We start from the raw sequence: 123,377 nt of genomic DNA, 5'->3' as shown, positions 1-123,377 counted from the left end.
CTTGGAGAAATACCTTATGGTGTGCTGAAACGATCAGCTTTCAGTCTAACTGGCCAATATTACAGTTGTTCTTCACTTACATAAACAAACTTCCCAAATTCACAGATTTCACAACAGGTCAAACCTCAAAGCAGTTTCAGCCTTGCTTTTCATATCTTCATACTTAAAATCCAAGACTAACAACTACCTTAAGAAAGTCAACATCAGCCAAATAGAGTTTAGTCCACATCAGTACACGCAAAAACCAACAAAGCATGTCTATCATGGTATTAATTTGAAATATTTTGTTTGCCCTTTATATACACTGAATGATCGAAGCTAATTATTCATTTTATCAGCTGCACTGACCATACAAGTGCATACAAGGAGTCCACCTATTTCTTTGCATACTTTCTTATCCCCATTTTACAGTTCTTTAATGGTCAGGACCCCCACAGGACCATGTATGATTTGGGTGGTGGATCATTTTCAGTGCAGGAGTGACGTGGTGTTGCTATGTTAGTGTATGTTGTGCTGGTATGAGTGGATCAGACACAGCAGTGATGCTTGAGCTTTTAAAAAGTCTCCACTCTGTTATATACACATACCTCGTTCCTCCACCTTTTAGATGTAAAGTCTAGCAACCCTGCTGTGTCTGACCCACTCATATAAGTACAACACACGTTAACAACTCACCACTACACCAGTGTCACTGCAGAGTACAAACCACTGCCCAAATCATACCTGCTGTGTGGGAATCCTGACCACTGAAGAGCAGGGTGAAATGGGGCATGGGGATGATAAATTATGCAGAGAAAATGGTGGCCTACTGTCTGGAATAATAGAACTACAAAGTTCTCCTGTATGGTTAGTGGAACTAAAAAATGGACAATGAATGCAGATACAAGATTTTTTACAAGTTTGAACACCCCTGGTTTCTACGCATATTCTGTAGATCTCATTAGTGAAAAGAAGTTCACATCTAGGGAACAAACAAGCATTTGTCATGATTTAATTATTATTATTTTTTAAAATTAACAATATTAATTTTTAAATGAACACCAATTTTCCATTGAAATAAGCCAATGTGTGTTCTCTGTATAACAACAGAAACAAAAAAAAGGCAAACCTGGGGAGTATTCCACAAAGCACAATTTCTCACTTTAGCTTGGTAACGTAATAGTAAAATCAAGCCTGCCCCTAGGAAAAGAGCTGAGGAACATTCCTAAACATTGGGCTTAAGTTTTCCAGCTAGTTAGGATATCCTGCTTTATGGAATACCCCCTATGGATGTTAATGCTTTTGCACTTGATGGTTATTTTGTTACGAAATTAGGCCTCGTTAATATCTTCAAGATGTTTAGCCTTTAATTCGAATATTGAATTGAATGTTCACTGGGAAAGCACTGTTTTTTTTTTTTTTTTTTTTTTTTTTTATGAAAAGACATTTTATGAAAATGTTTAGGCTCAAATGAAAAAAAATGTTTCCGATTTCAACAACACTTTAATACAGTAGATAATACGTAATAATTAAGTTTTTAAGTTATTTAAAGTCTCAAGGACACTGCTTTAACGGGAAAAAAGCTCTTTATTGCCTAATCCTGTTTTCAACTTCTTTAAAATAGCGGTAGCCTTTCCTAGAACCCAACTGTCCTTGAACAGGGATTGCGCCATCATGTGGCAATAAAAGCGTAGTGCAGGACTTTCAATCTGCAACACATGAAAGATTTTTCATACATTCATTCATTGTCTGTAACAGCTGATCCCTCTTTGCTTAAATGAGAGCTTTAAGCTCAGCTCTTCTGGGAAGACTTAATTCTAAAAGTTGGGAACAACAAAAACATTATTATGGCAGGTACTGACCTCAAAGTATAGTTCAAGTGCTCCAATACTCAAGTAAACACTTCCACCACCCAGTGCTTGAGGCTTTATATCCCTCCAAACAATAATGGGCCATTGAGCTTTGATGCCTAAAACAAACTGTTTTCGTTTAATGTCTTTCTGTGTAGAACAAAACATTTTGTCCACAATGGGTAGCACCTTAAAATAGCTACCTGCTCAGCAGTTGCCCAATGAGGATTCTTACCTTTGGTGAACACAGAATGGGTCTGTCAAATTACGCAGGGACAACAATACTCATCTCCACACTAAGCGATCCAGATAAATTGGACGATGAAATTACAAACCATGTACAAAGGAATAAAAAAAATTAATTGTACCCATGCAATGAGTGAATTCAGCTAAATTCAGAAGCATACAAGTCAGCAGAGTTTTTCTGGGGTCTTCATGAAATGTCCCCTGTCTAAACAACCCTTTTCAGAATGGCAGCTTTGTGATTTTAGCACAGTATATCCTCTGTAAAGTTCAACAGCAGCATATAAGCTGGGAAGCAAACAGTGGAGCAGCTGCACATAATCCTAATGTCACCATGCTCAATGCCAAGTGCTAGAGGCGTATAAAGTGTCAAAAACATATAGCAACAGATTTGGACGGACTGATGGATTTTTATACATTTGGGATTCTTTAGTGACCCAATAGGCAATATAGACAAAAGGGACGGTGGCGCAGCAGGTAGTGTCGCCGTCACACAGCTCCAGGGGCCTGGAGGCTGTGGTGTGTTCTCCTTGTGTTCGCGTGGGTTTCCTCCGGGTGACTGTCTGTGAGGAGTGTGGTGTGTTCTCCCTGTGTTCACGTGGGTTTCCTCCGGGTGACTGTCTGTGAGGGGTGTGGTGTGTTCTCCCTGTGTCTGCGTGGGTTTCCTCCAGGTGACTGTCTGTGAGGAATGTGGTGTGTTCTCCCTGTGTCTGCGTGGGTTTCCTCCAGGTGACTGTCTGTGAGGAGTGTGGTGTGTTCTCCCTGTGTCCGCGTGGGTTTCCTCCGGGTGCTCCGGTTTCCTCCCACAGTCCAAAAACACATGTTGGTAGGTGGATTGGCGACTCAAAAGTGTCCATAGGTGTGTGTGTGTGTGTCTGTGTTGCCCTGTGAAGGACTGGCGCTCCCTCCAGGGTGTATCCCTGCCTTGCACCCAATGATTCCAGGTAGGCTCTGGACTGACTGCAACCCTGAACTGGATAAGCAGTTACAGATAATGAATGAATGAATGATATCAACAAAAACTTTATCACCATAAATATTTCTATGATCGATATCCATGATTATTACAAAATACAACGTGTCAGTTTTAAAAGAAAAACCCTTCTACAATTGTAAAGTTGTTGCACCAAAAGTCTTTATCATTATTAAATTATTTATCAGAAAATAACACGTACAGATATTTCAGTAAACCTATGAAGTAACATTTAATTCTTACCATAAATGTGATGTGTCTTTTGTGAACTCCACATTTAAGTGTTCAGGCTCTGCTCCAGAAACTGAAAACGCTAGGTTTAACCATTTGTAAACAAAAGGAGAGGTATTTCATGACCATTTTCCAGACAGCAATTGAGTATATATCGGTCCATTGGCGTAGAAAGGTGGGCACACCACTGACTGTAGACCACTGCTGGTCCACCATCGGACCACTCCAATTACTGTTTTGTACAGGATATATAATCTCCTCAAACAGATTTTACCTTCACAGAGACTTTTATTCTGGAAAACACACTAATACAAATATTACCAACAACTCATTCATTCATTATCTGTAACCGCTTATCCAATTTATAAACGATAACAAAAGAACCTAATGAAGGAAATAAATGTAAATTGGACTGTGAATGGAAAAGTGCTAAAATGTGGCATTTCATCTAAAATTCTGTTTAATCACCAGTGGTCTGCCCAGAAAACGCATAAGCTTAGACGTTTGCACTGGGCCAGGGGTCTTTTAAAATGGAGTGTGGCAAAATGGAAGACTGTTCTGTGGTCAGATGAGTCAAGATTTGAAGTTCTTTATGGAACACTGGGATGCCATGTCATCCGGACCAGAGAGGACAAGGATATCCCAAGTTGTTATCAACGCTCCATTCAGAAGCCTGCATGGTATGGGGTTGCATGAGTGCTTGTGGCATGGGCAGCTTGCATGTCTGTAAAGGCACCATTAATGCAGAGATCTATGTTCAGGTTCTAGAACAACATATGCTCCCATCTAGACGTCACCTCTTTCAGGGAAGACCCTGCATTTTTCAACAAGATAATGCCAGACCACTTTCTGCAGCAATCACAACATCATGGCTATGTAGGAGAAGCATCCAGGTACTGAAATGGCCGCCTGCAGTCCAGATCTTTCACCTATAGAGAACATTTGGCGCATCATAAAGAGGAAGGTGCGACAAAGAAGGCCCAAGACGATTGAACAGTTAGAGGCCTGTATTAGACATGAATGGGAGAGCATTCCTATTTCTAAACTTGAGAAACTGGTCTCCTCTGTCCCCAGACATCTGTTGAGTGTTGTAAGAAGAAGGGGGGATGCCACACAGTGGTAAAAAATGGCCTTGTCCCAACTTTTTGGGGATTTGTTGACGCCATGAAGTTTTGAAACGACATATTTTTCCCTTAAAATGATACATTCTCTCAGTTTAAACTTTTGATCTGCGATTTGTGTTCTATTCTGAATAAAATATTAGATGTTGGCACCTCCACATCATTGCATTCAGTTTTTACTCAACTTTTTTGGAATCTGGTTTGTACTTCAAATCATAGCTTCATAAAAAATACAAGTCAGAGTAATTTTCTTATTTTAAACTCTTAAGTAAATTGAGCTATAATTTAATGACACCTGGTCTATGTAATTCACTTTTGATTAGAAATCCTTTAAGAAACCTTTTTTGCCTGTGTAAGCTTCTTAGTGATACACATTATTACTCCAAGCTGAACTCATGCAGCTATTTGTTGGAGCATGTATTTATTTAGTTACATATTTCATAACCATGTTTGCTAAATCGAACAACTCTAACAGGGGGGTTAGTGCCGCATAAAGCTCCACATTTTCTCTCTCTGTACCTCTGTATCTCTCTCTGATAGTGCCTGAGCTGAAATAGTTCCACACAACTACATTTACACTCTGCCATAGTGTCTGTCTCCACACTGAGTGACTGACTGCTACTGCGCATTACTCACTTACCCAGGCGGAAGAAAAACAGGGTATTTTTAGCCTTTGTGCTATGTATAAACAAACTATACTGTGTTACATTTATGAAATCAATGAACGACTGCAGAGAAAATGAAATAACATTTCTGCATGCAACAAAATATTTTTAACTCCGAAAAAAAGACATTGGGTTGATGGTTAAGTAAAATACTCAATGTCTATTTGAGTCCTTGCAGTAAAGGGGAAAAAAAAAAAAAACACCAAACTTAAATTATCCACTGGCAGCAAACAAAAACGCTGTTCTCACTCTGCGTGCCGCCATTATTTTTACTGGCGCCCTGCAGTCAGCTGTCAAAAAGTTCAAGAAACCGCACACGGGTGTTGCACATTGGAAGTTGTGACGTGTATTAAGAGTGACAAAAATATTTTAAATATTAAAATATTTTAGATGTTACAAGATTGCCATAATCTTCATAGAATTACATTTTGAAAATAAACGAACTAAAATAAAATACATTATAATTAAATACTCATTAATTATTTTCAAAAGCTGAGCCGCATCTGAGGGATCAAAGAGCCGTGGGTTGCCTATCCCTGACCTATACAGTGAAGAAGGCTGGAGAATCTAATAAAGTGCAATTGAGTACAGCGAGTATATCGGCCCATTGGCGTAGAAAGGTGGGCACACCACTGACTGTAGACCACTGCTGGTCCACCATCGGACCACTCAGATTACTGTCCTGTATAGGATATAAATCATTTATAATCACCTCCAAAAGATTTTAAACTCACAGATAAACTCACATATGAGATATAATAATGAGTATGAGCCTAATATAATATGATTATGCTAAAAATGTTGACATTGTGCTGGATTAAAATTATTTATAAATCTTATTTATAAAGAACAAAAGAACCTAATGAAGGAAGAATCAATAAATTGGACTGTGAATGGAAAAGAACTGAAATGTGGCATTTTGTCCAAAACTCTGTTTAATCACCTTTATTTTGATTTGAGAATCGATTTTAGAGCATAAAAATCTGGTATCCAAGGTACTAATATTTCAGTATCAATCCACACATCACTAATGTGCAGATATATCTGAACCTTTACCTATACAGTGAAGGAGGCTGGAGAATCTAATAAAGTGCAATTGAGTACATTTTTACAATGCTTCCACTTTTGCAAAATCAGAAAGTTATGTTTGCTTCAACATTTGCTTTAATGTCAGAATTATATATGAATTAGACCCATCAATAGTAACTGACATTATCATATGAACCTACAAAACAGGGCAGAGTATTCCAGTCAGAATCCAGCAGTGCAGCAGAGAAAAAAAACCTTTGCAATGTATATCAGGGTACCTGAGGACCCTTTCCTCGTTTAGCTAGTCAGCTAAATAGATTTTCTTAAGTTTTTCTTAAGCATTTGCTGGCTTTGGAGTTTTTAAGAGTGTGCCACAGTAATGCAGAAGACCTCATAAAAACCTGCCCACAGTTACAGTGAAACACATTCCTACATTCTTGTGTAGTGTTCTTTTTCAGAAACTTAAAGCGCACCTTGTGGCACGCCAAATGACGAGTCCCTCGGAATGTTTGTCCACAAGCTGCACACACATACCGAGTTGCCTCTGCGTGCTGCATCTGATGCCGTAGCAAATGCAACCGCTGCTGGAAAGTCCTTCCGCATTGGCACCTGTGCAGGCGTGGACCACTGTGCTGGTAACGGTGCCGAACACCCAATGAAGGCTGTCGGGCAATAGCACCACAGCGGCGACATGGGAAGATGGTCTTGGAGCGCCAGCTCTGCCGCAGACGTTTCTGGAGGGCCAACTCCTGGCTTTGATTAACAAACATGGCAACTATCTGCAAAGGGCTGTCAGAAAGAGGGGCAAACTGAATTGTGGAACGCTCAAGGCTGGAAGCACCTACAAGGTTATCGCTGCATTGAACGGTGGTTGCTACTTGAGCTAGGGTTGATGCCTCATTACAGACAGGAGCAGGAACAGGTTGGGGTAATGGGACTGGTACTGTTCTGGAATTTCCAGGAAACTTCTGGATTGTAGCAGAGGGAAGTGTCTTCATAGTGCTTGTTGAAAAAACAGCAGGTGTGGAGAACTTGATGGGAGTAGGAGAGAAAGATACTGTAACTTTGGTGGAAGTGGTGGTATAAGTTCTGAGAGCTACCTTGGACTGGTTTGTTCCTGGGGCAGGAGTAGATAAAGGTGGGCATTTCTTGTTGAGAGATACAGGTAAGGGTGCCTTTATGAGAGTCCCGGGTAAGGGTGTTTTTGAGAGAGACACAGGTAAAGGTGCCTTTGTGAGAGATACAGGTAAGGATGTGCTCGGGAGAGATATGGGTAAGGATTTACCGCCATCTCTCTCAAATCCTTGATTAGGGTTGGTGGCAAGAATTGGTTTCTGCTGAGGCAGGACGATGCCTTGTAAAACAACTTCAGCTGGCATCATGCTAGATGAAGGAAGAGCTGGGATCAGCAACTGCATCTGTCCTGCATTTGCCTGAGTAACTGTAGATAAAGGACTTGCCAGATCCTTCCCTATACTTGTCACCTTTTCTTGGGTAACATTTAGTGGCACAGCTGCTCTTACTGGCACTGGAAGGGTTTGTGTAGAGGATGAATTGTTGGGTAACAGGGGTATTGTTAAATTAGTGGTGGCACAGATTTTCTGAGATGTGTCAACAATTTTAACAACATTTTTGGAGTACATGAATTTCAAAGAGGAACCAACCTGACTGCCACCATTGTTAAGGGCTTGCTTAGAAGTAGGTGATGGCAGAACGTTTAGTGTCATTGGTGGTGTTTTTAAATTGTTTGCAGTGTTAGCCGGAGGATAGATCTGTCCACTGGGTGTCTTGGTACAACAAGGGTGATTTGTAAAAGAGTGCTGGTTAGGAAACACATGGAGGCAACTTGAGCAGACGTATTTGGTTAAGGGGTGCTGCTCAGCCTGATGTTTAAGCAGCAAGTTATCACTCCTACATATTACACCACAAACGTTACACTGCAACCCTGGCATACACTTGCACTTCCGCATGGGGTCTCTCAAACTAGGAACATTTCTGAGGCCACAGGAACTGCAAATCTGAGGGTTCCTACTTTTGATGGATTTCACAGAACTGACTTGTTTCTCAAGAGATGACATGGGGTCAAAAATTGTACTGACTTTTTCAGAACTAAGTGTTTGCTCATTAGCTGAGCATAGTCCAAGACCTGTACTGACTCCTAGGGAATTCTTCTCTTTATTCTTATTTGTGTTTCGTTTCGTGGTCTTCAAACGTTTCGATGTGCGTAGTAATCTGTGTGAACTATAATCCGAGTCATCACTACTGTAATTTGCAAAAACTGAAGCTGAATCTGTATCGGAGCTCAGATCCTCCTCGGGGGAGTCTATCGAACTGTCTTGTATTGAGGATTCATTTTCCTCCTTGATTTCAATACTTTCCTCATCTTCTTCCTTTATTATATCTTCTTCAATGGGTGCACACTCCCATAAATTATTCTCAGCATCATCCTCCACCTTGATAGTATTTTCTAATTGTGCTGGCTCCAACGTGACTGATACAGAAGAAGAAAGGGAAGACTTCAAATTAGTTTCTTGTGTTGTGCAGTGGAGCTTCTGGATTTTAAATACCTTTTCATATCTTGCTTGCAATACGACCCTGCCTGTGTCTTGCCGTGGCACAGAGCGAAGTACCACAACTTCAACCTCCTTCTGCTGGTCAACCTCAGATTCCTCAGAATCATTAGTGTCGTTTGTTTTATGTAGAGATTCACTGTCAGTGTTTTTATCATGGTCTGTATATCCCCTGGTGGAATTGCGTGTGTTCTGAGCTGATACTTTATCTGAGACACTAGGGCTTGAGGGAAAATGTGTGCCAGTGTAATTATGATCACTGAATATTGTGGCCAATACATGAGCCCGCCCTGTAGTCCTTGTGACTCTGCTTTCCTTTGTCACACACCCATTTTCCAAAACAACTTGGTTCTCTTGCTCATTCTCCTGCTCCTCCTCCTCCTTCAGATACGTTATTTCCACCTCCTCAGATTTAATAATGACCTCCTCCACATCCTCATCCAGAGACTTCTTCATGACTGAGCAAACTGGTGTCACTTCCTTGTCAGACTCTTCGATTTTGCAGTTGTTAAACATTTCAAGGTGTTTTTCCATGTGCTGGTTCATATGCCATGTGTTCCGAAACCTGACATTGCAGCTGTTACAGCAGAGATTGTACTTGGAGTGAGCATTTTCAAGGTGCAAAGCCAGTGAAATTACACAAGTGAACGTCACCTGACACAAATGGCAGCGCACCTCACCTTTATGTACCTTAAAATGCTCAAGAAGGTCATTGAGGAACTTGAAGGATTTGCCACAAACACAACAAATGCAATCACTGGAGCCTTCATAGAGTGCCCTTACTGGGCCAAGGTCATCCTCCTCACTGGAATCCTCTTGAAGATTGTAATGCTTAGGATTAACACACGTGACCTAAAATAAAAAACAAACAAACAAATAAATCATGTGAATGAGAAAATAAACTACCTGTTGAATTCTAAATTCATAGAACATATTTTCAAACATTTTATTCAATATTTTAATCTTTATTAAGGTCCTAAATTACATTTTTTAAACAGAATTGAGAATTAAAAGAATTGATTTTAAAGCGCTCCTGGTTTTTTATAATCATTAATAAATATTGCACAAATATATACAGCTTATCTGCATGAACTGTATGGGACTGGCAAGCTTGCAGCCTCGGTATGCTGTCCATTCCTGGAACAAACCCCAAGAAAGTATTGTTCTGGTTGATGATCCAATCTCGTTGTTTGTTAATCTTTGGTCAACAGACTTCAAAAACATGTTACCATTCCCCTTTAGCATTGCCAATGGAGGCAGCCTGGTCATTCATCACACCCTCAGGCTCATGTACTCACGCTATTATGGTAAACGAACAAAAGAGATTTATGGACATGAGAATGTAAACAAGAATATAATATGTTTAATTCAAAGCTTGAATGTGGGAATTTAATATATATGAATTAAATATGTTATAGTATCTGTTCCTCCCTGTGTTTGAAGCGTATTTTGTCTGCACATTCATTTACGGTAACAGCACCTGTATATGTGCCTGATGGTGTGCTACATGATCAGTCTGTTATATTGGAAACAAGCATTCTATTTTGCCCAGTTATAAGCCTTCTACAGGGTTAAATGCAATTCGTTTACACAATAATTTAAGAGTGTTGATTTTTTTATCTTCTTGATTTATCTTCTTACTCTTTCTGTATTAAATGGTTAAAGTGGTAACACCCTAAGAATGTTTTCATACCACAGGACACGACATTTTAAATTGACCAGAATCTTATTTTAGCTATTTTATTGTCGAGAGGATAATCAAAATATAAATGCACATAGTTCCAGTGAAATCATTCCTTGTATATATATATATACACAGTAATTCGTATAAGGTGTGCACACTGATTATGTTCTGGTACTAACAATTTGAACATGGTGTGGTCTGTCTGCATTTCTGAAGGATGTCCTTTAAAAACTGTAACAGTGTGATAAAACTACATATCGCTACAATTATCAAGATTGATCTATACAGAAATATTTATAGTGATGAAATTTTTGGGCCATATTGCTGTCTTCAAATCCAGAATAAAGAACATTAATGTTTTCTATGCGTCTGTTTAACATTGTGCTCACATCTATGGACCATTTTGCACAGCCAATTTTCTGACCAATTTGTGCTTTTGAAATGTGGGAGAACCCAGAAGAAACCCGCATAGCGCTTTTCCACCAACAAGTTCGCTAAATATATTTGAAACCGTTCAGCATGTTTCCATCGACATAAACTGGTTTGCGAACCCAAAGAAGAGTTGGTTTTTCAGCATGAACCGTGACGTTGTCTGTGGGCGTGTTGAGGTTCAGTAACTGAAGAATGAGCATATAGCCTCAAATACAGCGTTATCATCCAGTGGAGCTGGATGGAGCCATTAACAATGTTTCATATAAATAAATAAATAATAGGAAATAAAACAGAAACAATCCCTGTTATGTGTTTCTGGGGCTGTGTTTGGCGTGACACCATGCGTGTTGGCCAGAGCTGCGGCTACATTTCTCCGCTGTTTACAATCTCAACAGGATGGCTCGGAACTCTGCAACATTTACACACGTTTTATATCTCACTTTGATCTGACTCCACAATAAACAAAAAATAAACAATGATCCTGTCATGACTCTGACAGTTTATCTGTGGCTCTGGAGCTGTATTCAGCCACTGCAACGCCCCCTACTGATGGCATATTGTTGGTTCCCCTTGAAACATGGGCTGGGTCACTGGAATCAGTAACAGAACCGGTTCAAGCACCAGAGTTCTTTTAATGGAAAAGCTCTAATAGAGACACAGGGAGAGCACACCAAACTCCTCACAGACCCAAGGCATGGCTTGAATTCACGACCCCAGGACTCTGGATCTATGTGACTACTTGTTGTGCCACCGTGCTACCCAAAACAGAGACATATTAATGTTTAAATATATCATTTTAAAAGGTAAAATGTTTTCTTCTTAACTGTCTGCATAACTACTTAACTACTCCCTGATCTGTACTTGTATGTAGACAGAAATGAATTAAATACACTTTAGTGTTAAAGGGTTTTGAAAACATGCTCATCCAATATTTCTTCTGAAATTAAGGTTATTCATTGGCAATTTGTTCCTGTTCACTGCAGTGATAAACTGTACTACTCAGGGAAGGCTTTACACTAAATGTTGTAACATTTCTGTTATTTAACTGAATTCAGCCATAAGATCATTAGGAAAATCAGGCTTCGACATTGAAATTTTAGTTTTCAATCCCCTCACAACTTAGATTATGAATGGTGTTCCATTACTCCATGGTCCAATTCCTGAGCAGCTTTGTCCCTTTAGCTGATATTCCACACTATCCATGGTGAATTTACGTATGACTTTTTTTGTAGCTGATCTTGAGGATTCCATTTTATTTCATGCTTTTCTATGGAGAGTATCCAACCTCTGCATGCCCAACTGAAACTCGGTTTTGCAACAGTAGATTAATTCATTCATTACAAAGAGTCTACACATATCTAAACATATACTGTATATATGTTAAAATGGGGAATTCCATGGATTATTTCTGCATAATTAAGTGGTTAAGATGTAAACAGATATATTGAGAAGTTAGATGTCTCGTGATAAACTTTTATATCAAACTGCTATGATATTTTGTTTACATCTCAATGACTAATCTGTGCAGAAATTATGAAACACCTTAATTAATATAGGTTTTGCTTAAAGGACTCACTTGTGGTTGTTGTACTATGTTATTAATATCAGGCTTTTGTTCCAGTTCAGGATCAGACTCATGTCCCACTGTCTTCTCATATGCAATCTCCATGGCAACCAATTCAGCACAGCTGTGAAGTTTAGATTAGAAGCAGTGGTCATAAGTCTTGGCACTCTTAACATTATATGAATTTATTATTGATATTATTTGAACTACTGATTCTGCCTAAATATATAGCCATTTACTAATCACTTATGATCTCATGATTGTGACCAAGTATTTCAATTATTTTAGTAATTTTTCTCTAAATAATATTAGTCATAATATTTAGCATCTCATAAGTAAAAGTGGCTTTCCTCTTCGAAGGAGAATTGTATCCAAATGTTTTGATTCAATTCTCCATATACACACAGAGAGAAAGAGAGAGCGTGTGTGTGAGAGAGAGAAAGAGAGAGAGAGAAATTAATCATTTATGGTGTGAGGGGAAACGTATGTTCAATAGTAGAGGCGCTTCGCCACGTGACTGTTATGTTTTTGTTTTTGCACAACTTTTAATGTGCATTTTTATCTAATAATGTCACATCCTGCATGGCAACCGGCGCGTGCACTTAATCAAAAACAAATAAATAAAAAAATAAATAAATAAAAAAAAGAAAAAATAAGCACAGGCATGTGTTTCTCCGACAAACCTCTGTTCATTTGACTCCGATGCCTTTCTTCAACTCCTTCCAGATGGAAACTCTCCACAAACTCGGAACTTTATCTGGAGTGTGTTTGTGGGTCTGGCGTTGAGTCAGTGCCCATCTTTCCATGGAAAGTTTAATGTTACTCGGGTCAAAATCATGCCGGAGCCCCGAGACGTTCACCGCATGTTTAAACTTGACACCACGAGCTCACTGAGCCAGCAGCGTTTCATCAAAGTTCTGCAGTTACCTGAATAACTTATTAGAATGGACACCTGAACACACTTCGGGCTTCAAAGTACTTATCAGAAACTTACAAACAAAACAAATGCCAAATAAAACCTTATCGCCGACTCCTCGTCTAAAGGGTTTTATTTACATGAGTATTCCTTATTCGCCTCTGCGCATGCGTGGGTTTATAAGTAGGTCGCCATTGCGCATGCGCTGGTTCGTCTGTTAATTCGGTACCTGTTTACGCAATTGCTCAACAGTTCCGGACCATAATTTTCTTGTATTGCGATTGTTTAAAGCATCCATTCTTCGCCTTTTTTTCCTAATTATGAACATGCTTTATGTAATATATTTTTGATAACACATTGTAATGCTTTATGTAGAGAAGGAAATACGCTGGACTTGAGTTCCATAAGCTTTATAAACGAAGGCTAAATAACCAACGGTCATTCCCTTATTACGTTATACATGGCACATCTGACCATAGTGGAATATATAAAATGTAAATAAAAGGCAAAAATCTAATTTTATGTGCACACTTAGGGGTTTCCTCAAAACGGACTACAAAGTCTGCTGTCGCGGCAGTGACGTCACCACTCCATAGTCCACATAGTGGCACCCGCAAAGAACTGTGGGATTTGTAGTTTAGTTATAGTCCACAGTCACAGATTATTCATTCATTCATTGTAACCGCATATGAATCCACATAATTGAAACATTTTAATTGAGCTGGTTTCACATTAGGTCCAGCGTGATATATATACATATATATATTAGGGTGTAGCTCCAGAAAAAGGCTATCAGCATTTCAATGGGCATTACTAACCCTGGAAACACTCTGTTTTACCCCCTCCCCTCTAAACAGAGATTCAGACAATTAAAAGTAAAGACAAGCAGGTTGAAACACAGCTTCTTTCCCCAGGCTGTGAAAGCCATCAACCACCCCCTAACTATTTTAACCAATCCATCCTGATTGATAATCAGTAAAATTAATGGACAACCACCCATGCTAATGGACAAACAATTGCACACGGCATTTTTAAACAAAGCCTGTATATATTTTCTAGTGTTAATACCTCTGAATAATCTGTTGTTTTGCACATGTATATATTTTATCCCTGAGAGAGGATGCTAAAACTGCATTTCAATGTTTTAACACTGTTCTTGAACATTGTTTTCTCAGCGGCAATAAAAGCTATTCTATTCTATTCTATTTGTAGGATTTGAACAATGGGAATTATGTGGCTTGCTAGGAAGAGAGTGGGGTGGGCCCTATGTGAAGAAGCTCTAATGGAATGGCATAGGATATTTTACATCTTATCTTTTGTGTATATATATATATATATATATATATATATATATATATATATATATATATATATAAACACTTCACTTTGCTTTTTTTTTTTTAATCATCAATAAATAAATAGAGAACTATATAGAGTAGCATCAGAAAGTACACAGGGTGCTTGCCCACTTTCACCATTATATTAACGACTGCAAAGCACTACTGTTCACAAGAGTTAGATTGACCCCCATTCAATTTGGGCTTTCTATCACACACACACACACACACACACATATATATATATATATATATATATATATATATATATATATATATAATTAATTTCATCCAAAATAAAAAACACCTTAATGAATGTATGAATGAACAATATGTACCAAGCCCATTTCCAGGAAAGTTGGTATTTGATTTATAAAGTGCAAAAAAAACATTATTTGTGAAAAACACACAAAAAAACATTTGTGATTTGGTAATTCTCTTTAATTCTAATTAACTGACAAAAAGGCCATGAAAAAATTACCAGTTTTTTGGCTGTCAGACTTGACTTCATCCATCCATCCATTATCTGTAACCGCTTATCCAATTTAGGGTCGCGGGGGGTCCAGAGCCTACCTGGACTTGACTGTATTTTGTAAATCAATACATGCCAAACCTCATCAGAGTTTTGTGAATCACTTCACATAGAAAAAAGCAAGTTTAACAAGGATTTAGGTCGACAACCCTATAACCCTGAACCAGACTCACATTCCTTCCCACCAGATGCTTGTAATCTTCAGGCTGGTATAGTGCACTATTAGTGGATGAACACTGTTGACTAGTGCAGATATGTTTTCACATTACAAACTTGAACTTGTTCATGATGTCACTGCTGAGGCCACCAAACAACACATACTTCCTTATCTTGATTTCTGAAACAAAATCATCGTCCTCAAATACTCCAAAATTTCTCTTTTTGGCATCTGTTCTTTAACAGTTACCACAACTCCACAGTTTTTCATTATTCATGAGGTCAATTGCCAGGATAATTTATGAACAATTTTGGACAATAAAGAGGAGGAAAATTAGGAACCTGCGTACAATTCTAAGATATTTATGATTTATAAAGAGGAAACCACTTTAAGGTGTGCATATTTATGATTTCGTTAATCTGAACTGTTTTTGGGTGTCCAACAACTGTTTTTTCACTCCAGAATCCAAGCAGAGTTTTATAAATCAGGCACCTGGAGAATTAACAAATCACAACTTCTTGTTTTTATTACATTTTCCAAAAGTTGGACTTATATTTATTTATGACTGGGGGTTAGTATTGCTTTGTCAAATTGTGGTGAAAAAGAGAGGTTTGTTGTTTGCTCCCAATCAGCTGGTGACATGGAGCCAGGCACCCAAGTCATTGATCTAAGGCAACATGAGGCAACAGAGGCACAAGTCACAGATATTCTTTACACTTGCCAGAAAAGTTTAAAAATTCCTATATATTTTAATGGAAACATAGAGCCACAGGACCAGGTATGAGGGACACTGCTCAACATCATTTTTGCAAATATTCACTCATTTTGACACCTGTTTGGTTAACTGGAATTGGGCGAGTGTCATGATTGGGTATAAAGGGAGCATCCCCGAAGGGCTCAGTCGTTCACAAGCAAGGATGGGGCAATGTTCAACTGTATGTGAACAACTGAGCAAATCGTCCAACAGTTTAAGAACAATGTTTCTCAATGTACAATTGCAAGGATTTTAGGGATTTTATCATCTACAGTCCACAATATCATAAAAAAGATTCAGAGAATCTGGAGAAATCTCTGCAAGTATGCGGCAATGCCGAAAACCAACATTGAATACCCATGAACATCCCTCATGTGGCACTGCATTAAAAACCTACATCATTCTGTAATGGATATTACCACATGGGCTCACATTCACTTCAGAAAACCTTTGCCAGTGAACACAGTTCATAGCTCCATCTACAATTTAAGTTAAACTAAGTTAAAACTCTACCATGCAAAGCAAAAGCCATATATCAACAACACCCAGAAACGACACTGGCTTCTCTGGGCCCGAGCTCAACTGAGATGATTGACGCAAAGTGGAAAAGTGGCCTGCCTGCAGTCCAGACCTGTCTCTCATTGAAAATGTGTGGCACATTATGAAGGGCAATATACGACAATGGAGACCCCGGACTGTTGAGCAACTGAAGGTGTACATCAAGCAAGAATGGGAAAGAATTCCCCATGAAATGGTGATGTAACACAGTGGTTATCATGCCCCTGTCCCCACTCTTTTGGAATGTGTTGCAGGCCTCAAATTCAAAATAAGTGAATATTTGCAAAGTTTATCCGCTTGAACATTATCTATCTTGTCTTTGTAGTGTATTAATTGAAAGGTTGAAAAGATAAAAATATAGGTTGAAAAGAATTTGCAAATCATTGTATTCTTTCTCATCGTTTTTATTTTATTGACACAATGTCCCAACTTAAATTGGAATTGGGGTTGTACACAAAATTGAGATTCAAGTACAAGCCTGAGTAGCTGTAGGTAAAGGCTGAGCCTGGTCTTTTCCTCCTTTTGGACCTAAATTTTGTCTCGTCTTGGTTACTGTTTAATGGCATAGTTGCCCTCTCAATAGAACTGTAGAGAACTAGGTAAAGGTGTTAAATTAGGGGTGGTGACACAGAGTTTCTGAAATGTGCCAACAACAATATTTCAGGAGTACATGGCATTAGAAGTAACAGACAGTATGACAGGGAGGAAACAGCCTGACTGCCACAATTGTTAAGGGGTTGCTTAGAAGATGCTACAACAGCATGTGAAGGCAAAATCTTTACGTCAACAGAGTTTTTATATTGTTTGCAACCAATCATTCCTAAATATTAATCATCAAATGTAAGTCATGCACTGCTCCATGGGCTTTTCCTTTCTAGGAACTTCGAGGCCACAGGAACTGCAAATCAAAGGGGCGTTAACTGAGCTGTGTTCGGGCCTACAACGAATTTCACAGAACTGACTTGTGACTCAAAGTGTGATATTGGTTCAGTAATGTAGGCATTCTCATTAGTTTAGCAAAAAACAGAACATCTAGAGAACTGACTCACTTCTCATTAGTGTTTCTACAAGTTTGTCACATGGTCCTGAAACGCTTTGATTTGTATAGCAATGTGTGTGTACTGTTCTCTGAGTCATCACTGATATAGTTTGTAGAGACCGAATATGAATCTGTGTCTGAATCTGTATCTGAGCTCAGACCATCCTCAGAGGAGTCTGTTGAACTGCCTTGTAGCAAAGAGTCATTTTCCTCCTTAATCTCACTACAATCCTCATCTTCTTCAATGGGTGCACACTCCAAAAAGTTATCCTCAACATTTTTGGTTTTAAACACATTTTCATATCTTGCTTTCAATATGTCTTTGCATGTTCCTTGGGGAAAGTAGGTGCGAGAATAATTATGATCACTGAATATTGTGGACAATAAATGATCAACCGTTGCAGTCTTTGTGATTCTGCTTATCTTTGTTTCCCACCTGTTTTCATTCGAAGAAGAAACAGCCTGAGGGTCACTATTGTTAAAAGGTTGTTTAGAGGATGCTCCAAAAGCATGTGAAGGAAAATCTCTTACACTCAATGTAAGTGGAGTTTTTACATTGTTGTCAATTTCAGCTGGAGGTGACATCTGTCCACTGGGTACCTTAGTAAAACAGGGGTGCGACATAAATGAGTTCTTGTAAGGAAACACTCGATGGCAGCTTGAGCAGTCATATTTGATCACCGGGTGCTTTTCATCTTGATGTTTCAGCAGTAACTCATTACTACTTCGTATTACCCCACAAATGTTACACTGGAATATTGGCATACACTTGCATTTCTCAATGGACTTCTCCAAAGTAGCAACTTTTCTGAGACCACAGGAACTGCAAATCTGAAGTTTGTTAATTAAGCTGTGATCTTTGCCTGCAATGACTTTCGCAGAACTAACTTGTTTCTCAGTAGATGAATTGGGTTCAGGAAATGTACTGACCTTTCCACAAACGATTGGTTTCTCATTATTTGAGCAAAGTTCAAGACCAGTTCTGATTTCTAGGGAATTGACTGTCTTCTCATTAGTGTTTGTACAAGTTCGTCTCATGTGCCTCAAAGGTTGTGATTTGCGTAGTATCTTGTGTGAACTGTTCTCAGAGTCATTCCTGTTGTAGTCTACAGAGACTGTAGTGGAATCTATATCTGAGCTCAGATCTTCCTCAGAGTCATTTTCCTCCTTGATTTTAAAACATACCTCATCTTCTTCTGAATGTAAATCTTCTTCAATAGGTGCACAATCCCACAGTTGCACTGGTTCCAACATGAAGTGGGCAGAGGAATAAAGGGAAGTCTTGGTACTGGATTCTTGTACTGTGTTTTGAGGCTTTTGGCTTTTAAACACCTTTTCATTTCTTGCCTGCAATATGTCTCCACATGTTTCTTGCTGTTGCACAGAGCGGAGTACTACAATGTCGACCTCAGACTCCTTAGAATCCTTACTGTCTTTTGATTTATCAATCTGTCGAGATTCGCCGACAGTGTTTTTAACATGGTCTGTATATGCCCTGGAGGAAATGTGTATGTTCTGAGCAGCTCCCTTATCGAAAACACTAGGACTTGGGGGGTTTTGGCTACCGGTGTAATTATGATTGCTGAATATTGTGGGAATTATATGATAAATCTCTTCAGAGCTTATAATACTGATTTTTGCTGTTTCCCACTCCTTTTTGTTCAAAGGGGATACAGTCTGGCGGCCACAACTATTAAGAGGTTGCTTAGAAGACATTCCAGCATCTTGTAGAGGTAAATGTTCTACAGTCAATGAAGGCGGAGGTTTTGCATTTTTTGCAGTCTTAGCTGGAGGGGGGATCTGTCCATTGTGCATCTTAGTTAAGCAGGGGTGCGATGTAAAAGAACTCTGGTTAGGAAACACCCGGTGGCAGCTGGAGCAGTAATATTTAGTTAAGGGGTGCTTCTCTGCCTGATGTTTCAGCAGCAACTCATCACTCTTTCGTATTACACCACAAATGTAACACTGGAATATTGGAATACACTTGCACTGCTCCTTGTGCTGTTCCAAACTTGGAACTTTTCTGAGGCCACAGGAACTGCAAATCTGAGGGTTGTTTATTGAACTGCGATCTTTGCCTGCAATGATTTTCGCAGAACTGTCTTGTTTCTCAGTAGATGAATTGGGTTCAGGAAATGTACTGACCTTTCCACAAACGACTGGTTTCTCATTATTTGAGCAAAGTTCAAGACCTGTACTGATTTCTAGGGAATTGATTGTCTTCTCACTAGCATTCGTACAAGTTCGTCTCATGGTCCTCAAACGTTCTGATCTACGGAGTAATCTGTGTGAACTCTTCCCTGAGTCACTGCTACTGTAGTTTGCAGAAACTGAATCTGTATCTGAACTCAGATCGTCCTCAGAGTCATCGGTTGAACTGTCTTGTATAAAAGAGCCATTTCTTTCATTGAACCCGATACTTTCCTCATCTTCTTCCTTTATTATATCTCCTTCAATGGGTGCACACTCCCATAAATTATTCTCAGCATCATCCTCCACCTTGATGCCATGGTCAAGCTGCACTGGCTCCAACATGACTGGGGCAGAAGAAGAAAAGGAAGACTTCGAATTAGTTTCTTGTGCTGTGCAGTAAAGCTTCGGGATTTTAAACACCTTTTCATAACTTGCTTGCAATACGACCCTGCCTGTGTCTTGCTGTGGCATAGGACGAATTACCAGAATTTCAACCATCTTCTGCTGGTCATCCTCAGAATCATTAGTGTCTTTTGTTTTATGTAGAGATTCACTGTAAGTGTTTTTAACATGGTCTGTATATCCCCTGGTGAAATTGCATGTGTTCTGAGCAGGTCCTTTATCTGAGACACTAGGGCTTGAGGGAAATTGTGTGCCAGGGTAATTATGATCACTGAATACTGTGGCCAACATATGAGCCCGCCCTGTAGTCCTTGTGAATCTGCTTTCCTTTTCCTCATTCTCCAGCTCCTCCTCCTCCTTCAGGTACATTATTTCAACCTCCTCAGATTTAATAATGACCTCCTCCACATCCTCATCCAGAGACTTCTTTCCGACTGTGAAAGCCGTTGTCACTTCCTTGTCAGAATCCTCGACTTTGCAGTTGTTAAACATTTTCTTGTGTTCTTCCATGTGCTGGTTCACATGCCAGGTATTCCGGAAGCTGAGATTGCAGATATTACAGCAGAGATTGTCCTTGGAATGAGAAGAAACATTCAACATTAGTAAAAAAAAAAACTCACAAATTCCTAAAAGACACACGGGTACATGCAATCATAATGGTAAACTTTAAGATTGTGCAGTGTTGTATACTTCATATTTAAGTGCTGAGTGTGGCACTTAGATTCTCTAGTAGCAAAGATGTGTAACATCTCAGAGCGCTAGCCTGTGATGTTAAATACAGAAGATGAAGTGTTGTATGGGAAAATACTATACACCAAGAAAAATAAAGAATGCAGAACAAATGTACACATGGAGGGTTCTTCACGAGTGTGATTGCATGCAGGAAGCTTCTCAAAATCCATGCCATTACGTGAAGGTTATTCAAACTGTGAATGTTCAACCTAGTGTCAGCTTTCACAAAAGCAGCTGAATTCATTCGAGTCTATAAATATTTGAACAGTGTACATGTTAAAAAGGGAATTCCACCATTTTTCACATGTAAGCGTAATTAATAGTTAAGAGAGGTTAGAATTAGAATTTTATTAACATTTTATTGGTCACTGTGCTTGCACACTGAGGAATATGTTCTCCAAATTTATCCCAAGGTGTTACACACTAGTGAACACTAGGGGGAAGTGAGCACACATGCCCAGAGTGGTGGGCAGCCCTAGTCATGGAGCCTAGGGAGCAATTTGGGGTTAGGTGCCTTGCTCAAGGGCACTTCAGTCATCTGTGCTCTGGGGATCAAACCGGCAACATTCCGCTTACAAGCCCAGTTCCCCAACCACCAAGTCATCACTACTAAATGTCTCATGAGACACTATTTGACTAATACGGTGGTAATACATAACAGACATTAACATAGTTTAAATGGTACTTAAAAGCTACATGACAGAAAGTTCATAAATAAACTGGTAATGAATACAGTGCCTCTTTCCTGTGATTCTATTTTAATTGTTTTGAGATAAGCTCTTGGCCTAATCAGTTTATTTTTTAAACAATTATTTACTGATGACAGAAAATTGCATGCAGAGTGCGATCGCCCAAAATAGTCCCCAAAAGATGAATGAACAGATTTATTTTACCAATATGATCATCCTTAAATGTGAACATTCAAAAAATATGGAAAGATTACTTTTAATTTTAGGAAGGATCTAACAAAACACCTACGTATTAGTGTTGTACACAGTGTAAAGAAATTAAAGCTGTAAGTTAAAATTAAATAAAGCTGTAAAGAAATTTGAGTTGCTATATTGAGCCATTTCACATCAGATTGGTGCATCTCATTTTATTTACTACTCAGTGACTAACCTGTGCAGAAATTATGAAACATCAGTGTAACCCCTTTAACCTGAGCCTTTTTTCTGAGTTAATTTAGGTTTAACTGCTAGAACTTGCTTGCATTTCTTGTTTTATTTTGTTAATATCTGGATTTTGCTCCAGTTCAGCATCAGACTCAAGTCCCACTGTCTTTTCATATGTGATCTCCATGGCACAAGCAATGCAGTGCCACTAAAGTGTGGGTTAGAAACAGTGGACATTAAAGTCTTGGCATTAAACATTTTAAATTACCGAAGCTTGTTTCTGCCAAAATACATTTGATTAGGAACACCTACTTGATATCTATATTAATTTTCCATTTTATCAGCTCCACTGACCATACAGCAGCACTTTGTAGCTCCACATTTACAGACTATAGTCCACCTGTTTCTCTGCATATTTTGCATTCCGATTTCCCCCTGCTCTTTAATAGTACAGACCCACACAAGACCACCACAAGAGCAGGAATGGTTTGCTTCATGGATCATTCTCAGTGCTGTAGTGACACAGGTGTGATGGTGATGTGTAGAACTGGTACAAATGTATCTGACACAACAGTGCTGCACAAGTTTTTAAACACTGTCTACATACTGTCCACTCTGTTTAACACACCTACCTCATTAGTCCACCTTGTAGATATAAAGTCAGATAAAATAGCTCATCTGTTGCTGCAGAGTTTGTGTTGGTCGTCTTTTAGTCCTTCTTCAGTGGCTGGATATTTTTGGTTGGTGGACTATTCTCTGTGCAGCAGTGACACAGAAGGCTTTAAGATCTCTAGCAGCCCCACTCTGTCTGATCCACTCATACCAGCCCAACATACACAACAAACACGCCCGTCTCAATGTAGCTCTGAGAATGATCCACCACCCAAATAATACCTGCTCTGTGATGGCCCTGACCAGCGAAAAGCAGGGTGAATGGGGAGGTAGGTGCTCTTAATCCAGAGCTCATTGAGTGTACGTAGTTGCCATAATAATGACAAATTTCCCTATAATTATGATCTATAATTATTAAATGATTGTTACTTAGCATCACATAATAATGAGAACGTTTGCCACATTATTTAGTACCTCATGTTATGAATTGGTAACTCATTAGTATGACTTGCTATTTAATTATAATCACATCTCATAGCACACATAGTAAACGTGCTTTCCTCATTTAAGAATTTCTTCACATGGTGCAGCAGTTCAATACTCTACACACAAGAGGGGTGGAGTGAAAGAGAAAGAGGGACGTGTTCAGGAAATTTTCATTTGTGAACAGTAAGGAGACGCGTCGCCATGTGAGGTCTGCTATGTTGTTTTTGCACATTAAAATGACTTTTTTCTTTACGTTCGCTATATCCTGTAAATACACGTGTAGAAACAAAGTGTTTTTCTCCAAACAAACCTCTCTTCCTTCCGCTCTGATGCCCCTTTCTTTAGTTCTTCCAGATGGAAACTCTTCACAAACTCGGTAATTTATCTGGAGTGTGTTTGTGGGTCTGGCGTTGAGTCAGTGCCCATCTTTCCACTGAAAGTTTAACGTTACTCGAGTCAGAATCACGGCGGAGTCCCGAGCCGTTCACCGCATGTTTAGACTTTAAAACCACGAGCTCACAAAGCCAACAGCATTTCCTCAGAGTTCTACAGCTACATGAAGAAACTCATTAAACTGGACTTCTGAACACACCCCAGGCTTCAAAACACCTATCAAACTCCCAAACAAATTAAATGCTATATAAATTATGTACCCAGATCTCCCCTAAATGTTTTATTTACAAATTCGCTTCTTTACATTTGCGCATGCGCGGGTTTTTAAATTATGTCAACACTGCGCATGTGCTGGTTCGTCTGTTAATTCGGTCTGTTTAAAGGCTAAGCACCACTTAATGAAACTCAATGAATATTTCACATTATCTTAGTTACTGAAAATATATAAGTATGAATTAAAATGAAAATAGTATGCTTAATTTGCTTTAAAACTGACAATTTTATTAAATTGACGGAAAAACCCGAGCTCACTCCGTAAATTCTTGAACGCAACCGGGTGACGTCACTGATGGACAACAGCTGAATAGAATAGCTTTTATTGTCGCTGAGAAAACAATGTTCAGAACAGTGTTAAAACAGTGAAAAACAGTTAAAATATAAAAATCTATATATGTGCAAAGATGGCAGATTGTTCAGAGTGCAAAATAGTAGATTGTTCCGAGCATTAACACAGAGTATAAATAGAGGCTTAATTTAAAGTGCCGTGTGCAATTTCTTGTCCATTAGAATGGGTGGTTGTCTGTTGATTCTAATGATTGTCAATCAGGATGGGTTGGTTAAGGGCGGGGGGGGTGGTTGATGGCTTTCACAGCCTGGGGATAGAAGCTGTGTTTCAACCTGTTTGTTTTTGCTTTTAATTGTCTGAATCTCTTATTGGAGGGGAGGGGAAACAGAGTGTATCCAGGGTGTGTGATGTCCATAGAAATGCTGGTAGCCTTTTTCTGGAGTCGGCTGTTGTAGATGTCGCTGAAGGGGGGTAGTGGAGTTCCTATGATTTTTTTTCCACCCCTCTCACCACTCGCTGCAGGTCTCTCCTGTCCTGTGCTGTGCAACTGGCGAACCAGACGGTGCAGCAGTACGTTAGGATGAACAACGCCGCGGTAAAACACCGTTATGACACTGGATTCAAGCCAGCCTCCACTTGGAAAAGCGTGGTCAAACTAGCCCCCCGCTTAGTTTTGAGTGAACTGCGTATTCTGAACATTATGGTAAGAGCATGTAGCGGAACGAATGTCAAGATAAAAGCCAAAAGTCACTGACAGGAGATGTATGTTATAAATAATTTTCCAAACAAATAATACATGAATAAAAACATTTGCTATATTTTTTGGATAAAATGAAGATATCAGGACCTGTCACTTCAAAGTAAAGGATCTTTCAATGCTTATATTTCTGTCATTTTTATTCTAATTGTTAAGAGAAATCCTCCATCTTCCACACACCATTTCAACTTCCTAATGAGAGTACAACACCTGATAATGTCACTCACGTAATATGAAGTCATTTAAAAATAAAGGACCTTTGAATGGTCACATCTTTCTAAATTTAATTCCAAATTTATATAATTATTGAAAGGAAACTATTAGTTTGCACAGAACATTTTCACTTCATGATGATAGGACAAAACCTGATTGTCACTCAATATCAAGTCATTCTGATGTGTCATTTCAAAATAAAGACCATTGGTGTTGTCCTATCTCTGTAACTTTAATTCCAAATTCATATAATTAATAAAAGGAAATCATTAGTTTGCACACACCATTTTCACTTCATAATGATAGTACAACACCTGAATATTTCTCTCACTTAATTTTATATAGTATATTCACTGCTAATCATTCAATACATGTCTGTGAACTTGTGTAATCTGCCTGTGTATAGTCACATATATAGATTTTTTTTCTCTGTGTAATATATCTTGTGTGTAACATGCTTTGTGAAATAAAGTGTTCTATGTGCCACAGTAAATGTGTGTACATTCAGCTGAACAAACAAATTGTAATGTCTACATCATTGCCTGCACCATTGCCTATGATATATACTGAGATGTGTTTATCTTATTGGTCTTACTCTGACTGAAATGGGGCAATGGTTAGAGACCGGGCTTGGCACCGGAAGGTTGCTGGTTCGATCCCCAGAACGGGCAGGAACATCCATGGCTGAAGTTCCCCTGAGCAAGGCACTGAATCCTCAAATGCTCCCCAGGCGGTGGGGATGGCTGCTGCCGCTCTGTGTGTGTATTCACAGCCCCTAGTGCACTAGTGTGTGCATGTGTTCACTGCCACAGATGGGTTAAATGCAGAAGACAAATTTATAAAAATTGCACATTGTACTGTATTAAAGTTTCCTGGGTCTGTAGCACGTTTGGCAGCACTGGTCAGAGTCTCATGCGTGGATGTTGCTACACAGACTGTCCCCAGACCCAGGAAACTTTAATGAAATTTACATTACCAAACAGATTTATGGTCAGTGTAGTGGAAAACATACTCCACGATCCAGTACAATGTGCAATTTTTATAAATTTGTTTTCTGCATTTAACCCATCTGTGGCAGTGAACACATGCACACACTAGTGCACTAGGGGCTGTGAATACACACACAGAGCGGCAGCAGCCATCCCCACCGCCTGGGGAGCATTTGAGGATTCAGTGCCTTGCTCAAGGGAACTTCAGCCATGGATGTTCCTGCCCGTTCTGGGGATCGAACCAGCAACCTTCCGGTGCCAAGCCCGGTCTCTAACCATTGCCCCATTTCAGTCAGAGTAAGACCAATAAGATAAACACATCTCAGTATATATCATAGGCAATGGTGCCGGCAATGATGTAGACATTACAATTTGTTTGTTCAGCTGAATGTACACACATTTATTGTGGCACATAGAACACTTTATTTCACAAAGCATGTTACACACAAGATATATTACACAGAGAAAAAAAATCTATATATGTGACTATACACAGGCAGATTACACAAGTTCACAGACATGTATTGAATGATTAGCAGTGAATATACTATATAAAATTAAGTGAGAGAAATATTCAGGTGTTGTACTATCATTATGAAGTGAAAATGGTGTGTGCAAACTAATGATTTCCTTTTATTAATTATATGAATTTGGAATTAAAGTTACAGAGATAGGACAACACCAATGGTCTTTATTTTGAAATGACACATCAGAATGACTTGATATTGAGTGACAATCAGGTTTTGTCCTATCATCATGAAGTGAAAATGTTCTGTGCAAACTAATAGTTTCCTTTCAATAATTATATAAATTTGGAATTAAATTTAGAAAGATGTGACCATTCAAAGGTCCTTTATTTTTAAATGACTTCATATTACGTGAGTGACATTATCAGGTGTTGTACTCTCATTAGGAAGTTGAAATGGTGTGTGGAAGATGGAGGATTTCTCTTAACAATTAGAATAAAAATGACAGAAATATAAACATTTAAAAATCCTTTATTTTGAAGTGACATGTCCTGGTATCTTCATTTTATCCAAAAAATAGCAAATATGTTTTTTATTCATGTATTATTTGTTTAGAAATGTATTTATTTATAACATACATCTCCTGTCAGTGACTTTTTTGGCTTTTATCTTGATATTCGTTCCGCTACATGCTCTTACCGTAATGTTCAGAATACGCAGTTCACCGAAACCTAAGCGGGGTTTGACCACGCTTTTCCAAGTGGAGGCTGGCTTGGAATGCGAATTTTCTAGTGCTTGTTCTTCAGATTCCGATAATATTCGACACTATAAACCTCCGTAATGCAACTAGCATACGAAGCCTAGTATAATCTGAGCCACCGAGTTTAGCCAGTCAAGTTAACGTTAACTAACACCGACTAAAGCAGGCGAAGTAAGTGTACTTACCCTGTTTACGTCCATGTATACAGAGGCTCGTGGACACCTTTCGTTGGTTTCCTTACATGCCCATATTGTTGGAAAAGCGCCAGCCTTAAGATCCAGTCGTCGTGTAAGCCCGGCTTTCCACATCCCATAGCTGTGGTAATCTTCGGGCGTGAAATGATCACTACAGATAACGGAGTGAACGGATGGTCCTTTCCAAAATGCCCGTTTAAACTTGACAAATTTAGTCCATTTTCTGGATATTTTGGGATCTTTGGGCCATTTGTGCACAGATGTCCCACTGTACGTCGAATTATTGCAGCCAAAAACAACACACCTTTTCGTCATTGTGCATTAAATTAAGCGCGACTCCTAGACTTGTCCACCATCTACGTCACATGCAAGACGCCTATTAGTTTCCGGGGGTGACGTCACCGCCACATGACCACAAAGATCCAAGGGATTTGTAGTTCAAATGTAATCCAAAAGTCATTGTTGAACGTTTTTATTGTATTGAGTTGTTTTATTGCTCTTCGTCACAAAATCTCTGTTGCAAAAAATGTACAGGTTTTTTTAAATTAGTTATCAGAAATAGCTGCTAAATTGGTGCCACATCTTTAATAGGTCTTCAAACATAAAAGACTCTGAGAAAGTAGCCAAATATTTGCCTTGCCTTTCAAGAGAAGCTGTTTATGCACACCACTGAATACATGGCAGCATAACACTATTATTTGTTTTACAAATGTTGACTTTATTTTGTATATATAATTTTAATTTGATGCTCAAACAAATTTGGGACAGGGGCAAAAAAGAGTGAAAGGGCTAGGAAATATTCCACATGCACAAATGGAGCAACCGCCAAAGGCTCAGGCTTTGCAAGCAAAGATAAGTTATAGCTCACAACATCAGGTCAAACAGCAGTTAGAGACAATGAATAAATTAATGCGTGAATGAAGGTATCAAGATTGCCAAATACAGCTCTGAAATCTACAGTACACAGTTATCAGGAATCCAATGATATCTCAGTCAGTGTTGGACAAGGGGTTGGTACCACTGCTGACCTTCAACGTGAGTGACCTTTGAGCACTCAGACAGCTTCTTCTTCTTCTTTTTCGTCTTTCGGCTCCTGTCTGGGGTCGCCACAGAGGACCAACAGCGATCCGCATACCAATCTGGCACAGTTTTTACGTCTGACGCCCTTCCTGACGCAACCCTCCCTATTTTATCTGGGCTTCGAGCCTTCAGAGAGCAATGTATGTTAAAAAAAAAAAAAAAAAAAACATGCTACTGTAATAAATAAAGCCACATGGGCTTGGAAATATGAGAAAATTATTGTCAATTAATTAACTCCCACTGCACCAGGAAATGTAACCTCAAACTATAATGCAAGGAGAAATATATCATCTCAGATAGTCTGAAAAACAGGACATTTGTGATCTGAGCTGGAGACATCATTGAAATTACTGGTCCAAAAATGAAAGGGACCACCCAGACTAATATCAGGGAAAGGTGCAAAAGCCAATATCTCTAATGATATAAGGCTGCATAAGTGATCACAGCATGGGTGATTTGTGTATGTGTAAAGGATACATTGATGTGAAAGTGTATATAGAGATTTTGAAGAAACATGATTCCTTCAAGGTGACGTTTTCCTGGGAAGTCCTTGGTTATTTCGACAAGACAATGGCAACAGAGCGTGGGTGCACATTTCACTCGTTGCCCTGCAGTCCAGATCTGTCTTCCATGGTGCGTCATGCACCTGCAGTCTAGTAGCAAGCAAGAATGAACAAAAATTTCCACTTGAAATACTTTCTTTGTAATCTTAGGTTTCAAAATGTTTGTGTTAAGAGTGTAAGAAAAATGATGCAACACAATTGTAAACATGAATTTCAGTGTGTTGCGTGCATCAAATTCTACATTTTTTATATTTACAATTTAGTCAGTAAAACTATTGGAAATATATTCTGTCGTTCTGTCAGTTAAATAAATATTCAGGAAAATCACATTCTTGATTTATTGTTTTTCACAGGGTTTTTAACCACGTTACTGTTTACACTTATTTTTATATTACATATTTGAATGTGTTTTCTTGTAATAAATCTAAATCTCTTGAAGCACATTTTGTTTTGAAAGTGTTTGGACTGAGAATTAAAAAAAAACATGAACATTTAAAATATTTGTAGAATTACGGAAGACATTTTTCACAATAACATGAACTGTTTTATTGAAGTATATAATAATAATTTAAAAAAAGTACAATTATCTGACAATCCTGTTATTCAGCAAAAGCTTCCTGATCTTGCTGCAATGTTTGCCCTAGATTTCTGATGTAGGCAACAGATTCCGCTAATTCAAAAATAACAGCGATGTTACCATGTGCTTGGGCCAAAAAAACACTGCCAGCAAACACATATTTGCTCTATTTTCACCCTTCAAAATTGACAGGCAATAAGTGCAGCCCCCACACGGGACACATCCACTACTCCAGGGAGGATTTCTGGTGAAATGGGGGGCAGCTACCTCATGCCTCAGACCCATGGTACCTGCATCTTTCCATGGCCCATCTTCAAAGCACATGAAAGAGAGACTTCCTCCATTTCTCCAGTTGTCAGGCATTTCTGCAATAACCTTCTTGGCTATGACAATAAGCGGCTATACTCTGACAAGGCAGAGGACTTCTTTACACCATCCCAAATTCTGGCAGCATAGTGGAACCTGTGTAGCCATAGAAACAGGAACATATGAAACATACATGTCACATTTAATATCAGATAAAAAAAATACTTGTATTTTAATTGCGTAATTATACTTTGGTAAAATGTACACATTATTAGTATTTCAAACGATATACAAAAAGTGGAAGCCCAATTTAACTATTCACTCATTTAATAAAGACCAAAATAATAATAATTCATTTTTACAAATATTTTGTATTCATTTGGGGTGTTTTTGCATGATGTTTTGTGTTGTAATCCACCAATTTATATTGTAAGTTTATAGACTCCCCTTATAATTAAAAAATTCCGTGACACACACAGCTTGTACAAAACCTCCATAGAAAAACACAAAGCCCAAAGCGGAATTATAGCTAGTGTTATAAAGGCTCCCAAACACTTGGTTGTGGAACAGCAGAACTATGTACTTGTACTACAATGTTGGTTTGACAACTCTGTGTTTAAGCTGGAAGCACTACTTAATTATTCAATTTATATAGACTCCTGTCTTTTTGTGTTCAATATAAATGTGATTTAATGTTGTTTTGTTTTGTCAGTAAGCTAATAAAGGCCTAAATGAAAAAATAAATAAAACATGAGCTTTTATTAGCTGAATTCACATATTAGAAGATGTACCAATCTTATGTAAAATTGCAAAATGAGTTATTACTAAGTTATCAGAGTGAGTAAGTGAAACCCTTTGGTTTAGTTAGAAAGTTAGTTAGTTTGTATTTAAAGCCATATCTGCATAAGGGCCACATTCATGGCAATAAAGGTAGTAAGATGTTATTAATTTACTAATATCTCTTTGTTTTAAGCCTTATCCTCTTGGCTGATAATTCCTACCAGTTTTTCTCTGTGAGGATGGTGTGTGAGAGCTGATTGCGGGACATGGCTAAGACTTGGCTTCGAAGTTTAGACACCATGGAAGAGAAGCTGGGGTGACCCCTGTAGCCAGGCAGGAGAGAGAAAAGAGGTGCTGATCCAGTACCTACAACACAAAATCAGATTTTTACCTAGAATTTTGCTTTTAGTTAATTAACTGGAGTCTAATTAAATGAATTTAGTGTTCATGCCCGATGAATATGAAGATTATAACATTGACCCACAATTCCCATACTTAAAAATGCCTAAATCATGCAGTTTAATATGTTAATAATTCTGATCAATGTCTACAACTATAATCTTTTTTACATTTCATAATGGAAATGAATAGCAATAAGAAAATCAACTGCAGTAGGTTAACTGTTCTCCCACCTGCCCTCAACAGAGCTTCATCTCCGTCGTTCTCAAGTATCGGCAAAAGGAACAGGTTAACTTCAGTTCCGAGGTAGTCTCGTTCCAGCCCAGGGAATACATTACAGTCCAGCATGGACAATGTACCTTATAAAACAACACCACCACAAGGGTCAATGACCATCTTTTAGAAGTGGGTGATACTACAAAAATATTTGAGAACAATTATTTTCACAATTAATTATGCTTTATTTGTCATGAAACGTGCAGTTGATCAGTGTGGTGACAAGAAGCATTTCTTCTAATGACTCTTCACTTTATATGGACACTTCATATGGACACATTTAGACTGTTTGCATTGGTTAATTGCACTACCTCCATCACACAGAGAATTTCTATATCTATTTTTTATATTTACTTCTACATTCAGGTCTATATACTACATTCAGTTCTGTATTGTATATTCAGACCTATATTTCTATTTTAGTTGCCACACACACACACACACACACATTTTTGTATCCTACTCCTGTAGATTACTACTGGATGCCTTGAATTACCCTTTGGGATCAACAAAGTATCTATCTATCTAGTGGCCTGAAGGTGTCAAAGATTGTGTACTAACCTTATTTTAAATATTTGCCCATATGTGGAGGTGGGAGTGGTGGGAGTATTTTAAGTTCTTCAGACAAACCTTTATACTTTAAATGGGAATGGGTCATCAGCTTGTCCACAACTGTGTGCATATTCTTCAGGTTTCGAGGACAAAACTCCTCCCTTCTCGCCTTGTTCTGCAAGAAAACTAAAAACAACAAATGTCGGCCTTGCAATTATTTTATAACAAATATTTTGTGTCAATGTCAGTGTTAAAAAAAAGCAATTGTGAAGAGAGAGAAATTGTGATGCAAAGTGTGAAAGAATAAGTATGCAGTTTAATTAGATGAAGGGGCTGTTAACTTTATATCAGTATTAATATTCTCAGACCCATTAACATACACATGGCATATACTGTCTATTTTATAGAAAAAAAGTTATACATTTTTAACCACAGTCAGCTGGACACACGTAAAACTAAAATCCACAAATGTATTGAATAGAAATGATTTTTTCCACCTCATTCAAAAACTCTCACGGTCACATGGAACCTTAAAAAGGTCTGCTCTTGCACATTTTAAGCCATTTGAGAAGGTACTGATTCACACATTCACGACATTTGATTTACAAATGCAAATCTTTTTTTTCATATTTGTGAATTTTAATTATTATTATTGTTGCTGTTGTTGTTTTAAATTTGTGCATTCCAATACATTTGTGGATTTTAATGTTACGTGTATGTAGTTGCTCAAATGCAGTTACAAAGTCGGTTACATTTGTGAGTATTGTTTTACAAACTCAAAATCTTTTTGACCCTTTTTTGACTCCATATACCAGAACCCAGGAAGAATTCTTTGAGTTTATAAAAGTTATCTGGGTATGTCATTCATGTTTAATTTATCCCTTTCCAAGTTATACATTTTTTGTTGAGCTCTCCAAGTTCAAGGGTATGTATACTATATAGGGTGCATACTTATAGACCAATAAGCACTTATAATACAACCACCTGCTAAAGCTGTATAAGTAAATGGAGAGGAGCTGCTAAAATGTCCAATAGCACAATCTCACTTATGTTAGAACATTAACATGGAACAATGTCACAGAGGTCTTCACTTTTATATTTGTATTCTCATTTCTAAGTTAAATTTGCACCGCGACCCTGAAATGGACAACCGGAAAAGATGATGACGAAGTTCAATTGATGAAACAGGAATTTAGTGAAAACAGAAATGAGTGAAATGTTCGATCTAGGCTTACTGAGGTGGGGATAGTACTCAGACCCATCATCTGGCCCTGAGGATCCAGAGCTGTCATGACTGGCAGATGGAGTAGAGGGCTTCAGCATCTCAGCAGTCTGAAGAAACCTAATTAAAAAAAAAATTTAAAAAAGTGTAGTTGTCTTTTCATATATTAGTTGTACACAACAGTGGTCATAAAAACGACTAACTGTCTCAAACACTGCTGCATCAACCAAACTAAATTGCTGTACAATCCAATTATTTACTGTGTAATATACAAATATATATGTATTTTGGACCAAAATAAGTTTACTACATTTAAACTTGCAAAAATATTTTGAAATTATATTATTATCTGTATCTGAAAACAAACTAGTGATACAAAATTGTAGAATCATATTAAATAGCAGTAGTAAAAGATGACAAAATAATTTATAGTTACTTTTTACTTATAACTAAGTATAATATATAATAATAAGCTAATAACTATTATTATAGTTACATTTTTTTTTTAAATATCTTCGAATGATCAATTTTTACCTATAAAATCACTTTAGATGAGCAGGTAAAATTAGGCTATCATGCTCACTCTTCTACCACAAAGAAGAAAAACAACTGACAATGTGAGTGTGTGCCATTTCAGGATGACCTTGGTCACAGTAGGAGATCACTATTTGTTTTTGTTTTTATTTGTCATATTTGTATTTTTATTATTGTGTGTGCAACGGATATATGCAATGAAGTAATTGAAGAATTCCAGTGCTATTACAAAGAACTTTGCCTAAAATTGTGCTTTTCATAAAGCGCAAGATCTGACCTGTACAGGTTAATGTCTGTGAACCAATCTTGAACTGCTATTACAACATGGCACACAGTGAAGAGAAAGGCAGCTATCTGTAAAGACTGAATAAAAGGAGAGAACATGGTGATGTATGTTTGACATGGTGGATACATGTGAAACAAACAGATCTAACTTTATCAGATCAACATTACTTCTTAACTTCTGAATCATTCTGCAGAAAGCATTTAGATAAATGCAAGCAGGCAAAATACTCACCTGCATCTCTACGTATGTGTGCGGAAGGTTATACTCAGGGGGCAGCTTTCGGTCATTATTGATGAGATGATCCAAGATGGAGGGGCTCAGTATGGGCTGTGAACAGAGCAGTAAATCATACACTTTTAATAATTTGAGCATAAACAGAAAAGGAACTAGAGAAGTACAGAAAACACACTTCTAATAAAAGTCAGAGGCAGCTGTTTTCTTTGAACAAAAGACTGAAATGTGGAATAATGCTAATTTGATATTACAATAATTACACTAGGGTATGAGAGAATGCATTACTCCAGCTCTGTGCATGACATTTTTCTCAGCTGAAAACTGAAGAAATATTTCCAGTTACTTTCATTTTTCCTATGAAACATAATTCTGACTAACACCTCTTTTCATAGCTGAGAGGGTCTTGCCCTATTGTTCTGTAATAATAGAGGACAGGAACAAATGATATTCATGTGAGCAGTCATTCATGAGTACAATCTTCAAACCCAATGTCTCCAATCTTACCTGTGTGTCCAGGAAGATGACTCTCTCCTGTGTAATGTAGAAGTCAATACCACTGCTCTGGTTCCCTCCTCTCTCCTTAATCTCCTGCGTCTGGGCCCTGAACACATATGATCTTCCCAACAAAGCATATTCAGTGGTTAGAAAATGAAATGGATTCAAGATATGAGTTGTGTAGAGAAACCTTGGCAGACTTTTCATGTCATGAGTTTTTGTTGAAACAAAATATCAGAGAATTGAATTGCTGACATTCAATGACGTTTAGTGGACAGCAGACTGATATGGGTGGTTAAAGTTAAAATGCTCATTTATAAATTTCCTGTGACTGTTTATAAAAAAAAACTTACAGGTGCATCTCAGTAAATTAGAATATCATCAAAAAGTTAATTTATTTCAGTAGTTCATTTCAAAATGTGAAACTTATATATTAGAGACATTACAGAGTGATCAATTTCAAGTGTTTATTTTTTTTAAATGTTGATGATTATGGCTTACAGTCAGTGATAACCCAGAAGTCATTATCTCAGAAAATTTGAATAATCAACATAAAATGCCTGCAACGGTTCCTAAGCCTTTTAAATGGTCCTTTAGTCTGGTTCAGTGGGCTACACAATCATGGGGAAGACTGCTGACTTGACAGATGTTCAGAAGGCTGTCATTGACACCCTCCTGCCTTATCCAGGCATATTAATGGAAGGTTGAGTGGAAGGAAAAAAGTGTGGGAGAAAAAGGTGCAAAAGCAACAAGGAAAACTACATCCTTGAAAGTACTGTCAAGAAAAGGCCATTAAAAAAATTGGGGGAGATTCACAAGGAGTGGACTGCTGCTGGAGTCAGTGCTTCAAGAGCCACCACACAGAGACATATCCAGGCCATGGGCTACAACAGTCTATTCCTTGTGTCAAGCCACTCATGACCCTGAGACAACACCAGAAGAGTCTCACTTGGGGCCAAGGAGAAAAAGGACTGGACTGTTGCTCAGTGTCCAAAAGTCTTGTTTTCAGATAAATTTTGCATTTCATCTGGAAATCAAGGTCCCAGAGTCTGGAGGAAGATTGGAGAGGTACACAATCGAAGCTGCTTGAGTGTGATGTTTCCACAATCATTGATGTGGGGAGCCATGTCATCTGCTGGTGTTGGTCCACTGTGTTATTTCAAGTCCAAAGTCAGTGCTGCCGTCTACCAGGAACTTTTAGAGCACTTCATGCTTCCCTTTGTTGACAAGCTTTATGGAGAATCAGTTTTCATTTTCCAGCAGGACTTGGCACATGTCCACACTGCCAAAATACCTGGTTTAAAAACTACAGTATCACTGTGCTTGATTGGCCAGCAAACTCTCCTGACCGAAACCCCACAGGGAATCTATTGTCAAGAGGAAGATGAGAGACACCAGACCCAACAATGCAGACGACCTGAAGGCTGCTATCAAACAACATAGGCTTCCATAACACCTCAGCAGTGCCACAGGCTGATGGCCTCCATGCCACACAACATTGATGTAGTAATTCATGCAAAAGGAGCCCTGACCAAGTATTGAGTGCATATACTGTATGTACTTTTCAGTAGTGACTTTTGGGTTTATTGACTGTAAGCCATAATCAAGCTTGGAATAGATCACTCTGTTTGTAATGAATTTGTTTAACACATGGGTTGAATTACTGAAATAAATTAACTTTTTGATGTTATTCTAATTTATTGAGAGGCACCTGTATATAGGTAGAAATTCAAACTTTCACAGTCCACTCTGAGCTCCACCTACCTTTTAATTGCAGTGTTCATTACAACTAGTGTACACATACACACTCTGTTGCTGCTTTATTTCTCAGCCATCCGCTTTCCCTTCCTCATTGGTCAGCTTATTATTATTATTATTTGCTGACCAGATATTACTTAAGTGAAGAATGATTTTCTGTGCAGAACTCACACAGATATGGTAGTTTGTGCATGGTGAAACTATGAATTTGTCAGTCCCAGTATTAATGTAGAGGTTTTCACACACATCACTGGTCCACCACCAAAAGAAGTGGTAAGAAATTGGTGTAGGCTATAAGAAGATTAACACAAATTTTGTATCAACATATGTGCTATGTTTACTTAATGTGCCAGTAGGTGTTCCTTTTAAAGCCAGTAAGTGTATTTAGTGTTATTTGTTGGGTTGGGGCAATTGATGTCAGACTATTTCAAAATTCTACTTAAATAAATAAGACTATTTGATTAGTGATAAACACTGGACATGTAAAACACATTTCCTCTAGACAGATACAAACTTCAACAGATAAACAAAAACCGAGAAATGCATCACAATCTATTGTCTACCTCTGGTCTTCTTCAGGTGTGTTGGCTGAGAGAAGGGACATGATTGTGGACTTTCCCGTTCCCTGTAGTCCAATGACTCCAACAACGAGCATGTCTGTCTGGTCCCGCAGATACTGAAAAAAAGACGTACAGATGTAACTGACAAAAAAAATACACTTATAGTTATTTGAATTTGCATTAATTTAGACTACATCCAGCACTGTATCTTAGTCATAGGTTAAAACTCAGTCATAGACGAGATTTATGTAGTGGTTATTGTAGTGGGTAACACTGCTATTCTTGATGTAGCCAACTGGGGTTTACATCCAGGACCAAGCAACCACACTATTCTATAACCAGAGGGGACAAAACAAGAACCTAATTATCCTCTCCAGGTTTTTCCTTTTCAACTGCATGGCTTCTCTTATCATGTATATGACCAACCTCAGAAGTGTCTGCACGGTTGAAACAAAATTCTGGGAAGGATTTCTACTGTGTGGACCTGAATTTATCAGTGATGTCTATACTAGTGAGTGTCTTTGAGCGACTTTAAAGAGCCCTAAGGCTACTTTCATCTACTCTATATACCACAGCATGATTAAATATGCAAGTTGCTCTGCCAAAAGCCTTACATGTAAAAAAAAAAAAAAACCCAGCTTTACATTCAAACAAGGTTTAGAAAATGTCAATGCAAAACAGTGTAAACTAAAGACACTTACCTCCATAGCGCTGTCACACCAGTTCATTTGGTCATCCACCAGTTTAATGCTGTGCTTCATCTTTTCAGGAGGCAAGAGCTTAGTCTGGCCAATCACAGCTAAAACATAGGGTAGAAAAAATGAGGTTTTATAGAGTTGCTATAAAAAGGCAGATTTACTAAAAGGGGCATTCAATTACTGACGTTCCGATGAGTCTGGCTCTACTTGACTCAACTCGGCTTAGCTCTCCCCATGAAATGGAGCCAGTGATACTGAAAAACAGCGCCTCTAACAGTAATTGTGGGCTCTGAAAACCACAACAATGACGATGATAAATTTAAAATTTAGGTGCTGTTTACTTGTTTATTCAGGTGTTGTTTTTGTTTTGGACTGGACACTGCTCTGCATCCCAGTTCTCACAGATCAGTTTTTTTGTTGCACATTTGGCTTCTGCTGGAAATTTTCATTGGCCATCAGCCCAAGGATCTTATAAACCTCTTCAAAACACCTCGAGGTAAAGGTGTGAGTTGGATAAAAACAGATGTGAAAACTGCTGTAACTTAAGAGGTTTTACAAGTGGCAAATTTGTGCTGGATTTGAATGAGCACGGTTGGAACCCAGCATGACCAGGGACTGAAAAAGTACCTGGTTCTAGGGACCATGTACCAGATTTGGCCAGTGGAAAACCAAAAAGGAAAGTTGAGTAGAGTCCCTACAGTGGAAAAGCGCCTTTGGTTAGTTACCTTTTAAACTGTCCATAAAAAATGATCACAGACACAATTTAACAATTAATAACATGACCAGTGCAACCTGGATGTGGACATACTTTCTTTTAGCAATTAAAAACAAAAAATATGCCATTTGAGCCCGGATGCTCAAGCTTTTGGAGGAGCAATACAGGAGGACACAATCTTTGAGCATTGTGCTTTATATTAACAAAGACACTGCTGAGAACTCATAAAAACTCACGGTCAACAGCTCCGGTTGATGCAGCTGAACCCATGCCACGATTCTGGATTTGATAAACTGGCTGTGTTGGACGTTGGCCTTCTCTCTCCAGCTTTGCAACACCTGGGCCAGAAGCTGGGGTGGCAGCGTCAGGGGCAGCAACACATTTCCCCCCTTCCTCCCTTGGTTTCATCAGCATGATGGGCTTCTCCATTGGGGTGCCACTGACAGCAGCACTCAGCTTTGACTAAAGAGCAACCAATTACAAAACACTAAACATGTTAACGTGCATCATTATTTGGATTTCAGTAGTTATGTTATTATTCAAATACTCATGTAGGCAGCATTCTCTGATTTTGTATAATGGATTAAAGCCATTATATAGTTTTCTCTAATTACTAAGTGACTCGTATACTGCTGGGTTTTATCAGATTGCTAATATTCTAGTAAATTTAGAATACAATTTACAGAATATTGATGCAGTGGTCATACATTTTTATGGTTGATTCTGATTCCAATTACTCTACTGCCAACTTACGTGATCTGAGATTTTGTTTAGGGTTTATTTAAAACATACTTTAACACATTAAGAAACACACTCACACATTTCCAGTACCTGAAAGAAATTATCAGTCCACTGCATTCAATAAGACCACAGTACAGTAGGTTAATAACCACTTAATGTCAATTTTCAATAACTAGAAAATGGTGATTCTCCTTGATAATACAGATTCATCGTTCCTATATTAAGGTTATTACGTTTTAGAGTACCAGTCAGGTTTTTTTTGACAAGATTTCAGTTTAGTTTGGGAATTTTATTATTTTAGGGTAAGAAACATTTTCACATTGCTTTTTTTTCACTCACTTATGCAGACACTACATATATATTTTATGTTTTGTTCTAGAACAGAAATGACTGCAAATATTTCATTATGATAAACAAAGTGCAAACTAATTAGCCCTGTAGAAATTTGTGGCAAAATTGTGCAAACAGGTAGTGTCGCAGTCACACAGCTCCAGGGACCTGGAGGTTGTGGGTTCGAGTCCCGCTCCGGGTGACAGTCTGTGAGGAGTTTGGTTTGTTCTCCGTGTCAGCATGGGTTTCCACCCACGGTCCAAAAACACATGTAGATAGGTGGATTCAAAGTGTCCGTAGGTGTAAGTGTGTGAGTGAATGTGTGTGTGAAGGACTGGTGCCCCCTCCAGGGTGTGTTTCTGCCTTGCACCCAATGATTCTGGGTAGGCTCCAGACCCACTGCAACTCTAAACTAGACAAGCAGTTACAGACAATGAATGAGAACAGATGTGCATGTTCAGCCTGACAGCTCCAATAATATATGTTGATTGAAAGAGCAATGTATTTGCATTTTAGCCTTAAAATAATACATGTATACATACATACAGACTCACCCTCTCTCCAGGAGGCTTGGCTAAAATGATGGGGGTCTTCTGAAGAAGTGGACCAGGAGGATCTTCACTCCCATCCTAAGAACCAAAGAAAATTTTATTCTGTTTAGTACACTCACTGTGTTGAACCATGGTATGATTCAAGAATTACAATAATTTCAAACTGAGACATTCAATGATTTTACCATGCAATATTTCTCTTACCCCTAATTCTATAAGTAGATAGTTTGAAGTGATTTTATTTTTTGATAACTAGAAAACTGTAGGTGATTTTTACTGTGTGATATCTAGTGAGATTGAAGTGACTTTACCCTGTGACAATTAGAGATTGGTAGATCATTATACTCTGTGAAAACAATAAGAGTTTAAGGTGATTTTACCCTGTGATAAATAGGAATTAGACACAATTTTATCCCGTGATAACCAGAGAGTTGGAGGTGATTTTATTCTGTGATAAATGGAGAGATTATTTTTACCCGACGTTCCCGAGGACCCAGATCCCGGTCTCTGCTGGGGCCGGAGAGGTTGAGCGCAGCGGCGGCGGGTTCTCGGTCCCTGCGGCGCCTTCTTCTACGGCTCTGAGCGTACAGCCCTGGCTGGCTGTGTCCAGACTCCGACATTAATACAGCTTATTACACAGTACACAGCTTATTACACAGTACACAACTAAAACACAAAACCCGCGAATACCGAACTCAATCTAGCTATTTCAGCTGCTAGCTCATTTAGCACCCTTTACTTATTCCGAACAATGATAGCTAGCTACAATGTTTTCAAGCCACGTATGAAAACAAATTAACGTTTATGTTGACCCGTCTGGATTAAGGCCAAAAACCGAAAGAAAAATATTAAGAATACAGTTAGAGACCGTTTATAGCTAGCCACTTTAGCTCAACCCTGCTAGCGTTGCCTAGCTACAAGTCCCTGATCCGGACAGAGCAAGCGGTACCGCTATTTTTGGTTCCTAGATCTTCGTGTCAAACTGACACACGTTTAACACTTGCGTACAACAAATAAAGCTGCAAAATTCGGTTAGAGTATCTTTGATATTCTATTCCTTTCAGAAAAAAACTACATTTCAAAATAATAAATGTGAAATTTTATTTGGCGTCCAATCAGTATTATTTATTTATTAATGTAATAAATCACAATTTCTCAACTGTTAGTATTAAAATCTGTTTGTGTGCTATAAACAACCTGCTGAAAGAAACATTTCTTCATTTTGACGTCCCATGAAAATGTGTATATATATATATACAACAATTTTATATAATTTTCAAATTATTATAATTTCAATCAAATCCAAGATTGAATGAATAATTACAAATGAGTAAATGAGTTAAATATTTTTTCTGAAGTGAATGTTATTCAGCCCCCTCCAGGGTGTATTCCCGCCTAGCGCCCAATGATTCCAGGGAGGCTCTGGACCCACCGCGACCAGATAATGAATGAATGAATGAATGAATGTTATTCATTGGTGCAACAAGTAGGTAGTCCAGGGATCTGTGGTTGGGGTTCAAGTCCCACTCCGGGTGACTGTCTGTGAGGAGTTTCCTCCTCATGCTCCTGTTCCCTCCCACGGTCCAATATCCATGGTAGGTGGATTGGCAACTCAAACGTGTCCCTAGGTGTGCGTGAATGTGTGAGTGTGTGTGGCCCTGCGGGACTGGCGCCCCCTCCAGGGTGTGTTCACCTGCTTTGCTCCCAGTGATTCTGGCTAGGCTCCGGACCCTGAACTGCATAAGCGGTTGAAGACAATAAATGAATGAATATCCTGTTTTTTTTTTCTTTTTAAATGTTATTAATATTTTTGTCTATGGGTCCCCTTTTTTTGGCTTGAGCATCTGCCCCCAAATATGTCCGTGCACATACATGATCGTTGGTCAAATGAAATTTTACAGTCACATTGTAAAATGGATTTTCAGGTTTGTTTAGTCATTCAGCATGATTCTTGATGACTTTATAATTCAAATCCAGTGATATCTGAAGGAGCAAAACATTACTGTGGCAACATGTATCTGATTTGGGACCAATTTATTTATTAATGGGGCAAACTTCTGAAACACAGACTAACGAATGACAAGACTTTAATGGTTTTTAATGTTATCATGTTCATAATAAACTTTGTTTAGGGTTATTGTTTACTTTTTCAGTGAACGGACATTGTACACTGAAATTAACAAGTTCTGGTCAAAAAACATATCTATGGGTGGGGAGTTAGACACAAATGGTTAATGTTACTATGCAAGCAATGGGGATGTGACCTTCTCTAGGTGTCCTTTTCATCACATCACGTTCTACACTTCATACTTAAAGAGGACACTCCCAGTTTAACACAGTCAGGATTGCAATCAAGATGAACCAGTTCACCCTCCTCATCCTTATCAGTGCACTTTTCTGCAAAGGTATTTCTAGCATCTCTTTAACAAATTAAATAAATTAATACTATAATTCTTGGCTGTAACAATGGATTGTATTAGGTAATGCACTACTTTTGCTATTTTAGTATTGTTGCTAGTCATTTTTCTATGCCAATTTTGACACATTTCTGTTGGTCTGTTCATAAATAAAATGTGACAACATTATGAGAAACTTTATTATTATTAATAATAATAATTTAAAAAAAAAACATCAAACATGGAGACAACTTGTTTTATTTCACCAGCTAAAGATAATGAATTAATATGTTTAGCGTATATTTAGTCACATTTAATGTATTCAATATATTCCAAATAAATACTTTTTTTATTATTATTACATTGTGTTGAATTAAATACTGTTGTTTATCAGTCAATATCTTATGTTCCAAATTATGTCCTGGATGTGAAAACTTGAAATATAAAAAGTTTACTTCTTGTTGTTTATTTACTATTTTTATTTAATTATCTTAGTCAAAAAGTCACATGGTCAGAAGTATGGATTTACAGAACAACTAAGACAATATCAACACATCTTCTATTTTCTGTATGCTTTTCCAGACAGCTTTACATTAATAATAAATGTATTTCTTATTAGTTTTAAAAATGATTCTTATAATCTACTTAAATTACCTCTACTTGACGTATTGATACTGTTTTTGATGTAGTCACTAATTTCTGTATGAGTGTATACTGTAAATGAAACTAATGCATTTAGAATTTTTCAGCCTTAGTATGTTATATAACATATTCACTTACAAATGGCAAGCTAGGGTTTGATTCCTGACTTAGCAACAACAACACATAAGCCATTAACAGTCCTTGCACAATAATCCCACCACTATTTACCTGCCTCTGTAACTAAAATTGCAAGTTACTTGGGATATGAGTGAATGCTAATTGCCTGAAACTTGACTTAAGCTGTTAGCTTAGCAACAGGATATTCATTATTCATTCATTCATTATCTGTAAGCGCTTATCCAGTTCAGGGTCGCAGTGGGTCCAGAGCCTACCTGGAATCATTGGGCGCAAGGCAGGAATACACCCTGGAGGGGACACCAGTCCTTCACAGGGCAACACAGACACACAGATATACATTCACTCACACCTACGGATACTTTTGAGTCACCAATCCACCTACCAATGTGTGTTTTTGGACTGTGGGACCCTGAGGAAACCCACACGTACACGGGGAGAACAAACCAACTCCTCACAGACAGTCACCCAGAGCGGGAATCGAACCCACAACCTCCAGGCCCCTGGAGCTGTGTGACTGCAACACTACCTGCTGCGCCACCGTGCCGCCCAGATATTCATTATATTAAAACTTATTTTTTTCAGTGCTTTCCCTGACCTGCTATGAATGCATACCAGAGACTTCAGTCCAGTGTAGAGATCAAAAAGTGAATTGTCCATCTGGTCTGTGTGGCAACATGAAAACCACAGCGTATGTTGGTAAGGCTCTTTAATACACAGCGGAACTGCATTCAAGATTTTTTCAGTAAGGATACTTATATTATTTTTGTTTATTTCTTCTCTGTAGGAGGCACTGTATTGGCTGATATGGTAATGAAAAACTGTTCACAGAGTCAGCAGTGTGTCACAGCTTCAGTTAACTTTGGGTTCGCCAAGACCATAATCAGCAACCAGTGCTGTAACACTGACCTTTGCAACTCACAGCGGAAACCAGGTACATTTAACCCTGTGTTCACAAGATATAGGCCAAACCCCCCTTTTTTTGTAAAACTATTTTTTAAAAATAAATCTGTGATATTATACCAGGAAACCCACTCAAAATGTGGGACAGATGCAACATATGAGTGAAAACTTTTTACAGTATTCAAGGAGTGAATATAAGTGAACATATAAATGAAAAAAGGCAGCCAACACAAAAGGCTCACTCTTGGGCAGTAAAGACGGGCCACATTGTATTAGATATCATAAGAGAATTGTCAAAACCACAGTTCAGACAATTTTTTAGTGCAAGATTGCAAAGTTTTAAGGTCGTTCATCATCTGACCTACATAATACTGTGGAAAAAAAAGATAGAAGATACAGAAGATTGTGTGAACGTCAAGCCCTCAGACAGCATTGCACATGGGTGTAGAATTAGCATGGACGGAGGTAACGTGTCCCCACCAATATGCAGCAATTATTGAATCTTCCCACCAATAATTTGACCCCCCCCCCACCCCAATTGACACATATGGCCAGTGCGATTGGCTCTGTCTTACCCTGCTGTCATGTGAGACTCTATCACTACAATTGGTTGTTAGCAGCGCCAAAATTGGAAGGAAAACTTTCCAGACATAAGCGAGTATTACTGTGCAAGACTCAGGTACATCATGGGAACGGATGTAAAATGTAAACTGAGTAAAATGAGAGGAAAAATTAGCCCTGTGTTTAAAAACTGGAGGCAGTTTACAAGCAGCAACACTACAAAACAGCCAGAGGTGGCTAATTTTCTCCTGTACAGGTAGCTAACAGCAAATCATTTCTGAAAAATATAGAAGTACAGATGCCTATGTATAGATTAAAAGGAGTAAACACAATAGGTTGTGTGTTTTATATAAATAAAGTGAGGCATAGTTACGTTTGAAAGGTGTTAGGACTGTGTTTTGTGTTTTACATGTGGACACCAACGTTACTGAACTGTAAATACAATTGTTTGGTTGTTTTTAAGAAATTGAGGCAGATTCATGTGTGTGTCTTCGTGGTGTGTGTGTTTTAAACAATTAAGGAGTAATAGTTGTGTTTGAAAAGCCTCACATATTCACCTATTTATGGTGGAATGGAGAACATAAGCTTGGTAATACACAGCAATAATAAGCGTTTCACTATTAGGTAGCTAGCTAGATGTTTTCCTGATATGATGTACACTTGGTCCTGTGTTTTAATGGATAAAATGGGAAATAAGAAGTGTTTCAAAACAAGTTTTGTTTATAAAAACTAGTGCTAGCTTTAGCTTCGCATAGCTGTTTAATGTGGAAATTAGTATTCAATAAGAAGCTGGACAAAAACACAAATAGGATTTTTAAACAGACCCATTTAAGGTGGAACTAAATGCTTGAATACATGTATAATTGAAAATTGTGAATAATTAGTTCAATATTACATTTGGTTTGTGTGTTTTAAATGTATAAAATGGAATAACATTTGCTTTAAAAAGTTTCAAAAGCCAGTGTTTGTTTAAGGTGGAACAGAGATTTCAAGAACCAATGACTCATAAACGGATATATAAGGTGGAACAACATGTTTGACTACAACAACTGTGGATAAGATCTGCCTCCTAAATGACATTTATGGTGGAAAGGAAAATCAATAAGTAACTCCAGCTTTGTGTAGTAAATGTTTCAGGTGGATTTGGACAGTAAAGACTTGTAAATGCAGGGAAATGGCGGACACGTTCACTTTTATTTTTTTGCGTAGATAGATGTTTTAGTGAAACGATAAACACATTTCTGTGTAAATATGCTGATTATGGTTCATTCTTCTTAGCTATTACGGCCCAAGTTCTTGAATTCGTCTCTTGCTTGTTCATTCAGTTTTCCTCAAACTGGCAACTTGCTCGAGCATCTGGGGAAGAAGGGGACAAGGTAGACAGGTCTCTCCACTGTTTTGAAACAGTATTCTGATTTTAAAAGCTTGGTGTCAGAAATCAACATAAACATACGGTAGATTCATAGGTCCCCACCAATGTCAAGAGCAAATCTACGCCATTGGCATTGCCTCATAACTTTGAACACTGGAAGTGGGTCGGAAAACTATTGTTGCTTAACATAGTCATCAGCTACATTAAGAAATGCAAGGAGAAAGCCATAAACCCATTCTTTGCAGAAACACCTGTGGGTTCTCTGGGCCTAAGCTCATCACAAGTGGTCTGAAAGAAAATAGGAAACCCATAGTGTGGTCAGCAAAGTCGATATTTCATCATGTTTTTTTGTGAAAAAATAGACAATGGCCAAAGACAAAAGGGGCCATCCATAGTGCTTTCCCGGATAGTTGCAAAAGCTGTCATGGGATGGTAGTCCATGGTTTTTCCATTTAGACAACGGCTTGCCTAATCTTGTATGTGCTTCAACAGTGTGATTTCATATACACAGAGTTATGCTTGCCTAAATTTCAGATGACAACTTGTATCAAGCTAGAATGGGCACAAATTCCATTTGCAAAACAATTTGTATCCTCCGTTCCCAAACAAATATAAACCTAAAAGGCAAGATTGCATAATACGGTTGTAAATACGATTCTGTCCCCTTTTGAGTGTGTTGTAGGCATCAAATTTTGTTTTTATTTACAAAATACTCTCAAATTGGACACTAAACACCATGGAAATTTTTTCTTTTGTCACTTAAATAAAGGCTGAAGACGATTAATAATTCACAGGTATATGATTCATTTTATTGTCTTTTACAGAAAAAAATTACATTTTAGAAAAACAGGATTTATAGTATTAACATCAAATGCTAGATTATGAGCTGCTAAAAAGAGAGTAAACTCTTTTTTGTAAAGTTGCTCTTCTGGTTTGGAGTAATCCATTAAGATATTACATTATTTCATAGATGCAATGTACAGGGTTCCTAATGGCTTTCAGTGTTACACGTGCAATGGGGAAAACTGCAATTCAATCTTGAACTGTGTTGACAATGAAGACCACTGCATCGAATCAACAGGTAAGAGAATGTCTTAAAACTCAAAAGAAGTACTAGATTTTTTGGACCCAGGGAAAAGCATTTTTTGTCACTTTTCAATTTCATGGACCCTACTCGACTCAGCTTGACTCTACGCAGCTCTTTTGCTTTCTATTAAGCAAATCTGGTACCTGGACGCTGGAAGCAGGTAGTTCTTAGTACCTACTTGTTCAAGGTTCCAAAAGAATAGAGTACAGAATAAACATGACCTGTAAATATTGCAGAATGCTGACAGACCAGAGAGACTTGTCTACAGTACAATGCAGATGTCCAGCACAAACCATCTGCTTGTAAAATCTCCAAGTTATAGTAGTGACCATATTTGTGTTTATCCTACTCACAACAGCTGCTTCTTGAAGTGGTGGCCAATGAAAGACTCCAGCAAGAGATGGACGAGGCTACAAAGAACAGAAAAATTCCACTGCTCTGTATGGGGGCAGAGCTGTGTTCAGTCCCAAAAACAACACCATAATACATGACAAGTAAACAATGCTTAATGTAACCACTGTTCTTGTGGTTGCCAACCATCACCGGCTACAGTTTGGGGGGTGGGAGGGATGGGTGCTTTATAGTGGAACACCAACCAGGAACCAAACAAGTTGAGCGGTGCAGAGTCGAGCACAGCAAGTACAGTGTCGTGGAAAAGCACCATTAGTAAGCTGCAAGACAGTCCTTTTGAAATTAATATTGTTTTCTGGAACATAAAAGTATTACTAATGCAGACACATGGATAAAATGTCATTAAAATGCAGAATATAGTGTATGACGTTATCATTTAGTATACATATATATTCATTCATTGTCTGAAACCGCTTATCCAGGAACTCTGCCAGTCCTCCACAGGGCGACACACATTCACTCACACCTACATTTTTGAGTTGCCAATCCACCTATCAACGTGTGTTTTTGGACTGTGGAAGGAAGGAAACCCACAGGGAGAACACACCAAACTCCTCAAAGGTAGTCACCTGAAGGAAACACACGCGGACACGGAGAACACGCCACACTCCTCACAAACAGTCACCCGGAGGAAACCCACGCAGACACGGGGAGAACACACCACATTCCTCACAGACAGCCACCCGGAGGAAACCCACACTGACACGGGGAGAACACAACACACTCCTCACAGACAGTCACCCGGAGGAAACCCACACGGACACAGGGAGAACACATCACACTCCTCACAGACAGTCACCTGGAGGAAACCCACGCTGACACAGGGAGAACACATCACACTCCTCACAGACAGTCACCTGGAGGAAACCCACGCTGACACAGGGAGAACACACCACACTCCTCACAGACAGTCACCCGGAGGAAACCCACACAGACACAGGGAGAACACTCCACACTCCTCACAGACTGTCACCCGGAGTAGGACTCAAACCCATAACCTCCAGGTCCCTGGAGCTGTGTGACTGCGACATATACCTGCTGCTCCATCGTGCCACACAATTACACAGTGCAAATTATAATTATACACTTCATTACACTACATTATTTTATGACATCACAATCTGCTCAAAGTTTATGCTACTAATGCCCAAGCAACATAACCATCACTCATGACAAATCTTGCATGGAGTGATTGCATAGCAGTCGATATAGTGTAGTACTAACACTGTCCTACCACTATGTTTCATTTTCAGCTTGGACTATATTATCATGCAATAGTTTATATCTATAACATAAAACTGTAACTTTTTTTTTTTTTTTTTTTTTTTTAATTTTCAAACATGTTGTTGCTTGCAGTTGGTGTCGAAGGTCAGAGCATGAGGATGAAAGGATGTGCCACTAGGAGTTTCTGCATGGGCGATTTGAGCTCTCCATTTGTCCATTCCAACACCAACGTGGGCCTTAATTGTTGTAAAGGCAACTTATGTAACAGTGTGAAGAGCCTTAAACAGAACCCCATTTTCCTGGGACTTTTGTTTGCATCAATTATTCTTCAATGAAATCTGCACCTGACAAGCTTTCCAGCATTATTCCTACAAAGAATATATACATATATATATCAATAATATATCACTAGAATAGAGATATAAAGTTTAACATGCAGATTATTTATTGGAAATGCTTTGTACCTGAACATACAATGGCTTTTGTGGGAACTAGAAATCTATAACACTATATACATCTTATTCTATTTTATAACTGACATTTTTGTGGTTCTCAGGTGTACTGGAATTTCTCCTCACAAGCCAATGTAACAGTGTAAATATATTATTGGAGATTTAGTTTTCTGGAAAGTTTGAATTCTTTAACTGGGATCAAGTTTCAAGTTGCTCTGTAGCCCCTTTGTCCTTCAGATGCTTCATGCCTTGGGGTCCACAGCAAGAAAGAAAGAAAGGAACATGAGGTTTGCCTACATCGGAAATCTTATACAGGCCACTTTTGACAGTACCTACATTTCTAGGTATTATATTTCAAATTCAAGAGAAACTGATATGATCTTTACAGGGAAGGTCATTACATTCTTTAACTATAATATTCTTGCTTGTAGCTTTGACCTAAATTCCATTTTGTATGTCTGTGTTCGACCACCAAAGTGAGGTGTCTTTATTTTTCTTTAAGGAACTCTCTGTGTAGTACATTTAAAGACATTTAAATTAAATTGGTTTATTTTGGTGTCAGACGTTTTTATTTTTTGGCTTGGCATTAGAGCTATCAAGATAATGTAGGTAACCAGTAGAAACTGGCTATTAGTGTTCTCCTCCAAGTGTGTTGAACTGAAATAAAATTCTTAACAAGATTCTCATATTTGTTCACTCATGTTTATTTGATTGCTTGTTTGTTTGTGTGTGTTTTAGGAAACCCACAGGAATGCATTTAGACATTTCATGCATATAGACGTTACACATACTTCTTTTCCACAAGTTAACTCAGTTCCCTTGAGTTTTCAAATGTCTTTGACATGTTTCCATCAAAATATCACAAGGATTAAACACAACAGCACTACTGTTGCTGTCTAAACACACCAGTTCAAAACGATCTGGTTCAGCACCTGTTCCTTTAAATTATAACGAGTCACACAGAGCAGGCATGCTGCCTTCTCCTGAAAGTTAATCATCTAGCAACCTCTCATAGACAAACACAACTTTTCTCAGATTCTGTAATCAAGCTACCTTTAAAGCCTGTTCAACACACAGTCAACCCAGTGTGTCTTCATGTGACTTCTGTGTGCTGCTGACATTAGAATGTTAGGATTTGTCTCAGAAAGTTAGTTGATAGTCCCATCCTCCAGAGGGTGCAGTGAAGGGTGTCCAGAAGATAAAACAAAAGTGCTAGCAACAGCCTTTAGTTTAGGGAAGCCTAGAATTTCTGTTTTGGAAAAATCTGGAGCACGTGCACTTAAAATGTAATGTTTCAGGTGAAAGTCTTGTCTGTATAGTCTCACTGGTGCCCTAGTTTTTTATAGAACACTAAATATAAAACCACTACTTATACAGACTCTACACTCTTAAAAATAAAGGTCATAAAAAGGTTTATTTGAGCTATGCCATAGAAGAACTCTTTTTGGTTTAATTAAGAACCATGTTTAACAGGTGTGCGAGTGTGAAAAATCCATTGCTCAATCTTAATGTTATTAACCCATTTAAAAGTATTAGCAAAAATGGTTCTTCATGAAACCAAAAGTGATTCTTCTGTGGCATCGCTCACTTTTTGTAGCACCTTTATTCTTAGTAGAAAGCTATTTAAATGAAAACTATTGTTTATAAGTTGGTGTGGCAGGTTAGCACAACCATGAAAAAAATTCAGTTTTATTATTATTTATTTTTTTTTCAACAAATGCAATTAACCTTTAATGGAATTAAAAAAAGCAAAAGATGAACATAATTTATTATAATTTAAAAGGAAAATATAGCAAGAAACCTGTATAATTGATTGAACACGATCTTCATCAGCCACCAGAGGGAGTGGGAGACAAGTGAAAAGAAGTAAGTAATGGCAGACCAATGCCATTGAAAAAAAAAAAGCTAATATCCTGTTTAACTTTCACTGAATTTGAAGGGGTAGAATTATATGTTCTAAGTGGAATATCATTAGCAATCAAATATGATTCATTTGACAATCAATAAGTAAAGCATCTTCCCTTTCCAATGTATTCTATAAGACTGACCTGTCCTACTTGACCATGTCCCCAAATGACTCCCATTGACTGACTGTGTAAACGCCTTGAGCACATCAGAAACTGAATGGAACCCAACGTTCTGTAGTTGAATAAAGATAAATCAGCTTGTTCTATTTGGGAACAGCAATGGAAGGCACAAATTAGGTGAATATCTGGATTTGAGAGCCCTCAAATCTAAAGGACCTACTCGTAACCTTGGTGTTCTATCTCAATCTTTAAGAACTAGTCACTTAGATCTTGGGTGAAAACTATACATGGAGAAGAAGCATTTGTCTTCTACGCTACTCTTAAATGGAACCAGATGATAGAGAACATTAGAAGAGTCCCAAGCTTTGACACAAGTCCAAGCCAAAAAACATTTATCAGCAGGGTTACAGTTTAACATAAAATTCACTTATTCTGTAACCATACATTAATTCATGCATTGTTTCTGTATTGTATATTCTCATGTCTTTTTAGTTTTATGTTAATAATGATTCTGTGCAAAGGCATTTGTGGTGCTAGATTTTAGGAACATTTTAATGCTTTGATTATTTATTTTAATCTGGTTTAATTTGAATGTTTTAAATGTCTTGTTTTTACTCATTCCTAAATTTTTTTTAACAATTATTATGTGTGTGAATATTTAATCAGATGAACAGGTAAGTTACTGTCTATGATTTGATATCTAAATGGTGGACCAAGAAGGTAGGTGTGTCTAAGAGTGAACACTGAGTGGATAGTGTTTTTTAATAACCTTTTTAAAATCTTTCTTGAATATTCATGCCCATCACTGACTGATACATGTTCTTGTACTTAAAATATGTGAAACCACAAAAATACATTGTTTGCATGCTCTACCTAACTTAACAAATGATAAAGATACAATTGGACCTAAAGATGCATGTTCAATGAAGGATGAACTATTCTAAAATTGTTAATTCATACGCAGCTGTAAATGCAGTAACAATAAAAAAAAATCAAACATATTAAAGTATTAAATTATTACTTTTTTATTCCACTTAGATGAAATTACATATTTTCCCTCCAAATAACATTTATGCTTGGTGTTTTTTATGAAAATTCCAAAGACACGAAACAAAGCTAGCCAGCCCAACAGTAACAACCCCCTCCCCCTTTAACTACTTCATAGCCACATGCAATTTAGGTAAGTATCAAAAAAATTATAAACCAAACAAATAAAAACTGAGCCGGACCAAAAACCAAAATAATATTAAAAATAAAAAAAGGAAACTGAATACACACACAGGGAGGTTGCTGATGCTCTGCATTTGCAGTCATGTGGTAACCATATGAAGTTTATGTGCTCTTTGATCTCAAGGGTCCTCCATACCTCGCAAATGATGTGGAATAATAAGAAAACTTACTTTTGATGGGTCACTTACAACAAGAAAAAGAAAAACTAGTGACAGTAAATGGAATGTGTCCTTTTCTTCACCCAGCTCTACTGTGTTACAGTATGTGCTCACTAGCAGGCCACTGAACTGATGTGTGAAGCAGCTGTTCTCTTTACTAGCTACAGACCACTGCTAAACCCCTCCTCTACATGGACGAGGGCTGATTTTTCGACGTTGACTACAAATCGCAGATGTGCTTTAAAAACAACTACGGCAAAAATGCTCAAACTCCTCGACCAACGGACAGTACAGAATATACATACGGAGTATACAACCAATGTTTAAAAACTTGAACTTGACGAAACTTGTGGCTTGGAGTTGCGTACTTGCCTTCACCTGCATACTTTTCCACACTAATGAGACAAACCTAGAGCTCCTCAAAAGAGAAAACAAGGTCAACAGCAGACAAGCCTCAATCCCTTCCCACTAGAACCCCACCCCTGAGCCCACCCACCCCTTACCCCCAATAGAACCCAATCTTCTTCAACCCTACAGCCTCACCCCATCTTCCAACAGAACAGGTCCCTGGGAAAGAAAATGAAACCCCACAATGACAAAGAAAGAAATGAAGGAAGAAAAAAAAGAAAGGGAGGAAGAAGGATGGAAGATTAAGAACTAAAGGAGACAGAAGCTGGACGATGAGGTGGTCTCAGTGTAGATGGTGAGCTGGGAAGATGCAAGGCGGTCGTCAGGGGAAGGACGGTTGGAGACGGGGGAAGGGGGACTTAGTTTTCCCGGCCCTCTTCGGTGTCCTCACCATCTCCCTGGTTATCTGAAGTCCACAGCTAAAGAAGGAATAACAGATGTTTGTTATGCTTACCAACTGATCTCTTTCTGCTGAGGTTGGAGAAGCTTTGTAGAATTTTAGCAAAATCATTCTTAGGAATAAAATGTTCCCAAAAATGTACAGTGCTTTGACTATCTACAAAAGCGTTATATAAGTGCAACCATCATTTATTAATTCTTAAAAAACCAAAAGAAATTACACTGTAATAGTGACTTTACAAATGCCTGTAAATTGCATGTAATTGTAAATTAATATCATTCTTTTAAAAAGTAGAAAGTACGCGTTTTGACAAATATTTAGATTCAAAAGGACTTCTGACATCCGACCTCACTTAAGAAATACATTTGTGGACAAAGCACTCATGCAAAAAAATTTAGCAACATACACACAAGTAACTGCAAACACAGCCTGATACTCACTGTCAAATTGTCCCGCAGTAGCTGCATGATCAATGTGCTGTCTTTGTATGATTCTTCATTAAGTGTATCAAGTTCTGCAATGGCCTCATCAAATGCCTATGAGAAGATGGAAAGATAACACATCAGCATTGAGGGGTTTCATCACAGTGTCTATTTTCTATGGAAGCCTGTTTCCACCACATTAAATTTTTTTGTCATATTTGCTATTTCAATATTTTGAGATCTCATTAATTTGAAATACTAAGTCAATATATTTTGAGATAAACACTACACTATCTAAATATACTGACATAGTATCTTAAAATAATGAGATATCTATCATCTCAAAATATTGAGATAGCAATTTATATTATTATTACATAATTGTGCCATTTTTTATTTGGTGGAAGTATGGGCTTCCATACTTTTTCATCATTTCCTGTGGCTCAGTTATTCGGTTTATCAAACCTTGCTTTCCAAAATAAAATTGTGGAACTGTACAGAGTAGGGTTGCACCGATCTGATTTTAGGACCAGATACTAGACTTTATTTTGAATTACTGTGTATGCTAAAATATTTAAAAGGTAAGATTAAATACTGTTTGTTTAAATAATGTTCAACATGAAGCTACTTTTCAGTTTTGGCAGGAATAAAGGCATTTTATTAATTTTATTTATTTTAATATACTTCAAGAATATATGCATTTTAATATGCATTTTTTTTATACTTTGAATGCAATGTCAAGGTCCTGCACAACTGTATTATTTTAGTGATGACAACAATTCTGTAAATTTTTTATATTTTTTTTTACCATTTGCATTTACCATCCCTTACCGTTTTGGCCAGCTTGCAGGCCTGCTCAGGCGAATTCAGGATCTCGTAGAAGAAGACGGAGAAGTTGAGGGCCAGACCCAGGCGGATGGGGTGCGTGGGCTGCATGTCAGTCTTGCTGATCTCAAAGGCGTCCTTGTAGGCTTCTTCTGAACTGGAGATAATGTCTGTGGGATGATGCATAGTGTTAAATCATGGCCAAGTTTCACATTCTTGAGCATTTAGAGTTGTATTTTTTTTATTCATTTCACTAGGGCTAACAAAATCAAGCACTGCTGAGGCTGGATTTACCTTTACAGTAAAATATTTGACTGGGATATGTTCATATATCTCATGTACATATCTGGACAGGAACATCACAATCTGTATGTTTACATCAACATTAGACAACTAGACACAAAATAACATTAAAACATTCCAGACAGCTGGGATTATTTGCATGTTTAATCTGTCCATTGCAGTATGGTTGACTGGAACAATGAAAGCTGGTGATAAAATTCAGGTCCAGGTAAACAAGTCAGCGTAAAAACAACCAAACGTTATATATAGAAATATATAAAACAAATTTTGTTCAAATAGTTCTACTATTGATGAACTACTAGAAATAAAGAAAGGAAGAAGTGACAACCAGTGGCCTTGTCAAATTTTTAATTTGAGGGTCTGGTAGATGCACACCCCTTAGGAACAGCTACTGCAAATAAACTTAGATTTAAGTATTTTCTATCTGAACGCTACACTCACTGGCCTCCAGCTGTGTTCAGCTATAGTGACTGATTAGTCGAGGAAATTTCCACTTGTTCAAATTCTTTGCTGGGACTGTGGCAAGTTGTAACAACAATCAGGAATTGGGTCTGAAAGCTTTAAGAGTTCTTAAATATTTGCCTTAGTTGTAAGTACCGACTCTTTCTTTCTGGATTCAATGCATGACAAAGTAGTTGCCAGCATTTTACAACCAACTATAGTCAATTCAAACAATAAAGAATAATCAAGATACCAACCAAGATATCAAAGTGTTCTTGTACATTAAATACAAATAAACAGGATGAAAGAAATAAAGGGTTAATTTTTCCTTACTTCAGGACAGTGGTTCTCCATCCTGGTTTTGAAGTACCACTGCCCTGAACAGGGTAATATTCTCACGGCTCAAAAACTCACAGCTCACCTCAAGAACGGTTTGGAAATTAGTTCTTTAATTACATCAGCTATGCTGTGGACCAGGGGACTTCAAAAATATGCAGGGCGTTGGTACTAAAGGACCAGGATTGAGAACCACTGCTCTAGGGAATACAATAGACTGGTTGTTTTAAACAATGGAGACTGACTATGCCTAGTGGAACTTCCTCCACCAGTCAACAGACAACTGGACTGACCAGCTTCTGTCTGTGCTCTTTGATGCTAATGTTTTCCCAAAAAAAGAAAGAAACAAACAAACAAATCACAAGCAATAGCCACTAAATTAAAACATAAGAAAAAGTTAGATAAGACATTGTTTGTTGTAATTAATGTAATCAACCTACATTATCCTCTGAAAGCCTCTTGCAGTAGATTCTGTTATAAATATATGTCCAAAGTGAACATCTTTGTTTTACTGAAGTACTCAGGGAAAAAATATATAGTGTTAATAATAAAGATATACATCCAGTACCAGAACAGATTGAAGTGTGTATATATTGTGCTTGCAAACCATTCTGTTATCACACTTAGATTTTCAACACAATCTTCCTGCCATAAACCAAACCAATCCGAAGTGGATACACATTTTGGCCACTGAAATTGTTACTACTGTTCCTCTCCTCATTTTCAATGGTTCAGAAGTGTGCAGTGAACTCCCATAATACCGAGCCTATTTCAAGAGTGACAGCTTCAACAGCCTCAGGTTATAAAGAGTGAAAGTAAATTTAAAATGTCAGACTGTCAGAGCATTTATTTAAAATGCAAATAACTTCTGTAACAGAATTGACATTTTTCATAGAATGTCTACTTAAAACAAAATATTTATTTTTAAATATGGGTAATAAGCACTGTAAAAAAATTGTTTTTGGTACAGGTTATTCCCTAGGCAATTTACCAAACTTAATTAGTCAAAACACAAAGTGACCTATGTCAGATAATTAAATACGTGCCACAGCACAGTGTTACATACTGATCTGTAGCCAAATGGTTTATGTGGCTGGAGGAAGTAGGGTGTGCAGCTGATGGCAGCCAAGGCATTCCAACCAATCACAAATGCAAATATATTATTAAAAGTGCAAGGCTTGGCAATCTTGCTCCCTAGTCAATAATAATTCCCAAACACTAACAGACACTGCTTAAATTCAAATTAATAAACATTACTTACCAAAGATGTTAGAGCACTAGTCTGATTTATACACTTTGGTGTATGACCCTAGAACTAAAAGAGGAAATACATTTTCTGCTAACCTTAATTTGCATCCATCTGCCTCCATTCAAGAGATGAGTATACAAACGGTAAGTTTGCATTTACACTTTTTTGTTCATGTAAACAAATGACTGTCCCTCGGGAATGCAGACTTCTAACCCCTGGTATAAATCCTAGTTACAGCACTATACTGAAATCAATGGGGAGGGGGAGGGGTGTGGTTTCCTACCCTCCTTCAAAAGTTACAGAGCACACTTTCTGCAGTGCTGAGCCCAGAGTAGCAACGACAAATTTTGAAGCTGTAATTTTAAGGTAAAACTATTAGAGTGTTCCTTTAACATGTTTTGTGACACATTTAAAACACATAGTGGTCAGCATCACGTACAACACAAAAATATTTAGTAAAACGTCCCTTACTAAAACAAAATATTTTTTTTAAACGGAAAAATCTCTGCAAAAGACAAAGCCCGGGTTGCATGAATGACAGGTCTGCACTTAAAATGTCAAATTAAAAACTAAAAACTGTTCCACACTCCATTACAATATTTTGAGCTAGAACACCTGAAATATTTACATGCACCAGTGCTACAAGGTCAAACGTTTTACATCCTCCCCAATAACCAAGCTCTCATTCAGTTTGCAGGGGGAACGTGATCAACACCCACTTCTGCTAGGTTCCTAGCTAATGCCCTGAGAGTCTGTCAGCCTCCTGACACAGGAAACCAGTCACAGGCCTCTTCCTGTTATGCACGTAATGTCTCTGGTAACGAGACTACTTTCACACATTTTAGCACAAGTGTTAAGCAGACTGAGAATTATTACTATGACCATCATCGCATATTATTAGTAATCAGAAATCATTTGATTTCTACCAGGACTTTACAAAAGACCAGGTAATTAAGAGATAATAAACAACACACAGCTTATCAGTAAAATTCTTGTTAAGGTATATTTTAAGCAATGCATTATTATAATTAAACAGTCAGACTTAATCTTGACACACCTTAAGGTTATTCAATTCAAGCTGCACCACGAAGCTAATAGCAAAAAGCTAGTTTTCCCACTAAAACTAGAAAAGCACATTGTAAACATCCAAATGTGCAAAGTGTGTCACTAAAAAAATCTTTTTTATGAATGGGTCTTAGTCTTAACAAAAGAGAGGGGGAGAGGGGGGGGGGGGGGCTTTTGTTGAACCTCATCACTTCCTCTTATGCATGTTTGGCCTAGAGTCAAAAACAGTTCAAGCAACAGGAAACTGTTACACACTCAGTGACACCACAGAGTCCTGAAGCAAGAATCTAACTATGTTGACCAGCAACGTTTGATAACAATCATAGAACAGTCATACTAATGTTTTGTTTTCCCCTTAATTAAATAAAAATAATATTTACTGACTAGTCAACTTCACAGAATGGGTTTTGGAAACAGGATATTACTATAATCTGGCCTTAGAGTTACAGTGAATACACTTGAAATGAAATGTACAGTCCTTCGATAGTGTAGTACAGATTGCGACAATCAATTGCTATCCTCTTAACAATGACATTGCTTAATAGTGTCATTCATTGACATGAAGAGATTACAGCATTTCCATGACCTCAAGCCCAACAGATTCACAGCAAAAGCAAGCATTTCCATCCAAATGTAGGACAGCAGGCACCTCACTGAGCAACACTTCTAAGACCAAGGGCCACTATGAGCAAAAGACAAGGGTGTGGCCTTTCTCATAACAGCAGTGGACACATAGCAGAAAAATATGCTTTTGACCTGTTTTTTAATGCCTCTAAACAAAAGTAGGACATGAAGAATTATGAGAGAAATCTTAAAAACCATCCAGATGCACTGTACCAGAAGTCTCTGTGTGTTTTTAAAGCCAGGTTAAGAACTTCAAGAAATCATCTAGGTCATGACACCATGTCTTTTCCTCAGCCCTTCCCATGCAATCAAATCTAAACCTCACCCACTTCTGTGAATAAGATACTGGAGGGACTGAGCATGGATGGAAATAACTTACTTTTTTTCTCATCTTCCAAGGCTACTTCAGCTAAGTATCGGAAGTAATCTCCTTTCATTTTCAGGTAGAAAACTTTGCTTTCAGCCGGAGTTGCCTTGGGAATCAGGTATTTGTCCAGAAGAGCCTGTGAGGGAGACAGTAAGCCAGTGAATTATAATTATATTTTTGCAAATGAACAAGAGCAGTATCAGTGAAGGCAAAATGAGGAACTGGTCCAATACAAAATACATTCAGAGAAGAACATGTTCAGCAGAATTACATCTGAAGCTGCAATATGTTTTGTAATAAAAATAAGTGCACTGATAAGTCTCTTAGTCTACAATCAGATAGCAGAAAGATTAAATTGCAGAAATCACACTTTTTTTCAGACATTACATTATAAAATGTTGCTGTATCTTAAAATATTTAAAAATAAATAATTCCACTGAAACAAAAATCATTTCAGTTTCATCCAACGCCCATAAATAAATCAATAAAAACACAAACCCACCCTGAATGTTAACTGTACATTGTGGAACAATGAAACAAAGAGTAATTCATCTGCAAGGTTTTAAAAGCACCATGGTACCTTCTCGACTATGCTCAACCTCAATGTGCTTTTACATCATCACAGCTAACCCCATGAAATATGGGTGGTGATGTCTCAAAACCTCATATGTAATGGGAACTGTGTGCATTGGAAACCAATACAACGTTAAGTGTGGTTTACTCTTCGTGTGTTAGCAGGTTGTTTTTAATACCGGGTTTTTTTTTTTTTTGAGGTTTGGGGTGGGAGGGGTGTTCGTTACTTGTGCATTTGTGCTTGTGCTATTTTTGCCTTTACATAGCACAATACTAATGAAGAAATAAGCATCTACTTTGGTCAATTTGTTGAAATGGTGATTGCAAAAAGCATATACACTTTACAATCTACATCAAATGTTTTGTTTTCCAGTTAGAAGAGAAGCTATTGTTATTCACACAGGGGAGAAAGAGGGAGAGGGGAAGGGGAAAAAAAACCCCAAAAACTTAATGTTTTAAAGTAGTGAACCTCTAGTTGGTGCCTCATTGAGAGGTTTGTTTTTAAACAGGTGCAAACATTTTTATAACAAATATAAATATGATCATGCAAATACATTTCTACAGGTAATTTTAAATAAAACAAAGCACAACAAAAAGAGAAATAAAAAAATAATGTTATGTTCAAACAGTGACAATTTACGTTACCCTCCAATATACTACCAGTTTGTGCTAATAATAACTGGACATTAGTTCCATCAGAATTCTTATCTAAATTTGCAATTTTCAGCACTTGATTAAAAAACCATGGCTCATCTTTGAGGCTTCGGAGGCCTGAGAACAGGCGGCAGTGCCACAGATGCTTACGAGACCTCCTTTCTGTCAGGCGCAGTGGGAGGGGGAGCAGGAGGATGGGAAAAATGGACTAGTCTGTGTGCGCTGCTGCTAGTGGAAGTAGGTCAGTGAGCTTGTTCACAGTTCTGCTGGCCTGATTGCTGCCACACCACATGAATGTGGCATCATTACAAGAGATTCTGCTCTATGCTATGGGCTGCTGAGCAACACAGGCTATTTTTCTGCAAGGAAAACAAATTGAATTCAACAGCAATTACTGCATCACCCTATGCCCAATAGTGTATGGTTACCTGTCTGATCAAAATTTCGTCTGAGGTCAAGAGTAATGATACAAGAGTCTGTCCCTCCTTTGCTGTAGTAACCTCTTCTCATCTGGGTAGAACCAATATTTGAGGATAAGATTTTGACCAAAAACACCACTCCAGCTCACCCCAAACAAATATGATAATGGCGGCCCATCTCTCCAGAGAATGCAGTTCCACTGCTCCACATATCCAATAGGGGGACCTTTATACCCCACTAGCCCATGGCTGGCATTGAGCATGGCTCATGTACAGCTGCTAATTGTTTATTTCGTTTAATTTTTTTCTATGGACATTAAACAAGCTGTATATGCACAACTGAACATCTTTGTCTACAACAGGTACAACTTACTGTAGATAAATTCATCTATTTAAATGGTGTCTACAAACTATTGAACTTTAATTGTATAAATGGCCAACTTGCTTATTGGCCAGTATATCTGACCTTCACATTAAAAGTTTAAAGCAAGCATTATATACAAGACACTGAATAAGATAGATAGATACTTTATTGATCCCAGAAGGAAATTCAAGGTGTATAGCTTGTATAGGGTCTGTATTATATATATATATAAAAAAAAGAAAGCCATATATTAGCCAATCCATGTAATGTTGAGTTGCATTAAAGCACAAATAACCCCCTTGTGTAAGCTACAGTGGGAACAATGGGATATGTAAAACAGCTGATATATGAAATGAGCTTTGGTTCCAGAGTTGCAGTTATCGGTTTGGTTTACATAGTGAACTTGCTCCCCCAACATTCTGTGTTAAAGAATATGTTATTAAATCTCTATATAAAACTAGAGTCATTTCTGCCATGTTAAACTGATGACATGAAATCCAATTAGAAAGAGCTACAAGTTTGTTTCTTTTTAAAATTCCTTTCAGCTTTTTTTGTAGCTAAACACTGGGGAGGGGGGGAGCAAGCCTTTTGTGCAATCAACAAAGATTGCTGAGGTAATCTCAATCTAGTAAAAAAAATAAACAAATTAGAAAATGAAATGCACTGTGGTATTTTGTTATTTAGATGTTTAACAGAGATCTTGGCATCCAAGGCTTGGGCCTCAGCTACTGTTTTAAAAAGGATAAAACATGTGAATCATCCTAAATACAAGGCCTGCAGGCACACAACTCTGAACCTTGAGGTTCCTTTATATTTTTAGCATACTTAACGTATGGCTAACTCTTCATTGGTTGAAAAAGTTTGTGTTCTTTTTTTTTTTTTTTTTTTTTTTAAGTATATAATGAATTTAATCGTCCAAAACAGATATGACTAAAAATATATTTAATTAACAAAATCTAAACCTAAAGCAGCGGTTTTGGCATTCAAAAGATCCATAGACAACACAGGGTGCTGATCTAAGAGACGTGTGTTTTCTAGTTACATTTCATATTTAAAAAAATAAAATAAGGCTTGTCCATAAATAATTCCTCTTATCGATGAATAATATAATACAACATATTAGACTTTGAAATTTGAGCACAGTCAAAGTCATACTTTTGAGGAACAATGTTGGACAACTAGTATGAATTATCAGATACTCAACTCAGGCCTCACATCCACATATTTGGCTGTTTTTTACAACATTTGTCCACATGGAAAATTTGACTATAAAACACAAATGTCCTACGGCTCAGCACCCTGAATTGTCTATGGATCACTTGAATGAGAAAATTACTGCTCTAGATTTAGGTTTGGTTTTTCTACATTTATAAATTTTTAGTCATCTGTTTTGAATGATTAAATTCATTAATCACATAAAAATATAAAGATCAGGGGAAAAACAGTTTTCGTATATTTTTCAACCAATGAAGAGTAAAAAGCTAGCCAGGGCTTGTATGCTGAAAGTGTAAGTGAGATCATTTTAGCTGTCAAAGAGTCAAGAGTCTCTCTCCTGCTCCCTCTCCCTACAGAAAAACACAAAGGGTTATTCCTAACCCCCATTACCCAGTCACAGTACATGAAAAAAAATGTATCACTCCAATGCAATGCCAAGACCAAACACATATCGCCCAAAGAACTGCTCCGTTCCAAAGTGAAAGTCCACCCCATGAATAGGTTTTACAAAATTGCAGACTTTATACAACACTTGCCCTGTGCTTTTTATAGAAAAGCAGTCAAAAGCTGCTGCTCTAGCATTAGACACAACAGACCTATCACGACTGTTGAGACAAGTGTGCCTAAGGAGAGTTTAATGACGTGTTCTTAACCAACTTGTCAATACTGTGAGCATTTTACTTACATTCACTCAAAAATGGGATACTGTCATAAAAGTTCAAGGAACTACTACAGCCTCAAAAGCTGCTGCTTCCAACTAGGCATGTCCTAACTGGGGACTTAGAATCCAGTTAATATAAAACGACCAATGGTTTTTGTTGTTAAAAGCTCAAGTGTGGTACTCCATTATTCTCCAACCCTCAAGAGGTCTTTTAACTCTCAAAACACATTACAAATTGTCTGCGGGTCTATTTTTGACCAGCTGCTAATAGGGTGTTCGCTGTTCTCACTCTAGCTCATTCTCAACTTAATTTTTGCTATAGATGCCATACTACATTACGCAGTTTTGGAATTTCTTGATTGTTCTTTCTGCCATACTGACCCTTGGCCAATTTAAAAGACCAATGAGCAGCAAGGCATCTATTACCGGACAAGCCCGAAATGCTCGTTCTACAAAAGCAAGGATTGTTTAAAAAAAAGCATAGGTCATCAACAAAAACAGTAATATAATTCTGTCATTCTTTTAAGGAAAAAAAACAACGATACAAAGACTCACTGTTAAGATAATCCACACCATTTGTCAAAATTGACTGGTTTATTTACACTGGCACTCAGAGGAATACAGATTTAAAATGTACGATGCAGTCTACATGTCTGCACATGGCAAAGCATGTCTAACATTCAATATGTGACAGATATATCTATTGAGAGCCAAAATTACCCATTCATTAGACACAGTGGTGAATAACTTGGTGTCCTTGGTTTACATGTAAAACGATCCAAAAAAATCAAAATATATCTATTCCTACTCGTAGAAGCCTATTCACAAACTATTTTACCTCTTTTAAAAATCTTTTATACAATTACAGATTTTCTATCTGCACAGAGGTATTTGTGAACAGCTCCAAACACAGCCAATGCAATGCATAACATACAAAACTAGTAAATTTTTTTAATAGCCCAAATGATTTCTAAATCTTGTACTGCATAAGTGTATATTAACATCAGGGTTACTCAAAACATGAAAGCAATAGAAGCTCTGAGGATCACATCCCTGCTTTATTAACGACATTTTGCAGATTTTGATACTCACACTCATTCCCAATTCATCATGCATATACTACATTTCACAATTAATTGTAAATTCGATTATGCTCATTACTATAGCAGTTCAAACTATTTTCAATTAGACACGCCAAAGCCCAGCTGTCTGTGCACCGCATTTTGCCACCCATCACTTTCACTAGATGAATACAGCCATGGGGGCTAAACAGACCCTACAATCTTAAACCTGTCTGCGTCCTCTCCCAAAGAGTACTTTCACTTGCGACACTCATCCCGCAGCGAGGACACCTGGGCCTTGGGTTCGGACAAATGAGATCAGGACTGAACTAATAGGCTTGGCTGAAAAAGGTCTCTACACATGACAACTAATTAGAGTAAGCCGGGGAGACTTATCGGGATTACCATCCCACATTACGCACCAACATTTATGCTGAGGGAACAGGTAGGATGAGAATGCATCAGTTGATATCTTCCTAGCCTGATGTCATGAGAATTTGGACTGCAATAAATCATGCCATTTATTCATGTTTGCCAAACAAAGAGAAGAGTGAAAAATGCGTCTAACCATCATCCACTATCCTTTTGAAAAGCTTTGGTCCATATTCTGCTTGGGGTTTCTATCATACAACTACATGGATATAGTCGATTTACAATTTACAATTATTCGTAAAGATAACAAGGCCCTTACCAGTACATCGTTGCAAATGTCTTTCAACTCTTTCTCTATCTTTTCCCTGTACTCCTTGACCATCGTCTGCTTCTTGTCGCTGCTCTCTGTCTTCTGTTCAATGCTGGAGACCACCCTCCAAGAGGATCGGCGGGCCCCCACCACATTCTTGTAGGCCACAGAAAGCAGGTTGCGCTCCTCATTGGTCAACTCCTTGCCTCCCTCTGTGACTGCCTTCATGGCAGCAGCCATGTCATCATAGCGCTCTGCCTGTTCGGCCAGCTTGGCTTTCTGCACTAGTTCACTGTTGTCCATGGCTGCTCAGAGCTAGAAAGAAATATGCAAGTAAAGGAGTTAATTATATATTTCAATAATCCACTGGGTATTCGTTCTCCCAGTGAAAACTGGCAGTATGATTCGATTTTACAAAAAAGTAAAAACTACAGGCTGTTATACATATTCTTAAAAAGAGAAAGCTGCATGTCTCAGCACTACAGTGGTATAACCTTGAGCAGCCGGTTCAGAATGGTGTAACAATTCATAAATTTAAAAAATACCAAATTTTTAACATGAATACAATTTATTATGTTTTGTAAATGTTATTTAAACATGTGAATTATTTAAACAAATAAATTAGATATATTCATTCAATTTCAAAGCATGCCTACAGTTTAGGAGTTGATCACAAGCTACAAAATATTTTAAATAAATAAACAAATGACAGGAGTCATAGAAAATATGAAGAACAAGCAGTATGAACCACAAATCAAACATCTACACACTCTTTGGATTCTAACATGAGTTTCATCAAACTCTGATGCTGCTGCTCCACTACCCCAGTTAGAGATAATTTCTCTTTATATTTGAGAGCTCACGATTTTACTCAACACTCGTTCACTCTGCTTGCAGCTAAATATTGAAATTTTGTATAATGAACCAGGAAATGAAGCAATGTCTTACATTTAACCAAACAAAACATTTAAAACACTAACATAAATGAATTAACAAGTTACAAGTTAGAATGTGACTTCCGTCTATCTGAACAGCCGACAATGCAAGCAATCCCACAACGAACAGGATAAAAGATAAGAATCTTAATTTCTTAATGAAAATAAAACGAAAGCTCTAGAGTGTTTTCTATTTTTCATATACAGCAGAGATGGTTTACTAAAGGGTTTCTTATCTACAAGTGGGCCATGATGCACCCTCTGGTGGTCCTAGGGCCTATATTGTGTGCGAGTCAGCAAGCTGGTGATGACATAGAATTTAGTGTAAATCTTCACACAATATGGTTAAAACTTTCAAATCAAAAGGGTTAGGCACACTACCACACTAGCTTAGCCTTATAATTCCTTAACGGGAGGTTAAAATTGATTTTTCCCTCCGCATGTTAATAATAAGATTACAAGTGATAATAGGTCACTGCTATGCTTTTCTCGTTATCTAGTTAATGAACATATTTTCTAGTCTAACATTAAATGTACCATTATTTGCTAAAATAATTAGAATGCACTGACTGAATTAACACCAGCTTCAGCATTCAATTTTTTAAAAATGTTTTGCATCCTAGACACTGGGAATTAACACAGATAGTGAAATACCTCCAATTACATTACATTTCTAGCAGTGACCAGGACTCTGGTCATGGTAGAGAACAACTATTGTGACAGTGACCAGCTGCTGCTTAATTATTACTGCTGCTTCATCAGCATTTAAATAATTCCATGAAACCATAATTACAAATCTCTACACACCTGAGAGCCGAGCAAGAGAGAGGAGGGAGGAAATAGAGAGGAAAGAAAGAAAGGCAGATTAAGCTAGCTAACGTTAAGATTGGTTTTACAGTTGAAAACATTTAGAATGTTACTTTCGGTTTTGCACATATTGCCTAATGAATGGAGTCTGTTTAGATTCTATGTATAAGCTTTAAGATACTGGTGTCAATGCTAATGTGTTAATTTTTAACACTGAATGAGATTTTAATACAGAAATAATCAAAACTACACTGAGATAATAAGGAAATAAGATTCCTCTGTCCAGTTTGTCATGTACAGTACAATAACTTATATATGCATTTGTTTTATTCCCCCCATACAAAGAATTACTAGTATTTTAACTTGTAATTTATCACAGATTATTGTTGAAATTAATAAAAGTATTGGACATAAATTGAATATAAATGTATGTTGTGTTGATTGTGATGTTCTTAAATTGATTCTTTTATTTTAAATTTACAAATCCATTTAAAAGCTTCAGTCTTAAGAATGCATGTTATTGAGCATCAACAGGCCACTTCTAGCAGCATTTCCCCATGATAAAGCCATGGAGCTCTTTTTAAAAAAAGAAATCACAGACAATTAAGTGATCTAAGCCAGGCTGCAGTCTATGCATCTCAGTTTATGAGTTGAGGGTGCCTTCCACTGCTGGAAAGAAAAATTCTAGAGGAAACACTGGTGAAGTTAAACAGTTCACTAATTTTGTGACTTCTTTATATTGTGCAGTGATTGTACCTTGCTTATACCTTTTGTGTAACATTATTCATATTTTGAATATGAAAAAAATATAACTATATAAGTTATAAGAACTTATTCTTTATATTATATTTAAGAAAAGTTTTTAAAAGATATAAAATCATTGAGTTTTGAGCTGTTTTACCACATGACACAACAGGGGAATTAAAAACTATATATAATAAAAATCCCTCTGATTTTTCCAGTTATCCTAGAAATCCTAACAGAGGTATGATGCTAACTTCAAAATGACACACTTAAGTAAGTAACTGAGAGCCTTACAGTTTAAGGGTCAAGGTCCTTACATAAAAAAAAGACTCTAAATCAAATAGTGTCCTGTCCAAGCTGGACGTGACCTGCTATGTGGAGTGCAGACTCTATTACTCTTTTCCCCTAACATTTTAAAACTCCTACAATTTTAGGTCTCTCAGATTGAAGCTGAACCTGAGCTTTCACCCAAACCCAGGTTCTAGCAGTTCAAAAACAAAACTGAAAGATGTGTGCGCGCGGGTGGTGGTGGGCTCTCTCAATTCATTCAGTGATGTAGTGGATGCAGAGTTGTCAATCACTCGAGCTCATTTGAATATTTGGGCCACGCTTAGACAGTTCTCAGATCTGATAAAGAAGTTAAAAGTTAAACCGTGGTTTAATACAACATTAGTCCGTTTGTTTCATTTAAGCTTAGTCGGGTGTTTAGTACAGCGTTCACCTGTACTAGAACGTGTGCGTTTTAAATATAGTTACTTACGCTGGGCTCCTTGAGACACTGACGGCTACGAGAGAAAAATGCGGATGTGCCCTTATTCACCCACCACACCCAGTTATCCCCTTAATACCGTATACATTAAGCTGGTTTAGTTTTGCACCCAAGGTACAAAAACCACGATTGTATAAAGCTTTTAACCTCCCAGACAGAAGCTCTTCAACCAAACAACAAACCTGTTTAACCGGAACACCGTACGAAAAGTGCTAGTCCGCTACTTTAACGGTGCTTTATCATTAGTGAACGTTACAGCCCATAAACCGCAACCGATGTCTTATATTGCATTAGACCAAGGATGTAACCAAAGTAGTAAAACTACAAACCATTCGTTTAAAGTGTCAAACTAATATAAATGCTCTCATAACCTCGTTTATTAACACCAAATACAAGGCTTTGGCGGTAAGCTTAAGCTAGCTTCTTGTGTCAATTATCCGTTCCACCTTAAACCGTGCATTGGTTGCATAAACTAGCTGATGTTAGCTTTCTTTAAGTATTTTCCTTTTCCACCTTAAAAAGGTGCGGCAGATGCATTCACAACGCCTAAGCTAGCGTCATGTTCGCCCGCTTCTTGTTCGAATTTGCCGTTCTACCTTAACCCGTGACTGTGGTTCACGTTAAATGTTCAAAGCTTAATGTAGCGTCCTACTCGAATTTTCTGTTCCACATTATGAATTAGTTTAGGTTCACAAAGCTGAAGGGTGCATTCCACCTTACAATGGAGAAGCTGTTATATTTACAAAGCTAAATAGCCTTCTATTCCTCTACCTTAAAATGGAGATGCGGTTTTATTCAGAGCCGAGCGTATTCTGTATTGTTTCAAAATTGAATGTCCCGTTCCACCTTAAACAGTGCAGCAGTTCCATTATTGTAACTGTCCCCCAGTTCTTCTGTTCGGCTCAGAACGTTAGCTGCTGCTCCATTTAAGGTGGAAGAGAAAATTTCAATTAAGCTTCGCGAGCCATTCCTTTCAGTTTCTAATATCTTATTGGTGGAGAAGCCAAGAGAGCTTACATGAAACGCGATAATGTGTTACAATGCGTTACTTTTTCGTAGTAGGTTTAACCAAATTACTCATTCTTCATTGTTCATTTCCAAATGGTTTTAGCATAAACGGTGCGGCATTGGCCGCTACTAGGCAATATTTGCGGTTCATTTCACGAAGAAACACAAGAGACAACGGGGTTTCTGCGTATAATATAGAATAGTTAAGACAATAACGCGTCTTAACTAAGCTGTATTTCTCTTACCTGAGTGAAAAGACGGTAATAGCGTAGGTTTTAATTCGAGCTAGCGAAGCTAAACCGCGGACTCTCAGCTGATTCTCTCGGCCAGTGTTCGAGCTCCTCCACGGGGTTTCCCTCCAATCAGGAGCGGGGCGCGGTGACGTCAATGGTAACCATAGCGACAGCTGCACTAAAGTCACTTTGGTACTACATTCAAACGGTTTCTGCAGGTAAAAAAATCACAATTTTTGCCATTATAAACACAATAACATCTACTTCGAACACACTATATATTATACTGCATTTGACTTCTGTTCAACTGAGCACTGAGAGTTGTAAAACAATTCAAAAAGTTTTATTAGTGGTCCATACACTGCCATCTGCCAAAAGTATTCGCTCGTCTTCATTCACATGCATATGAACTTGAGTGACATTCGATTCCTAATCCATAGGGTTTTATATGTTGTCGGCCCACCCTTTGCAGCTGCAACGGCTTCAACTCTTCTAGGAAGGATTTCTACAAGGATTAGGAGTGTGTTTATGGGAATAATCTTGCCTCCACCAAATCTTACACCTGGCACAATGCAGTCAGACAAGTACAGTTCTCCTGGCAAACACCAAACCCAGACTCGTCCATTGGATTGTCAGATGGAGAAGCATGATTTGTCACTCCAGAGAACCTGTCTTCACTGCACTAGAGTGGCAGCATGCCTTACACCAGGCTTGGATGCAGCTGCTCGACCATGAAAACCCATCCATTAAGCTCTCTACACACTGTTCTTGAGCTAATCTGAATGAAGGCCACATGAAGTTTGGAGGTCTGTAGCGACTGAATCTTCAGAAAGTTGGCAATCTCTCCTCTATGCACTTCAACATCCACTGTCCCCACTCTGGTGTTCCAAATCTTTTCCACTTTGTTATAATACCACTGAAAGTTGACTGTGGAATAATTAGTAGAGAGGAAATTTAACAACTGGACTTGTTGCACTTGTTCTTTTTTATTTCTGAAGCACACACAATGCAAAATACTGTATACATTTGTTGTATCAAATTTTGAACATTGTCTCCTCCTGTTAAACAAATAAACTAGGAACACTGGAGCTATTCTAACAGCTTTGCCATACTTTAAATAACCTTAAATAATCTTAAAGGGTGGGGTGGCACGGTGGCGCAGCAGGTAGCGTCGCAGTCACACAGCTCCAGGGACCTGGAGGTTGTGGGTTCGATTCCCGCTCCAGGTGACTGTCTGTGAGGAGTTTGGTGTGTTCTCCCAGTGTCCGCGTGGGTTTCCTCCCACAGTCCAAAAACACACATTGGTGTGAGTGAATGTGTGTCTGTGTTGCCCTGTGAAGGACCCCTCCGGGGTGTATTCCTGCCTTGCGGTTACAGATAATGAATGAATGACCCTTAAAGGGTCTCTGTTCTCCATGCTGTAGGTCAGTAAATTATCACATTTGTTTTGAAGCTGTAATATTATAGTAAAAAAACACCTAGTGTTGCTTACATTTTCACTATTTACATTGCCTTTAGGTTTAAAATAAATGTCAAATTGATTAATCTTCATTTAAAAACTTTAAAATGTTAATAGTTTTAATAGTTTGACAAAATATTTGTAATTTCTCTGTGACCGAAGCCTGTCACAGTAAAAAAATGTTATGGTTGATATGTCCCAGAAGTAATTGCGATAATCTATATTATTGTTATTTTAAGATCATTTTATGCCACTGATATAATGACAATTTAACAGCAGAATCATTTAATTACACCCCTTTAAAGAGCAATGAACTTGATTCATTTATTGATATTAATTAATTAAAATATAGTTATTAAGAAAATTCAGACATTGAAAATTTTTTTTAAAGGAATATTACTGCATTTAGGGTTTATTTTATATATGATTAAACATTTCTGTTAAAGCTGAATGGTTAACAAAAATGCTTTTATTAAATGTTGTAAATGCATTAATGTCACAAACTGCTTTGATTAAACACCAATAATTGGTGTTGGTCAATTTAATCCTAGTGTAATATTATTTTCCTGCAACTCAACAGTGACAAGATGGAATTTCTTATCATTGGAACAAGTTATCAGGGCACTGAACCAATAATGTATAAGTAGTTCCTATTAGCTAATTTGTGAATAATGTTTAAAAACTAAGCATTATATTTGACTGTGATCTAAGCTTTAAAGACCATATTAATTAATTAATTCATTCATTCATTCATTATCTGTAAGCGTTTATCCAGTTCAGAGTCGAGGTGGGTCCAGAGCCTACCTGGAATCGTTGGGAGCAAGGCGGGAATACACCCTGGTGGGGACGCCAGTCCTTCACAGGGCAACACACACAGCCACTCACAGTCACACCTACGGACACTTTTGAGTGGCCAATCCACCTACCAACGTGTTTTTTTTTTTGAGGAAACCCACGCATACACAGGGAGAACACACCAAACTGTCATCTGGAGTGGGAACCATGTTAACAATGTTTCTAGAACATGTTTATATAGTCTTTGAAACATAGCCAAGGTTAGAATTATTCTCAAAGAGACTGACAGTGCAAAACTGTAAAAAAGAAAACAAACAAACAAAAATAAAACGCATTTTTATCATCATATTTGGACTAATGTAATGTGCTGGTAGTAGGTCTACAAAGAAAACAATTTCAAGCCTACACAGGGTGCAGAATTCAGCTGCCAATGTTCTGGCATATACAAAGGTGAGAGAGCATCCATCACTATTTATTAAAGAGTGTCACTCAGAATTCATTACTAAACCCTTTTGTTGATTTTTCAGTGCTTGCTTGTTCAAACCCATTTTTATCTAAGTTGAAGCCTGAACTTTCAAAAGCCCTTAGATCAGCTAAAAATATATGCTTGTAGTGCCGACTTCAAAATACATGCTTGTTACTTGCCATGGACCCAAACTGTGGAATTCTTTTATCTAAGAAATTGACTTGAATTTGTACCATGGAAATGGAGGGGATCCTATAGTACACCAACTTCCCACATACTGAGTTAAATCATTATACACAGTTTCTCATTTTAAATAGTAATAATAGTTTTGAGATCTTAGCCGAACCCCATTCCACCTCATCTTTTTGTTCAAAGAACAGTGTTCCAACACCACATTCCGGCACATTTCTAACCCTGCAGAAAACTATGAACAGTTAAGAAAATGTTTTAATTAAAACGTTATGACCTTCCTTCATTATAGAGTAAATTTTGGTTTAAAAATCTCCCCTTTAAGAAGATGTCCTTATGTATCTCCCATGTCCAGATACTTGTGTTCATGTTCTATAGCTTAAGGCTGTGAATAAATATTTCACACTGAGTGATGGCTCTGTAACATCCAATTAATATAACTTGGCAAATGTGCATGTGAAGGCCAGTTGGCCACAGTACATTTGGCTGTAACTGAGACCGGCTAGGCTGTATTAACAGAGATGATCCTTATTTCTGGACTCTGAATATAGGCAAGGTAAGGCAAGACAAGGCACATTTTGTATGTTGTGAACATGCTTTACAGAGCAGTACAGAAAAAATTAAAATTAAAAATGTAAAAGATAATAAAAATTAAAAAGCTATTATATAGGAATTAAAAAGGATCCCCAATCGTTCCCAGGCCAGCTGGGAGATATAATGCCTCCAGCATGTCCTGGGTCTATCCCGGGGCCTCCTTACAGTTGGTCTTGCCTGATATACCTCCAGTGGGAGGCATCCAGGAGGCATCCTCATCAGATACCTGAACCACCTCAACTGTCTCCTCTCAATGTGAAGAAGCAGTGACTCTACTCCGAGCTCCTCCCTATTCTCACTGAGCTCCTCACTCGATCACGGAGAGTATGCCCAGCAACCCGTCTGAGAAAGCTCATTTCGGCCTCTTGTATTCGCAATCTCGTTCTTTGGAAGAACAACATCATCGGCAAACAGCAGAGATGCCACCTCCCGAGCCCCTTGACGGAAGCCTTCCTGGAACAGGATTGAAAGCCGCACTGAGGTGACCCTCTCATTTCTCGGGACAAACTCCAACTGTACAGCCACCAGCCGGGGACTCACACCTGCATGGCGCCACTCACCTTGTGCAACTCCTGAGTAGGAGTGAGATCAACCCCTATCGAGGACTTTGTTACCCAGCTGGTATCTCTCAACTTCACGCACCAACTCCAGCTCCAACCCCCCCCCAGGTGAGGTTACATTCCATGTGCCAAGAACCAGTTTCCGCCGACAAGCTACAGGACGCCAGGGGTTCTTTCACCCTCGCTCTGTGCACAATGGGCATTGCACCGCACACCTATTCTGGATCTTGCGGGTGATTGGCCCACAAGATCTTCCCACATTGTCTTTTCGGGCTGAGAAAGGCCTGGTCACGTGGGCTGCCCAGCCACCATGCACTCGACGTTGGACACTACACCCAGGCCTGGCTCCAGGGGTAGGTACTGGTAACCCTCTGCCGGGCAGGGTACACTTAGTTCTAATTGTTGTGTTCATAAAGATGATTCTTGGATTGTGTTTGTCTGGATCTTCACTCCAGACCTGTTGGCCAAGGAAGCTCCTGACGACATAGCCCTGGAAGTCATTAGACCACACAAGTCCTTCCGCCACAACAAGGCCCAGAGTCAGGAAGAGTTTTGCTCCTTACTGGCAAACACAATCACCTCTGTCGTACCTTTGTTTAGTTTCCAAGCCAAAACAAATATCATCAGCATTACTTTAAAGTCAGCAGTAATGCTCTAGTTTAAAGCAGGTTTTATGTTACAAACCTGCGAACATGGAGCAATAGTTGGCTTTTTACTGGTACTGAAAAAGGCACTGGTAAAACTGGAGCACAGGACACTGTGCTTGTCTGATAGAAGGGAGAGAGAGTGAGCTATTTTTGAATTCCTCCAGTTTATTTCCACGGGGAAAATGAGTCTATTTTTCACATTGTCACATGTCCTCCTCTCAGATAAGCAGTTAGTAACCCATTTTAGGGCAGATTTTTTCAATATTGACAAATGTGCCCCACATTTAGCATGGTTAAAAAACAAACAAAAAAACTCAGTCCTCAGAAAACCTAAAGAAAGGCTGCTTTCACACAAAAACTGGAGGTGTGTCATAAGAAGCTGCATGTGCATTTTTGTGAGACTGGTATGACAGGTTTCTAGCTTTTACGAAGACACCACACCCAATTGCAGGGTCCAGAGGTATGGCCATTTGTACCACAATGAGAATCACCCAAGTGGAGTGTGATCAAAGAGCCTGTATTTTGGAAACAGACTCCATTAATGTATATTCTTCCTCAAATACTTCTTTACAAACTGCAACTAATGTCACATTTGGAGGAGAACATTAACTGCGCAATCCAAGGCAAGCACTCAAATTGCCTAGTATTGTATTAAAAGATGGTGGTGGATCTGAATCTCTGGATCTCTGAGATATAAAGTAAGGTTTGACTGACTGGTGAGTAACTGTGATTATTTGGATGGTGACAAGCAGAAAATACAATACATTTCATGACTTAATTTTAATTTTAGAGAAATTAAAAATATCCCCAGAGATTTATTTGAAAATCTGAAATCTGAAAATACAGCGGGGCAGGTCATGACTGAAGTGCCCTTGAGCAAGGCACCTAATCCCCAACTGCTCCCCATGCACGGTGACTAGGGCTGCCCACTGTTCCATACATGCGTACTCACTGCCCCTAGTATTCACTAGTGTGTGTACATGTGTTTCACTGCATGGATTGGGTTAAATGCAGAGAACAAATTCATCTTTGTGCAGTAAAGTAATTCTAATTCTGATTGTAGTTCAGTGCATTTAATTTGTACAGTTTATTTTGGTCAGCTGATAATGAAATGACAACATATTTACATGAGACAGACCTGCTTTTTAAAATGCAGAATCCCCTATGCTACTCAGATATGCTTCATTTGATACGTAAAAAAAACTCAAAACCTGCACACTATGAACCAACAAATTTGCTGACAATGTTGACAAGAGCACAAAATGAAACAGTGCTCATGAGCAGACACATGTAAATACAATAAAGCAACATACAATCTCTTGGGATGAGGTAGAGTGGATAATAATTTTAGGAGAAATGTAGTATGAGCAGGTGTCCACATAGTTTTGTCCATTGGTGTACATAGTTGGAAATAAAATACAGTGAAGCATCGCGGTACACCACTGCCACTTGACAAAGCAGTGAAAATGTACACCACTGCAATCGAGTATGGGAGGCCGTCGCGGGCAAATACACTGAAACACTTGCGCACACTACATTGAAACACTTGCACACTACACACTGAAACACTTGCGCGCACTACATTGAAACACTTACGCACACTACACTGAAACACTTGCACATGACACACTGAAACACTTGCGCATACTACACTGAGACAATTGCACACTACACACCAAATCACTTGCGCACGCTACACAGAAACACTTGCACACTTGTCGATCAATTCCAAAAATGGAAGCGATTCTTTGACAATTAAATCCCAGATTTAGGCAGTGGATAATCTGGTCTGCTGTTAAATCATACCGTGGGCGACCGGATGTGCCACTGGAAGTTGTTGGAGGAATTATGAGAATATTGTTGCCTTGATGTCTTTGGCCCGGAGATTGTTGTAAAATGAGAATTAGACACTGATATAAAGAGTCCAAAAGAGTCGTTCATTCTCTCACCACAGGCCCTTCTCTGCGCCCAACTACACGTATGATGGACTGAATGGTTCTTGTGTGGTGCTCCAGTTCGGTGTAGTGTCTGTGTAGCGGGTCATCTTGTATGGATTCCACACAACGCAGGACATCACGCAAAAAATTACGGATATCCTCACTGTTACCAGAAATACGCAATGGCTGATCAAATATGAAAAGACTAATAAAAAATAATAAGAACAAATGTTTGTTCATCTCTGAAAAGACACAGAGCACAGGAATTAGTCATAAAAGATTGTACCCTGTGCTACACAGCTGAGTGTATGGGTATGGGAGGCCGTCTAGGGCAAATACACTGAAACACTTGCGCACACTACATTGAAACACTTGCACACTACACACTGAAACACTTGCGCATACTACACTGAGACAATTGCACACTACACACCAAATCACTTGCGCACGCTACACGGAAACACTTGCACACTTGTCGATCAATTCCAAAAATGGAAGCGATTCTTTGCCAATTAAATCCCAGATTTAGGCAGTGGATAATCTGGTCTGCTGTTAAATCATACCGTGGGCGACCGGACGTGCCACTGGAAGTTGTTGGAGAAATTATGAGAATATTGTTGCCTTGATATCTTTGGCCCGGAGATTGTTGTAAAATGATTTCTCTCACCACAGGCCCTTCTCTGCGCCCAACTACACGTATGATGGACTGAATGGTTCTTGTGTGGTGCTCCAGTTCGGTGTAGTGTCTGTGTAGCGGGTCATCTTGTATGGATTCCACACAACACAGGACATCACGCAAAAAATTACGGATATCCTCACTGTTACCAGAAATACGCAATGGCTGATCAAATATGAAAAAACTAATAAAAATAATAAGAACAAATGTTTGTTCATCTCTGAAAAGACACAGAGCACAGGAATTAGTCATAAAAGATTGTACCCTGTGCCCCACTAGGGGAGGCCGTCTAGGGCAAATACACTGAAACACTTGCGCACACTACATTGAAACACTTGCACACTACACACTGAAACACTTGCGCACACTACATTGAAACACTTGCGCACACTACATTGAAACACTTGCGCACACTAAACTGAAACACTTGCGCACACTACATTGAAACACTTGCGCACACTACACTGAAACACTTGCACATGACACATTGAAACACTTGCGCATACTACACTGAGACACTTGCACACTTGTCGATCAATTCCAAAAATGGAAGCGATTCTTTGCCAATTAAATCCCAGATTTAGGCAGTGGATAATCTGGTCTGCTGTTAAATCATACCGTGGGCGACCGGATGTGCCACTGGAAGTTGTTGGAGGAATTATGAGAATATTGTTGCCTTGATGTCTTTGGCCCGGATATTGTTGTAAAATGAGAATTAGACACTGATATAAAGACTCCAAAAGAGTCGTGCATTCTCTCACCACAGGCCCTTCTCTGCGCCCAACTACACGTATGATGGACTGAATGGTTCTTGTGTGGTGCTCCAGTTCGGTGTAGTGTCTGTGTAGCGGGTCATCTTGTATGGATTCCACACAATGCAGGACATCACGCAAAAAATTACAGATATCCTCACTGTTACCAGAAATACGCAATGTTTGATCAAATATGAAAAGACTAATAAAAAATAATAAGAACAAATGTTTGTTCATCTCTGAACAGACACAGAGCACAGGAATTAGTCATAAAAGATTGTACCCTGTGCTACACAGCTGAGTGCATCTTCTCTCTCTCTCTCACACACACACACACACACACGTCATGTTTAATATATATACGAGTGTATGTGAAGTGTAGTGCAAATGTTTCAGTGTGTACTGTGCACGTGTTTCAGTGTAGTGTGCGCAAGTGTTTCAGTGTAGTGTGCGCAAGTGTTTCAGTGTAGTGTGCGCAAGTGTTTCAATGTAGTGTGCGCAAGTGTTTCAATGTAGTGCGTGCAAGTGTTTCAATGTAGTGCGTGCAAGTGTTTCAGTGTAGTGTGCGCAAGTGCTTCAATGTAGTGCGTGCAAGTGTTTCAGTGTAGTGTGCATGTGTTTCAATGTAGTGCGCAAGTGTTTCAGTGTATTTGCCCTAGACGGCCTCCCATATATTTGCCCTAGACGGCCTCCCATAGTATTTGCCCTAGACGGCCTCCCATAGTATTTGCCCTAGACGGCCTCCCATAATCGAGTGCATTACTGTGACCCTGTAAACTTTGTTTGCACTCTTTACCCCTGTTCTTCAAATGTCAGGACCCCCGCAGAGCAGCTATTAATTGAATGGTGAATCATTCTCAGTGCTGCAGTGACACTGAAATGGTGGTGTGTTAGTATGTGTTGTGCTGGTACGAGTGCATCAAACACAGCAGTGCTGTAAGAGTATTTAAACAGTGTCCACTGTCCACTCTGTTAGACATACCTACAGACGTTGTTTGTAGAGACGGTAGCTGTTGTGTTGCTACACAGTTTGTGTTGGTTGTCCTCTAGTCCTTCATCAGTGGACACAAGACACTGTTGGCTGGATAGTTTTGGTTGGTGGACCATTCTCAGTCTAACAGTGACAGAGAAGGCTTTAAAAATTCAAGTGTCTGATCCACTCGTACGAGCATAACACAAAATATAATATCATTACAATGTCAATCATACCTGCTCTGTGGTGATCCTGTGGGGGCCCTAACCATTTAAGTAGAGGGTGATATAGGGATAAGAAATGTATGCACAGAATGAACAACTGTTTGTAAACTACAAAGTACTATTGTATATTCAGTGGAGGTGATAAAATGGACAATGAATGTAGATACAAAGTATAGGTGTTACTAATCCAATGATTGTTCAGAGTGTGTTTGGTGTGTGTGTGTGGCACTGTTCAGAGTGTGTTTTATGTGTGTGACTCAGTAAAGCACTAGACAGAAGCCATATAATGTACATACTTGAAATCTAGCTATAGGGCAAACTGTAAGGGTCCTAAAGGTTTGTAATAGAACTGGAGATAATGTTGTGGTCCTAGCTATGCAGCTGTTAGTACCTACCAAAAGTGCTCTTAGAGGCCTCTTAGGCTCACTGATGTGCCTGTGTATCCAAAATGAGCCCGTGTAGGCCGATCTCATTGAAGAACTGTAAAACCAGTTCCTGAAAAGTTGTCCTGGCTCTAATATAAATTTTTAACGACACACAGTGCAACTTGCTGTTGGGGTCCGTGCTTATTTGACCTCAGAACCCACCATTTTGGAGATGTTCTGTCCAAAACATGACCATCACAATTTGGCCTTTGTCAGTTGTTCAGCTCCTTAGACTTCACTTCTTCCAAAACATCAACTTCAAAAACACAACTTTCACTTGATGCCATATTTATCCCACTAACAGTTGCCAATGTGAGGAGATATTCAATACTATTTACTTTACTTGTTTTGCAAGGGTGGAGCTCTCCAGTTAAGCTTTATCAGCAGGTAAGTCTTGAAAAACGGGTGGAGATGGGAGGGTGGGAAATAACTGCATAAAAGTGTAGGCATTAGGGAGATTTTGGGGGGAACCAACTTCTTAAAGTGCAATTCCATATAAATTTAATTTATAAACCTATAAAGTTAATTTATAGATTTAAGCGGTGGCCGAAGATGGACAGTAAAATAATATAAAATAAAACTCTGCCCCATTTATTTCAAAAGGGCAACGTTCAAATTTCCTCCAATGAGAGACCGCCTCTGGGGCGACGTCATTCATAAGTTGTCTGTTCGCAAGGGGGCTGAGAAAAATAAAAATCTCAACAACAAGGTCAACATGGGGAAGCTCGTGGTTCTGTCCGTTTTGGTCGTAGTTTTAGCCGCTTTCGTAGGAGAACGACTTATTGCGTTCAGGTTTGTGGCTTTTGACGGTTGGGAACATTTTGCCTAAAATATATCGTCGCTTTTTGCAAATAAATGCTCACAACGGGTTTATTTAATCTTCAAGGTCTGTACTTGACTTCTGTTAGTGTGACAGTGTTGAGAAAGCTGTTTTTCAAAGACCAAAAAAGCGTTAAAGCTTTTAAAAGTAATATAGTGGACGGTTTAACACTGTTTTAAAAAGGTTGAGACACCATGCAAAATGACAGTAAATCATTATACAGTTGTGTGCAAGTTGTTTACCTATATCTGATTGGAAATAATACAAGGACACACTAAGAAAGTTCTTGGTTTTAAGGAAAATATTTGTCTCTTTTGAATCTCATGCCAACAGGTTGGCACATGGTCAGGTTTACCACTGTGTTGCATAATTTTCATTTAAATAAGTGTTTAGGAACTGAGGAGCTTAATTGCTGAAAGGTTGAAAGAAACGTTTACCATTTTTTGCTTGTTATAGCATTTCAGCTGCTCTGTCTCTTAAATATATATTACAGCTGGGCGATATGGACAAAAAGATCATAAAACAATGTGAAAGTGTCAGTTTTATGTGTTATCTCAACCTCATATCTCTCAATATACAAATGAAAATCAAATGTCCATGTATATTTAAGACACAGGTTTTCATTGTCTTAACTTTTCCCAATAATTGTACATTGCACAAAATTCAGTTGTAAAGCCAAGCTAAAAAAAGATTTAAGAAAAACATTATTATTTATCAAAATACAGACTGAAGTACATGAGACATTACTTTATTAACTTAGACCTACAGTGTCTGTAATAAAGTGCTTTTAAGAACAGTGTAGTCTTCGGCTCTGTGCTTCCAGTGTGGACTTCTGGGAAATAGCTCGTCTGCAGACACGCACTTTTAATCTCCCAGTTTTCAATAAAATGGATAGTCACGCTCAAATAGGGCTCACAGGTGCGTCTTAACCGTATCTGTTGTCAAGGCAAAAAAAAGGTTTGGTCTGTTTGACTTAAATTTGCATGTTGAAATGGCGACTGGGCAGTTGGTCTCGTGGGTCAGGAGTTTAATCAACCTCTTGGAGCCCTTTTTTCTGTACTGTTGAGACGGGAGCATATATATTGCTCTGCAGTAAACTACCGTCTTAATAATACCACGCCACTGCGTACATTTCGTAAGGCACAGTATTGGCTAATGAAGCTTGCAATGCTGTCTGAACTGGTTTAGGAGACTACTGGGACGTGAATGCTTCTTAACACCTGTAAGCAGCACTTCGGAGTTTAACAGCTTCGTACAGAGGTTTGGCTGCTGTTGTAAATGGTGAAATGAGCTGGTAGTACTCCCGCATTTTCGGCATTCCCTGCAGATATTCCGTTTCTGTTCCTCATCTGACCGGTCAAATCAGAACCATTTCCATATTACCGAACCACTGTTTTTCTTTTTATAGACTGACTCCTTTTCACGCTGTTACTCGCCCCTATTGTCTGTGGTGTGAGATTACTGTCAAAAATAAGTGTGCATGCTCATATACTTTCGTACATAAATATTTAATTTGTACACAAGTTTTGTACGAATACGACTTAAAAATATATACGATTATAAAGACTTGCACATACGACCTGAATGATTACGTGTACGACTTCTAGATTACGAACAAGAATTGGAAAGTGAGAAAACACTGTCAAAAATATCACTGGACTCAGGCAAGATGCACAGAGCAGAAGACCAATCGATTCGATATAGTGCGCATGCGTGGTCTGCTGCGTCTTGTTTGGAACTGGTGGTGGCGGCAGGGTCCGTGTACATTTTATTAGCTTGGTTCTTGGACTGAACGGAGAATGGGAGAAACGGAAAAAAAATCCGGCTCATTTATTCATTTTCAGTTTGAACACACTAAGACGGGAAAGAGAATACAGGCCGTGTTTTGTGTACGGTTCGTTATTTTGATTAGGAAATTTGAGTGGGCTTAAAGCACCCTTTGCACCTCATTAGTCAGTCTGAGCGATCACCTTTTTTTTTAGCAGCTCTCAGCAGTTAAAATAAAAGTCCCAAACTCTTAGACTCTCTGTGGACACCCATATATTTTCAGTTTGTGTGAAATTAAAGACTTGTATGTATACTCTGTTTTAACATTATAATTTAACATGGGGTGGGAGGTTGCATTTTATTTTAAATGAGTTATAAAATCATCTTTAAATTAAATTTCATGAAATTGACTATGGTTTGCCTGCTCATAGAGTTTTAATTATAGATAATAAACATGGGAATGTTTTTTTCCCCGTGTTTTATCTGCCATTATAATTCAACCAGAGAAAAATGCATTGTGTTATATTTTAGATTATTATTATTATTATTTTAATGCTCTAGGCACATAAGCTTCATATTGCACAAGTAGGAAAAATTACAACCAAACAAAATAACAGATTAAAACAAATGACCAAAATAAAATTAAATACAATTTGGATGATATAAATAAAAGTTTATAATTCTACACACTGGTGGTTCCAGACTTTCGTTTTTCATAAATGTTCTTCATAAATGATCATGCTCTATAAGGTGGAATTTTGAAATCACATTCATACAAAATGCACACAAAACAGACTTTTGTGTACAAATTAAAAATGTATGTACATGTTTATTTTTGACAGTAATCTTAGAGAGAGAGAGAGAGAAAGTATGGAAAACCAGGTTGCTTTAATAGCAGACTTCAGTTCATTTGCATTGTTGGGTCTGGTGCCTCTCAAATCCTTCTTGACAGTACCTCATAGATTTTCTGTGAGGTTTAGGTTATGTGACTTTGCTGGCCAGTCAAGCACAGTGATACTGCAATTATTAAACCAGATTCTGGTACTTTTGGCAGTGTGGACAGGTGTCAAGTCCTGCTGGAAAGCGAATAAAGCTTGTCACCAGCACCATGGTATTCTCTAAATTTTCAGTCCTTTTCTCATTGGCCCAGGTGGAATTTAATTATATTTTAAAAATCTTTTAAAGTGGTCATATAATGTATGTGACTTTTGCATTTCAAACCAGCATGATACTGAGCAATTTGCATGTTCAGTTAGATATAATTTCAATTGATCATATTTAGGGGTATGTTGTATTCATAATGTGTGTCAATATTTGCCAATGTGGCACTCTAATCACTTTTGAAAAGAACATGTTAGTGATTATACTGTTGCTCCAGTTAACAACAGACATTTTTCTCATGTATGAATGCTGCAGGAATATAACCTTGGCATTCAGAGAACTGACTAAAAAACACCTTCCCAACTGTCAGCTGATTGAAGGAATAGGTGAGTCCAAGTATAAAAGAAAGCACAGAATCACAAACGATGTGTTGACTCTTTCTATTTTTAGTGATAAATTAACTAAACAACATCTGGACACCAAACTGAAATTATTAATGGAAAATAATTTGTGAAATAATTGTTCATGTTATATGTGGGACTGAAAGAAATGTTGTGGTGTTATACCTGAAGTGACATAGCAACTTTTAGAGTTCATCTTTAGAGATTTTATTTTGTTTTAATAAGGTATTATAATTTAGATAATTAAAGAAGAATCGTGTTAAACATACTATACAGCCAGTGACTGGCATTGCATTATTTTATTGAGAACTTAAGAAACTACAAAGCAATACATTTGGCAATCTCATCTAATGATCAATGAAAAGCTTTTTCATCTTTTGAAAACATTATTTTCAATAAATCATTGCAATGCCAAGCACTGGCTGTATAGTTTGTTTATTATGTTGAAGTATATTTCCCATTGTAACTGGGTTTTTTTAAATTAATTTTTCATAGCCGTTTGGCATTTCTAATAAAAGTAGTTCTAGTTTATAAAAGTAATTTATCTTGCAGCTTATGTCAAATTCCTTATAGAAATGTCTATCAATTCTGTGGACATTGTCATGGTGCTCAGTCATGCAAGACCAGGCTCCTGTCTCTCTGAATGAAGACAGCAGCTGTATAAAATTAAAAATGCATGGTATCTTTATCTTTCTTACAGATTTTGGTTCTGAGGATGTCTTCATACTTGAAGAAGGACTAGCCTTCATAAGTACAGTATGTTACCCTTAACAATGAATTTACTGTTTTATATGTTAGAAAATGCACAATTTATCCTTTGTTAGTATTAATACCATGTAAATGAGCCCCCAAACAAAGCGCACTGCAGAATTACCCTGGGTGTAGTGATATTTTCTTAATTATTGTAGTTTTGTTGGTTACATTTAGCTCATAATGTAGTTCCTGTATTTATATAATTCCACCAGAAAGCACACAGAATTTTGTGCTCATCACATGTAGTTTTCTCTTATAAAGTAGCTTAGGTTTATTATGTTTAAATTCAATACAGGGATTGAAGTACCCAGGCATGCCATACAATCCAGATGCCATTGGAAAAATTCTTCTTCTAGATCTACACTCTGGAGTGCATCCTGTAGAGCTTAACATTAAAGAGGACTTTGACACGAGTTCGTTCAACCCCCATGGAATCAGCGTGTATACAGATGAAAGAGGTATTGGAAACTAAATTAGAACCATACTCAGGTATAGTATCCACACTTGGCACAATGATTTTGCCAAAAATAAGTGGTTACTGGCTTCACATGTTTTAAAATGTGTTTATATTAGAGTATATTAAGACTCCTCTAATGCCTGGCTCACAGGATTTAAAAAATCTTAACTGATGTTAAAAACGTGAGACCTCCCTTGCTCCTTCCTCCCTCAAGACCACTGCCTCAGTTACAGCACTCTTGCTCGTTTCAGACTCAGCCTGGATGTAAACAAACCAATGTGGATGCTGGTGAAATAATCCCAGTTGAACTCTGTTTGGTTGATCATCTTTCAGGCCTGACGTTAACGTGGCGTTTCACACCTGAGAGTCAGGGTCCACATGACAGGATTCTGAGTCGTAAATATTGAACATGTTTGATATTTACTATTCACAATCGGAGCGGCCCTGACTGCTTTGGGAGAAGATTGGTGGAGTAATGATTGGATTTTAGACTCCCACACTTCAAGATAATCGTATATGATCACCCAAAGATCGGGACCTTTTGCAATTGTCGGGAGGATTGAATCTGCCACAAAATCGACCCCGTTATCCTGTAGTGTGAGCCAGGCTTTACACATCCACACCACTAGGTATTAGGATGACGGTTTCATAAGGTAAAGAAGATTGCTGCTTGTTTTAATTACTAAATCATGTTCATGTGTCCTTTTACAGATGGTTCCATATATTTGTTTGTCGTGAATCACCCCCACGGCAGTAGCCAGGTTGACATCTTTAAATTTGTTGAAGAGGAAAACGCTCTTTTACACCTGAAGACGATAAAGCATGAATTACTGCATCAGTGCGTCTTGGGCTTCTCAAATTTGCAATATATATAATTTTACAATGAGCACAGCATCTAGCTCCTCCCTTAGAGAATATTTATTACATTTTTAAATTTCTTTAGATATTCTTTAAATGACCACTAGGTGAGATTTGATATGAAAACATATATTTTTGCTTTTGGGCTCCCCCTACAGTTGCAAAGGTGTAATTTACCTTTATAGCACTGTTTTAAAATCGAGGGGACAGCGAGGGGTTTTCTACCCTCCTCCAAAAGTTACATAGTGCAGTTTCTGCAGTGCTGAGCTTGGCGCTTGAAGCCTGAATGACTCTGAAGACACTAGGTATAGGGGTGTGTTTTTGCAAGTGTATCACTTAAGTTTGTTTGTTTATCTCCATCATTTTCATGGCTTTGATCAGGCTTTGTTTATTTGGATATATTGTATTCAGACAATGATAGATCACCACTAATCTTACAAGTTAATAAAATAATTAGTTAATAGAAATTAGTAGAAGTTGTAGCATATATTTTTGCATTAATAATAGTAAATTTGTTGTACATGAATAGAATGTTAACTACTTTTTATTAAGGGTGGTAAAAAGTAAAACATGAATAATATGTGCGTAGTTGTATACTGCAGGTTTGGTCATGTTTTAGACTGATCATGTGGGTAAATGATTGATTTTCCTAAGGTTTTTTCTCTGTAAATTCTTATTTTTCTCAGTGTTAATGACATTGTAGCTGTAGGATTGGAGAGTTTTTATGCTACCAATGACCACTTCCTCAACACTGAGCTCCTGCAGAATCTGGAGGTCCTGCTGCAGTTCACCTGGTGCGATGTTGTTTACTACAGCCCTGAAGGAGTTAAGTCTGTGATGGGAGGATTTTCTTCTGCCAACGGCATCAATATCTCCCCTGACAAAAGGCAAGTCTCAGAGAAAATACAAGCTATATGTGATTTTAAGTTGTTTTTACGACAAAAAATATTGCAAACATGCAAAGAATAGAGCACAAAGGCATAAAATGAGACAAAAGAATTTATACAGAACACACAATTTTGAGAAACACACAGTTAGTTTATTCTTTAATGCTATTTATTCTTGTTTGCCTCCTACATGTTTCAACCATTTGGACCACTGTAAAATATGAAAATATCAAAGTATGATATCTTACCATTTACATTGATAGTTTACATTATGCATAACTTACCCATAGCCATTCCAAAGTTTTTCCAGCAGGGGGCATTATTCACAAGCAAGTCGCTTATGAAAAACTGATTCTCCCTTACAAAGAATGGAGGCTATAATAAAGGCAAACTACAGTTACAGACCGTAGTCTTCTTGTTTCTCTGCATACTTTATCTCCAATTTCATTATGCTCTTCAATGATGAGAACCACCACAGAGTGGATATGATTTGGTTGCTTGATTTATCTCAGCGTTTAAGAGACACTGACATGGTGAAGGTATGTTATTTCGTGTTGCGCTGGAATGAGAGGATCAGACACAGCAGTGCTACTCAAGTTTTTAAACACGGCGTCTCCTCACTGTCCAATCTGTTGAACACACCTATCTCGTTTGTCCACCTTGTATATGTAAAGTCAGGGAGAGTAGCTCATTTGTTTCTGCACAGTTTGTGTTGATTTTCCTCTAGTCCTTCATCAGTGGACACAAGATCCCAGGAATTTTAGTTGGTGGACTATTCTCAGTCCAGCAGTGATACTGAGGGCTTTAAAAAAATAAATAAATAAATAAATAAAACTACAGCTTTGCTGTGTCTGATCCACTAGTACCAGCACAATGCACACTAACTGTCCACCACATCAGTGATACTGAAAAGCTGAGAATGATCCACCACCCAAACCATTCCTGCTGTTTGGTGGACTTGTGGGGATCCAGGACATTGAAGAACAGAATGAAATGGAGATAAAGTATACAGAGAAAAAAAGGAACTAGGATCTCTAATTTTGCAGCGTCCACCTGAATGATGAGATGCCAGTAAGCTCACCACACATCACCTTTTTCTAGGCTTTAAAATGTCAGAATAATCACTATTTCATTACATGAAGAATTGTTTGAGAATCTGACAGCCGGTTCATTTTATGAAGGTTTTGATGGGAAATTAAATGAGCAGTGAAAAATAAATTATTCTGACTTGAGTGCTCATTTAGATTTTGAACAAGAATGGAAGTGTTGTTGGAATTATTGAAAACAAATAATAGTCTGGGGCGGCACAGTGGTGCAGCAGGTAGTTGTCGCAGTCACACAGCTCCAGGGACCTGGAGGTTATGGGTTCGATTCCCTCTCTGGGTGACTGTTTGTGAGGAGTTGGTGTGTTCTCCCCGTGTCCGCGTGGGTTTCCTCCGGGTGCTCCGGTTTCCTCCCACAGTCCAAAAACACACGTTGGTAGGTGGATTGACAGCTCAAAAGTGTCCGTAGGTGTGAGTGTGTGTGTTGCCCTGTGAAGGACTGGCGCCCCCTCCAGGGTGTATTACCGCCTTGCACCCAATGATTCCAGGTAGGCTCTGGACCCACCGCAACCCTTACAAATAATGAATGAATGAAAATGAATAATAGTCTGATATTTAACAAATATAATTTTTACAACATAATTAAAATCATAATTTTTTTAATCTTTTTTTTTCTTTGGGTCAGGTATTTGTATGTGTCTGATATTATGAACCACAGTATTTCAGTGCTGGAAATCCAGAAAGACCACACACTGTCACGCGTAAAGGTATGTATATAGCCTCTACACACAAACACGGATTATCAAATTAACAAAAGAAAGTTTGAATGCCCCTGATCAGTTTGTGTTTAACCTGTTGGAGTAAATATACGTTAACATAAAATATGGCCTGTTCAATGAATATAGCACATTTATTGTTGAATTGTGTAGGTTTTTTCTTTAATTATTGCTTTGGTTTAATTTTTTCCAAAAACATGCAATTTGTAAAAGAATTTATACCAAAATGCTAATATTATCGTTATTATTTATTTTCCCTTTAACTGACCTCTATGTTCCATAGAGGTGGTCATGCTTTAAGAGTGTAGTACAGAATCTCTGACACACCTAGTCCTATATGTGATGTACATGATGTTTCATTACATGAAGATTACACTGAGAAAATGTCAGATTTTTGTGTGTTCTATGTTGAGGATGTTGCCACTTATTTTCACTTAGAAAATCAACAGAACATGTGTCAACTTATTTTCTTTTTGGGCAGGAAGTTGCAATGGGTTCTCTCTGTGACAACATTGAGGTGGATGCTGAAACTGGTGATTTGTGGGTTGGCTGCCACCCAAATGCTTTCAAGTTCTTTTTAAATGATCCAAATGACCTTCCTGGCTCTGAGGTATGTATTGAGATTAAGTAGTTGTACTTTAAGAGCATTACATAATTTTATATGCAAACATTTGCACCTCACATGAGACACTGGAACCAGAATGTAATTCTGAGTCCAAAACTTTACAAAAATGAACAAAATTCAACATCCGTTTGTGGTTCAGAGTCAGTGTGCACAGGCCTGCTTCTATCCCTGGAATGGCTCTTAGCCTAAAGGCATCTCTTAGCTGTCATAATAGATCTGGACAGTTAATGGCTCACCATGAATGGCGGAAAATACCAAATTACTTTGTGTTAACAGCAGTTTAAATGGTAGACGCAGTTGGCCTCACATGTCTCACACGTAGGAAGATGTGCTTTCCTGCATTGTGTGTGATTGGGGGAGGACTAAATAATGGCTGAACCAATTCAAACGAAAGACCAGACAAAGTAGCTATTATACACAAGACAAGATTAGAAATGCAGAAATGGAAATAAACCTTACACAAGAAAACTATTTCTTTATTTACTTATTGAATATTTTCATAGATAAATATGAACCAGTTTGTCTAAAAACCTTTAAACGTGAAACATATTTGAGTGCTGACAAAAACTAAGTTACCAACCTACTAAAGCTAATACTCACATGTTCGGATAATTTGGGACATCCACATTAATCCCTTTAAATCATGATTAAATATAACATTTTGAACAGGAAACCTTTTAATTGTGTCCATCAGCATAGAGATAGCCTCTGTGAAATACCTGGATGATGAAATTATCTGGTTCCGTTTGCTGTTATATTGTGATATACACCAACTTTGAGTGTATGACTGGGTTTTACCTGATCTCAATTTCTTTATTTTTTTATGCCAGTAGGGGGCAAAAAACTTTTTGCTCTGCCCTAAATTATTGCTACAAGGAAAAACACAATGGCTCATGAGCTGCTGAATGCTACATATGGGATAATGAATAAACTGGGCTCATTCTGTGTTTGTAAATGTTTATTTGTTTATTATAGGTTTTTCGTATCCAGAATATCCATTCTGAAGAGCCCCTGGTGACTCAGGTATTCTCAGATGACGGTAGTATGCTCATAGGGTCTTCAGTAGCTGCACGGTATGGAGGTAAACTGCTCATAGGAACAGTTTACCATAAAGCCCTGTATTGTGACCTCAGTTAGACTGGTCTGTGCCTTTTTTGAAGTTTCCAATTTACAACCAGTTGGGTAAAATACTGAACATACTGTGAATTTCTCTTTATAAATTGGAGGCAAATATAACCCCAAAATATATATATATTTTTAAAAACATCTGTATGTAATGATATGTTTAAAAATGATGTCTAAACCACTTTTAATAAATGGGATGCTGTAGAATAGCTCATGAGCTACACTTTCAGAAAAATTCTCACTGTGGTTGTACATTTAAGGGTATATATTAAGTACTTTTAGTTGGGGAACCTAAAAATCTACAATTAATATAGAATATGGTACAGTTAAGTTGTTGATTTCACAGGCACCATTTCATCACTAGGATTTACATTTTGTTGTATTACTTCACACAGTTCTATAAAGAAATCTTACAAATAATCACCTCTCCTTCTGGACAACAGAATATAATGTACCTTGGGCAACACAACTGGACCTAAAATGTACATTTTTTAAAAAGTACATTTACACTCTTTGTACCTTCCACCTAAAATGTTGGAACCATCCAGTAAGTTTGGGATAGCCTGGAGTTGTTTGTGTCCAAAAGCACAAAATCAGCATTCTTAAGCATTCTCTCAGCATCTTGTGGGGGGGGATAGTTTGAGCAGGTGTCAAATAAGCATTAGCTGTAAAATGCTTATTACAAAAGTCTGAGTTCACCCTCATTTAGTCGTTAAATTGCTTAGTGTTAACAGTTCACCGTCTGCTTGTCCAAACATGCATTAAGCACAGTCTGTTCTTGTTAGCCAAGCAATAATCTTGAGTTCAGATTGATCTAGCCTGAGCTTTAAGAAAAATAATTAGACAATCACTGCTTTTAAGCTCAGCATCCCTTGCATTTGGCTTGGCTACTAAATTGTAATCGTTGAAATAAATTATTTAATACCATTAGGTGTCATTAGGATGTTCAAGTACTTTTTTTTTTTGTAGCTTAGACTTTGTGAAATGGAAGAATAAAGAAAATATGATCTAAAGGGAATAATTAGTGTGACTTTAGATAAAATTGTGTTCAAAATGTGTTTAAAAAAATAATAATAAATTATATTTTTATTAAAAAAAAATAATAATAATTTCTTCCATACAGAAAATGGATGAATGTTGAATAGAGCAAATAAATACAAATAATGTACTAACATTTGTAGAAAGTATGCAATATTTGGAAAAACAAACATTTATTTTCAGATCTGCAAATCATCTTTAACAAGGGATATCCAAATTTTTAAATACAGCTGCATTTGGACATAATGTCTGAGTGAATAATTGTTATTTTAGAATAAATATCTAATCTAATTTTAAATACAGAGAATAAATTACTGCTCATTTTAAGCACTTACCAGAATTGAATATTTGAATATATGAATATTTCAGAATTGAATTTTTTCATAATAACAATAACATAAAATTATAAAATTGAACTTGGGCCTGTAACTTGTTGTTCTGCTGTCATTTATAAAAAAAAAAAAAACAACTTACACCAGCTAGAATCCCATATTTTAAGCTGGTTTATGTTTATCTGGTCACTCAGTATTGTCATGCCTTATGCTGGCCATTCCAGTGCCTGAAACCCCAGTTTTGACATTTGTTTTTCTCATTTATTAACATAATTTCACATTGAACACGCAAACAGAAATTGTATAACATTTTATGGAGTAAGTCTTTTCTGCATCAATTATCTGTTTGAAGATAAGGATATTTTTCACACGTTTACACGGTGTTAATGAAATGCCTATGACGAGCTTTGGTCAAAATACCACATCGATTAAACACCACAGCACCATACTTACCCTATCTAAAATGCCCTACTCAGATCAGCTGCTATCAGCTGATAAAAGTGATTTTTATGGGTTTTTTTTTTTTTTTTTTTAAAGGATTAAAAAGCATTGGCTCCCCAATGCATAGTGTAATTCACTTTTACAGCACTGTGCACTCTGCAGTAATGAGCCAGAATTAGCAATGACAGAGGCTCTATTCTCCCTGTTACAGGTCAGTGGGTTCTCACAATGATTTTGAACCCTTTTGATGATTTTAAGGTAAAAATACTGCCTAGTGTTCCTTTAAAAATATAAAATCAAAGCCTCATATCTCAAAAATAATGGTTTTAAATTCTAAATCAAACAGCAAGGTGCCTTACAATGTTTAATGTTTAACTGATTATACTTTATTAAACAATGAACCTTAGAGTTTATATTTTATCTTAAAAATAGTCTATATTTTAAGTTAAATCATTTACAATCTGGTCAATATTTAATCATTCTCTTTTTTGGGAATTACTTAGTTATATGAGAATTAAGTCAAAATTAAATAAAAAACCTGTCTTCATAATGACATTGTAAAAGCTTAAAACAAGCAAAATGCTGAAGTCACTTACAGGGAGACTTGCTAGAAACGGCGTTTTAAATTCAAAAGGTACAATTTAAGGGAAAAAGAATTCTATTGTATGTCTAAACGTATGCAGACAGTTCTACTGAGAAAGTTCAACTGCTTTAAGTTGCACCCATTCAGGACACAGGACTTCATATGCATGTGTGCGCACAGACAAAAAGCCCCTGGCCAGTAGACTGGGGCACTCTGAATTAGCCTGAGTACCAAGCCCAGTGCCATGTGTTGTTTAAGAGGAGTACAAAGTCCTTCAGACCTGATCTGTGGAGAAGTGATGGGGCAAAGGGTAGACAAATGCACATTGTCTGAACAAGCGATGAATCAGCAGGTGATCTACAAACTGTGATGGGATGCAAGATGCACTGTATCTAGTAATTTTGAGAAAGTTGATGGGCACTTTGTACATGATTGGTGGTTGATGTAATGTAGTGGGCAACACCACTGAGTCTAATGAAGCAGATCAGGGTTCAGTTTTTCTCCAGTAAGTGCACCATTATACTAATAAGAGTCTTTGGGGAAAGATTCCTAACACTACAATTGCCTGGGATATGTGTAAGAGGCTGTGCCAATTGCTGTAAATGTACAGTGCAGAAGTCTTAGGCATCTAAGATAATTATATATATTTAAACTAATGCCTTCTCAGTAAGCTTCTAGGTATTGGATGATAACCTCAAATAATACGGACTGCCACGAGGAGAGATTTGGAAAACGTTAAAACCAACACATTCACACACAGAATATCACCTACTGGAATAATGTCATTTGATTTTATTCTAATGTTGGGTGTTTGTTTTTAAGCAAATAAATGCTTACTGATCAGATAAATAGCTCTTTATATCTCAATCTCTGCTGCCTAAAACTTTTGCACACTGCTGTACATGTTTCAGATATACTTGCATGATGCAGTATATGAATATCTATGTGAAAATACAAACTGAAAAATATGCTCTTTTTTTTAATCATTTTTAGGGCACAAACACTATTTGCTGATATTGTTTTATCTTTTAAAAAATGTTCAAGTGCGCTATAATTTTAGCACATGCAACATTTGATCATGGTTTTTTCTTTCTCCTACAAAATGGTGAATTCTGCAAATAAACAGTAACTCAATGCAATGCAAATAGTTGTGTTTATTTTTTTAATTCTCCTAGCTAGAAATAATCATCAGATATCTCAGAATATTTATGTACAGGGGTTGGACAATGAAACTGAAACACCTGGTTTTAGACCACAATAATTTATTAGTATGGTGTAGGGCCTCCTTTTGCGGCCAATACAGCGTCAATCCGTCTTGGGAATGACATATACAAGTCCTGCACAGTGGTCAGAGGGATTTTAAGCCATTCTCCTTGCAGGATAGTGGCCAGATCTCTACGTGATGCTGATGGAGGAAAACGTTTCCTGAATCGCTCCTCCAAAACACCCCAAAGTGTCTCAATAATATTTAGATCTGGTGACTGTGCAGGCCATGGGAGATGTTCAACTTCACTTTCATGTTCATCAAACCAATCTTTCACCAGTCTTGCTGTGTGTATTGGTGCATTGTCGTCCTGATACACAGCACCTTCAGGATACAATGTTTGAACCATTGGATGCACATGGTCTTGCTGGTGCAATGTGCAATTAATGAAGATTGGCCACCAAGCTGGTGAACCCTCCATGAACCCTCCCACACTAAAATGACAGGTGTTTCAGTTTCATTGTCTAACCCCTGTATATATTGTTGGTGGTCCAGAACCAAGTGTTGTTGGGTGGATTGGCTATTCAAGTGTCTGTAGGTGTGAGTATGTTGCTATGCACAGGACTGGTGTCCCCACCGTGGGTTGGCTCTGGACCCACTACAATGCTGAACTGGATTTACAGTCACAGACTGTGTATGTATGGGTCAGACTGACATCTGATTGTGCTGGGATGGAATATGCTTATGTGGCAATGTGTTCAGGCTCTTTGTGTGTTGTGCTAAAGATGGTTTCTCTTCCTCACAGTGAGGAGTTTTAATTTGAACTGGGAAACACTTATAAATAAATATTCATAGTATAAATATTGTATTAAATATTCATATAAAATGTTGGTAGTTTTTTGGAGGAAAACTGACTGCTTCTTTAATGATTTTTTTTCTTTCCAATATGTTAGTATTTTTGACATACAGAGACAATATATTCAATTTTCCTTTAAGAAACCGAAAAAAAACCCTAAACTAACACAATCTAGTCACAGTCTGCAAGAGAATGTTCATCTCTTAGTCTTTCAAGCCAACAAATATGTTCCAAATCCTTAAGATATGTCAGCAGATGGGACACTTCTGTCCACTTTTGTCCAGAACAGAGTCCAATAGGGAATTAAGAAACAACTTCAGTCCACTCTCAAGACTGCTGTTGGGTGTGCTGGGTGTAGTCATAAACAAAGTCATAATTACTCGGCTCTTTGGGGATGGGAGGAGCCACTTCAGGAATCTGAATGTTCTCCAAGTCCAAGAGGCGCAGCTTGATCTCCATGGTAATCAGTGTTTCCATGTCTGATTTGGTGAGGTCACTGGTCATCTCCTTCCCAAGAAGCGCGTTCAAGCCATCCGTCCAAATGCAGTACTTGGAACAAGGTTAAGCATAAGTCAGAAAAATGGCAAAATTGAAATAAGAATACAATTAAGGGCGTTTGGACTGTCAGGTCTACTCAATTACAGTATTCTTATATTAGGGTAAATTCCATTTCACCACTTAGGCCTACCCCTCCATTTTGCCTAGGTGTAAGGTTGTCTTAATTGTTGGGAAAGTGGGGGAGCGCTATATAGATTTTAAAACGAAGGTGTATGCCTTGTGAATCACTGGCAAGCAACCAAACAAAGCCTAAAATAAGTATTTTCTCCTTTAAAAACTAAAACCATTAGATTATTTTAGTTTAATGTAGTTTATTCATAACAAGCATAAAATACCACTAGTAGTTTGCCCATATCTCAGAATTTTCAGTTCCACCTTAAATGCCGAAGCAATGACAATATAGTGCCTGTGGCCAAGGGTGTAGAATTAGCGTAGACGGAGGTGACATGTCCCCACAAATATCCAGTGATTAGTCAGTACCTGACCTCACTAATGCTATTTTTGTGCTTCCTGTCGTCACTGAAAGTTTCCATGCTTTCCCAGAGCAGAGGATGAGTAAACACTTTGTGTCTTGAAGATGCTCTACAAGGAGGAGCTCTTAGCGTTTAGCCACGTTTGTGAACGTCATTGAAAACGAGCTGAAAAAACCCACAACTTGACATTGATGTGGTGGTGATGTGTTAGTATGTGTTGTGCTGATGTGAGTGGATCAGACACAGCACTGTGGATGAAGTTTTAGACCCCTCTTTGTCTCAACCAAAATTTATCCAACAGTGTCCAGTGACCACTAAAGTATGACTACTTTGCAGCAACAGATGAGCTCAGGAATGAGGTGTGTCTAATAGAGTGGACACTGTTTAAAATCTTCAGCAAGACTGCTGTGTCTGATCCACTCATACAAATGCAACTCAAATTAACATCATATCACCATCTTCAGTATCATTTTAGACAGTGTAGGAGACTAAAAGATGGATTGAGTCATTACCTCATGTTTGTCAGGAGCAATAAAGTTCAGATATTCATCCGATTCATACAGGACTGAGAAAGCCAGTTCAGGAACTTCCTAGAAAGGAGGTGAAAAGTAATTAATTCACATCAGGTCTTTTATCTGATCACAACCTTCTGCTGTCTTACTATTTGTGCTTTAGCACTTTTTCTCCAGGTGCAGTGTCACAGCAGATGGCAGCCCTGTCACTGTTGTGTGTTCCCTGGGAGATCAGATTAAATTGGGAAGGTTTCTGCAAGGTCAACTAAGAAATTCTAATGAGGTACGAAAAGAGAGGCTTAAAAGTGCTATTTCCTAAGGTGTGATCATTTTCCCATCTCTGGTGTACGTTATTTTCCAAAAATCTGTTGTCATTTGTTCAAAGACAATTGTGAAATTTGAGGAAAATGTACCTTATTTTGCTTTAGTGCTCCTTTCTCCTTCATGTGAGGGCAGTCTTTCCCAGTTAGCACTGCCTTGATATCTGCTACTTCTACTGAAGAGACGCATGAGGAGATACAGTTTGTTAAAATATATTTACATTCTGTTTTCGTATGCCACCATATGTGAAAATCTAAGGGTGCTATAAGAAAGAAAATAGCAAATGATAATTAGGAATATGATTATTTATTGTTTTTTATGTTTTACTTTATAAAGTGCAGTTGAAAAATCTTGAAATTTTATAATATATAGTGGGTCCACCACATGGGGTGATCATGTTTAAAATAAGCATAATACAGAAGCTCTAATACATTTGGGCCACTAAGAATCATTACTGAAAACATCTACTTGCTCCATAAAGGAAAAGGGGAAATTCATATAGTTATATCATGATTTAATGAAACAAATCAATTTAATTACTCAGAAAAGACCAAAAGGAACTCACATTTCTCCTGGAGTGAGTCTTGGGGTATTTGTCCTTGTGAGAATTCCTCTACATCTCCATAGTGCAGGACTTTGTGGTTTGGTGACAGACGACAGTACCAAAATTTATCTGAAGTGAAAAAGACAGATAGAAGATACTGACATATAATGCACACAGTGCTTCGCTTAAGTGTGGCGTTTATCGTCACTGTCCAATTTAAAAGACTTTAAAATGTCAATTTTTAGTTTACTACACTGTTTAAAACACAGCAGCTGTCCTTCACATTGTGTAAAAATGTCAGAATGAATGGACCATTAGAAATGTTCCCAATTTACGTCAAATTAAATCTTTTTACATTCACTTCTTTTGAAAGTTAAGAAGGTTTTTATCCTTGTCCTGTAAAGTTACTATTTTTGCGAGATACATGTGTTTAATTGGACAGTTACGATATGTATTTGGAGCTTAAGAGTTAATTCATTCATTCATTGTATGTAACCAAATATCCATTTCAGGGTTGCACACATCCTGGACAGATTGCTACATGTTCTTTCATTGTTTATTTTTCTCTCTTGAAAAGCTTTAAGCAAAAAAGCTTTTTTAAAAGTTACATCGCTTCATTTTTTTTTAACTTCTCAGGAATCCAAAAAATATGAGGCACCTGGATTTTAGCTCAGTTATCAGGTTTTTCAGCTCATTGTGTATTTGTTTCATTTTTCTTTACATGGTCATATGTGGAAACAATTGGATAGAGATTAGTTTCTTGGGAAATGATAACCATTCACAAAATGTTTTGCAAGAAATTTGAATTATTGTCATATGGTGTCTGAGTAAGCTATACCATGAAAAATTTCTGAATAACAAGTGAGTTACCGCATTGTCAGAATATGGAAGTGCCTATAAATTATTTTAATGTAATACTGCCAAAACTTTGTCTCGTAGATTTCAACTGGAATTTTTTTTATTATGTGCTATAGTGAATTTTTACACACTTACTGAATAAAGTTGTACATTGTCTGAAGTTTTTCATTATCAGATCACTAATATTGCTTAGTGCATTTGTTAAAGTCTGTTTTTGGAAGATTTTCAAACACTGATTAGATTGTGTGCATATATGTTGTTTTCCTTCATGGTAAAAAGAGACAGAACTTGGTCAGTAGTAGCGAATAACATTGTTGGCAGGTGGTTCACCTTGTCTACGGCGAGTGCTGATTTTTCGGAAGCAGCTGCCTTCACACAATCGTTTGAGCCTCTGCTGTTTGATCAGCTCGGCTACCTCTGGCTGCAGTTTCTCTCTCAGCTCCCTAAAGAACAGCCATAAATGTTTGTGTGACTACAGATATGAAAAATCACATGCTGAGTATGGCAGCCATTTTGGATGCCTACTGTATGTTACACTCTTAAAAATGAATGCAGCAAAAATGGTTTAGTTGTAGCAGTGTCAAAAAAGGCCCACTTTTAATTCTGTAACACACTCATTTAAAATAACTTTTAGAAAGTTGGATAATGTTTTATGCTTAAGAAATTCCAAATCCTCAAAAACGCACAATTTTTGTAGTAGTTAACATCCAGGCTAAGAAGATAGCAAGTTCCAAGTCACATGGGGGGGGTTACCCATTCTATCAAGATTCCACCAAGCACCACTGCCTTAGTTACTAGTGAGCAATATTGGAGGTCAACACACTTATGGTGATTTTCCACTGCATGGTCCCTGCTTTACTTGAATCTACTTGATTCTATTCAGCTCTACTCACTTGGTCCCTGCTGGTTTTCCAATTAAGCCTGGAACCTGGTGTCAGCAGGGACTAAGAAAGTACCTGCTTTCAGAATACTAGACTTGTCCTAAAGCATAAGCAAAAAAGTCGAGCCAAGCTGAGCCGAGTAGGTACCATGCAGTGGAAAAGTGCCATCAGAGGAGAATAATAACTGCCAGTTGTGATATGTCAGATTAAAAACACACACTGTCTAACATCATAATTTCTAATGAGGGAAAGGATGCACTCTAGGTATCATTCACACTAATAGTACAGCCATGGCCTAAAGGTTAGAGAAGACTGGAGTGAAGAAGAGCACTGTCAACATTCGTGGCTCCCTGACCATTGGGATGGCTGCCTGCCACTCCGGGTGTGTGGGCTCTTACCCCATAGTGCATTCGTGTGTGTGTATAATATGAATGCAAATGGAGAATTCTATCACATTGATGAAGGAACAGTAGGTGGTATTTTCATAAAATTACAGCTTCAAAATCATAGTGATTCCTCAATGATAAGAACAAGGAAGAATACAGCATCTTTCGTTGGTACTCCGTTGTCACTTTTGGAGGAGTGTATTAAACCCCACCTCCTTCCCATCGCTGCCTGATCAGACCTGTAAAAGTGAACTCTGCAGCTGCAGCTTTAAGTAGTATGTGCATATTTAGAGTTCAGTCACAGTCTGCAGTCAAAATCAGAGTAAATTCATTCAGATTGATGCAAAGTCTGTGCATTTAACAGTCACTGACGTTTGAGTAGAGAGAGTGTACTCACTGCATTGGGCGTGATTTGGACTCTTCCTGGCTCATCATCTCTCCTCCTTCAGTAGAAGTACGTTGAGAGGAACTCTGGCTCTGTCTACAGTTTTAAACCCCACTGTCACAGTCTACATGAGCTGGTTCCTCAGCATCCCCGTCTGTGCAAAGATATAAGATACACCTCAGTCACACATTAAAAGGGCAAAACATTATTTTCATCAAGATGCTTTTTACCGTAATCTCTCAATACATTTTTAAGCACAGGTTCCATGTGTATTGTTCTGCAGTTTCCTAATTTGCTCTGTGAATTAAAAGGGACTCAGTACTAACCAAGGCACGAAGTAGAGAGTGGACATGGGTTTCTTTGGGGATTGGATCAGGAGAACTGGATGTCTCTGTGCCAAATCAGTCTTATCTTGGGCTTGGGATCCGACATCTCTCTGAGGATAAAGGTGCTGCCACAAAGCCAAAAGAAATCCTACTTTTCTGAAGTGCTGTCATGATTTTAAACATTTGGCGGTCTCCCACAATCTAAACACATCCAGATGCCTTTTCTCTGCCATGATCATAGAGAGGATGCCTAGCAGATCAGACAGAGACACTTTTTACATTTTTTTTTTTTAAACCCATTCATTTACTGACAATAGGGCTTTGTAAACATGTCAGACCCGTTTCCAGAGTGCAAATAGACTGGAGAGCAAATGGAGGGGGACAAAATCAGGACAAAAAGGAAATGCAATCAACATCTTAGACCACTTTGAAAATACAGTGAATTATGGATATGCTTCTTTTAAAAATCATTTTTAAAGCCTAGGGGTAATTTTTCCTGTTACTTTTAAATTTGTGATAAATAATAGTAAATAATAATAGTGGTCTCTTAAAGCAGCACCTTTGAACATGGCTCAGCCAATCAGGTTTTAGGTACTGAACTATAGGCTACCTTAATATTTTTCTTCCCCCTGCTGAATATCTTAACCAGTTACTTAATTCCTTTTTCTGCGTAGGATGTGGATTAATACTTGCAGAGTTTTTGGAAGAATTTTCTGTTTCTCTATTTTTCCTTGTTGAATTGTGCCTGCTTGCTATTGGATGGTTTCTCAAGAAAACATGCATGTGCCTTTGAAACATTATTAATCATTCATAACTCTCTTTGCCTGCAATTCTCCAGGCTCTGGGGAGAATGCCTTTAGATTTAAATGCACTGTGACAGCACTATGCTTTTCTATTTTTTTTTTCTCTTGTTAAAGGAATACTCTAGCAATAGCATGCTAATTTCTGTGTGCTGCTACTGGATCATATCATGGAAAAAATAAATTCAGCCCAGTGCCAGCCAGAGGGGTATAAAGCAACCCCTCACCCCACCCTGGTTTGTAGAGAAGTGGAATATTTTTCCATATGTTTTTGTTAAGAAGGGTAATGATGAAGTTGTTGTATTAAGTTGTTCACATACTCTTTTTTTTAAAAAATAATAAATAGATTTACGTCCATTTTTACGTCCACTAATGCAACGTCACTGGACAGCCCGACTTTCCAGATGAGAGTGCCAACTGCCCACGTCAGTCACATCATTACCAGGGATCAAACTGGTCATCTCACTTATGACAGGGCCAGTACCTATATCAATGGCCGATATAGGAGCCATGAGTTGTTGTTTTTATGCGTTGTAATATCTGTCCTGCTAAGTAACATAGAGGAGCTTCAGAAAGTATGTATAAGCATGTAAACAATTAATTCAATGTGCTTTATATAACCAGTACGAAATCAGTATCAGCCTTATCTGCTCCTGCTAATTTCAGCTTGTTTAAATGAAGCTGAGGGCGGCACGGTGGCGCAGCAGGTAGTGTCGCAGTCACACAGCTCCAGGAACCTGGAGGTTGTGGGTTCGATTCCCGCTCCGGGTGACTGTCTGTGAGGAGTTGGTGTGTTCTCCCCGTGTCCGCGTGGGTTTCCTCCGGGTGCTCCGGTTTCCTCCCACAGTCCAAAAACACACGTTGCAGGTGGATTGGCGACTCGAAAGTGTCCGTAGGTGTGAGTGAATGTGTGTGTGTCTGTGTTGCCCTGTGAAGGACTGGCGTCCCCTCCAGGGTGTATTCCCGCCTCGCGCCCGATGATTCCAGGTAGGCTCTGGACCCCCTGCGACCCTAAATTGGATAAGCGGTTACAGATAATGGATGGATGGATAAATGAAGCTGAAGTTTGTATCTTATTTTTAAGCTTCATATTAAATTTTGACTAGAGGCACCAGATTGTTACTGCTGCACTAGTGTATTAGGGTGGAATAGAGACTCCTAAATGTAAGTAATCATTTGAGGTGGAATGGAAACACTAATTATTAAAGTGCTACACTAATTATTGTGAAACAGGGGCACCTGAATGCAACTGTTTCAACTCTGCATGTAGATTAGTTTAAACATCCACCAATTTCAGCCTTTATTGGTTTTTCTGTTGTCTCATTCTTCTTCAGCCCTGTGAAGGACTGGCGCCCCCTTCCTGGGTGAGTTCCCGCCTTGCGCCCAGTGATTCCATGTAGGCTCCAGACCGACCATGACCCTGAACTAGATACGTGGTTACAGACAATGAATGAATGAATGAACATCCGTCTTCAGAATCAGACACAACAAAGCCTGAAGGTATAATATTAATCCATAGAAAAGAGGTATTCAGAATTTTCCTTCTGAGGCCTCCGTGCCAGTTGGTAAAAAAATTGTTAATATGCCAACTGGAATATATGTATACAGGGAAAATCATTCTTTGTGTCCAGAACTTTTACTGTGTATTGTGGCTAACAAGCTAAATGAACTAGCAGCACAGAAGGGCTCATCTGAATATCACACATATGAACATACCCCATGCTGTTACTCTGGGGGACTTTCTCTCCTCAGCACATTGTGATTTTTTTAATGTATTTACCCAGACAGCAAGCCCATATCAGTCCACTGATGTAAAAAGGTTAGCACACCGCTGACTGGAGACCACTGCTAATCCACCATCAGACTACTCAGATTACTGTCCTGTGTACAGGATAAAACATATTTATCTCCTCAGATTTTAAATTCACAGAGACTTTCATTCTGGAAAACAAACTAATACAAATATTACCAACAACTATGAGAGATATAATGAGTGCCTGATATAAAATGATTATGCTGAAAATGTTGACACTGTGCTGGATTAAAATGATTTAATTCATCTATATATTTAATTTATAAAGAAAAAAATGCAAAATTGAGACTGTGAATGAAAAAGGGCTAAAATGTGGAATTTTGTCTAAAATTCTTTTTAAATCACCAGTGGTCCGCCCAGAAAACACTGTGCAAAATGCCAGTGGACCTCCAGCTTTGCCCGCAGTGAGCCAACAGTGGCCCAACATCTCCTTGCTGAGAGATGATATTTATTTGTATTCATTTATTTGCAATTTCACATCTCACCTGCCCCATTTCCCACAGGAATTTGAATACCTCTGCTAGAGAAGCTAATAATTTTTTATTTGTATTTGCTAAATGTAGTTAATAGAAGGTTTTAACAGCTGCAGCATGGTTCTCAGCGGAATCGTAGTTATTGTAAAACATCACAAATATCAGCATGTGTAGAAAGAAGGCTTCCCACTGCATTAGATTGCGTGTTTTACAATAAATAAATAAATGTAATAAATTTATTGTAAAAATTCCATGTCTTAGTAACCCATACAGTAACAATACTTAGTAACCCATACAGGCTAAAATCCCTCTGAAACTCTCTCTCCTTGTGCACAACTATTCTTAGCTGATTTTGCTATCGTGAAGAGTACACTATTTGGCCAAAATATTCATAGAAACTTTCTTTACAAATAGAGATCTCTACAAATACAAATAGAGAAATAGAGAGCAATAATCCATTTTTATCACCAAAAAGTAACAAATAATATTTATGATAGTATTTTTTATTTTTTTTTATTTTTTATTTCTATGAAGTGAAAAAGAGATGAATAAAGCAGTTTAAGTGTCACTGAGTAAGTTTGCCATATAGGGGCAATCATGTTTAAAATATGTACACTACAGAATCCCTGAAGGAAATGGCTTATTGGGCCTTTAAATGTATTAACGGGTAGTTTGTTCCCTGTTCATTTTTAAGCATTTCTCAATAAAATAAATTCTTTTATTTTTCCATAACAACATCCTACTAGCCCTTTGATCCCCACCCTCCCAAACTGCAGTGATATTATTTTGCATAGTATTACATATGTAAAGCAACAAAGCTGTTGGAATACTTGTACTGCCCTCTTCTGGCAAATTTTCAACCTGCTAAATATGAGTGGGTTACAAACTGGGACAATGAGGTGCTTTAAATCAAATAGTCAAATAGTAAATTCACAGTATTAATATTTAACGTATACAATTACAAAAAATATTTATTGGCATAGCAAATAAAATAAAAATATATATGGAATAAAGATATATGGAATATATATTCCTACAATAATTTCCTATTCTCTCAGCTCCACTGGCCATATAGGAGCACTTTTTAGATGGGCTCCTATATGTGAGTGGAGCTAAGAGAATGGACAGTGAATGTAGAAACAACCCGTATTTATTGCTTTTGGAAAGGAGTTACATTGAATGATGACAATAACAAAGGCTAAAATGGAAATAGCATTAGTTCAGTAGACCAGCACTCTGAGGAGACCTTATTGCATTAAAAATATTATCAGTCACCTATGGAGACTGTAAAGACACTAGTAACCCCAATGATATGATAGTCATATGTACCCATAAGGGTGCTTGTACTTACGTGCCTGTGTTGGAGCCATGTCTTATCCCTCCCTCCAGTGCTGCGGTCAGATGTGTCCAGAGATGGAGGATGAAGGGTGGAGTGGACTGAGCGTTGGGTCACCAAAAGCAGGAAATGCACCGTAAGATAGACAGAACAGAGTGAGAGAGATGGAAAAAAGTGTCTCTTCCCTGACATCCAGACACAGTTGTAATTCATAGGCATGCAGCTTTGTTAATGTTTATATGAACGGTGGGATACAATGCTGATTGGTTTGATGTCTTTGTGCCACCAGCCAATCAGCAGCTTGCCTGAGTCACATGGCTAGTCCACAAAAGGAGGGATGGGGGTTGGAGGGATGGGGGATGGAGTAATAAGGAGAGGATCGCTTCTCAATTCTGCATAACAGCTTTATTCATTTATTTATTTATTTTTATAGAGATATGTGGTTTCAGATTAAATGCCCATGCAAAACACACAAATATGCACAAACACACAGGAAGCTGCATCCTTTTCCAGTTGTCAAGGCGAAGAGATGAGGGGTGCCGTCATTAGAATTCCGTTGCCATGGCAACCGGCTCCGAGCCGCCTGCTGGCTGGGCGGTGGGACTGAATGTCTCTCATCCTCCCCACGCTTCTTTACGTGATGTGACAAAGCCTTGCAGCGAGATCAGACTTGCTGGGTGGGGGGTAAAGTGGTGGAGAACTCATTCACTATAACCCATAGTTGCTGACAAACCCAGACTATGTTTTAAAAGTCTCCTACACTGTGGTACAGACTCTCTGACACATCCAGGCTTTTAGGAATCAATATAATGCCATTGTGAAATTTGTATTAGAAATATATGTTTTAAGGTTGTTTTTTGTTTGTTTGTTTTTGACACTCAGCTGCAGGGTCTTGAGGTCCTGGGTTTGATCCGTGCTTTGAGGAGTTTGGTTTCCTCCGTCTGTATGGGTTTCAACCATGTGTCCTTTCGACTGATTAGTTGAAAAAGGTGAGGTCATTTGTCTGTGCAAAATTGTCCACAGGTGCGAGTGTGAGTGAATGCATTAGTTTGTGATGCCCCACAAACTAATCACCCTGATCAGAATGAAGCACAGACTTAAAGGAACACTATGTACTAATTTTACTCTAAAATAATAGCTTCAAAATCTTATTGATGCTTCATTGATCTGTAATTGGGAGAACAGAACCACTCTGGGCTCACAGTACAGAAACAGCACTATGTAACTTCTGGAGGAGGGTAGGAACAGCAATAAAATTTAAATTTTGTGAGGGAGCTTAATATGTAGTGTGACATGCATGACAAACTGGCTTGAGGAAGCCTTAATTTTTTATTTTATTATAATATGTCTAGTTTTCATGATTTTTTTACTTAGAATTCCTTAACTTGCTGAGTACATAATTCAGGGAGAGCTTTAGCATTGTACACAGAAGCTTTAATGGAGAACAATAATGCTAGAGCACAGCTCGTGGCATCAAAATGAGAGCTGTGTGTGTGTGTGAGAGAGAATTAATTATAATATTTAATACATAAATAATCTACCTTCTGAACTCGGTAGTACAACACTATGTTTACATTATTAATAAGATCTCTAATATGTCACAAAAGTGAATTATAGGAGAGTTATAACGCATTCCCACATGCGTTAACAAGTTATATATGACAGCACTAATATACAGCTATGTAACAAGCATATACATATACATTTTAGTACATATTTCTAACAACATTACTGTCAAAAAGTAGACCAAATAGAACAATACATCCAGTCTTTTAAGTCTGAGATACAGATTTAATTTTGTTAGTAAAGTACCCATGTTGGAGTACTTTGGAGTAAATTACGCCCTGCTTGGCATCCTGCTTGATCTATTTAATTGTATATATTTATTGTTTTTTAGTATTAACAAAATACTTTCACAATAAATATATAATCATCTTTTATTTTATGGAATGAAAACTAGTTCCGAGTGGCCCTTTCGTAGAGCAGCAATGCCCTACAGTCAGCAGTGTGCCAAAATATTTATATTACCAATATACCCTCTGTCTGGGTTGTTTATATACTGCTCTTTGTTTATAGTTTTGCAACTGTCTGATTTGAGTCTATAAGAGGACCACAGTCACGCCATCTGCACTTTGACTTTTTTGTGCGTGTCTACATTGCGGTTTATGGTAGAACATGTAAAAGAGCGTGTGGGGGGGACTCCCAAGTACTCACGAATATCGCCGACATCCACAAGAACATAATTCCACCAAATTCACTATCTTTAATAACAAAAACAGACCAGACTGGCTCAGAGTGTCTTATAAACCTTAAAAAGAAGGCCCATAGAAAAGTACATAAAATGGAGAAAATTCAGGTTCTCCATCATTAATATTCACTGTTAACTGAAAACTCCACTGTAGTTTTGAAGAACATGTCCTCAGTGGACCAGTTTTAATGGACCAGGCATTATTTTAATGTGTTTTTACTGTATGAATTGGGAGTATAGCATTAGAAATTCATGAGGTGTCAAATTCCATAAACGAGTTAAAACTGTTACCAGACCATTCCACTGCAGCTTTGAAGAACATGTTTTCAAGTACACAGGGTAAAATATTCACACATTTTTACTGTAGGAATGTGGAGTAAAAGCATTTAAAATTCATAACAATGACAATTCTATTCCATAAATGACAGAATGCTGAGGGCTATAAAAGGCTTAAATCAAACTGTTACCAGAACACCCCACTGCAGTCTTGAAGAACATTTCCTCAGGTACACAGGACATAATTTACATACATTTTTTACTGTAGGAATTTCAAGTGATAGAAAATTAAATTTATTGAAAATGACCATTTTATTTAATTCATCGCAGATTCTTAAATACTATTAAAGGGTCAAACTGAAATCTTACCAGAGAAATGTAGTGTTGAATATCATGTTCCTGGGTGCACATGTTATAGGTGTCATGTGTTTTTACTTTAGGAATTAGGAGTAACTTCATAAAAGGGATCATTCAATTGTATATATATAGCAATATGTTGAAGGCCATAAAAGGATTATATCCAATCATTACCAGATGTATCTACTGTATTCTTGAAGAACATTCTTAGGTACACATATCTTAGTTTTCATGTTTTTTAATTGTAGTAATTGTGTGCAATAGTAGTTCCAACATCCTGAAAATTATGAATTAATTGCATAAATTGTAAACGGTTAAAAGTTCAAAACAAATGGTTACCAGAGAAGTCTACTGCAGTCTTGAAGAACATCTACCCAGGTACACAGTGTATAATTTTAAAGTATATTCACTGTAGGAATTTAGAGTAATAGTATCTCAGTTTTCCTGACAATGACAGTACAATTCTATACATGGCAGAATTTAAAATAATGCTATAAAAGTGATAAATCAAATTGTTACCAGAGAACTCTACTGCAGACTTAAAGAACATTAAAGAACATCTCAGGAAAACATGGTATACTTTTAAGTACAGTTGGAATTAGGAGTAATTATTCATTTATTGTAAGCCCGTATCCAGTTCAGGGTCACGGTGTGTCCACCTGGAATCATTGGGCACAAAACACACCCTGGAGGAGGTGCCAGTCCTTCGCAGGGCGACACACACTCACACGTAAGGACAATTTTGAGTCGCCAATCCACCTACCAATGTGTGTTTTTGGACTGTGGAAGGAAATAAGAGCACCTGGAGGAAACCCAAACAGACATGGAGAAAACACAACAAACTCTTTGCGAACCTACGACCCCAGGACCCTGTCGCTGTGTGACAGCAACACTACTTGCAGCACCACTGTGCCGCAGAATAATAATTCAAATGATTTAAAATGACTATTCAATTCCAAGTATAGAATTCATTCAAAATGCTGAAAGCCATAGAAGGGTTAAATCAAATTATTACCAGAGACCACAACTGCATTCTTTAGGAACAAGAATTCTCTCAGGTGCATAGGTGATCATTTCCATTTTTTGCTGAGCATAGGTGATCATTTCCATATTTTGCTGAGCATAGGTGAAGGAGTTTTTGCTGTAGCAATTTAGAATAAAGGCATGACAAATCATCAGAAATGATCATTGAATCTACAGTCTTAACTACTTCAATCTTCTCATTTCCTACTTACCTATGGTAATGAGCTTTGAGCTTTGGTAATGACCCAAAAAAATTGACACTGCAAATACAAACTGCCAAAATGAATTTTCTCCATGATAGAGTGAGGAGCCATACAGGAGGAGCCTGGAATATAGCCACTGCTCCTTTGTGTTTACTTAAGAAAAAAGTTAAGATGAAAAGTTATTCTTAAGAAGATTTATTTTTTTTCTTGATTCTTACCTTGAGAAAAATGTGAAGAACTATTATTTTTCTTTAAAAATGAATGTTCTTAATTATATTCTTACCCTTGTGCAAGCCTCACACTTGCCTTAGGGTTGAGTATGAGTTAAGGTAAGCCTCTAATACGATCAACTTAAACAGCGGAATTACTGTTAATTATATCTCATTTAAAACAATTTCCACTGAGGATTGTTCTTAAACCCCCTCCAGGGTGTATTCCCCGCCTTGCGCCCAATGATTCCAGGTAGGCTCTGGACCCACCGCGACCCTGAATTGGATAAGTGGTTACAGATAATGAATGAATGAATGAAGGATTGTTCTTAAAGCACTGATAGTTTCTACATAACTTGAGTTTTTTTTCTTTTAGCTGTTCTCTGCACCATCATGTCTAGTTGTTCTATACAAAATGTTTTTGCATGTTTAGTTTGAGTTCGCTTTTTTGTCCATTTTGGACCCACTGCACAGATCTAACAAAGTAATGGTAATAATGGTTAATTTTTAAAAATGTGTCTTGTGGCATATAACTGTAAAAATCAGCAGGAAAAGCTTCATTACAGAAGAAAAAACAGTGAACTGTGAACAGACTATATTCTTTATAATGTTCGTTTTTGTAAATCCAGCCCCAGGTATCTACCAATTTTTGGACAGCAATGTTACACTTGCTGGTAATCCCTGTGATGAATCCATGTTATTTGGCTCAGTACTTGGCTCTGGATATCTCCACACCTACGCTCTCTCTGGGTGAAATGGGATTAAGGACACCCTTAAGAAACATGGCCAGCTCACTGGCTTTAACAAAAAGTTGAATGGTAAGTTACACCATGGAAAATGTGACTCAGATATTAACGGGTCACCTCAGTTCATGGAGACATGAAACATTATCTTGTTAATTAGAAATACATGTCATATCCAGACATTTAAGGACAGGCCTTATAATTATTGATTTCAGCTATTTCAGCTGCACAGCTTGTATAATCACCATAGAAAATCATGAAATGAAGTAGGCTACTCATCTTAAAGATACCATACTCAAATCCAAGAGGACTAGACAAGCTTACTGCTTGGGAAAATTTATTTCTAAAGAGATGGAGTTCCATCCTGTACTTTTGGGATGAGTTAGAATGACCTTTTTGACCAAAAACTAATCATTCAACATCAGTTGAATGCAATCAGATCTTCACAGCAATGTTCCAACACCTTCTTTTAAGCCTTCCGAGAAAATCAGAAGCCCAAACTGCAGCAACATGATACAAGTTAAGAACTAATATACTTCATTAAAAAAATTAGAAATGAATTAAGTTAATTAATTCATGAGAATTAGAATATGTTTACCAGTTCTTAACTACAGCTATAAAGGACATTTCAAAGGTTGCACTCGTTTTGCAGGTTGCACTAATATAGCTTATACATATATTATATATATAAAACACCACATAGCTGTCTAGATGTATTCAAGCAATATTACGCGCAGTATTACATTGTTGTTTTACTGAAGTACACTTTAAATTACAAATCCAATATATAAAAGAGTTGAGATAAATATTTACCAATGTATTACTTCACCATTCCTTTTTATCCTTTTATTACATTATTTTTATCATTTCACAACTGAAGATACATATAGCTGAAATTTGCAGGAGAAGCTTTTGCCTATTTTTTGCTTGAAACAAAACTGTTGCACCATATGAGACAGATCTGGACTGCTGGTACGTCAGTCAGGAACACACACACACCCTGCATCTAAGAAGACACAGTGCTATAGCACATGCAGAATGAGTCCTAGCATTGTCTTGCTGAAATAACCATGGACTTCCCAGGGAAAACACCTGGAAGGCACCATATTTCACTCTAACATCCAAATGTATGCCTAATGTACAAATCAATTGTACCATCCCCAGTGAAAGTCACACATATGGTGGGCACTTAAGTATCCATATACTATGACATAATTTGGCTTTTGCACTTTTCACTGACAGCAACTTGGATGGTCCTTTTTTAAGATTTTTTATTATCTGCTCACTGTCTGTTGGACCTTCTGAGATGAGCTTGGGGCCAGAGAAATCAACAATAATTCTGCATACAATGGATGTATAGCCATGTGTTATGCCCATGTAGTTTGACAGTTTCTCATGCATTATCCTCTGTGTGTGTCAAAGGCCACACTTACCTGACCAGTGTTTTCTGCCCTTACCCTACACATAGATTTTTCTAGATATCCAGTAATATATACGGTACATGCAAAAATTCTTTATAGCCAATCATTGGGAAATGTTTTTTTTTTTGAACCATTAAAAAAATTTCAATGGATGTTTTTTTTAAAATACATTTTATATACACCCACTTCTATTGAGTTTCATTACATTATGACTTTAATATTTTTATATATAAGGAACTTTTTACTCCTGTTTATCCTGTCCCAACATTTGTTGCAGGCACTGTATTCTAAATGTGGGTGGCATGGTGGTGCAGCTGGTAGTGTCATAGTCACATGGCTAAAGGGGCCTGGAGGTTGTGGGTTCGAGTGCCGCTCTGGATGACTATCTGTGAGGAGTTTGGTGTGTTCTTCCCGTGTCCGTGTAGGTTTCCTCTGGGTGCTCCGGTTTCCTCCCACAGTCCAAAAGCACACGTTGGTAGGTGGATTGGTCACTCAAAGTGCCCCCTCCAGGGTGTATTCCCGCCTTGCGTCCAATGATTCCAGATAGATTCTGGACCCACCGTGACCCTGAACTGGATAAGCAGTTACAGATAATACATGGATGTATTCTAAATGTATTTGAATAACAATGTTTTGGGAGTAGGACCATGATCAAAATCCTCTGAACTCACATAATTTCCATTTCGAAAAAAACTTGCTCCCACCTCCACAAATTTTTCTCGTATTGATCTATCCAAGTGGAGCGGGTTTTGGCTTTATATACGTTCCAAAACAACCCTGAACACCTCCACGTTTCAGCCTTTAAAAACATGATCTGTACTAGCAAATTACAAAATGCAATCATTTTTGTCTGTTTAAAAATGTTTTCAAAACTATTGAAAATCTTTTCAATAAGCATTAAAATCACAGATTCTTGTTTTTTTTTAATGCATTTTACAAAACACATGCTTTTTGGTAAATGGGTCTGTTTTGTAGTATGAATAATGGAAGGAGCTTTACGGATCTTAATGTACAAAACCTGCAAGGCTTGAGGCAATGAAAAATGCAAAAGTTCTGTTCTCAAAAAGTGCACTAAATCATGAACAATCTGCTCCATCATGTCCATGCTCAAGTGTGCATCACTGATGACATCATTCTGAACGTCAATTATTCAGGAGTGTTGGCATCAGCCATGCAGATTTCCTTCACTGCAAAAAATTATCTTAGATTTGGTCAATGTACTGAATGTTTTTAATTATAAAATAGTTTCAAGTATATTATATGGTCATAAAACATATTTCTAGACTAGTAATATTATTTCCTAATAGAGTAAAACAATTTCACTATATTAAATTCTATACTAGCAAAAAATGTCTACAAATATGTTTTTAAAAATCTTTTAATATTCATACATGGTGTATATTTAAGTCATGTCTGAACGTTTGTGGGCACAGCAGCTATTCTGACATGATATTTATTAATAAGGGCTCTACCATTCACTCTGTCAATCAAGAGAAGTTCTTAATTTCCACTATTCCACAGCCCAGTTTTGTGGGCCTTATGCTGCTCTAGTTGACACTCATCTTTGAACATGATACTCAGACTCCCTCAGAGTGTCTCATTCTAATGGCCAATGTTTCTTTGCATGTGTGCGCAAGTGAATATGAGTGCACCTTAACGTTGTCTGCATACTTTTGGACATATATTGTAGCCGACGATCCAAAGATAGAAAAAAGAAAATGGAAATGCTTCAAAGAAATGATTCTCTTCTCAAATATATCTCTCATCCCGGACTTCCCTTCTCGCCAATCTCTCTGCGGCGATGGTGTTAATGCATGCCAATCTCAGAGCTCAGTGAAATATTCATGCTTTGACTCTTCGGTTCCCCCGGGGCCTGGATGTCTCATGTCTCGTTAAGGTTTTGTGGTTTTTTCTTCAATTATTCAGCAATTTTACAAGGAGCTGGAAGCAAGAATACTTCAAGGATTGGAGTGCAAAGCCAGAATGCAACACAGTGTCCTTGCACCATCCTTGCACTATTAAAAAAATTAGCACATAGAAGTTTTTTATTTCATTTATGGAGCTGTTTTTTAATTTAATTCGTTAAATGATCATTTGTCCACTTGGAGCAGCGGGCGCTCAGCTGGGTGCATTCTCTGTTTTTTACAATCCAAGTCCATCTCAGATACATTCAATGATATCTGAGTTTTAGACAGCCAATCTTTTGTTATGAGTACCCTCAGCATGAATGAATGAATAGCCATTTTAAAGCAGCACTGTAGTATTTTGCTTTACAATTACAGCTTCCAAATCATTGTTCCACAGGTAGTAATAGGGAGAATAGAGCCTCTGTCACTGCTACTCTGGGATCAGTAGGATCAGACTGCACTATGTAACTTTTGGAGGTGGGCTGGAAACCACCCCCCTTCACCCTCTCCCTTGATTTCAGGACAGTGCTGTAAAGGTGAATTACTCTCTGCATGTGTAGAGGGAGCCCAGCAACAACACTACCAAATCAGTATCTAGTAATGCTTTAATTGGCAATGATGGAAAAATTGTGATGTCACTGTTTTTGGGGAAATCACAAGACAAACAGGTTTTAGAACTAAGAAATAACAGCTGGTGTTGACCTGGAAAAGTCAAGCCATTAAATACATATTCTTCATTTTCAGAATGAGAAATAAAAATGGAGAAAACATGTATTTATCAGAAAGTTATTACACAGAAGCCTCAGTAGCTAAATATATAATAAATATATTGCCATTTTTGTGTTTCGTTTGTCCAATTCCAAGGCTCACTCTTAGTAATGGTTTGCATTATATGCTTTTCCAAACACAATTAGTGAAATGTCTGGGAAGCTACTTAGATTCTTTTTTGTTTTTTCAGTTTTAGAGCTTCATGGCAGTGGTGTAGATTTGCTCTTGACCTATGAATATACCACACCCCATCCCGTTTCTTTTTTTTGTTTTTCCCTTTGCTCCGTGATAAAAATGACAATGTAAGAGAATTGACAATTGGCAGTTTGTGGTGCTGTTAATTTCCAAACCATATTATTCATAGCTACAGACGATTTTAGCCTGCTGTTATTATGATGGACTCATTTCATTAGTTAACTTGACTTTAAGTGACTAAAATAGCTCGTGTCTACCTTCTTCTTTTTTGTTACCATCCTCACTTGCTTTTGACTCACGCACGATGCACTGTGTGTCTTGCACAGTAATATTATTATTATGACTGGAAAATTTTTTCTTTCAGTTTTGGCACTGCAGTTTTGGAGGCTATGTGAGAGTGGCCATATGTGTTATGAGGAAGTAGGACTTAAGTAGATAATTAGATCATTAGATAATTAGATAATTAGATAAGTAGATAACTCTTTCTGCACTCTGCAGGTTAATAAAACGTTGACGGATCTTTTTTTTTTTTTTTTTTTGGGGGGGGGGGGGGGGGGGATCAAATTATTATTGAGGACAATTCAATGATCGCTGGATATTGGTGGGGACACGTCACTTCCGTCCATGCTAATTCAACGCCCTTGCTTCATGAGATGATGACATAGCATGTAGGGTTGTTTTCACACAGCTCCAGGGCTCTGGGGTTGTTGGATCAATCCCTGCCCATGGTGACTGTAAGGAGTTTGGTGTGTTCTTTGTGTCAGTGTGGATGTCTTCCAGGTGCTCTGGTGCCCTCCTAAAATGCAAAAACTAGTGCTGTTAAAATTAGTGCAGCAAAACTGCTACAGGACTGCCTCATGTTTGGGGAATGCGAATATGCTGTTGTCCTACCTGCTTCCCCACTGTTCTGACTGCTACAAGTTTTGAAGCACACCTGTTCCCGCACAGCCAGCTTATTCTCCCATTTTTCTTTCCCTACCAAAAAACGGCTATGGGGCTGCCTCGTGCTTGAGAAATGTGATCAGCTCTTGTCATGCCTGTTTCCCCACTGCTTCCAATGCTACTAGCTTTGAAGCACACCTGCTCCTGCACAGCCAGTTGTCCTGCTTCTTCTCCTGCTGTGACCTGCGTGAAACCCTGCCTCTACCTCTGCCGCTGGCGTGTGGCCCAGAGCCTCCCATTTTCTCCTCTCCAGCTGAACAGCCACAGTGTTCCAGTAAAGTGCTCAGAAACATCGGCATCTCCTTTGTTTATTCAGGTAATGAGAGGAACCCTCTCCTCATCTCTTACCTCCATTGCCAGTGCCCCTGTGTAGTGATGCTATGACTTCACAATCTCTTCTCTCCTGACTCAATGCCCCCTGCTTTTACTTGTTGTGTCTGAGCTGGAAGGCATTAGCATGAATGTCCTATTGTCTTTGCTGTCTCACAATTCTGTGCCTTAGAGGGCTGCTTTTGAAATTAATGTTATTACTTAAGCTGCATTAGAAAATGGTTTACAATGTGCACATTTAAGCATTTTCCTCCTGGCCAGCACTTGACGCAGTCTCCTCGCTGCATGGCTTGTTCACTTATCATCCCACCCCTTTGCGGTCTTGCTGCACCCTGTCTCTTCCTTTACAGCCCGTCCTCTCTCATTCTGCTGACTTTCATCCCAACCCCTTGCTTTGTGGCCGCATTGTCCCCTGTCTCCAACTTTGCAGCTTGAGCCCTCTCCTCAGAAGCTGCTGTGGACCTTCATCCTTATGCCCTCCCCTTCACAAACAAGCATTGCCCTGCATCTACTGTACAGCTCGCAGTCTGTCTTGCTGTGGATCTTTTTTCTTGCATCTCTGCTTTGCTGCTCCAGCCCTAGCTTTGCAGCTCGCCCTTTCTCCTACCACAGTCCTTTGGCCCAACCTGTCTCCTTTGCAGCTTCACTGCTCCCAGCCTCTACTTTTACAGCCCTCAGTCTGTCCTTGGTACTGCTGTGGACCTTCGTCCCATTCCCCTTCTCTTGGTATCCACGCTGCTGATAGCTTCTAATTTTCTGCTCATGCTCTTTCCTCAGGCGAATGCCTTGGACCACCCCCCTGCCCAGAACTCCTGACCCCACCTCTTTCCTGGACGTCCTCCTTAAATTTTTCACCATCTAGGCATCTCTGCCATCCTTGTGTCAACTTTCCTGCCACCATGCTTGAGCTCTGCAGCACAATTTTGATTCTGTCTCTTTCAGGGTTCGCTCCCATGTGACAAGCTTCCTTCTCTCTGCCTCGCTGTTCCTGAGATGCCATCCGTCAGCTCCCCATTTGAGGCTTCTTTTTTTGCCTCAACTGTCACCCCTTTAGATCACCCTTCCATTTCTCACTTCCTCTTTTAGTTTCCCTATATGCCACTGGAATGATACCATCATGGCATACCTGCCAACTAAAGACTCAATGAATCTCAATTCATTAATGTTGCCCCTCTGTAGTATTCGACTTTCATGGCAACTACTAATCCGGATCATACGTATACATAAGCTACCCTTAACTCCTTCAGAAAAAAATTTCTGAGTTCACCTCCCCATTTCAGCCTATATGGACATGCACTATACTGGCAAATTCTCGACTATAGTTTCTGTGGCGACAGTGGCTCTCCCTGAAATTTTTCTCTAGCCTGTTTGTCATGTATATCATACCAAACATTTACCTTCTATTGAAAATACAATGAAGTAGCATTTTAAATGTATTGTTGTGATTACATTTTGTAACTGATAGACACTACTAATATAATTCTACTGTATTGATCTTAAATTGGGCCAGACAAAGAGTGATCCATAAAGACACAGATGAAAAAGACAACGAGGACACAGCCTCCCTTGCCCGGAGCAGGGTTACCGGGGCCTCACCCTGGAGCCAGGCCTGGGGGAGGGGCTCCTTGGCGAGCGCCTGGTGGCCGGACTTTCACCTATGGAGTCCGGCCGGGCTTAGCCCGAAGGGGATACATGGGTCCACTCTCCCATGGGCCCACCACCTGTGGGAGAGGTAGTAATCCGGGTCTGGTGCATTGTGGATCGGGTGGTGGTCGGGGTCGGGGGCCCTGGCGTTCCGATCCTCGGTTACTGAAACTGGCTTTTGGAACATGGAACGTAACCTCTCTGGTGGGAAAAGAGCCTGAGCTGGTGCGCGAGGTTGAGAGGTACCAACTAGATATAGTTGGGCTCACCTCGACACACAGTATGGGCTCTGGAACCAATCTCCTCGAGAGGGGCTGGATGCTCTTTCACTCTGGAGTTGCCCAGGGTGAGAGGCGTAAGGCAGGTGTGGGCTTACTCATAGCCCCCCGGCTTAGCGCCTGTACGTTGGGGTTTACCCCAGTGGACGAGAGGGTAATTTCCCTGCGCCTTCGGGTTGGGGAAAGGGCTCTGACTGTTGTTTGTGCTTATGCACCGAACAGCAGTTCAGAGTACCATGCCTTCTTGGGGACCCTAGAGGGAGTGCTGGAGAACACTCATTCTGGGGACTCCATTGTTCTGCTGGGGGACTTCAATGCTCACGTGGGTAATGACAGTGAGACCTGGAGGGGCGTGATTGGGAGGAACGGCCCCGCTGATCTGAACCCGAGTGGTGTTCAGTTATTGGATTTCTGTGCTCGTCACAGTTTGTCCATTACGAACACCATGTTCGAACATAAGGGTGTCCACAAGTACACCTGGCATCAGGACACCCTAGGCCGCATTTCGATGATCGATTTTATAGTCGTATCATCTGACCTGCGGCCATATGTTCTGGACACTCGGGTGAAGAGAGGCGCTGAGCTGTCAACTGATCACTACCTTGTGGTGTGTTGGATCAGATGGCGGGGGAGGATGCCGGACAGACCTGGCAGGCCCAAACGTGTGTTGAGGGTTTGCTGGGAACGTTTGGCAGAGGAACCTGTCAGAAAGATCTTCAACTCCCACATCCGGCAGAGCTTCGACTGCATCCCGGGGGAGGCTGGTAACATTGAGTCCGAGTGGGCCATGTTCCGGACCTCCATTGTTGAGGCGGCTGAACGGAGCTGTGGCTGCAAGGTTGTCGGTGCCTGTCGGGGTGGCAATCCCCGCACTCGGTGGTGGACACCCCGGGTGAGGGGGGCTGTCAAGCTGAAGAAAGAGTCCTATCGAGCCTGGTTGGCTCAGGGGACTCCGGAGGCAGCCGACAGATACCGAGGAGCCAAGCGGCTCGCAGCCTCGGCAGTCGCTGAGGCAAAAACTCGGGTGTGGGAGGAGTTCGGTGAGAACATGGAAAACGACTTTCGGTCGGCTCCGAGAAGTTTCTGGCAAACCGTCAGGCGACTCAGGAGGGGAAAGCAGTTTTCCACCAACACTGTATATGGTGGGGGTGGGGAACTGTTGACCTCGACTGGGGACGTCACCAGACGGTGGAAGGAATACTTCGAGGATCTTCTCAATCCCACCGGCACGTCTTCCGCAGAGGAAGCAGAGCTTGGGGACCCCGGGGGGGGGCTCGTCTATCACTGGGGCTGAAGTGGCCAAGGTGGTAGGGAAACTCCTTGGCGGTAGGGCCCCGGGGGTGGATGAGGTTCACCCCGGGTTCCTCAAGGCTCTGGATGTTGTGGGGCTGTCCTGGTTGACACGTCTTTGCAACATCGCGTGGACATCGGGGGCAGTGCCTCTGGACTGGCAGACTGGGGTGGTGGTTCCCCTTTTTAAAAAGGGGGATCGGAGGGTGTGTTCCAACTATAGGGGGATCACACTCCTCAGCCTCCCCGGTAAGGTCTATGCGGGGGTACTGGAGAAGAGAGTCCGACCGATAGTTGAACCTCGGATCCAGGAGGAACAATGCGGATTCCGCCCCGGTCGTGGAACACAGGACCAGCTCTTTACCCTCGCTAGGATCCTGGAGGGTGCATGGGAGTTTGCTCAACCAGTCTACATGTGTTTTGTGGATCTGGAGAAGGCATTCGACCGTGTCCCTCGGGGTATTCTGTGGGGGGTGCTCAGGGAGTATGGGGTACTGGGCTCTTTGTTACGAGCTATCCAGTCCCTGTACAAACAGAGCAGGAGTCTGGTTCGTATGGCTGGCAGTAAGTCCGACTGGTTTCCAGTCGGAGTTGGACTCCGTCAGGGCTGCCCGTTGTCACCGGTTCTGTTCACAATTTTTATGGACAGAATTTCTCGGCGTAGCCAAGTGGCGGAGGGTGTCCGGTTTGGTGGTCTCAGGATCCCATGTCTGCTTTTTGCAGATGATGTGGTCTTGTTGGCTTCATCGAGCCGGGACCTCCAGCTCTTGCTGGACCAGTTTGCAGCCGAGTGTGAAGCGGTAGGGATGAGGATCAGTACCTCCAAGTCCGAGTCCATGGTACTCAGTCGGAAAAGGGTGGAGTGCTCTCTCCAGGTTGGAAGTGAGATCCTGCCTCAAGTGGAGGAGTTTAAATACCTCGGGGTCTTGTTCACGAGTGAGGGAAAGATGGAGCGTGAGATTGACAGGCGGATCGGTGCAGCGTCAGCAGTAATGCGGGCTCTGTACCGGTCCGTTGTGGTGAAGAAAGAGCTGAGCAGAAAAGCAAAGCTCTCGATTTACCGGTCAATCTACGTCCCAACCCTCACCTATGGTCACGAGCTTTGGGTAGTGACCGAAAGAACGAGATCGCGGGTACAAGCGGCTGAAATGAGTTTTCTCCGCAGGATTTCTGGACTCTCCCTTAGAGACAGGGTTAGGAGCTCGGACATCCGGGAGAGACTCGGAGTGGAGCCGCTGCTCCTCCACGTCGAGAGGAGCCAGTTGAGATGGTTCGGGCATCTGGTTCGGATGCCTCCTGGACGCCTTCCTGGAGAGGTGTTCCGGGCATGTCCAACGGGGAGGAGGCCCCGGGGCAGACCAAGAACACGCTGGAGAGACTATATGTCTCGACTTGCCTGGGAACGCCTCGGTATACCCCCGGAGGAGCTGGCGTCGGTGGCTGGGGAGAGGGAGGTCTGGGTTTCTTTGCTCCGACTGCTTCCCCCGCGACCCGGACCCGGATAAGCGGTGGATAATGGATGATCTTAAATTCATTCTTTTATTTTACATTTAAATATCCATTATTTAAAACAGTCTTAAGAAGGGATGGTATGACAGCAAATTGTGCAATTAATTAGTTTCTTAATTATTATTCCTAAATGACAGCCTTTGCAGAACACATCAGTAGTTGAATCAGATGTGTGAAATTGTACACAGATGTGTGTGTGAGTGAGTGTATGATAACTTGTGTTGGCCTGGCATACCGTCCTGGGTATGTTCCTGCCTCAGTGATTCCAGGTAAATTCTGAACCAGCCTCAACCCTGAACAGGATTAAGCGGTTACAAAAAATGAATGAATTAATGAATCTTCACAGCAGTTCCACATCCTTTCAGACACTACTGAGCCGTCTTCTCACAGTGGATGGATAAACACATCCGTTTTTCAGATCTGAGCCAAGAGAAGTGTTTGTTTTAAGTTTCTTAAATTAAATGTGCCTAGTTAAAAAGCTCAGTGAAGACGGGCTAAACCATTTCGTTCAAGGGGTGAGGGTTTTTGTCCTCAGACACTATACCAAACACACGATTGAATCCATTAATCAACTGATTTATTTACCCAAAACATCACATTTACATTAGTTAGCAACATTTATTGTGATCTTTAAATTATATTAATATTTAAAGAAAAATACATTTCCAGACTCTTCAAGGACCCTCCCCCAACTTGGGGCCCTGGTAACTCAGTCTCACTTTTCACCACACTACGAGCCCCTGCCTAAATGTAAGATAAACTTTGATTTTTGCAACATAAAAAAGATGTATATTTTTGGTTAGCCAAAATCACCTCAGAGACCTACATAATCTATAGAACCTATCACTAGTGTTGATGAAATATTCGAGAGGGTTTGATTTATTTATTCATTTATTTATTTTTGCGGCTTTTTTTCCAGGGTCCTTCTCTGTAGGTCAAAAAAATGGAGATGCTCTTGAGGGAATTCTCTGCCCATTGAGCGGTTACAGAAGGCTTCCCTACAACATCTTAGCTCTGAGTTATATAAGGCCCATTACTTCTGGGCACAGAATCCACATGGGTCTCACATTAGTCCCTCTGCATTGCAGGCAAATCATAATAAAGCTGCTCTCTTTATGCAAGCTGCTGTTCTACTTAAACTGTATATACTTAAGTATATACTTAGTACTTAGGCTCTAATTTTTCAGGGCAGTCATGAAGGTTCCCTGCAGCTGCCTTTCAAACAACCTATATTAAAAGTATTATTATTTTTACTTTTTATTTTATATTTATAAAGTGCAGCTCAAATGAAAATTACTTGCTTTAAAATGCTTGAGTGAAGCAATTTATCATTGCTCTCCAAAGAAAAACATGCATCTCAGTTTTATCTGTTTGTAATTTACTACATAATTTAACCACAGGAACTGTCCTTCACATTTTGTGAAAATTACATGATGAATGGACCAATAGAAATCCTGCAAAATGACTTGGAATAGAATCTACATTGACTTCCACTGAAAGATAAGGTTTTTCCTTCTCCTAAAAAGTTACTATGTTTTCTTTGGACAAAGCAACATTATGCTCCATAGTGTACGCAAACCACATACAGGCAGCAATGTTTTAATATGTTTATTTCCAGGCCCTAGAGGTCAGTTTTTATACAAAGACAATTATATATTATGAAGAAGAGGCCATGGGGAAAATGTCTAATTGCTCTTCTAAAGTAGATTTTCAATGTAGACATTCAGATTGAAATCATAGTCTCTCTCTCTCTCTCTCTCTCTCTCTCTCTCTCACACACACCCACCCACACACACACACACACACACACACCCCTGCTCACCTAAACCTAGAGTTGTTGCCTCTTTCTGGAGCAATTTACTGACCACACTGACCTTCTCCTTCAACCTGGAAACAAAGCCTATATCTAGTTGTAAACCAGGATGTTTGTTCTTTGTGTAATTGGTTTCTTTGGACCTGTCTGTAGTTCTTTTTTCTCTGTTCACTGTGTGGGCAGAAACTAATAAATTACACTGCAGCTCTCTGCAAAAGACTACCCTTCATTTATTTTATCTCCACTCAAAAAATGTATTAATTTTGTCATAGAAAAACACAAAATATTTAACAGCATTAAACAGAAGTCTCAACATATAATTCAAACGTTGTAGAAAAATTTAAATATCATCCTAAGATCAATCTTAGAAGTTGATAGCACTTTCTGTCTAGTTGGTGTACATGAAATATAATAGTATAAACATATACTAAAAATATAAACTTCTGAAGGATTCATAAAAATATATCAAATTTGTATCTATGTATTTCAACACACATGATCTCAGATATATTTTGCAAGGCACTGAATAAAGTGATGTACAATTGATGAATGTATTTAAAAAAAAATAATTAACAGTCTAAGGTGGTCTCGATGCGCCCCCTTGTGGAACATAAATAATAATACATTTAGACAAAGCATTTTGGGATGGAAAGTGGTTAGCTGTTATTGACGGTTGTTGCCTGTAAAGCATTTTTAAGAGGTGTGGTGGGCTCATTAGCCCTCAGGGAAAGGGAGTGGGGCAGGAGTATAAATACACACGTTTACTTTCCTGCACACAGGTTTGGAAGCCTCAGAGTAAATTATACAAATTTTACTGCATAATCATAGTTTGATATAATGGGAGAAAAATAACAAAATGACCTGCATGAATATTTGCAGTACAAATGGCAGGTTGTATGATTTATTATTTCCCATCATGTTAAACTCACTAACTAATAGAGGTTTTGCAGTAGAATTGTCAGGAAAATGACACACTTAAGCCCCCATAGAGTAAACATATTTATTTGTTTTGATTTATTTGACTGCATAAACATCTTATTAAAAAATACAGCCAGTTCAACTCATTAGCAGATAATATTGTAGTTTGAAATGTAGAAGAAAATCTCTTTTTTTTCTCATTTTGTAAGAAACAAATACACACCATATCTACACAAAAATCTGTTTTCTGTGCTTTTCATTTGATCACATTGATATTATTTTTATAGCATCATCCATAAATATAATCCATACCAAAATATAGGATGTATTACAAAATACTGTAAAAAATGAAGCCATCATGTTGTTGCAAAACAACAAAATAATAATAATAATAATAGTAATGGCCCTGTGAAGAACTGGCGCCCAATGATTCCAGGTAGGCTCTGGACCCACCGCGACCCTCAACTGGATAAAAGCTACAGATAATGAATGAATGAATGAATACTAGTAATGTCACTCAAGAACCATGAAAAAACTGTAAAGGATAAATGTTTCAAAGACTCCTATTGATCTAAGCAGAAAGAGCAGGACATTAAAAATATGGCCAACTTCATAGTGGAGACCCACCCAAAGGAGCTTAAACCATTTCATTGATTCACAGAACGAATCTGTGAATTGTTTGTTCTCATGGATCTTATTTAACTCAGTACATTAAAAAGAAAATATTTCATAAAGTATGGGTTCACTGAACATCTGTTTTATTTTATGAATTTATACAAATTTTTTCATTTGATGCCTGCAGTGTATGGGACAGCAATGTGTTTAACACAGTAACAGCTGTGTAAAATTACCTATCCTTTACAATTTTTTAAAATTCATTTTAGAATTCAGGATAATTTTCCCATTCTAGCTTGAATTTAGCTTCTCACCAGTCATTGGTCGTCATTGTCTGATTTTCATCTTTGTGATGCACAATAGCAGACGAATTTGGACTGCATTCAGCCAATAAACATGTACAGAATAAGTCCAGGACTTTTCTTGCTGAAATAACAATGTACTTCCCAGTACCAGGTGCACCCTGATGGCAGCATATAGCTATTAAAAATCCCAACACAAACTTCCACATCAGTGGTACCTTCTTACATATATAAGTCACAGGTGCTGTGGGCACTGATGCTCTCTCATACTATGACAGATGTTGGCTTTTGCATCTTTCACTGATACATTTCTGGATGTTTCTATTCCTCTTTAGCACAGAGAGCTTGACATCATATTTTCCTGAAAACAAGCATGAAACATCGATGCATCTGATCACAGCACATGTTTTTTTCTGTCTTTTGGACCAACTGAGATAAGCTTGGGCCCAGAGATCTCAGTAGCATTTCTACAAAAAAGGTGAGTTGGAGGTTGCATTTCTTGATGCAGCTGTAGAGTCTGTTAAGTGACTGTTAAAGTTTTTTGTCAAGCCCATGTGATTATTTGTCACAGTAGAATGACTGTTTCTAATGGCTTTAAGTTCATACTCATTCAGTAGTGGTTGCCCA

General features: G+C 38.4%; 7 protein-coding genes across 7 annotated transcripts; 2 read left to right on the top strand and 5 right to left on the bottom strand.

The window, feature by feature from the left end:
- Positions 1-6,001: 6,001 nt before the first annotated feature.
- Positions 6,002-13,410, bottom strand: LOC136709103 (uncharacterized). The gene is made up of 3 exons (XM_066684124.1): positions 13,025-13,410; positions 12,354-12,465; positions 6,002-9,513 (listed from the first exon to the last, which is right to left on the bottom strand). Exons 2-3 carry the CDS (start codon positions 12,444-12,446, stop codon positions 6,415-6,417), a joined length of 3,192 nt encoding a protein of 1,063 aa, XP_066540221.1. The 5' UTR covers positions 12,447-12,465; positions 13,025-13,410; the 3' UTR covers positions 6,002-6,414.
- Positions 13,411-16,999: 3,589 nt separating this feature from the next.
- Positions 17,000-23,823, bottom strand: LOC136708008 (uncharacterized). Its single transcript, XM_066682267.1, has 2 exons — positions 23,482-23,823; positions 17,000-20,802 (listed from the first exon to the last, which is right to left on the bottom strand). Exon 2 carries the CDS (start codon positions 20,737-20,739, stop codon positions 17,671-17,673), a length of 3,069 nt encoding a protein of 1,022 aa, XP_066538364.1. The 5' UTR covers positions 20,740-20,802; positions 23,482-23,823; the 3' UTR covers positions 17,000-17,670.
- Positions 23,824-29,527: 5,704 nt separating this feature from the next.
- On the bottom strand, positions 29,528-41,121 carry smg9 (SMG9 nonsense mediated mRNA decay factor). The gene is made up of 13 exons (XM_066683419.1): positions 40,643-41,121; positions 40,170-40,244; positions 38,781-39,006; positions 37,833-37,930; positions 37,135-37,247; positions 34,823-34,934; positions 34,316-34,411; positions 34,076-34,161; positions 33,278-33,384; positions 32,121-32,228; positions 31,448-31,573; positions 31,037-31,181; positions 29,528-30,191 (listed from the first exon to the last, which is right to left on the bottom strand). The coding sequence occupies exons 1-13, from the start codon at positions 40,784-40,786 to the stop codon at positions 30,113-30,115; spliced, it is 1,515 nt and encodes a 504-aa protein (XP_066539516.1). The 5' UTR covers positions 40,787-41,121; the 3' UTR covers positions 29,528-30,112.
- A 2,796-nt stretch (positions 41,122-43,917) lies between these two features.
- Positions 43,918-49,260, top strand: LOC136708228 (urokinase plasminogen activator surface receptor-like; the record flags this gene model as incomplete). The annotated part of the gene is made up of 4 exons (XM_066682613.1): positions 43,918-44,038; positions 44,127-44,273; positions 47,146-47,256; positions 49,030-49,260. Coding segments are annotated over 4 exons (582 nt in total), but the record flags the coding sequence as incomplete, so codon positions are not given.
- Positions 49,261-52,374: 3,114 nt separating this feature from the next.
- On the bottom strand, positions 52,375-69,477 carry ywhabl (tyrosine 3-monooxygenase/tryptophan 5-monooxygenase activation protein, beta polypeptide like). The gene is made up of 6 exons (XM_066682339.1): positions 69,342-69,477; positions 64,843-65,148; positions 59,217-59,340; positions 54,826-54,989; positions 54,013-54,108; positions 52,375-53,591 (listed from the first exon to the last, which is right to left on the bottom strand). The coding sequence occupies exons 2-6, from the start codon at positions 65,134-65,136 to the stop codon at positions 53,532-53,534; spliced, it is 738 nt and encodes a 245-aa protein (XP_066538436.1). The 5' UTR covers positions 65,137-65,148; positions 69,342-69,477; the 3' UTR covers positions 52,375-53,531.
- A 10,204-nt stretch (positions 69,478-79,681) lies between these two features.
- On the top strand, positions 79,682-92,883 carry LOC136708447 (serum paraoxonase/arylesterase 2-like). The gene is made up of 9 exons (XM_066683013.1): positions 79,682-79,818; positions 83,030-83,100; positions 83,816-83,871; positions 84,164-84,326; positions 85,037-85,163; positions 85,870-86,070; positions 87,799-87,880; positions 88,371-88,499; positions 89,490-92,883. The coding sequence occupies exons 1-9, from the start codon at positions 79,742-79,744 to the stop codon at positions 89,649-89,651; spliced, it is 1,068 nt and encodes a 355-aa protein (XP_066539110.1). The 5' UTR covers positions 79,682-79,741; the 3' UTR covers positions 89,652-92,883.
- A 396-nt stretch (positions 92,884-93,279) lies between these two features.
- Positions 93,280-103,915, bottom strand: si:dkey-56f14.7 (engulfment and cell motility protein 1). Its single transcript, XM_066683014.1, has 7 exons — positions 103,775-103,915; positions 99,024-99,165; positions 97,690-97,802; positions 96,523-96,630; positions 96,050-96,132; positions 95,637-95,714; positions 93,280-94,642 (listed from the first exon to the last, which is right to left on the bottom strand). Exons 2-7 carry the CDS (start codon positions 99,059-99,061, stop codon positions 94,421-94,423), a joined length of 642 nt encoding a protein of 213 aa, XP_066539111.1. The 5' UTR covers positions 99,062-99,165; positions 103,775-103,915; the 3' UTR covers positions 93,280-94,420.
- Between the last annotated feature and the right edge of the window lie 19,462 nt (positions 103,916-123,377).

Source organism: Hoplias malabaricus, chromosome 10, assembly GCF_029633855.1.
Source record: "Hoplias malabaricus isolate fHopMal1 chromosome 10, fHopMal1.hap1, whole genome shotgun sequence".
Lineage (NCBI taxonomy): Eukaryota > Metazoa > Chordata > Actinopteri > Characiformes > Erythrinidae > Hoplias > Hoplias malabaricus.
Note: the sequence above shows the minus strand (reverse complement) of the source record. Positions and strands in the feature narration are given on the sequence as shown.

Excerpts from the sequence above, each read along its gene's own strand:
- LOC136709103 (XM_066684124.1), bottom strand. The coding sequence starts at position 12,446 with ATGGAGATTGCATATGAGAAGACAGTGGGACATGAGTCTGATCCTGAA. Across the intron at positions 9,514-12,353 it reads ACATAGTACAACAACCACAA|GTCACGTGTGTTAATCCTAA; the intron begins GTGAGTCCTTTA and ends TTTTTATTTTAG.
- LOC136708008 (XM_066682267.1), bottom strand. The coding sequence starts at position 20,739 with ATGGAAGAACACAAGAAAATGTTTAACAACTGCAAAGTCGAGGATTCT.
- smg9 (XM_066683419.1), bottom strand. The coding sequence starts at position 40,786 with ATGTCGGAGTCTGGACACAGCCAGCCAGGGCTGTACGCTCAGAGCCGT. Across the intron at positions 34,935-37,134 it reads ACACCTGAAGAAGACCAGAG|ATCATATGTGTTCAGGGCCC; the intron begins GTAGACAATAGA and ends TTTGTTGGGAAG. Across the intron at positions 32,229-33,277 it reads TGAGTACTATCCCCACCTCA|TTTTCTTGCAGAACAAGGCG; the intron begins GTAAGCCTAGAT and ends TGTTGTTTTTAG.
- ywhabl (XM_066682339.1), bottom strand. The coding sequence starts at position 65,136 with ATGGACAACAGTGAACTAGTGCAGAAAGCCAAGCTGGCCGAACAGGCA. Across the intron at positions 54,109-54,825 it reads CCTGCAAGCTGGCCAAAACG|GCATTTGATGAGGCCATTGC; the intron begins GTAAGGGATGGT and ends ATCTTCTCATAG. Across the intron at positions 53,592-54,012 it reads TACTGCGGGACAATTTGACA|CTGTGGACTTCAGATAACCA; the intron begins GTGAGTATCAGG and ends TTCCTTCTTTAG.
- LOC136708447 (XM_066683013.1), top strand. The coding sequence starts at position 79,742 with ATGGGGAAGCTCGTGGTTCTGTCCGTTTTGGTCGTAGTTTTAGCCGCT. Across the intron at positions 85,164-85,869 it reads AAGCATGAATTACTGCATCA|TGTTAATGACATTGTAGCTG; the intron begins GTGCGTCTTGGG and ends TATTTTTCTCAG. Across the intron at positions 87,881-88,370 it reads ACACACTGTCACGCGTAAAG|GAAGTTGCAATGGGTTCTCT; the intron begins GTATGTATATAG and ends CTTTTTGGGCAG.
- si:dkey-56f14.7 (XM_066683014.1), bottom strand. The coding sequence starts at position 99,061 with ATGATGAGCCAGGAAGAGTCCAAATCACGCCCAATGCA. Across the intron at positions 96,631-97,689 it reads CAGCACTCGCCGTAGACAAG|ATAAATTTTGGTACTGTCGT; the intron begins GTGAACCACCTG and ends TTTTCACTTCAG. Across the intron at positions 94,643-95,636 it reads TTGCTCCTGACAAACATGAG|TACTGCATTTGGACGGATGG; the intron begins GTAATGACTCAA and ends CCTTGTTCCAAG.